At 45.4% G+C, this 115,885-nt stretch overlaps 1 protein-coding gene across 4 annotated transcripts; it reads left to right on the forward strand.

Annotated features, from left to right (window-relative positions):
• The first annotated feature begins 11,187 nt into the window (after nucleotides 1-11,187).
• Nucleotides 11,188-108,788, forward strand: KCNQ4 (potassium voltage-gated channel subfamily Q member 4). 4 transcript variants are annotated; one of them, XM_053398940.1, is made up of 15 exons: nucleotides 11,188-12,213; nucleotides 73,766-73,856; nucleotides 78,817-78,943; nucleotides 80,924-81,099; nucleotides 82,985-83,110; nucleotides 85,176-85,286; nucleotides 85,488-85,583; nucleotides 89,979-90,067; nucleotides 93,249-93,404; nucleotides 95,222-95,266; nucleotides 102,813-103,030; nucleotides 103,869-103,971; nucleotides 104,735-104,866; nucleotides 105,868-105,994; nucleotides 106,921-108,788. In XM_053398940.1, exons 1-15 carry the CDS (start codon nucleotides 11,915-11,917, stop codon nucleotides 107,137-107,139), a joined length of 2,115 nt encoding a protein of 704 aa, XP_053254915.1. In that variant the 5' UTR covers nucleotides 11,188-11,914; the 3' UTR covers nucleotides 107,140-108,788. The 4 variants fall into 4 exon arrangements, with proteins under 4 accessions (XP_053254915.1, XP_053254917.1, XP_053254916.1 ...); XM_053398941.1 differs by lacking the exon at nucleotides 95,222-95,266 and having other exon boundaries at nucleotides 11,189-12,213; XM_053398943.1 differs by lacking the exon at nucleotides 73,766-73,856 and having other exon boundaries at nucleotides 12,134-12,213.
• The last annotated feature ends 7,097 nt before the right edge of the window (nucleotides 108,789-115,885 follow it).

The following is a 115,885-nucleotide window of genomic DNA, read 5'->3' on the forward strand; positions in this document are numbered from 1 at the left end:
TGTGACCTTGGGGCCATAGTGGACAGTTTGATGAAGATGATATTTGTTTTTAACAGAGCTTTGGACCAGATTTGATCTCACTTGTGTTGAAGTATGAATTCAGCTGTCAGTGTGGCTGGCTTCTTTATCTGGAATGGATGGCAATGTCTTACCCTTCTCCTCAATATGGATGGAAGGGTCTGTCAATTTCAGCTATTTTCTCAGTTTCTAATTCAGTTCTCTAAATTTCCACATCAGTTTACAATTATTTTACTTTTTTTTAAGCCCTCGTGAAAATTCATCCACATTTTAATGAGAATTTTTCCCAATAAGCACATTTGTTGTAGGCAGCTTTGACTTACATACACATTTTTGCAAAGCAATTTCCCCTAATCTAATGCATTTCTGTATGCTATTTTCACTAATATATTCATTTTTATGCAAACTTTCCCCAATACATGCATTTTTTGTTGCTGAACTGCATCACACAATTCAGATAAATGTGGATTTCGAGGATGGCAGTGTTTTGGTTTGCATGTTGTTTTAGGAAGTGTGAGTTTGATAAATTTGCCTTTAAATGTGAACTGATTCGAATTTCTCCTCCATTCCCATTTTTTTTCAGGCCACAAAATGCTGTAGGCCTGGCATCCCCAAACTCGGCTCTCCAGATGTTTTGGGACTACAACTCCCATCATCCCTAGCTAACAGGACCAATGGTCAGAGATGATGGGAATTGTAGTCCCAAAACATCTGGAGGGCTGAGTTTGGGGGTGCCTGCTGTAGGCTGATCCTGTTTTCTGGGGAGGGGGCTGTGTTGTCTCCTAGCTAACTAAAGGTAAAGGGACCCCTGACCATTAGGTCCAGTTGTGGCCGACTCTAGGGTTAGGGCGCTCATCTCGCTTTATTGGCCAAGGGAGCCGGCGTACAGCTTCTGGGTCATGTGGCCAGCATGACTAAGCCACTTCTGGCGAACTAGAGCAGCGCATGGAAACGCCGTTTACCTTCCCGCCGGAGCGGTACCTATTTATCTACTTGCACTTCGACGTGCTTTCAAACTGCTAGGTTGGCAGGAGCAGGGACCGAGCAACAGGGGCCCACCCCGTTGTGGGGATTCAAACCGCCGACCTTCTGATCAGCAAGTCCTAGGCTCTGTGCTTTAACCCACAGTGCCACCCGCATCCCTTCCTAGCTAACTATCATAGTCTTAATTAATTAAACAAAATACATATACTCAGTGCTATTTTTCTAGAAAAAGAGGTGGCGGAACTCAACATGAATACCTCCCTTGTTTTCTTATCATGGCAATGGTGCCCACCTGAGAGGTGCCGGAACTGAGTTCTGGCTGAAAAAAAGCACCCTGCATTTACTGCTTGAAAGTAGTAGGAGCTCTTAAATTTCTAGAGTTTACAAGAAATATCAATGAAAAGTGTGAAAAACAATTAAAAGCATTTAAAGTTAATTACAATTAACAGTCAAAGCAATTATAATATGTCTACATCTACCATGTCTTGCCTAAACGATAGTGTCTTAAGCAGGTGCTTGTCATCTTCATTATATGCAAAAATAAAAAAATAAAAAAATCCCTTATGAACCTGCACCTGCTGATCACTATTTTGAGTGGTGGCTACCTGGATTCGAGGCTGGGTTTTCTGGTTTGCTTTTTGCCTCCTGCTTGCATAGAGTGTGCTTTCTGGGCTTTGCCTTTGCTCTTTGTTAAGGTCCTCTCAACCACAATATATGCTATGAATTAAGATAAGATTGCAGAGAGCTGCTCTTGCAGGATCAGTGCAAAGCACTTTGCAAAATATATCTTCTGCCAGCTAATGAGATTAAGCCTTGTCTAAAGCTAAACTGCTGGAGCAATGGGAACCTTGAAAATCTATTGCATTTTTAAAAAAAACTTCCCTATAGAGGAGTGCCTTCAGATGTCTTGTGGGTCAGATAACTCCATACCCTCCAACATTTCTCCAGTGAAAATAGGGACATCCTAAGGAAAAGTGGGACATTCTAGGATCAAATCAGAAACTGGGATGGCTTCTCTAAATCACGGACATCCCTGGAAAATAGGGACACTTGGAGGGTCTGCTATTGTCCTACTGTAAATGAGATTAAATGTGACTGATCCTGAGCTGCTAGTGAACCAAGATCAAAAGGTCTTGCAAGCACAACCTGCAAAATCTTAGCATCCTGGACAATTCTATGTGTTAGTAGTAGCCTGTTTACTATCACCCAAGGTCAGAGATGCTGGAGTAGACAAACAGAGGAAGTAGAAAAGCAAAGACTCTTGAAACAGCTTAATCATTCAGAAGTTGATCATTAAGACTTAATGTTTTTGCTTTCAGCATGCATTTAGGAATTTGATGAATGCACATATTAAAACATTGACACTGGTTTCCTTGGCATTGCTTCCACTGTGGCTGAAGACTCCAGTGGGTGGGACTCCAAACTCCTCAGATGGAGCTTTAGCCACTCAGGAGGTCAGAGGCCTGCCTGAGGCTGCTTTGATCCCACCTCTAGCAGAGGGTGAGCCATGTAAGTGCAGCCCTTGGCGCTTGATGCTCAAGCTTTGTGGATGGCCTGTTCTATTCATTATGTTGGGTGGGGAATCCCTTTTCAGCCTGAGGTCTGCATTAAACTTCTGGGGGCCAATATGCCCCTGGTGGGCAGGGCCAGAAGCAAAAAGCAGGCAGAGCAACAAATGTGATTGTAACCCTTGTACAGTTTATCCACACACCCCTTTCCATCCACTATGTAGGCAAGCAAGATGTGTTATCAGAGGTATATCCCAGCCAGGCAAAAACACACCAGTTCCGAGGGCCAGATAGAGAGGCCTCAAGGGCCTGAGGCTCCCTACTCCTGGATTACACTCTTCCTTTAGGACTCTCGGAATGGCTTGCAGTGTCTTTCAGGCCTCACCTCGCCTCTGGATTGGTGATGGACAGAACCAAGCCACTGGATTGGGCAGTCCTGGTTTAAATAATTGGAGCCTGGCCCTCAGCCAGGAAGGCTGCTGTTTTCTCTCCCCCCCCCCCCAGCTTTCAACTACAGACCTTGATCTGCAAAGCAGACCCTCCTGGACTGGACTCAGGAGTTGCCTCCCACAGTCCTGGCCTGCTCAGAAACCACCTAGATGTGATCCAGTCCACCACACACAGTGGAGACTGTAGAATGAGGCGCTGGCCACTTTGGCAATTTACCGTATTTTTTGCTCTGTAAGACTCACTTTTTTCCTCCTAAAAAGTAAGGGGAAATGTGTGTGCGTCTTATGGAGCGAATGCAGGCTTTGCAGCTATCCCAGAAGCCAGAACAGCAAGAGCGATCGCTGCTTTTGCTGCACAGCGATCCCTCTTGCTGTTCTGGCTTCTGAGATTCAGAATATTTTTTTTCTTGTTTTCCTCCTCCAAAAACTAGGTGCGTCTTGTGGTCTAGTGCATCTTATAGAGCGAAAAATACGGTAAATCCCGCTTCCCTCAAAGGTGGTCTCCCTCACCCCCTGCCATCCCAGTTGTGTGTGTGTGTGTGTGTGTGTAGCTACTCTTACAGGAAACCCTGAGGATGCCATTTCTGTCCTTAGTGCCATGCCAGGAACTGAATCCTCGTTCCCAGGAGTGGAGTGGGCTCCAGGCGCTCAGGACTCCCTGTTCTTATTAGCTCAGGCCTTGGAAAGCCTTTTTAAAGTTTCATTGAGGGGAGGAGGAGAGTGCTGAAGCCCAGTCCAACCAGGCAACATTGTGGCAGCAAAAGAGATCAGGCTGGCTTCCCGAAACCCATGACAGATCTGATGGATAAGTTGGTGCCATATTGATTTAGACTCTCTGGCTTTGGACCAAGACAAAAACTAACAAAATATATTCTCGGCTATGAAATCGATCGGAGGAGGTTTCTAGGTTCAGAAGAGGCACCAAAAAAGCAGAGGCAAAGATATCCCAGCTGTCATTGTTCATCACGGGTGTGGTTTGTGTGTCCGTGGGCTGATGCCAAGGGAAAGTCCTCCGTCCTCCAACCATCATGAGGAACTGGTTGTCCACAGTCATTTGGACACATGGCTGGAGATGTCTTGATGGCCAGCAAAATACCCAGAGACTCAGGCTCTTCCTATGACCTCAGTGTCCTGCATAATAGAGGAGATGCTCTCATCTCACCAACGGAATACAATGGAAGGCTTGAGGCATTTTCTTGAGCTGAAAGAAGCTCTGCTGGGGATGGTTTAATGCAGGGGTTGGCAACTGGTGACCCATATACTGGTTCCTGGATGCACACAAACAAATTCCCTTTGGCCCAACACCACCACACATTTAGGCTATTATGGAGGACAAAATGAGCCTTTCCACTCCAGTTTCAGGAGAGAAAGGAAACAACCCAAAAGAGACCATCAACACACTTTGTGCAAGCCTTTTCAGGAAAGGCACAGAGATGTGGAAAACCCCTGGTTGCAGAAACGGATCTGTGGCATACTGCTCCATTCTTACCACTCACAGGAGTAGATTTCTGATCAGTGGCTGGCTATGCTGGAGGCCTGCTTTGAGAATGGAGGTCTTGGTTCTGCTTGTTTATGTAGCCTGCTGGCAAGTGCCATGCCACAGAGGTTGCTGCCCCCCCCCCCAATGCTACATTTATATATACAACTTCTCTTCCAAGGAGCTCAAGGCCATGCACATGGTTCCCCCAAACCACACTCCATTTTATTTTCACAACAATCCTGTGAGTTAGGCTAGGCTGAGACCAGAACGTGAAATCTCAAGCTCATGGGCCAATTGTACTCCTTTCTGGCTTTGGAACTCTCCCCAGGCCACACCCCTTTCTCCAGGCCACACCCCTCACCAGTCCTGTATTGCACCATCCTTGATTGTATTTGCCTGACTGGAATTTGTCCTTGAACAGTAATACTGTGATGTTTCTTGCTTCCCTGGATGGAGGATAGAGTGGGGTGTGTGCAGAAGCTACTAGGCAAAGATAAAAGTCATACAGGTTGCTCTGCCCCCTTTTGCCTCTGGCCTCACCCACCACTGGAAGGATGCCCAGATGGAAATGCAGGCTTTGAACCAAAGGCGCTTCATGTCCCCTGGGCTAAGAGAGAGCGACTGGCCCAAGGTCACCCAGTGAGTTTCTCAGGTGAGTGGGGATGTGAGCCTGGGTCTTCCTGGGGCTAGTCCAATGCTCTGACCACTGCACTGCTGACTCTGAGTTCTCTGGCTTGGCAACTGGGAGAATGGCTGCAATATCCCTCTCAGGACCAGCTTTGGCCCAGTTGCTAATCCCATAAAGCAGACTAAGCATGTGAACTGTTGATTGTGCAGATCAGCAGGCAAAGGAACAGCTCAGCTGTGTCTCTCCAGAGACGCCCACCAGAAAAGATCATCCTGCCCTTGTACATATGATTGTTTATCCTGAAAAAGCAAGGTGAGTCAAGGGCTGAAAGCTACTCTGCGTGTTCTTTGATAAAGAAAAATCCTGCTTCAAGCAAAGGTGATTTCTGTGGCATGTAGGAATTAGGCAAACGAAGAGAACTTGGTTGTTTTGCATAGTTGACTCTGGTCATGCTAGTTAGGAGGAAGGGCACAGAACTAGGCAGTCACATTCTTTAATTAGTGAGATGTCATCAGGCAGCCTTTCCTAAATATATCCTCACACTAATAAGGCCTCAAAACCTAGTTCTCTTTTCAAATGAAAGCTGGAAACCATATGTTGTGTTTCTCCATTCTATTATAGAACTGCAACATGCAGAGTTAACAGCCCTGGTCAAGAGTTCCCTGCTGCTACAATCAAGGAACCACTGATTCTTCTTCACAGAATCACAGAATTTGGAGTTGGAAGGGATCTTGGAGGACATGTAATCCACCCCCAGTGCAACATGCATCTCTGATCCTCCTCCTTAAGTAAGTAAACAAAATTAATATAATCTTGTACTTAATTTATCTCCTGCCTTTCTTCTATCATGGAGCCCAGGACAGCATAAATGTGGTTCTCAGGTGGTCTCCCCTCCAGGTGCTGGCAATATCCTGACCTGCTCAGTTCCAGCAAGGCTGAGGCCTCCTGGGCCTTCAGACTATATGCCAAGCCTATGAGTTCAGTTCAGAGTTTGTCAACCCAGGGTTACTGAATGTGTAAAGGAGTGGGCCGCCTTTGACAGGTGGGTTCTCATGTTCCCTTCCAACTCTACAATTACCATACATGCCTCTATCCATAAGTTTGTATTCCTTCTGTGAAATGCAAGAAACACAAACCATCTATATTACAGTGGTACTTTGGGTTAAGTACTTAATTCGTTCTGGAGGTCCGTTCTTAACCTGAAACTGTTCTTAACCTGAAGCACCGCTTTAGCTAATGGGGCCTCCCGCTGCCGCCACGCCGCCAGAGCACGATTTTTGTTCTCATCCTGAAGCAAAGTTCTTAACCCGAGGTACTGTTTCAGGGTTAGCGGAGTCTGTAACCTGAAGCGTATGTAACCTGAAGCCTATGTAACCCGAGGTACCACTGTATTTATATCTTCTGCCCATCAAAATGTGATTTGCCATTTCTCCCCCATTGTGTTTTATTGTTTTCTAAAGTGTGTGCAAAATTAATAAAGCGTATTTAAAATAAAATAGAAAGAAAGCTAACTGGGGCTTTCCTTTAGCATAAGGTGGGCAGAGCAACAGTGAATCTCTGTTGTTGTGTGGAGAGAGTGCTGGCGCCTTCAGGTCCTGCCTGCAGGCTTCCCATGGACACCTGGCTGGCCACCATGGGAACAGGTTTTTAGGCTAGGTGTGGTCCTCCTTTGGCCTGACCCAACAGCAAGGCTCCTCTTATATTGAGGGCCCAGGAGTAAATAGGGACATTTGAAGCATGTGCCTTGACCAGCCACTGGTCACCTTTTCCTGGACGTCGGGAGATTGCTTCTGCTCCAGTTTTTCCTAGCAAGCCCCTTTGCTGGGAGGAGAATGTAGGTGGCAGAGGTATTACTTATTGATGCTTTTATGGCCCACATCTCTAAGTGCCTTCCGAAAGCAGCGACGCTCATTAGGACTGGGCATCGGTGCCAAGCCCCTCAACCACACATTAAATAATTCACTAATGCATGAGCCTTTAATTTTCATTCTTGTTCCTTGTGGCTTGGAGCAGTTGGGATCCCGGGGGTGCATTTGGAGGAACCAAAGCCCGTTTTGAAAGCATAACAGACCCAACCTCCTGTGGGATTAATCTGTAGGTGGGGAAGTGGTTCTGTTGGCAAAGATTTAAGGGGACGTAATCTGACAGTGCCACAAAAATGAAACTGGTTTGCCATGACCCTGGGATTGGAGTCTTCTCCTTCATTATGATGTTAAAGAATGAGTTAGAAGGGAATTTGCACACAGGACTAGCTCCAGATGCAAGTCTGCAAGGTGAGTCAGTGCTCATCCCACCTCTGGCCTGAGGATGTTGCATCTGCTGGTCTCTGATGGCAGACAACTGCATCACAGAAACCCAGTGCAATCAGTCTCCCCTGCTCTGTAAGGATAAGTGTGACTATACCTTTAAGGGCATCTGTCACATCTAGTTTAGGAGGCCTGGCTAGAAGCAGAGTGGGAAAGCAGTTGAAGGGAGAGAAGACCTGTTGTGCATGGCTCTTTATTAGAACTATTTCATTTTCAACTTAGAACCCTAGAACTTCAGAGTTGGAAGGGACCACGAGGATCATTGAGTCCAACCCCCTGTAATGCAAGAATCTTTCACCTAATGTGGGGCTTGAACCCACAACCCTGAGATTAAGTGTCTCACACTCGACCGACTGAGCTATCATGATCTCTGACTTGTTCATCATTAAAGATAGAACACTGCATGCTCTGTCAAAGACTGTTGGAGTGGGCTGGGCCTCTTTAACTGAAGAGGCACCTTTCAGTAAAGGTGGAACTTATATTTGAGACAGGACTGCTGCTCCACCATAAGGCTGAGAGGCTGGCTGTTGCTGAAGCAACACCAGAGCATTGCTCTCTTCTAGTATATCCTGAGTCTTGCCTTGAATGAGGTCAGCGCTTGCAACTTAAGTCATTTTGACGACTGGGCGCACCCCCTGTTGGACAGTTAAAGGCTAACAGCTTGCAGTGAAGAGGTCAAATTTGTGATGGCACCAAATTGTTCAGGATGGTGGTGGGGTGACCACAAGTGGACTGCAAGGAGATCCAAATGGATCTGTCCAAAATAAGTGAATGAGCAACAAAGCAATGAAATGCTGTTTGATGTAAATAAGTGCCAAGTGATGCCCATAACAAACTGAACTTCACACAAATACAGAGCAGGATTTGAACCGGCAATGGCTAACTAGCAAAGAGATCTGGCATCAATGAAAATGTCAAACCAGTGTATGACAGCTGTGAAAAAGGCAATTTCCAGGGTAGAGATTTTTTGGAAAGGGGCAGAAAACAAAACTGCCAGTACTGTATTGAATTGTCATTATACAAATCAATGGTATATCCACAGTTGGAATATTGTGGGCACTTCTGGTTGTCCCAACTCAAAAAAAGAGAAGAGAAGAGAAGAGAAGAGAAGAGAAGAGAAGAGAAGAGAAGAGAAGAGAAGCATATTGCAGAAATGGAGAAGTTGCAGTAAAGAAACAGGAAAAATATCAGGGAGCTGGAACACTTTACCTATGAGGAAAGACTAAAAGGTTTGGGGCTTCCCCCTATTTTTTAACAAGGCAAACTGAGTGGTTATATAATAGAGTAGGCCTGGGGTCTGAATGTGGCCCTCCAGGCTTCCAGATCTGGCCCTTGGAACTCTCCCCAGGCCACACCTCTCACTGACCTTGCTTGGCACCCTGAATATTTTTGTCTGGCTGGAATTCTCTGAGTGTGGATCTTTATGTTGACCAGACAGTGTCATCCAGGCAATATCAGCAGCCTTGGGGGAACCCCAAGGTTTTTGTAAGTGTAAAGGTATTTAGGACAAAAAATAACCTCAATGAGACAAGGACCCCCGCCTGCTCCTCCCCCACAAAAAGAATTCAGCACAGTGAGGTTGGAGCAAACAACACAACATATAATTTGTCCCCCTTGCTGAGTTACCACAGAAACCTAACGTTTGTGGGAAGGGGCAGAAAATTGGGTGGGAAACATGTCCGGGTCTTCCTATCAGAAATTGAGACAATTAAAGTTCACACTGGATCCTCATTTAGTGGTTTTGTGGTTGCTAATTTCCTACTGATCTCCTTAGTTTCCCCCTGTTTAATTTGATCTGCTTAGTACAACAAAATCCCAAAAAGAAATAGATGCATCACATAACTAAAAGCTCCCAGGAGTCCAAAGAAGTGCTGCTCACAGTAGAGGCTGCCTGTTGCATCTCTGAATGATTGATTTCTCTAGGCTTGTTGGCTCCATCCAATCATCTTCCTCTGGGGAGGGGTGTGTGGAATCAGGTGATTCTGCTATTTCTCTACATCAGCTATGACTGGATGATTCCTGGTGCTTCAAATATCCTTGCCCTCCATGCCTGGATCTATGGTCTGCGATCTATCTCTGCAGGAGTCTATGTATGGAGAATAGCCTGTTGCCTCCATTCAGTCATGGGGCACACCAATCTGGCTTGAGAGCCATGTGCTTTGGGACATTAACACTTTTCACTCATATATCACACATACGAGAATCAGGACAAGGAGGCAGCTACTCTGGGCGGCTCCCAACGAAATATTATTATTATTATTATTATTATTATTATTATTATTAAACATCAAACATTAAAAAATTCCCTAAACAGGGCTGCCTTCAGGTGTCTTCTAAAAGTCAGATAGTTGTTTATTTCCTTGACATCTGATGACACTGCCGAGAAGGCCCTCTGCCTGGTTCCCTCTAACCTCAATTCTCACAGTGAGGGAACCGCCAGAAGGCCCTCAGAGCTGGACCTCAGTGTCCAGGCAGAATGATGGGGGTGGAGACGCTCCTTCAGTTATACTGGGCCACGGTCGTTTAGGGCTTTAAAGGTCAGCACCAACACTTTGAATTGTGCTCGGAAATGTTCTGGGAGCCAATGTAGGTCTTTCAGGACCAATATAATATGGTCTCGGCGGCCACTTCCAGTCACTAGTCTAGCTGCCGCATTCTGGAAAAGTAACAATTTTTCAGGTGAATTGAGCCTCCCTGCCCAACTGATTAAAATTCTTCTTTTTTGTTTGTTTTTGCTGATTAAAGCAGTCAGCTGTCGATTAATCTACCAATTTACTCAGCCCATTCCATTAAAATGAGCACTCTGCTTTGGATGTTTTCCCAAGGGCTTTTGTAAAACCACAAGGAGGCAGGGTTGCCAACTTCACAGCATTCCACCGTAGCTCTGCCTCTCACAAGAAGCTCAGTCTTTGGAGAGACATAACCCAGCCTGATGGGTGGGGTATAAATAATAAATAATAATAATAATAATAATAATAATAATAATAATAATTATTAAGGCCCCACCTTTGAACCAATGTTTTATTCAGGGTGTGCTCTGCAACAGGTTCTTGATGTAATTATAGTGCCAGTAGTGGTGGCTTTATTCTGCTTTAATTTGTTCTGTGGTGCTTCTCCAGTGTCACCACATTGTTGCTGTCCAGAGGGGCTACAGCGGAACAACACCCTTCCACACACATTCATGGTATAAAATGTTTTGCGATTTCAGCAGGAAGTTACAGGATATGCAGTGATTGGAAATGAAGCTGTGTGACAGCCCAAAAACTTTTGCAGACACAAACAGTATTGAAAGTGAGATTCTGTGTCACCACCCTGAGAGCATCCTGAGCACAAATCAACATGAGCCTCCCCCCGTGGGGACGGGGGGAGCCTCACTTTCTGGTTTCTGCACCACAGGCATTAAGAGCAAGCTTCTTTCCAGTCAGTTGGCAACATTGTGCTCGCCCTTTTCGGGAAACAAGGTATCTCTCTGTCTGTATTTTGGAAAGCGAGGCGCGTAGGTCGAGACCTCCGTGGTGGGTTTCTGGGCTTCCCACACGATCGGGAAGACAGACGGTCGCACAGATCCCCGAGAGAAAAGTCATATGCCTGCTGGATCAGGCCAGTGGCCCATCTGGTTCAGCATCCGGTTCTCACGGTGACCAACCTTACGTATTCGTGAGAGTTTTGGAAGCGACTTCCAGCGCCTTTTTCAGTCTCCGGCTTGGGACGGGTGGCTTAGCGTGAAAGGAAGACGGCGGACCCCCAGTCCCGAACAGGAAGCCGCGCTCCTTTGCGTCCGTCTCCCTTTGAACCTCCCACCTGGTGGAGGAAACGCGCCCCCGGCTCTGGGCTGGCGAGGCAGGGCGGGGCTGAGTCGCGGGCGTCGTGCTTCTTGAGCGCAGCCGCGCCGTCGGAAAGGCGAGCCGCCGAGGGGCGGAGAGAGGCCGAAGGAGGCGGGTGAAGAGGGTGCCATGTGAGTCGGAGAGGCAAAAAGCAGGTGGGAAAGCCAGCAGGATGGAGAGGGGCCGAGGCAAGAGGAGGAGAAAGAGCCCGCCGCGGCGGCTGCTCCTGTTTCCAGCCGGCTGCGCTTTTGACGCTGTCCAGCTCTCCAAAGCGAAGCGCCACGTAAAGCGGCAACTCTTCTAAACTTGGGCGTAGGCGGAGAAGTAATTGGGTGAGCTAGGCAAAGGGGAGAATCCCAGTTCCTCCGGACTTCTCTCTCTCTATCTCTGCGCCCCCTTCTTTTCTGGATAGGCTGAAGAAGCTCCGGGGACAGCGCGGCCGACGCTAACAGCGCACCTCACTTTCCGAAGAGGGTCCGGCACGTGCGCCCTGGGCGCCTCCAGCCCTTGAGACCCGGGCGCGGCGCTGGCAGAAGTGTGACCGGGCGAGGAGCGAGCAGAGCGAGGGCGCGGAGGTCCCTAACCTGGCGCGGGCGTCGAAGTGTCGCGGTGGAGCCCCTCTCGGCCCCCTTCCTCGGGCCATGATGCCGGGCTGACCGGCTTCGGGGCTGGTGCCTCTCCATGCGGTGACGGTGTCCTCTCCATCTTGCCAGCGCTATGGCCGGGGCGTCTGGCGGGGACCGTGCCATGTTGTCTCCGGCCACGATCCCCGGCGGCGGCGTGGAAGCCCAGCGGGTGGAGTTCGTGGCCCTTACAGCCGTGCAGACGGAGAAAAACGACGTCCCTGCTGCCGGCAGCCCCAGGCGCCTGGGGCTCCTCGGGACGCCGCTGCCGGTTCCCCCGGGGGGCTCCGGAGCCCGATCCGCCTCCAACAAGCGCTACCGGCGCCTCCAGAACTGTCTCTACAATGTGCTGGAAAGACCCCGAGGTTGGGCGTTTATCTATCACGCCTTCATGTGAGTACTGGACCCCCCAGACCCTTCCCTGCCAACCTGAAACTTTCCCCTAAGGGTCTTTGAAAGGTGCCTCTTTGCATGGGGTTCCGTCATCCAGGGGTGCCAACTTGAATAAAATATTGTGGGGGCCCTGGTAAGCCCCACACCACATAATCGATCACATGACTCAGTGCACACACATCATTTGAATGGGAATGCCCATCAACTCTGTGGGGGCCCAGCCCTCTCAAATATGTTATTGTGGGGGCTGAAGCCCCCATGGTCCCTAGGAGTTGGCTCCTTTGCCATGCATCCAACTCTTTAACACCTGGTTCTCCCTGTCCCATCTTTTAACAGGCCCAGAACTAAAGACCATGTTCCTTTCTGTTTGTGTCTTTCCTACTCCCCTTGCAGTATTAAGATGTATTCCAGCTATTCTTACCACTTCCCACAGTTTTATGCTTAGGGAGGAAACATGGGGTGAGGGGCGAGAGGATTCACCAAATAAGAGATGTTCTGGTGGAGCTTGCTTTCTAGTAAACACAGGTGAGAGCTTGGCCTGAATGGATCACAAAGTTCAAGAGGGCCAACATTGTTTCAAGCTGACCAAGGTTTGCTGCCCTGAGCTGCTTAGTAAACAGCTTGTTTACAGCACTGGGCAGGTGTGCAGGCTCATGCAAAAGATATTGAGGGCACTGTTGCAAGGGATGCTCAGCAGGCCAGTGTTGCTCCACTTGTGAACGTGGCCCTGAAAGTCAACAGAGGGCTGAGCCTGCCGCTATTCCCAGTCTGCATAAGTCTTGCGTTCTTTAAATTGCACGTCTGTAAAATGCAAAGCCAGATTTAAATGGTGCTTGGCAAAGCAATTTTTGACATGACATTTGGGAAGTGCAAGTTTCACCTGACCAGTCCTTGATTACGCAGCCTACCCTCTGCATCCTATTTTCTTAAGGGCCCAGCCCCTCCTTCCTACAAAGGACTGCTGGAATCGGAGGGCAAAGCTGCTTCTCTGTCACCAAATCCAGATCATGACCATATTCCCCTTCAGAAATCCATTTCCTCCTTGACTTCTTGCCTGCTTGGCTAGAAGCAAGCTTTCTTAGGCATCTATGCAGTCCCAGCCTATCTGGGAACCGCTTTGTACCTGCAGGTTCCTATTTGGTTTTCTCTACTCTTCAGTGCAGACTCCAGGATTTGCTGTGGGGGCAGGGGCTCTGCTAGAAAAGGCAGACATGCAAACTATTGTTTCCCTTAGGAATTATCTGCTGCTTCTTGGATATTTTGTGCAAAGTGGGAAGGGCAGCACTGTTAGTCCAGCGACCCCCTGTTGGTCTTGGGCAAATGCCCAACTTTACCACCCTCTTACTCTTGCTGAGTGGCTGCTGAACTGAAAAAAGTTGCACAATGTCGCAGTTAGAATGTTAGACTTGGAGTTGAGAGACCTGGGTTTCAATTCCTGTTTAGCCAAAGAAACTCGCAAAGTGGTGCAGGCAGAGCCAGTCCCCAGTGTTCAAGCTAGGCTAACTCTTTGGGCATCTCTCTCTCTCTCTCTCTATGTATGTCTGTGTGTGTGTGTGTGCAAAGGAGCCAGCCTTCCCTCCAATGAATCCTAATCTGCAGTTTCCCAGCTTTCATACTTTAAAAAGAGGAAATAGCATAGAATCATATAATTAATAGTGAAGTTGTAAGGGACCACATCTGGAGCATTTTTAGAACCTGAGATATGAAGCAAAATGTTCAGGCACTCTTCCTCTCATATTGAGTTTTTGAGAAACTAGCCTGCTCTCCCCATGCCACCCTTATCAGTTTTTTTTAATTTTCTGTAAAGTGCATGCTCACCTTACTGCTATGCTCATGCATGCCACATCTATATCTTTGAAGGGATGGGATGGGTGTGTGAGAGAGTTCCTATATGGCCAATGGCCCATTCCCATATGCAAATCCTTGCTTCTGCTGCTTTTTTCTCTCTTTTCTTTTGCAATTTGGTGTGATAAAAGAGCCCTGTGTAACTCTGAAGCCTGCACGTTCTTTTGCTGATCGAAGTTTGAGCCATGATAAGGTACTGTGTTGCTTGTTTTGCTGCTCGGTTTCTTTGGCCAACACAGAGATCAATAACTTGAGCTGATGCAGATAGACAGGCGGCTCCTCGGGTCCCCCCTTGCCACCCGCAAGACTTAGGGTGCAGTTTAAAAATCAGTTTGAAAAATATATTTAATGATGAAGCCATTATTTTGCTCTTAACTTCTGGTGGCAGCTTAAGCAAATGGCAGGTCTTCGCTTACTTGATATCACTGAAGCTATAGCCTCCAATTTGGCTAGGCATTGTTCCCTGTATTCAGTAATTAGTGGTAACTGTTTGCAATTAAGCATAAGTTTACCCAAGCTGTATTCCTAGTCTGGTTAATAAGTGGTAAAAGGGTTAGTGCTGCTCCTTCTGTGCATGCTGCAGATTGAACAAAGAGGCTTTTTTGTTTGTGTTTTTTGCCTTGGTGATTGTGGATATGAAGCCAAGCAGATACCTCACCTGGAAGGGGAGTGATTGGCTGTGATTTGATGACCACTTACTTTTGGATAAAACCCTGGCTAAAGCCATAGCATAGGATTACAGTGGTACCTCGGGTTACAGACGCTTCAGGTTACTGACTCCGCTAACCCAGAAATAGTACCTCTGGTTAAGAACTTTGCTTTAGGATGAGAACAGAAATTGCGCTGCAGTGGCGCGGCAGCAGCAGGAGGCCCCATTAGCTAAAGTGGTACCTTGGGTTAAGACCAAGGTACCACTGTACTCTTCCCACTCCCTCTTTCATGTAAGTAATCAGTTTCCAGGTGAGAGGTTGGGACTGGCTGGATCTAAAATTGAGGTGCAACTCTGACTGTGCCCCTGTTGTTCAGACATTGAGGGCACCATATATCCAGTACTTTTCAGAGCAGCACAGCAAAACAGATCAGGAGCTTACAGTTCAAATTTTGCAGCAGTGGAAGCAGCTGAGGAAGAGACAAGGGTAGAAGGAATGGATTTTGAGCAAAAGCAGTTTCCTTTTTGGAAGGAGTGCTGGATTTAAAAGTGTTCTTTAATTCTGCTTCTTTTATATGGAACGACAAGTTAGAGGCATTATCTTGAAGACTTGGCACCAGGGGTTTCCGTTGCCTGAGCCGACTGAGGGAAGGGAGGGCCAGATCTCTTAAGTGATGGCACCAAACTTTGGAGGCAACAAGGCACTTAGATTTTCCCTTTCTTGTGCATCTCAGGCTGTGCAGCCACAACATTGTGCCAGCAGCCAGAACCAGTTCCCAGGCTGCCGGGGGTGCATTGGTGTGATATTTTTGAGTGGTATGGAAAGTCAGTGGAAAGCCCACTCCTCCCAAAGGAAAGTTAACCTTATTGATGCTGAGAGAACCCTGTGGTGACAGAACAGCATTTCAGGCTCTTCATTTCAGAGCAATTCCTGCAGGTCTCCCTGTTTTTCACTGCTACCTGCTTAATCTTACCCAGGGCATGTTCCTCCCAGCTTCTGAGCTCAGAAATGCAATCTTCCTCTGCCTCAGGACCCATTTTTCCACAAGAGGGGCAGCCTTGGAACACGGGAAGTTGTAAGATGGCAGTAGATAACTCTGCACATGAGTAACAACAGATGTCTATGATGATGCTTCCATGCCCTGGAGCCTTTGATCTCTGAAAAGTTTATATTGGCCATACTAGCTAAGGGGATCCTCCTTGGCTAGGGTACCATTTAGTTGTGGGGCTAACAGGTAAAGGGGCCCGTTTTGTGTTCTGCCAGCTTGTGAACCCTGAAAGGTACCTGGCCAGTGGCTGTTGGCAACTTCTGTCTGTAGAAGAAGGATGAGGAACCTTTATCCCTCCAGTTGTTGCTGGTCTACAACTCCCTTCACCTCTGACCATTGGTCATGCTGGTTGATTCTGATGGGAGTTCTTACCTTATTTATTTCAACCATTTGTATATTAGTTAATCATAGTTGTCTCTAAATAATGAGTCCAGTGACACCTGAAGGACCACTGCTAGAGATGCTTCTCCAGATCTCCCTACCCTAGGCTGGCTCCTGGAAGGTCCTTCAGGAAGATGTAAGGCAGAGTTGCAACAGGAAAGCTGAATATGAGGTCCAAAGGATATTCCTTCCATCATGGGGAAAAGGATCTTGGCTTCAATAGGCATACAATAGGCAACTGGGCTTCAGTCTCCTGTCCCAGCTCCCCTTCTGCTGATTCACCCCAGAATACCTCCCTTTTTTGCAGAATCTGATCCCCACTACGGACGTGATAAGCTCCTTTATCCTGACTCAGACCATTTGTCCATCTAGCTCAGTATTGCCTGCACTGATTGGCAGTGGCTCTCCAGGCTATTCAGACAGCCTTTATTTCTCTTGGTCCTACCTGGAGATGCTGGGGAATGAACATGCAAGGCAGGTGTTGCACTTTCTCTGGGCCTCTGTCTTGCCCTACCTGGCTGCTCCTTGTGGCATTATTTATCTCTCCATCTATTAGACCTCCATCTCTTCTCAGTTGTGTCTACCTCCTTCCCAGACACTGCAAGGAGCAAAGCTAGCATAGCTGTAAAGTGGAACAGAATCTCTTCTTGATTGGTGTGTGAGACCATCAGACTGTCTTGGCAATTCTGCCCTCCAACACCCTGGGCATTTGCCTCCCTGTTCACCTTTTTAAAGGAGCAATCCTTTATTCCCCCCTTAATTTTGACAATACAATTATTTGCTTCTCCACTGATCATATTACCGTCTGAGTTCATTTTGGGCTGTTCCTCTTCTCTGCCTTTGTCTCCAAACAGGAACTAGATAGGTAACTATTCCATATTTCTTTGCTCTGAGTCAGGCAGGGTGGAAGATGTTATTTTTGTGTGCCCTGGAGGACACAAGCAGCTGTTCTCTGCACTGGAAACTTTGGCTGAGGCTTTTAGTTTCTTTGGGAAGGTGTGTTTTGTATAGACAATCATGATACAATAGCTGTGGCCTGATGCCTAGGCATTTTAAATTGGTTTTAGCTTCAGGCTATTAAAAGAAGAAGAAGAACTGTGACATGCTTTGATACTGTTAGCTATACTTTCATTGTTAAAGAATTTTATTTTTAAAATTTCTTGTTTTGAGCTGCCTGAGAACTTTCATAGAATCATAAAATCATAGAGTTGCAAGGGATCCTGAGGGTAATCTAGACCTGCAATGCAGGAATGTCAACAAACGCATCCATGACAGACGTCTGCTTGAAAACTTCCAACGAAGGAGCATCCACATCGTCCTGAGGGAGACTGTTTCACTGTTGAACAGCCCTTACCATCAGAAATTTCTTCTTGATGTTTCATCAGAATCTCCTTTCTTTTAAAAAAAGTGGGATTTGGTCAAAAAAGGTGGAATTTAAATATTTCAAACAATATAAACATAAAAAGCCCCGTGAGACCGGTCAGTCCTGTTGATGTGTGCTTTAATCTGTTTTCAGTTTATCGTTTCTTTCAGTGTTTTAAGTAGTTGTTTTTGCTGATAATTCTGTTGTTTTATTCATTTTGTAAACCACTTGGAGGTTTTTGCAATCAAGCAGTGTATAAATTCTATGAAATGAATCACTATTGTCACTTTTAAAGGTTAATTCTCACCCCTACCTTGTTCTGCTGCTTAGCAGCACAAACTTTTCTGCTGATACTCTTTTTAATTTTTGAGATAGTTTTTAATGTTGTCTTTTAAATTGTTGTAAATCACTCTGAAACATTAGGGTGAAGGATGGGTAATATAACAACAACAACACATTATTTTTCATCTAAGAAAGAAAAACTTTTTTCTTTTTCTTTTTGTGAATTTCATACATACTGGCTTTTCCAGTCTCTTCCCTTCCACTCCCAAGTTCAAGGGAGAGAGGGTGTGCTTTCCTGCTTTGAATTTGAAAAGTTGTTTGAATGTTTAAATAAGCTGGTTTAACAGGCTCATAGGCTTTCCAGGATTGGAAAGGACCCAGAGCCAAAACCATTCATTTGTGGGTCTCTTTTTCCTGTGCGTAAAAGTCTCTTGGCATTACAAACTGTTTAAAAAACCCCGGCCGTGAGCATCCAACTAAAGAGGCAATTGGTGAAAAATCTACTTAGTACTTGAGGAAATGTTATTTATGTTAAAGCCGGCAATGGACTTTTGGAGAGAGGCTGCTTAGTTTAATTACACTGGAGGAAACAAAGATTAAAATCTTAATCTCTTTCTTGCTGCCCGACAAGGCTGTCTTGAGTGAAGACTTCATTTGACTGTGTATGTTGTTCAGTTTGACTTTATGCAGGTTTGCTCAGAGCTATCTTCCGTGAGACTTACCGGGGGATAAGCACACTTAGGACTGCGGCCTTAAAAGTTCCTTTGGCCAGGATCTAGAGGGCAATGGGGACTCAGTTGAATTACATAGCAACTTGAGAAGCAAGTGGAAATATATTTCTGTAACAGATTGCCCCTCTGCTTTCAGACTTACGATACTCAGGCTAATAAATGCCAGGGAGAAGCTACTGTTTGCTCTCCTGCTGTGGTACCCAGAATAGTAGAAGAATATTTTGCAAAATAATAATTGCATATTAAAGATGATCCTGTTATTTGCAGTTATTTATTATAAAAAAGTATATAATAATTTTTATTGGTTTTTACGCATATTTTCCAGCATATCATTCTTTTAAACATCATTTCAAAATCTTTGGCTGTCACCACCTAAGACTTCCTTCAACCTCAACTGATGGTTTTCTAAAATCTTTTCTAATTATGCATTTTGTTACTATAGTTATTGCTATAAATTCAAATCTGAATGCCTGTTCTTTTCACAATAATTTATATAATACTCCTTACAAAACTTCTTGCTTCCTACAAGCAATGTCAATTGAATACAGTTGCTTTCCAAATATATCAAAAACTTATTCCATTCCTTTAGGAAAGCCTGGTCCTGCTGGTTCAAATTTTCCTGGTTAATCTCACCATCTCACAGATATTTATTAAATTGGGACATGGGTGGCTCTGTGGTCTAAACCACTGAGCCTCTTGGACTTTCCAATCGAAAGGTTGTCGGTTCGAATCCGCGCAATGGGGAAAGCTCCCATTGCTCTGTCCCAGCTCCTGCCAACCTAGCAATTTGAAAGCACACCAGTGCAAGTAGATAAATAGGTACTGCTGTAGTGGGAAGATAAATTGTGTTTCAGTGCGCTCTGATTTCTGTCACAGTGTCCTGTTGTGCCAGAAGTGGTTTAGTCATGCTGGCCACATGACTCGGAAAGCTGCCTGTGGACAAACACCAGCTCCCTTGGCCTGAAAGCGAGATGAGCGCCGCAACCCCATAGTCCCCATTTATTTAATTAATTTAGCTTCTGCTTTTTTCTCAGTCAGGATGCAAGGCAGCTCAGAGCATAAATGAAAACAAATACAGCTAAATCCACACAATCAATATAAATATTAAAAATTAAATACTGTAATTAAAAGCAGTACAAAACACTTAAAAGCATTTAAAAGAAAAAACTAAGAAAAGAAAAAAATCCTTCTTGACTCCATATATAGATGGTCGTTTTGCAATTGTACCCAAAGAATTGGATGTTGCAAGAGTGGGATTCTCTGGTAGTCTCTATAATGGTAGTCATGAGAATGCAGATGACTTGGTTCTAAAACTTCCCTGGATCATGTCCTTTACTGCCTGTTTCATCCCAGAGCCTTGGAGGCAGGTAATAGTAGAATAAAATTCAGATGAAGGTCTCACTCACGTTGCTGCACATCATTGACCCATTTCTGTGGTCAAAGCACATACATTACCTGTGTTTTATTCAACTGTGATGTGCTGGTTCCCAGTATGGAATTTGGCAATGGCAGGGTATGATTTTAAAAGCAAGTTCCTAGTCCACATGGTGAGAGAGAGAGATGGTCATATTTCTTGTATCTGCTTGCCTTTGGAACTTAAAGGACTATATGTACATCAGAATGTCGTGCATTTCACTAAACTTTGGGTTTCCTTGGTGTTAGAAATTTGGGGCTACAGCTTGTGAATGCCTGTGGAAGAGTTGGTGGAAGAGCATAACGGGGAAGAGTCTGAGGTGCACACTGAAAAATTCCTAGTTCTAGGACTTATAATATGCAGTTAAAAAGTTACTCAAAGAACCCATGGAGGGGAGGAAGGAATTCTTGAGATTTGAAAGAATCTTGTGCATTTTTTTAAACTATGGATGAATATGAATGTGAACGAATTTGTAAAACCAAATAAAAATTATTTATAAAAAAAGAATGAAAAAGGCCTAGTTCAAATTTCACCACTGCTGTAAACTCAGAAGGGGCACTTAAGCAAGCTACTTTCTCAGTTTCAGTTGTCCCATCTGCAGTATGGAGATAATCTGTCTGATTTGCAGCAGGATGTAAAGCATTTTGAACATTTAGATTGCAATCCCATTAAACTCAGTGGGGTGGACTTCCGAGGAGACATGTATAAAAGGGTTGTGCTTTATAAATGCTTATTATTGCATTGTCCCAGCTGTATAGCAGCTTCAATTTGATTCCAGGCATAATGCAAGATGAAGACATATCTATAAATCCATCTTTCATTTGGCAACGGGTTGCCGTAAATTGCTTTGGGCCATAGCTCAGCGGTACAGCATCTGCCTTGCATGCAAGAGGCCCCAGGGACCAGAGTCAGTCCCTGGCACCTCCAGGTAGGGCTGAGAGATGTTCCTGCCTGACACCCTGGAGAGCTGCTGCCAGTCAGTGCAGACAACACTGAGGTAGATGGACCAATGTACTTACGATATGGCAGCTCCCTATGTTTTCTCTTCCTTCAGAACAAGGCTTTGTATTTGCTCTTGTTTCTTTGGAATTCTCTTGCTCGTTCTGAATTGCCTGGGTGCTGCTTTCCGTATTTGGCTCCTATCTCTCCCTACATCTGAAAGCTCAAGGTAGCTAGCAATATTTTTCTTTTCTTTTTTAATTGAGATGGAAATATATCAGCTAGCCCCACCCACAACGTGGAGAATAAGAACCCCATCCCTAAGCAGAAAAAATGGAATATTTATATCTTTTTAAGGTTGGCTTTGAAACCTGCAGGTTTATTTATTTTGATTTGTAAAAATATTTCTATGCCAGTATTCATAAAAAAATATATCAGAGTGTTTTACAAACAGTGTGTGTGTGCGCGCACATGCGTGCTGTGGTTAACCCCTGGAAGTTGCTTCTGCAAGATGTGGCAATGGCCAAACAGTTTCAAAAGCAGGGCAGACAATTCACAGAGGGAGGATTTTAGGAACAACAATGATCTAAGAGGAACCTCCAGGTTCAGGGGCAGTCTACCTCTGAATGTAGGTTTCTGGGGAACAGGCACTATTGCAGGGTGGGGTGCTATTATTTTCACATCCTGCTTGTGAATTCCTGGAGATGTATTGTTGTCTAGCGTATGGAACAGAATGCTGGACTTAACTAGAGTTGTGCTCAAATGTCCTCTCAAAATTCTCTATTTGTAAGTCACAATTCTCCCAGCAGCCTCCATTCAGTGTGGGACCCTATTAGCAGTTGTAGCCACATAGCCATGTTTCCCCCTCTTAGGAATATTATTTGCTGCTGCTTTTGTGTTGACAACCTGGTCACTATTTTGAATTCTCCATAATGCCTAATGGGGTGGGGGCATGAGTGGTAACCACCATAAAAAAATGGTGCAGAACTGCAAGGTGGGAATTGCCATGTGGTCTTCTTTGAGGCAGGGGAGTGTATGAGAAAAATATGAGACATTTTCTCGGAAAAGTATTTTGAGAAATTTCAGCTTCGCTCTTGACTAGATGGACCTTTGGTTTGATTCAGCAAGTTAGTCGTATAGTCTTTAACGTATAAAAACATGATTTATTTTTTTGAAATCAGCATTATCAGGAAACTTGAGTTGTCATAAGTGACCCTCTTTATAAATAAATGGGAGCTAATTGCATGAGGTGGAAGTTCCTGGTACAAATAAGACAGCTTTGGGCTGGCTGTTGTTTATAGCCTTGTCTCCGCCATCTGGGTGTGTTAATACTGGCCTACTTTGCAGAACTGTTGTAGAGATAATTAAGATGATGCATGGCTAATGCTTTTGAACTGCGTTTTGAAATGTGCTGAATAAAAGCTAAGCATTTGTTAAAAGCAGGTTTGCCCTCCCTCCCTTTACCAACGCGTGCCACGTAAAACACACATCTGAATTTGTTAATTTCATTAACAAACTCACTCTCAGCAAGAGCAGAAAAGACAGTACAATTCATCAAAGGTGGGCTTCGGAAGGGAGAGCCTCACGAGTCCGTGCACCGGGGAGTCTCGGAATGAAGAGTGATTGGGTTAGCAGCAAGCGGCGGAGGACCGCCTTGCCTCTAATTGTTTTGTAAAGCCCACAAAAGCATTAATGATCTATGAGTTAATAGCACTGGGTGGCGATGTTTCTTGGGTTCAGCACAAAGGGTAATTATGCAAAACAAAAGGAGGAGTGGCAGGCCTTGAAACTTTGCATCGACTCCCGTGCTGGGCGCAAAGAGATAGTGTTAATTCTGGAGGGTTCAGAGGTGTGGCTGCCTTATGATATCGAAGATGACTTCCCCTCTTTTCCACCTAATTAGATAGCTCATCTTCTTTGAGCATCAGGGTTGCAGCAGGGTTTCGAGAAAGCAGGAAAGCTATAAATCAAAGAGCAGGTGTTACGATTCCCCTGTGCTGGGGATCTTGCTCCCTCCCCTCCCCCCAGTCTCTCTTAACTGGGTTATTTTAACAGGATGGATAGATAGAGAAAAATATCAATGTGCAAAAGGGGAGAAGTGGTGTGCCTGATGATTATTACTGATCTTTTCCTATTAGCCATGCACCAAACCCCGGTTTTGAAGCCTGGTGTAGTGTTCAGAATCATAAGAGGCATGGTTTTCATTTTAACCCTTTTCATCAGGTCTCTAGCCTTCGTGGTGTGTGTTGTAGATTTGGTTCTTCTCTGCCCCCTGAACCAGTTTCTGCACCAGTTTCTACAGCTGCTGTGGACCCCAGTGCATGCTGTGTAGTGGAGCTTGGTGCCAATGCAGAATTCGGGCTTTTGACAATCTTGGCTTTTCATTGTAATCTTCCAGGTTTCTAGCCCTCATCATATCTTTTGGTGTGCATTATTGCCTGCCTACTCACCTGCTGGTCTCTACAACTGACAGAGCTTTCTGAAACTGAGTTCCTGTGCCAACTGCCAAGCCAGAAATATGGGTGAGCTGTTAAGTAAAGAATCAGTCTTAGTTGGTAGCAGCAACTGTTCTGGACTCAGCTTCTACTGAGTCAGTCCATTGATCCCTTTAGATCAGTACTGTCTACAACACTGGTCTTCACCTGGTGGGTTGGGACTCACAGGTGTGGGTCATGGCCTGATCCAAGGCGGGTCGCAGCAAGAGCTCTACCACCATGCAAACATATAGTGAAAGGTTAAGAAACAGATCCCCAAAATGCCACTTAGTGGAGTCGTGTTTGTTTCGCTGTGATATCCTTGCTGTCGCATTGGAAAATGCTTTCTGTCTCAGTCCCCAAAAAAGAGATAGAAGTGAGAGATTGCATTGTTTGTAAGTTCCAAGGGTTCAGAAGTTGTTTAGTTGCTTGTTTGCAAATATTGTGCTAGAAAATGAGAAATCCCAGCAGGGTGGGAGGGATGGCAGTGAACTTCCAAAGCACAGCAAAAAATTCAGCCCAGTGCAGAATGTTTCCTTAACTCCTTGAATGTCATGAAGAGAAGCTCTCAACAGAGAGTTGTCTTCTTATCCAGATCTGTTGTTTGGAGAAGGAGTCTCCATTGCTACTGAACTGGTACCCGGGCAGTTTGTGGAAGTTAGAAGCTCAGGCCTTTGGGCTCCATCCCTGGTGGCTGGGAAGTGGCTGGGGTCATGCGGGAGGGGGGTGCTGAGTTCCACAGGTACATCGCATTGGGCTGAGCAGGCATGACTTGTTGCAAACTGGGAGTGGTACAATGATTGACAGAATTCCAAACAAATATATATTGAAATCTGATAAATTGTACCGTGCTGTCCAAAATCATGTAAAAGGGCCCTATACTGAGTGAAAGCTTTCTTATTCTGTGTTCTCTTAATTTAATGTATGATGTCAGTCTTTCCATTTCAGCCACATGCCATACCTTGTTTAACCATTCAGTTATGGGGGATGTGTTTGTTATTTCTCGCTTTAGAAGGCACTAAAATCTTAGCTGCTAGCAAAAGATTGGCAACGTGAGTTTGTGGGCTCATTAACGACAAATAAATCTATGGAAACTGTTCCCATGTTCAATAAGAGGTCATATCTGTGGGATGTATTATTTGCTGGAGCAGTCAAGTCCAACATTTTCCTGTTGCCTAGAACGGACACACAGGGGAATGTGGGAGGACTTCCTGTCATACCTGCTCTGGAGCCTCCTCCCCTTGTGTGTAGCCAGGTGGATGGGTGTGACCCTAGCTGACCATGTAAAAGGGCTAGCCATGCATCCATCTTCACTTCTTCTCCTTTGGACTTCCTCTTTTGGATCTTCACTTCTGAATCCCTACTGCTCCTGGCTTTTAGCCAGCACATGGCACATCCTTACAGAGGATGAAAGCAACAAGTAGGTAAAAAAAAAGGTAAAAGGGTAAAGGACCCCTGTATGGTTAAGTCCAGTCAAAGGCAACTATGGGGTTGCGGCACTTATCTCACTTTCAGGCCGAGGGAGCCAGCGTTTGTCCACAGACAGCTTTCCGGGTCATGTGGCCAGCATGAATAAACTGCTTCTGGTGCAACAGAACAACGTGACGGAAACCAGAGCACATGGAAACTCCATTTACCTTCCTGCCACAGCAGTACCTATTTATCTACTTGCACTTTGACGTGCTTGCGAACTGCTAGGTTGGCAGGAGCTGGGACAGAGCAATGGGAGCTCACCCCATCATGGGGATTCGAACTGCCAACCTTTCGATCGGCAAACCCAAGAGGCTCAGTGGTTTAGACCACAGTGCAACAAGTAGAAAGTCTGAGACCTAGCTCTGACTTCTTTTCTCTACAAATGTAACTTGTAACCACAAGATAAAGCCTGCCTTCAGATTACTGCTGTGAACTGAATGTGAGCAAAACTTTATTGTTATTTTTCAAGAAGACTGTGTTGTGTTATTCTTAAGAGGGAAATAAAAGGGGAAATTTACCTGGAACAATCCAGATGGGACAAGCCAGACTGGATTGCTTGATTAAAAGACTCTAGCTCAGGGGTAGGCAATCTAAGGCCGTGGGCTGGATGCGGCCCAATCACCTTCTCAATCCGGCCTGCGGATGGTCCAGGAATCAGCATGTTTTTACATGAGTAGAATGTGTCCTTTTATTTAAAATGCATCTCTAGGTTATTTGTGGGGCCTGCCTGGTGTTTTTACATGAGTAGAATGTGCGCCTTTATTTAAAATGCATCTCTGGGTTATTTGTGGGGCCTAGGAATTGGTCCTTTCCCCCCTTCAAAATATAGTCTGACCCACCACATGGTCCGAGGGACAGTGGACCGGCCCACGACTGAAAAAGGTTGCTGACCCCTGCTCTAGTGAGTCATCAACTGCTTCACTATGAGATGCAAGGGAATGTGCTCTGCTGTTGCTCACTAGCATGAGTGAAGAGGGATAATATCAAAACAATATATCCTCTCCTACCTTCCTAAACATTCCCACAATATCCTGTAAAATCCATCCCCACCCCACAACTGCTTCACCATATATGTTCAAAATCAGCATTTTTAACTTGTCTTTAAATTGCTTCAGGGTTATTTTTTAAGAATAAAATAAACAAATGATGAAGCAGATAAGGTAAAACCTATGTTGCAGGCTGGGGCAAATCAGTGCTGTTTTTAGGCCAAATCAATTGTATTTTGCTTTGAGCAAAATAAGTGTCATAATCAGAAATGAGCTGCACTTAGTACAGCTAAGATTGTACTGTATATATTTTAGTATTTAATATTAAAAACACACTTTAAAATAGTGCTTTCTTAAGTTCAGATTGCTTAATAGAAGTTATCTCCACAATCAAGTTAGCACTAATGACGTGAGAACACAGGTTCTCTTATGGATTAGTAACTGATTAAATATGTAATAGAAAGTGAAAAGTAGGCAGCTCTGATCCAGGTGCTGTAACAACAACTCCCTTATGAGGAATGACTTCAGCATCTGGGGCTCTTTTATTTTGGTGGGGAAGGTGAGTAAGTGGGGGTCAGGACTGAGTTTTATAGAAGCATACACCGTGTAGGAAAGTAGACAGAGCTTTGCCATCTCTCTCATAATTTTAGGTCATTGCGGCAGACTCAGTATAGACACAAAAGGCAGCATTTCTTCACACAATGCATCATCTGTGGGGTTCACTACCAGAAGACTTAAACGGCTTTAAATGAGGATTAGACAAATCCATGATGAATAAGACTATCATGGCTATGTACATTACCTCCAGCAGGGAAAGACAGCTATTACCCTCTTGTCTCCTGAATAACATAAGATGGTTCTGGCTGCCGGATCAGACCATAGGACATGTAGTCTTGCATCCTGTCCTCATAGTGGCCATCCTATGGGGAACCCACAAGCAGGACCTGAGGGCAACAGTACTGCCCCTACTTGAGGCTCCTAGCAACTGTGGGATGAGGAGATTTCACCCCTCCCATATCCAAGAATCTCCTGATGAGTCTGCTGATTCTCCAGAGAGGAGGAGCAGTGTTCTGCTCTCTACTTATTCTGCTCCAGCACCACATCAAAGAGTCAATCAGTCAGTCAGTCAGTCAGTCAGTGTGTCAGTGTGTTGGAGAGAGAGAGACTGAGTGTTAGAGATCGTGTGTATAGATAAGGTTGCTGCTAAGAGCAGCTGCAGACACTCAGTGCAGTGCAGCATTCTTTATGCTTAGACCTCATTTAGCTCTGTATATAGTTTGTATGATAGTTGTAGATAGAATAAAGAAGTTATTCTACAGAGCTGCTCTCCAAGTCGTTTATACTCTGCTGTGCGACGACTGTCTTCTTGTGGGAGTGAATCCGGTGCTCACAACTCTAAGTTGTGAGTCCACAGCACTTTGACCTGTTCCTGTGCAGAAGGTGGTCTCTGGAAGTGCTACCCAGCTCGCCTAGCCCAGTCGGGGCTGAAGTGGATGAGTCCAGTTGGTGACACTGGCTCAAGGGCGATGCTGACATGGGATTGCAATTTACTTCCTAAAAGGAACCCCAAACAATTCCTTATAGTGTAAATATCACATTGCATTGGTTTTTCCTGCCTTGACAAATGAAGGTGGGGACACATAGCTATCATGGCAATAGGCTTACCTTCCTTGAATTTGTCCCGTCCTCTTTTTTAAAAGCTGACTTTGTGTTTGTGGGCTTCCTAGAAGCATGTGGCCTGCTTCTGTGTGGCATCGGTCTGCTGGACTAGTAGATGGACCTTTGGTCTGATCAGCAGAGCCATCCTTAGGGGCCCGACCATTAAAACAATGATCCAAGGTAGTCAGAATGGGCTGTTCTCCCAAAGGGTCTTGGACCTTTGCAGTCATAACTGGAGATGTCGGGGGTTGAACCTGGCACCTTCTGCATGCAGAGCAGATGCTCTACCACTGAGCTACACACCCACCCCTACCAGGCTTGTTTTTTTTCTGGCTTAGCTTGGACTCTCAGCCTCATATAACCATTGCAATGAATGCAGCAGAATTTGGACCACTTGCTTTGAAAATCCCCTTCCAGCAAAAATGCTTTCAGTGGGGAAAGTGTTGTTGCCAGCCAGTCCTCACTCACAGCCTTCCCTTAATTGCGGCACTTTTTCTTGAGGTGCTGACGACTTCCTCACTGGTGAGATCGTGTTCCTCTCTAACCAGCTCCTTGGGTGATCAGCAGTTAAACACCGGGGACCTGTAGTATCCGCTTTTTTTGAGTGCGTCACTAACAAGCAGGAAGGTGGCATTCATGCCCTGCTACAGAAGCTCTGTTCTCCTTTCCAGGGTGGCAACCTTTCTAAAAATACCATTGCCATTTGGGAATCAATAACACCAGCCGACGCCTCCCGTTACTGCTGTTCTCCTTGATCTTGGAGGAGACGCAATGGGGTACCCTCCCTGTAGACCTCTGTGCATGGGAGTTAATGTGGATTAAAGAGTGTGATATTTCTTACTAGTGATACTTAAGGAGAAGGGTTGAAAAAGCCTCCCCTGAGTTATTAGGGAAGCTTTTGGGCACCTGCAGATGTGAACCGGGAGGAAGCGAGTGTGTTTCAGCATACCTACCCCAAAGGCATAGGGCTCCTTTTGTTGAGCGTTAACGATGATTTGTGCTCATGATGGAATCAGGGCAGTCTCATTCTCCATACTGTTTGTGCCTGCAAAGGTGAGCAGGTACAGCTTGGATTCCAGTTCCTTTTAACTTCCTGCTGAAATCTGGTAACTTTTTGTAATGCAAATGTTTGGAGTTCTCCGCCACCACTACCACCATTCTGCTTTTGTCATTGCTATAGTTTTCCTCCAGATGCACATGATGTGGGGGAGCATCACAGAACAACTGATAAAGTGGAATGAATGTGGGAATGATCCAGTTTATATCCACCACTAATGAACTATTATTGCATCGAGGACACATTACACAGCACATACACACATGCACACACAGAGCACCAGTCTGGAGGGGTCTCATAAACTTGAGTGCTTTTGTGGCAAATGGTGCTAGGATGCTCTACAGCAGGGATTGCCCAGGTGGGGCTCTCCAACTGCTATGTAGTGCAGCTCCCATTAGCCCCAGCCAGCATGGCCTCGGAATGTTCAGGCTGATGGAACGTGGCCAGGAAGGCTGGGCCAATGGGGATTATAGTCCAAGACATCTAGAGAGCACCAGGTTAGCGATAGTCATTTAAACAAAATGGGTTATTTCCCCATCCCACACTCTTTTGGGCCACAAATGACAAACAGACAGGGTACTTAATCTTTTGTGGAATTTTATTTTATAATAAAATAAAATATTGTGGCTCAAATTGGATTTGGCAACCATGCTTTAAAGCAGGGGTGGGTAATTTGTGGTTCTATAGACCAGGCATAGGCAAACTCCGGCCCTCCAGATGTTTGGGGACTACAATTCCCATCATCCCTGACCACTGGTCCTGTTAGCTAGGGGTGATGGGAGTTGTAGTCCTAAACGTCTGGAGGACTGGAATTTGCCTATGCCTCCTATAGACCACTGGTTCCAAACCTTTTTTTTTTTTTAACATTTAGACCACTTGAAAATTACTGATTGTTTTTGCTTGTCATAGTAAATGTCATTCCAGCAGAATTTAAATTCAAATATGATAAAATACAGTAAAAGAAACAAGAGAAGCAATAAAAATACCATTAGAAGTAAATAGAAATATTTGATGTAATGGATGTGCCACCTCCCAACTTCAGACACACACTCACAGGTACGCTGCAGGTGACCTGAATGAAGCTCATGGACCATTGGTAGTCTGCAGGCCACAGTTTAAATCATCATCATCATTAGGGAACTACTGCTGTAGACAGCATAGTAGAGTTGCATTTTATTGAAGAATCATAGAATTCCAGAGTTGGAATGGACCCTAAGGATCATCAAGTGCAACCCCCCGCAATGTAGGAATATGCAGCAGTCTCATATGGGGACTAAACTTGCAATCTTGGGATTATCAGCACAATGCTGAAGTTACTTGCAAAAATGTGTGTATTAGAGAAAATAAGCTATAAACATGCATTATATTGGAGGAATTCTTGCAGAAATGTGTATATTAGGCAAAACCACATACAAATTAGAAGCTTGCACTAAAATGCTGGTGAATTTTCACGAGGACTTAAAAACAAAATCACAAACTGATGCAGAAATGTAGAACAAACCTTAAGGCTAGAAAAATGCAAAAATGAGCGAAACAAAATTGGAGAGATTTGCCTTTTCCTGTGCCAGTCATGACTACCTCATTTATGCAACCCACTCTTGCTGTTTGCCCTCCCTTTCTCATGACACCCCCCTTTTGGGTGGGGTTTCTTCACCTGTAGATTTCCCAATTTATTCCTTTGAAAAGTATGTAGCAGGCTTTGCTCTTAATGCCTCTAAATCAGCTGGGGGGTGGGATGGGAAGGGAACAGTTGGCTCAGCAGAATTTTCCCGTTTTCCTGGAGGACCATTTCATTAAAAAGAGCAATTTGACCAGAAGCAAATTACAGGCAAGAGAGAGAGACATTTTTCCCTATCCTGACCCCCCCCCCCGCCTAGACAACACGGCCACTGTTTCCTTAGAAATTGGAATTTGTTCCCTCCTCCCTCCCCAGCTACAGTTTGGAGGCCTGTTTGCGTCTCTCCCTTGTTAACAGTTATTTGATGCATACTTGTTTAGAGGACCCCTTGTTAAAAACCTCACCTTTTGGACTCCGAGTTCAGGGTATGATGAGACGGGAGCAAGCAAATTGGTGGCCACGGGGGAATTGTGTTGGCTTTATTGGCACATCTGTTATGCTGCTTAATGAAAGCTGCACACCCTGGCAAGCTTTGCCTGCACACCCGGGGGCTCGAGAGATTAATTCGGCCCCGAATGGCAAAAACAACCAATTCAGCATTTTCCCCTCTCCCTTTTTTTTTTTTTTTGGATTTGTGTGTTGGGGAAACGGTGCTGCCCATGGACTGACGTGACTGCCCGGGTAGCAACTTCTAGGTACAGTTGGTGGTGGGAGATGGGACGGTTCTGTTTAATGGACACAATCCAGCAGGAAGTTTTCCAGCCCTGAGCAGTAGAACTTCCTGTTTGGTTTGTACACCATGTGAATCTGTGGGAGATGGAGGGCGCCCTGTCAGATTGTCTGCTTCTGCTGGCAAAATGTCTTTCCGAAAACTTGTAGGATCAGGGCCAGTCAGTATAGACCAGGGGTGGGGAACCACATTTCAGCCTGATGCATTCCCTTCTAAGCAAAGCTTATTTGTGTTTGTGCATGTGCGCCAGAGTTGCGTGGAGCGAGAGACAGAAAAGTGGGCAGGACCAGAGGCAAAAGTAAGGGCCTATCCACACTGCCTCTTGTGCAGTGTTAGAAACTGGGATAGAAAAGCTAGGAGCCAAAATGGAATGTCTTGTCGCCATGGGGTGGGGGTCAGCAACACTTTTTATTTATTCTTTTGGTAAGCATAAACTAATATGTAATTCGCATAAGAGACACATTGTTAATTTCACATTTTTATCAGAAATTGTTGTTTCATGTTTAACTTGGTGTTTATGATAAGAATACAGTCGTACCTTGGTTCTCAAACAGAATGCATTCTGGGAGTCTGTTTGACTCCTGGAACCATTCGAAAACCAAGGCACAGCTCCTGCAGCCAATCAGAATCTGTGAAAGCCACGCCAGATGTTCGGCTTCCAAAAATCGTTCGAAAACCGGAACGCTCACTTCCAGTTTTCGACCGTTCAGGAGCCGGAACATACGAGTACCAAGGCGTTCGGCAGCCAAGGTACGACTGTATCGGTACCATACTTCAGTTTTCAAAACACTCTACCCTTTATTGTTAAACTCCTTAACATTGTTTATCCTTAATGTATACTTCAAGGATTCAAAGCACATGCATTTCAGTAATCATTGAGTGTCAGCCAAGCACAAAAAATGGCACCCAGACTTTTTGAAGTGCTCGCAAATGGAGGATCGTTAGGCACAAAATGCGCCTGGCGCCCTGCTAATTTCAAACCCTGCTTCTTGTCCTGCTGCTTTTTCCCAGGAAAGCCAATCTTTAGCGCTGAGTTAGAGCAAAAGGCAATTCAGATTGCCATTTGTTGTGATCTTTCGCTAAAGAGCCGGAACTCGTGCTTTCTTGGCACAGCACACGAGCGGAAATGTGGACGAACCCTGAGTGCAGAAACAGATGTTGTACAGTAGGCTACATTCCAGGCCTACAAAAGTCAAGAATTCTTCACACGCTTTTATTGTCCTCCTCTGCCAATCCCTCTGTCCCCTCTTCCACACATGCAAGAGGCATTATCTCAGTTCAAAGACAGATTCCTGTTAGGCATGGAGGGGGCAGTGCCAGTGAGAGGTGTGGCTGCGGGGAAGGGGGATGGCCCAGGCAGAATCCCAAGGGCCAGAGAGAGAGGTCTTAGGGGCCTCATTCATCCTTTGTGCATGAGTTTCCCCACCTCTGGCACAGACAATATTGGGCTAGATGCACAAGTAATCTGACTCGGTGCAAGGCAAACTATGTTTGTTAGAACATCATAACCAGAATCAAGTGGCAAAAATGACTGTGGATTGATGGACATAGAAAACAAGTGGTTGACACTCTTTTTGTGTGAAGGCTGTGGTGGTGCAAGGCACGATGTTGCGAGCTGCCCAGTGATCTTGCAGCTGGAATCTGATGTCCACACTGGTTCTTAGTGAAAAGAACAGCCCTGTACAATGCCTGCCCCCATCTTTTGAGACTTGATATTTGCATCTTGCTTTGATACTGGTGGAAAGCAGTTGCATAGGGAAAGGGTGGTGGTGATGAGACATTTTGGGGGTGTGGAAAGGGAGGAAGACGCCACAGAATAGCTTCAGCAGGCTACAGGTTTGAACACCGCGCAGGGAATGCGCAGCAGTGGGAGGAAGGGGGCCCGTGAGCATCTGCGCGCACTTGTTCCCCAGGAAGCTAAAATAAAAGCCAGCTTTGTCAGCAGATTTGCCTCCGAAATGGAGCAGCTCCCCACCTTTCCCGCCACATCTACAGGGAGGTGCCGGTAAGCGCCTTGAGGAGAAGGGCGTAAAGGTGCTGAGCGGAGTTGCAGTGGGCCGGTGTGTGTTACAATAATAGCACAATGCTTAATTATAAAGAGCCACCTGGCAGCAGGGCTGCCAAAAAGATGACAAATGGCACTTGAAATCCCTTCTGAAATAGCTATAAAAACCCTTGTTCTCCTACACGTTAGGGAGATGTCTCGCAATGCAGTTGTCCCATTGTTGTAACTTAATACAAGGCGGAGAGGACAGGGAAGGAGGATGGTGAAGGCAATGTGTGGGTGTGCAGAGCTCAGCGGTAGAGCACATGCTTGGCTTGCAAAAGGTCCCCAATTCTGCCCTTGGTAGTCTACACTTAGAATCGCCTGGGGCAGCAGAACTAAGAAAGTCCTCCAGCTGGAGACCTTGGATTGCTGCTAAGCTGTGTTCCCCTGTGGCCTTGACTTGGTAGAAGGCAGCCTTATGTCTTCATAACATCCAGGTTGATCTTGCAGAAGAAACATTGCCTCCTCTTGTCCTGCTTGGGAAATTGGTAGGGTCTACTTTGAGCAGAGCTAAGATGTGGAAGGGTGGAGGGTTGTGCCCATAGAACATGCAGTTGGGCCAGAGGGTGGGATTGCGGCTAAAAAAAATTGGGCTGATATTTTGCAACCTGTATAAATGAATTTCCTTCTTCTACACAATTCATTCTGCTCTTCCTGGTCATGGGGAGGGGCAGTGCAGTGAAGCCCCATAAATTCTTATCTTGCTTTGGAGGTGCCGGCATGTGTTCCCTTTCATAGCCATGAGGGCTAGAAATTTGGTGTGTGTTTTTAAAAACAACAACAAAAGTGAACAAAGATATGGAAGTTGAAAATCTCAGGAAGTTGAATTGGGTGGTCAATTTTGGATTTGGTGGCTCTTTTGGAACATAGCCTATAAGTCACTGTGGCGTCCTGTTGTCAGGATTGCAGAGGTCAGTGTCCTACACAGAGCTGTAAACAGCCAAGGTGCAAGGCTTGGAAGCTCCTACCACCACAAAGGTGCTCTCAGTGGGTTCTCCTCCCCTTTCCTCATTGACAACACTTTTTCTTCCAAACCGCTTCCCACTACCTCTGAGAGTTTCTTTTCTTTAGTCTTGCCTCACTTTTCCTCCAAGGGGCTCACATGGTTTTTTGGCTGAGTGGGGATTTGACCCTGGAGACACTCTTTACTACACAGTGGCTCTGTGGCTGGCAAGTGAGAAAACACCTCCCCTCTTGTGCTGTTGGGAGCTTGCTGCTCATCACCATCATCACCTGCCTGAGTAGGTGGAGTGGCAGCAGGTGAGGTGTCAATATTTAGCCCTTCCAGGTTTCTGGGGCCTTAGCAATTGCCCAAGAATCTCAGCCTCTTTAAAAGCTGCCCTGATCTGCTTTCATCTCCTTGGCCAGAATTCCCCAACCTGGTACCACCCCTGCCAAATACCATCAGCTCTACTCAGCATGGCTGAATGATGTTGGAACTGATGGGAGTTCAAATTGGAGGACACTGGGTTGGGGAAGGCTGCTGTCCATGCAGATATGGATGTAGTTGTAACCAAAGAGAGCAGCCAGAAAAGCAAGCATGTGTGGGAACCAACTGGCTGGAGTCAAAGGAAGCAAAAGGAGATAGATCCATGCAAAGAATGGGCTGGTCCTACAAGGAGTTAAAAAATATTGAGAGGAGAATTGGTTTTTCTTTAATTTAAACCTTTCTTTAAAAAATAGATGCAATTTTAAAAATAAAGGTTTCAACAATACTGTTCCTTAAAAAAAATATTACCTGGTTTTATAATCCAATATTCAATGCAGGCATGTTTGTTTTAGTCTGGATCCATTGCCCTCTGTTGAAGACATGAGTTACGTCTGCTTTTTATGTAAAAGAATGAATAGCACGGGGAAAATATGCGACGCTCAAGGTCAAGCTTTGCAAACATGACACAGTAGGTCGCCTTTGCCAACCTGGTAACTGCACAGCACAGGGCTGATGGGAGTTTTAGTCTAAAACTTCTGGAGAGCACCAGGTTGGCAGATGTTGGAATAGATCATATAGTTTGGTCACTTCTTTCTGGACCCAGGGGCTGCTTGCTACGATTCTGGATGTGTCATCCTGTATCTCTCCAGGATTCTCTAATGCGCCCGTCTCAGTGATCTTGTACTTCTGCATTATACTCTCTCTCTGTTCCGTTCCCAAATCCATGACTCTCTATCCCCTTGCAACAGAATGAATGTTTACTTTCAGGACAAAGATGGGGGAGGCCTTTATCCCCTGCTGTGATCCCAATCCCATTTGCTGTTCCCCCACACATGCAATTTTGCAGTGTCAGGGATTCCCATCAGTAGCATGAGTTTCCATTGGTACAAAAGGGGACCTGGACTGAGGCCACAGCAGGTAGCAAAGGTTTAAAGCGGCCAGTCCAGAATATCTCCCCCTGTCTTCCTGGCACCTGCAATTTTAGAAAACCCATTCAGGCAATTGCTAATTGTATGGATGGGGCTTCTTCTAGTTCCCTTCTTTGATTTTTAGGTTAATGTTCTACAATAGGTCTTATCCATCTTGATCTCCCCCCCCCCCCGACACTTTAAATCAATCCACCTGCTTAAATTCTTTTTGGAGCTTGGGGTGGGAATAGTGACTCCTTTCTCCCTCCATTCAACTACTGCCAACGGTGACCTTGGAATGGAAGCTTCCCCTTTCAGACCCTGTGACCTGCTTGCTTTCTGGGAGGTTTTTTTGCAAACAAAAAGGCCAACTTTGAGGTAGAGGGTGATGACCTTCTGCTCCTTCTCAGTGCTGTATTTCTGTTCTTCCCTCGGCATCAATGCTTCAAAGACGCTGTTTCAGCTAAGCATAACAAAATTATGTGTGTGCTCTTAGCTTTGATAAAATTTCCCTTACTTTATGGGGCTGGCTGTTTGATGGATAAGGTAGAGGTGAGCCGAAGCGTCGCACAGAACACTCAACATGAAATATTTACATCCAGTTGCTCTAGCGCCAGGGACTGAGTTTTGCCATCCTTTTCCAACTGGGCTTCTGTCGTGGGGTGTTGCTGGATGATGGATGGATCGATGGGCAGGATGCTCATGTGTACTGCTCGACTGCTGAAAGAAAGGTCAATTTATTAATGTATTTATGCTCCGCCAAGGGGCTGGGGCTGATTCTAAGGCAGGGCTGTGTTTCTACCTGTAGAAATAGCCCCATGGCATTCTCTGGACCTGGTTTCCCTCAACCGCCCCCTCAGCATGCATGCTGCTGTGTTGGGGATCCTTTCACTATTGGATGGGATGTAAAAAGCTTTTGCCCATCCCATAGTTCTGGTTTGAAGGTTCAACCTTGAGGTTTATGTTTGGGAATCTTGGAGCTGCCCGGGATTCCCAAACATGCTCTTGAAGACCTCCTGAGAGGCTGATGCTGGAGCCTCCTGACTGGCCTCTCTCCTGACACTGAGGACAAAGAATTGGCCAAGTGTTCCTAAATCTGAGTTGGCTTTTACCTCTGGATCTCGCAAGCTGCCTCCTCCACTGCACCACATCCTAATGCAGGCATAGGCAAACTCAGCCCTCCATATGTTTTGGGACTGCAACTCCCATCATCCCTAGCTAACAGGACCAATGGTCAGGGTTGATGGGAGTTGTAGTCCCAAAAACATATGGAGGGCTGAGTTTGCCTATGCCTGATTACTGATTCTTAAATTGTGGTCTCCAGGCCACTGTTGGTCCATAGTGAGCTGGTTTTTGTCAGGTCTACATAGCCAAGGGGGGAAATGTTGAAGCACAGAGTCACAAGTGGGGCTCCTTCTGTTTTCTGGTGCAGCCATATGGAATAAGTGAATTGGTGATGAGCTGGAGGAAACTATTCTTAAAGTTTGTTTGTATCACTTTTTAAAATTAATTTATATTCTTTGGCAAGGCACTTAAGAGAGATACTTTTGATCAAGCAATATATAATTTTTGCAAAATAAACAAAGCAGTGGTGCTCTTCGGCCACAGCTGCCCAAAGGGGGACTAATCCTTTAAAAAAGTTAGCTGCTGTCTTGAGAAGAAATAGAATCTGGCTGTTTGGGAACTATCATTTTAAATGAACAGAGCTGTTTGGTTGAAGGAGGAGCCCACGTGCTGTTGTCCAAAATGCCCCCCTGCCAAGCCCCCTTGCCCATCACTCACTGCAGCTCTCCCCTGGAAGCCTCTTCTCATCCATCACAGTGGCAGATGGCCCATCAATCCGTCCCCTGTCAAGTAGTTGCTGTTCCATCCAGTTTGTACCATCTCTGAATGCCAGGAGTCCGGAAAGAACTGCTTGGAGCATCACTGACATCCTGAACTGGCCGTGAGGAAGGGCACCCATCACAGCTGAGATCTGTATCCTAGAGAAGAAGTTTCATTTTAAAACCAGCGGATTATAAGGCTAAATGTTGACCATAGAGATAATTTAAGTTGGAACAGCAGGCACACAGTCTGTGGAGGCCAGCCCTGTCAGCAATGTCCTTTCTGGATTTTCGGCTGAGTTTTTCCAAAAAGCATCTGCTGCCCTTTTACTTACAGACGTGTAACTGAGGATACGCTAGTGGTATTTTGTTCAATGGCAAAGGTGGGGGTAAGCAATCTTCCACCTTCCATTGTTCTGGCCAAGTATGATGGGCAAAGGCTTTGTGCTACCTTAACTTTATAAAGATTTAATGACTTTGATGGATGACAGGTGTAGTGGGTTTTCGGGACAGGTGGCACTGTGGTCTAAACCACTGAGCCTCTCGGGCTAGCGGATCAGAAGGCCAGCAGTTCAAATCCCTGTGACGGGGTGAGCTCCCATTGCTCTGTCCCAGCTCCTGCCAACCAAGCACTTCGAAAGCATGCCTGTGCAAGTAGATAAATAGGTACTACTGCAGCGGGAAGGTAAACGGTGTTTCTGTGCGCTCTGGTTTCCGTCACGGTGTTTTATTGTGCCAGAAGCAGTTTGGTCATGGTGGCCACATGACCCGGAAAGCTGCCTGTGGACAAATGCCAGCTCCCTCGGCCTGCAAAGTGAGATGAGCGCTGCAACCCCAGTCGCCTTTGACTGTACTTTACTGTCCAGGAGTCCTTTACTTTTACCTTACCTAGTGGGTTTTCTTTCCCCGTTTGCTAATTTGCTGTCTCTTTCACACCCTGAACCCTCAACAGCTTTACACTAATAGCTATGATTGCTCCTATTCAATAGACGCAAGGAGAAATACAATTACTGCAAAATGAGGTGCTTTTAGCACTTCTGCCCTGTTGGGACAAGGTCTGAATGTAATTGGCTTAAAGTTAGAGGAATAAGATTTAAGATCGACCCTTTCTGACCCTTTACAGAGCAGGGATGCAGGGCAGGAAGAAGGTTTGATGGTCTACTCTGGGCCCCGGCCAGTGGGAGCGGGTTTTCTCACTGCTGTCTAGGAGTCCTGGGTGCCCTAGCAGGCAGGGCGGAGAGGCCTGGAGTGTAACATGCAGCAAGATAAACAACAGCAGCGGCCCTCACCATGGTGACGGCTAGAAACAAACGCTGCTCCACAGAAGGGTATTTATATCCTTCGGAGCAGATCGGATGCCTTCTCTCCCTTCTCTCACTCTCCATAAAGGTCGGCAGAACGAGGGATGGGTGGATTTATGCGACATGCTGTTTATATAAGAGGCAGGCAGCCCTTCAAGTCCTCCTGGGAGCTGAGTGCTGGCTTGGAGACAGCCAGCAGGAACCCCCCCCCCTTTCTGGCTTGAGAAGTTAACATGATGGCTGTGGGTTGGGTTTTGGCCTGGCTGCCGGACCCAACACATTTTGCAGCCTGAGGTGAATAAGATGTCTCTTTTTCCCCACACACTTTCTACCCCATGTAAACCGGCTGCCTGCTGAATCTTACTTCAGCACCGGTGATGGGCAGCAGGCTAGTTTTTGTAGTGGGGAAGGGGGCAGGACAGACTGTGAAGAAGAGGGAAATGGCTGGGGAGGGGAGGCTTGGGAGAAACAGTCAAGGACTGCATTCCTCCAGCATCAGCCTCCTAAGTTGGCCATCTCAATTTGCCCACCAACCATCTCCATCCCTCCCAACCTTCCTGGATGTCAAGATCTGTTTGGGCCGACAAGGACAACACTTCCTTGGTAGTTCTGCCACCCTCAGGAAGTTGGGAGATGGTGGCCCAGGAGGGGAGAGGGCTTTTTCTGTTGCAGCCCCTCAAATGCAGAACTTCCTCCCCACAGTAGTGCAACTAGTATCTTGCTTGTACAGATTTTTTCCCCAGTGTGCTGAAGACACATCGCTTTATGTACTTATTTATTGAGATAATGTGTGTTACTTAATTACAATTGTCTTTAAGCAGTGTGCAAGTAACTCACAACAATCGAGATAAACATTAAGTTAGCCTTTGACTGCTAAGGTGCAGTAATGTGTTTCCCTCCTTTACTGGGTTTATATCTCTCTGTTTCATCCATGGGGACTCTGCTTCTGGCTCTCGTCTTGTTTCTGGATGGAGTGTTTTCTTCTTTTTCACTCGCTCATCCAGTTTCGGTGGGAAGCAAATGATAGCATGGAATATAGCTTGGCGAACAGCCTGCATTAATATTTTTCTCTTGGGTTGGGATGTTTGAAACCCTCTGAGATCTGTCTTGAGTTCTACCGAAATCACTTCATGACCCTTTGCAGTTCTTACACTCTTTTGCTTGAGCTGTTGTTGGGTGAAATCCATGGTGATAGCTGCTGATGTGGGAGATTTTCCTCCCTGAAGTGCAGCCCAAACACTGCTCCTTCCCCCTGCCCCACACCAGGACCACCAGCCCTTTAAGTAGTGAGGAACCTCGGGCTTAGGTGCTGGAAGAACTATGTTTAATTAGGCCAGGAGTTGGGAACCTTAGGCCTAGGGGCCACGTGTGGCCCCAAGCCTCACTATCTGACCTTCAGGAGCCTCCTCAAGCCACACCCCTTCTTCCCAGACCATGACCTTCTCCAGTCCTGCTTTGCACCCTTCTTGAGTGCTTTTACCTGGCTGAACTGAAATATGTCCTTGAAGTCTTGATAATGCCTCTTGCTTTCCTGGATGGAGATTAGAGAGAGTGGTGTGTGAATGCAGAAACCAGCCTACTGTATAAACTGGATGATTTAATATGAATATCAGGGTTAATTTGGATTGCATACTTTAAATATGCACTATGTAACTCCAGATACAGTGGTACCTCGGGTTACATATGCTTCAGGTTACATACGCTTCAGGTTACACACTCCGCTAACCCTCAAATAGTGCTTCAGGTTAAGAACTTTGCTTCAGGATAAGAACAGAAATCGGGCTCCAGTGGCACTGCAGCAGGAGGAGGCCCCATTAGCTAAAGTGGTGCTTCTGGTTAAGAACAGTTTCAAGTTAAGAACAGACCTCTGGAACGAATTAAGTACTTAACCCGAGGTACCACTGTATTATGTTTCAATATATGCTGTAAGATGCCCAGAGTGGCTGGGAAAAACCAGCCAGATGGGTGGAGTATTATTATCATTATTCTTATTAAATTTCACTTATTGTTTCACCCACTTTTGCTGCTCGCCTCACCCACCACTAGCAAAGGTTGCCTAGAAGGAAACGTAGGCCTTGGACTGAAAAAGGTCCCCAACCTTGCTTTAGAAAGCATCGCTGCATCATCCGCACCCATCAGTGTCTTGCCTTTCATGGATCCCGCTTGTGGTGCTGCCCAAAATAGGTTGCATTGTCCTACTGCACAACAGTGCTACCCTCGTCATCCTGCAGCAGGCCACTCATCCTATTGTCTCTGGTCTGTTTTCTGGTTGTCATTTTTTAGTGGTGTGGCATTAAGGGTGCATCCTTTTTATATTTATAGTTGTAGCAGCACTTTTAGGCATATTGTTCTATGGTATTTTTTTGCCCTGTGAATTTGGCTTTTAAACTGTTGCCAAGCTCATTTGTATTTTATGGATCTGTAAATTGCTTTGACACATTTCCTTGCAGAACGTGAGGAATAAAGGCAGCAGTAGCAATATAATTGCCTGCCGGTGGGCTGCAGGTCCTTAGGAGGCTTATGAGATGGCCTCTTAATCTTTGGCCTCCCTTTGTGGTCTTCCCCCTTCTTTGCTGTCACAGTATGCTGAGCTGATGAGCTATTTGTAAGAGAGGAATGCCTGTGCAGGGACCATTTGTGCTAAGATTGATCACTTGGTCCATCCTGTCCCAGTCTCCCAGCTCTCTTCCCTTCTTGCCACCAACACTTTCTGGCTTCAGATGCTAAGCTGTGAACAAGGAGGACCTGAGACCAGACTCGTGAGATTAAAGCCTTGAAAATACTTTAATCTGGGTGGGAAAGGGAAGGGAGCAAGGGCTCTGTCAGCTGAGAACACAGCAGGAACATCTCTGAAAAGTGCAGTGCTTTTCTGTCTCCCCAACAACTTATTTTATTTTGTGTGGAGTGGATAAGTGACACAGCTGGACTTTTCAATGGCTGGAGGTAGTATTAGCTATCTTTCCTCCCACTCACCCGCAAATAAAAATAGCAGACTCTACTTGTATTTGAGTTCTCTGCCCCCACCATGTACACACATTAGTTCATAAGTATCCTGCTCCTCCTGTTTAAGTGGTATATGTAGAGAGGCATGCAATGCCAATGCATTAAAGCAGAACATGGCCTGGGTTCAAGTTCTTGCTGAACTGAACTGAGCAGGGAAAGGCTTTTTTTTGGGGGGGGGTGATAATTACTGAAACTTTTTGCAGGTTCCATAGGATGTTCTGGTGGGCTCACTGGCACCTATGTGATACCTGGTCCAGGACAAATTGCTTTCTTGGCCACAACTTTCCTCACCTGTGTAATGGCTTTAGCCATGATCTACCACCCTAGGGTGACTGTACCCCCCAAAGGTACAGATGTCCTCTGCAGATGGACAGCCCAATCTTATGCCACATTTGTTTGCAAGCAAAGCCTTCCTCTGTTCGTTGAGACTCACTCCCAAGCCAGTGTGCTTGAAGCAGCCGTGCAAACATGCTAGATGCATGAACAGGTGATGGCATTGCTTTGTTTGACATTACCACTTTGCAAAACTGATAAGCTTTATCAGAATATTTACCGTACATATTACTAGCAGCATTGTCCTTGGCATTGCTTGGGAATTCAAAGGGGGGTGGGAATCAGCACAGTTTTGAAATCAGTGGTTATAATTGGTGCAGTGGTGAAAGGTTCAATCTGGCATCTTGATTCAAAGTGGCATGCAAGTGTGTCCAAACATAGACAAATACCTACTCCTTGAGGATTTGGTGGTTGTTATTGTTGATAAGATTTTGTTAAAGCTTTTTCGTGATACAGTAGGATAAAAGAAACTAATCTAGATAAAGGCAGAAACAGAGCAAGAAAGAGAAAAGAAAACATGGAGTCCTCTCTCAAATGTAGCTCTTAACCCTTGTCTCACACAGAAAGTGGTGGATCCTTCTAAATCTTACCAGGGAGCTTTCCTTTCTTCTCCTGGTCTCTCACCCTGGGAGGCCTTCCCTCCCGTGCCTCTCACTCAGAGGATTTGGTTGTGGTATCTTAAGATGTGTCCAGTTGCATAGTGAACAAACGGCTTTCCAAAATATACAGTACATGAATAAAATGGCTCAATGGTTAGGTGCTGTAGGAATCATGTTAAAAGGAACGAATGTCCATGCATTGCCTGTTGTCCAAAAAACTAAATTATGGTTTCTATTAACAGAAGGGGCAGAAGAGAACATAGTTCAAGTTTTGTTATGAAGTTATATAAATAAAACACACAATCAAGTATATTTATGTCTTTTCTCAAACTATTCCAAAAGTTATGAAAGGCATGCCAAATTTCCATCAATGCTTGCCTTGCTGGCCTGTTTTGGTGTATACGTATGTTAGACTTTGGCATCCTGGTGCTCTGAAGCTCTTTTGCACTGCAGCTCACATCGCAGGAGCTGATGGTGCATATTCCAAAACAGTTGGAGGGTGCCAGGGTGGCAAATGCTAACATAGACTGATATGTAACATGGGAGTTTATTCATATACATAGGTGGTGGGGAACTTTTATCAGCTGAAGGGCTGCATTCCCTTTTGGGTGACCCTTCTGAGGGCTGCGTGCTAGTTCTAGGGGTAGCCACAGGCAAAACATGGGTGGCACAGTGGGTGAGACTCTTTTTGTACACTCAGCTATGCAAAGGTTGGAGGTTTCTACACACCCCACAGACCTTATTTAAAACTTTTTGAAAGTTCCAGTATACTATGCCAACCTCTATTAAGGATTATCTCTATTTGTGTGTTTGTGGGCACTCTCAATGACCTCTATGAGGTTCATGACTTATCCTTACAGGAGTCATGCTAGCTCTGCTTCGGCATGGCTTGTTCTTCTATATGCCCAATTATGTTATCCTTAAGAAAATTTTTCTGCAGTTTCCCAGGGCAGACGTTAAGCTAACTGCCTGTAATTTCCAGGATCTCCCCTGGATCCCTTTTTGAAAATTGGTGTTACATTGGCTACTTTCCAGTCTTCAAGGACTCAAAAAGAGTGTGGAGTAAGACCAGTGAGAGGTGTAGCTGGGAAGAGAGGGTATAGCCTGGACAGAGTCTTAAGGGCCAAATTGAGAGGGCCATATTTGACCCCCAGGCCTTAGGTTTTTTCCATATCTGAGATACACGATATCCCAAATGGTGATCATTTCAATTTCTCTCCCAGCCACCAACCTCCACACAATGTTATTCTAGCAACTGTAAGGAGATACTCTGCCAAAATAAAAAAAAATTCCTACAATTGAGTCAGTTCTTCCGATTATTTCTTCCTACACACTACCCAGGACTTGCTCCATGGGTTGGCATAACTGGGCATTTTGTGAGGGCCCACTAACCCTAGCAAGGGGCCCAGTGCCAAGGGCCTTCTTGGACCGCCTGCTCCTCTTTGCCATGGCAACCTCCTTGCTCACCTGCCTCTCTCACTTGAGACCAGACAAGTGTGCTGGTGGCAAAGAGGAGCTCTCCTCACCACCAGATTTGCTGCTATGGACTCCTACTTTATTGCAGGGGTAGAAACCTGTAGCCCTCCAGATGGTGTTGGACTCTAAATCCCTTCATCCCTTGCCATTGCCATGCTTACAGAGTCTGCTGGGAGTTGGGGTCCAATGCTGTTTGGAGGACTGCTGGCTCTCCATCCTTGCATGATAAGCATTGGTGTAATAGTTTTAAGAACCCCACTCTTAAATTAATATACTGAGAAATGGGGCATTTTAATTTTTTTTTAGGAGAGAGAGCACTGTTGCTCTTCTGCACAACTGTTGCATTACCATGCCTTGCTATATCCAAATTCATCGGATACTATTTTAGTAATTCGGGTTGGCAGGCATGCAGGACAATTGATCAATCAGATATTGTCAGTTGATCGTCTGTTGCTTGACCACGGCCAATTATTCCAAGAATGCCACTGTGCAGTTGGCAGCTTACCTTCATGACAGGGATCATTTGCTAGCAAGGGCAGGAGGGAGGGAGATAATCTCGCCCTACAATAGTCACGGATAAACCCAACAGCATCACAAAAATGCATCTCCAAGGAATACCTGTGGGCATCTGTGAACCAGAGCACAAGCATCTTGTCACAGAGACCTGGGTTCAATTCCTCACTCAGCCATGAAGCTCAGAGTAAGCTTGGGCAAGCACTATCTCTCGACCTAACCTACCTTATAGGGTTGTTGCGAAATCCATAATGATGATGATGATGATGATGATGATGATGATGATGAACTAGTAGCAAATAAAATTGGGGTGGCTGTACATTACCCTGAGCTTGATATAGGGGGAGGGCAGAAAAAGGATGCAACAATCCAGTCTTCCCCAAGCCTGGTGCCCTCCACATGTTCTGGACTATGGCAGCCATGAGCCCAAGCTACTTCCTGTCTCCTTATGGTGGACTTGCACCCTGTATAAATAAAGTGTACCCCACAAGTTTGGACCCCAGCAACGAAAACAGATGGTTACTAGAAAAAGATCTGTGGCAAACACACCAGCCCACTTTGTAGGGTTGTCAGAAGACATATTGAGTTATGCATGCAGGCCTTTCAACATTTTTAAGCAGGGGCTGCCAGTGTGGCATCCATAATTGGATATAACCCCACAGAGGCTTTCCATGGTGCCTGCAGCATCCCCACCCCCTGCTCAAAGTAGACTTGAAGGAAGCATTCTGTTGTAGCCAGAAGACTAGGTTGCAGCGTGTGATTGGTTGCAGTTTGTATGGGGTACCCACGACAGTTTCCCCACTTTGCAGATGTACACACGGGCCCCCAAAGGCTGGCAGTCCCCTGTTAATGCACCCTATTAGTGCTGTGGCATGAAGGGGCAGTTTCGGGATGTTTTTTCCAATATAGATCTGAGTCTTTATTGCACATCTTGTAGCTGTCACTATTTGCAGTTTAACTGCAAATACGCTTCAGGTTACAGACACTTCAGATTACAGCCTCCGCTAACCCAGAAATAGTACCTCGGGTTAAGAACTTTGCTTCAGGATGAGAACAGAAATCGTGCTCTGGCGGCAGCAGGAGGTCCCATTAGCTAAAATGGTGCTTCTGGTTAAGAACAGTTTCAAGTTAAGAACAGACCTCCGGAACGAATTAAGTACTTAACCCGAGGTACCACTGTATATAGAACCATGGCTTTTCTCTTCTGCTACTGCTCCCCCCCCTTTCTTTCTTTCTTTCTTTCTTTCTTTCTTTCTTTCTTTCTCTTATTTCATGGATCTGACAGTCCTGGTCTCAAACCTGCTGCCTGCTCAGGACTCTTATCAGCAGCATTGACTGTTTCCTTTGCACCCTGGGGAGGAGAAGAATCCTGCCTGCTCTCCTGGCATCCATATTTGCAACATCTGCAGCTTCTCTTTGCACAGTTCACCTCCTCAGCCTTCCAGCTCTGCTGCCTTTTTTCCATTTTAAGGCAAATCTCCCATTAGTCGCCCTTAGCCACATGTGACTCGCTCTCTACTAAGCAGCTTAAGAAAGCCCCTTTCTAGTGTGTGTCTGCATAGAAGTACACATTTTTTAAAAAAAAGGGGGGGGGAGAAACTTTCAGCAAAGGTTTTAGACATTAATGCCTAGCAGGTGATCCAGTTTACGAAGTATTCTTCTCATACTCTGTACTTTGCATGACCCTTTTCATGGGATGCTAATCCCATTTAGGGATTATTAGGCAGAAGTGGAAAGAAGGGCGGACATCCAGAATTGGGGAGTGTGGGGTTTCGCTAATACATATTCCTCTCATGAGAAAGGGTGCAGTACAATTGAACCAGCTGCAAGTAGCCCCAACTTTTTGCAGTGCTTTGCAGTGTTTCACTGCATGCTGATAAGTACTTGCTAATGAGTCCCTCCAGACTGGTTGTGTGGTTGTGTTGTGTGTGCAATATGTTGTTGATGCAGTATTTGTTTGTTTGTTTGGTATACCACCCTTTATCCATAGATCTCAAGGAAGTTCACAACATAAAATTACAATATAAAAACACAAAACACATAATAAAAATAAGAACCAAACCAAACCAAAAATCACCCCCTCCCACAACACATTTAAAAGGTCATTGGATGTTAATAAGCCAAAGGCCTGGTTGAAAAGAAACATTTTCACCTGGCACCTAAATAGTGTATTAGTGGTGGATATATTAGATGTGGTTGTTGGGTGTCTAACTGAGACTCTAGGTCTTTTACAGCCACAGCAGGCGCTGCAACCTTGCGACAGTTCGCCTTCATCCCCAAAGGCGCACACTCCCATACCTGTCAATTGCCCTGGAAAAACAGAGACATCCAACACAATGCCCATCAGCTCTAGCCAGCGTTGGAAGTTGGGATCCAGACCATTTTGAGGGCGCCAGCGTGGTGAAGGCCGCTGTAAAGGGCATTTGTCACTTGTGGGCAGTTCACGTACATCCGAGTCATACGGCTGGCAGTAAATACAAGTCAGACAGCCAGGAATGTGAGGAATTTAGACAAAGGGACCCAAAGCAGCTAAAGCCATCATCCCTCTACTTTCACCCCCCCAACCCAGGCAAGGGAGTATGGTGGGGTGTGGTAGGGGGGAGGCGTATGCCAAACATTTGTATGGGGCCCAGATAAATGCTGCTATTCTGCATGGAGTGAAGTCGTGGTCTGGCTTGGTATTAACATTCAAACAAGCCCTGGCTGCAGCCTCTGGTCTGCCTGGGTTCAGATGTCAAGCTAAGCCAAACTATGGCTTTGCTCTTGGTAGAGTGGCAATAGCAGGACTGGCAGAGGAGTGAAGCAGCCATTATCTTGTTCACACTTGGTTTGGCTCAGTGTTATGTGTGAACCAGCCTGGTGGCAGCAGGAGCGAGGGATCTGTGGTAACCACAAATAAGAACCGAAATGTGTATTATTTTTTTTACTCCCCCTTCCTTTCCATGAAGTGCTGTATAAATCTTGAAGTGAATTCTGTAAATCGCATGCATATTATTCAGCCTGGCTTGAATCTACTCCCTGTCAGCTTAATTGCCACATGTCAATTGCCCAGGATGCTACACACCACCAGTGGGATTTTCACAGTTGATCTGCAGCAGTTGCTTTCTGTGGCAAATGGAACTGCATTCATTTTTACTTGTTGCATAGAAAATATTTAGGGTAGCAATTCTAAAGTCTTTCTGATGGATTCTGCTCTGCAAGCGACAGTGCTACTGATTACCCCCACCCCACTCCCAAGCTGGTCCCAAAACTCAGGAGAATATTGCACATGGCCCCCAGTACAGCTTATTGTTGTCAAAGGGAGATGGACATTGCAGTTCCTGCACCAGGTGCTTCCCTCCAGGTTTTGGGCTGTAAATCCCATCAACCCTCACCACTGGTTTTGCAGGTTGGCATTGATGGGAGATTTAAGGAAAAGATCCAGAGGGGGTATCAAGTTGGGGTGGTCTGTGCTGTGTACTACTGGAAAGAGAGACAGAGAGTCTTTTGAAAAGGCACTCACCCATAATATTAGGCCTTTCTCTTTCTTCCCTCTGCTCCTCCCAGCTCCCAAGTATCAAGGAGTCATCACTACTATAAACAATTCATGCTTCCCTTAGTGCAGATATTAAAACAATTAAGCTCCTTCAAGCAGCCTTCAGGTGCTCCTTGTCCAATGTAAAAAGTCCCTTTTTGTTCTGCACCCTGGGCTCAAGGCCAGATGTTTGGTTTTTTTTAGCATGGAGTTGGGCTGGTGATGCCTCCATTATGGACTCTGTTCTTTCAGGGACTTGATCCTGCTTTGGATTCACACTTGGACTTTTGGACCAGCATACTCTCATAGCTTCTCACCCCTGTGGCGCTGTGGTCGAAACCACTGAGCCTAGGGCCTGCCGATCAGAAGGTTGGCAGTTCGAATCCGTGCAACAGGGTGAGCTCCCGTTGCTCGGTCCCTGCTCCTGCCAACCTAGCAGTTTGAAAGCACATCAAAGTGCAAGTAGATAAAAAGTGCAAGAGCGGCGGGAAGGTAAACGGCGTTTCCGTGCGTTGCTCTGGTTTCACCAGAAGCGGCTTAGTCATGCTGGCCACATGACCTGGGGAAAACTGTCTGTGGAAGTGGACAAACGTCGGCTCCCTCGGCCAGTAAAGCGAGCTGAGCGCCACAACCCCAGAGTCGTTTGCGACTGGGTTTAACTGTCAGGGGCCCTTTACCTTTACCTTTTTACTCTCATAGCTTCTCACCCCTGTTTGTTTGCTTGTTTGTTTACCTGTCCTTGGCAAAGTCATTTTGAAATTATAAACACAAGTAATGTGACATAAGAACATAAGAAAAGCCAGTACAGCATCCTGTTTTCATAGTGGGACACCTAGAGGAAGCCCAGAAGCGGGACCTGGGTGCCACAGCACTCTCCCCTCCTGTGGCTTCCAGAAACTGGTATTCAGATGTATTGCTGCCTCTGGCAGTGGAGGCAGAGCATAGCCATCAAAGGTAGTAGCCATTAATCAATTCATTTGTCTGATTCTCTTTTAGAGCTGCCCAAGTGGCTATCATTGCCTCCTGTAGGAGCAAGTTCCATAATTTAACTATGTGCCGTACCTTTTGCCTGTCCTGAATCTTCCACCATTCAGCTTTGGATGTCACCTGTGCAGACGCACTGGAGGCAGAATGCTATGGTATCTAGCAGCGTCCGATAAAGTTTCTTTAAGGCCCTTGTGTGAGGTACCCTCCACGCCACGCCGCCTGCCTCTCAGCCTACTTCTTCACTGCAGCAGGTCCAGGGGGGCTCTTGACTGAGAGACCCTCGGCAGGTGCCTGCAGATCATCCCTTGATGTTGGTCTTGAGCATGGAGAGAGATTTATTATTATTTCCAGCAGCTTCTGAGCAACCTAATACCATATTCCATAAGCGGTTTTACAAAACAAAATAAAGGGCTCTTCCACACTTCCACTTGTCCCGTGCCTAGCAAGCACAGATCCAAGCAGTTTTCTAGGCATGGGTCTGAGTGATTTCCCCCTTACCCCTCTCCTTTCCCAAGGAAAACCTGCTCTTTAGTGCTAAATTGGAGCAAACGTCAATCTGGAAAAGCCTAAATTGCTGTTTGCTTCGATTATGCACTAAAGAGCAGTTTCCTCATGGGGTAAATCAGTAGGACAAGGGGAAGTGTAGATAAGCCCAAAGATGAAATAGTTAAAACTTAAGCATAAAATCAGAAGGTTTAACTTGAAATCTCTGCTGAAATAATAATAATAATACTAAAACCTCCTGAAAATGGGAGGGAGGGGGACTGTTTGAAATGACAGTGACTCCCACAAAGACTACAGTGATGGGGCTTGATATAAACAATCCAGGTGATCCTTAAACTATCCTAGACTCAAGTTATGGGCCTTGTAAATTAATGCAGGAACCATGAACCCAGTAGCACCCAGACAGCCAGTGGAAGCTGTTAAGCACCCGAGGCATGTGCTGGCAGTAGTCTGTCCCCAGCAACACTTTCACAGCAAGCATGGCCAGCATGAAAATGAAACAGGATTCTGCCTTATTTTCTGCCTTATATCATGCCAAACCATAGTTCCATTGAGCTCACTATTGTCAACACTGACTGGCAGCAGCTTTCCAGTGACACAGACTCGGGTCCTTCCCAACCTGGAGATGCCACAGATTGAAAATGGGTTCTTTTGCATGCAGAGTGTTTTGTTTCAAACCACCCCCACAACCCAGACCTCAAGGGAACTTTGCGTGTTGCAGTTTCATGCTTACCCAATTGACTTTGGATCACCATACAGTGCCCAAATTCTTGGTAGCTGAATGACGGCTGAATTACTTTCTGCTTTGTTGCACCCCCATCCCCTCTGAAATCGCTTGCCGGTGATGGGAGGCGTTGAGCTCATCTGATTAAAGATCTGGGCTGCTGTTAGATGAAATTATTTTTGCCTCTTAAACTTAACTATAAATGGTAGGCTTACCCTGGCTTTTTCCTGGTGCGGATTTAATTTTTAAAAAACTGTCGGAATTGTGCAGAGTGATGTCTAGAGCTCTCTAGAATAGCTAAGTTCTGAAAACAAGCAAAAGAAACAGGATGGTGGTGCTAAAATCTTTCTGGAAGCCCCATACCTTGTTCTTGAAACCCTTTTCCTAATGGCAAATGGTCTGGGCATTATGTTCTCTCTTGGTAGCAATGAGGATAGGAAGAGCCAGGATGCATCAGACAAATGGACTGTTTCCGTCAGAAGGGAGCCAGCTTCTATGGAAGCTCACAAGCATAACGGCAATGGCCTTCTCTCTTCTTCATTCTCCCCTGACCCTGGGGTATAGTGCCTTTGCATATGGAAGCCCTACTCAGCTCCTATGACTATATAAAAAAGCTGCCTGTCCAGATGTTTTGAATTCCCTTCTGCCCCAGCTGTGGCTGGAGATGATGGGAGTTGTGTTCCAAAACATCTGGAGCACATGCAGAAGGTTCCTTGTTTCCAGGCAGGGCTCAGAAAGGCTGAAATTCTGGACAGCCACTGTAGACAGTACTGACCAATGGTCTGAGTTGGCATAGGGCAGATTCCAGCTTTGCAGCTGGAAGAGGGCAGGACTGGGTCCTGGGGGGACGGGTTGAAGACTCTTCCTTGAGGTCTTCAACCACAGGCTGGGCAGCGTTCTGCAGAGGATGCTCTCAATCTCCAATTTCCTGTACTGAGCAAGGGGTTAGCCCAGGTGGCCTCTAAGACCCCTCCGCTGTCAGGTGCTGGAGTCAGGGGTAAGGTACAGGTAAACAGACCCCTGACCATTAGGTCCAGTTGTGACCAACTCTGGGGTTGCGGCGCTCATCTCGCTTTATTGGCCGAGGGAGCCAGCGTACAGTTTCGGGTCATGTGGCCAGCATGACTAAGCCGCTTCTGGCGAACCAGAGCAGCGCACGGCAATGCTGTTTACCATCCTGCCAGAGCGGTACCTATTTATCTACTCGCACTTTGATGTGCTTTTGAACTGCTAGGTTGGCAGGAGCTGGGACAGAGCAACGGGAGCTCATCCCGTCACAGGGATTCGAACCGCCGACCTTCTGATCGGCATGTCCTAGGCTCTGTGGTTTAACCCACAGTCCCACCCGCATCCCTGGAGTCAGGGGTAGGTTAGCAATAAAACAAGAAAGAACCCGCTGTTGGTGAAATTAACTCTTTGTTGAAAGAAACAAAACGGCTCTCTCCTAGTAGTCCCAGCAACCCTTCCCACTAGGTCTTGCCCCCCCATGAGGCAGTTGCGAGGGCTGAAGGTCCCTGCCTCCCCACTGCTCTCTAAGGCTCCTCCCCCAGTTCATCCCCCAGTATAAAACTAGTGGCCACTATCCTGCCCTGCATGCTGGATTTCTTGATCTCTTTGCCAAACCTCAACAAATCTGCTTTCACTTGACAAAAAGAACAAAATCAGCCCATGGTAGATTCTCATTTTTCCAATCTTAAGTTGAGGGTGCCACATTCCACATCAGTTTTTAAGTCATCATGAAAATCCACCAGCATTTTCAGTGACCACTTCCCCTGCTATGGACATTTTTTTTAAAGCAAATGTCACTAATATAATGCATTTTTATATGTTGTCTCCATTAATATATGTATTTTAAAAATACACACTTTCTTATCATATAATGTCTTTTTGTGCATATTGTTTGGTTGGAAAACTGCATGGCAAAGTTCAGAGAAGTGTGAATTATAAAGGAGTTTTTTGTGACGTGTTTCGGGAATTGCAAATGAGGTAGGTTTGCATCAAACCCTCAACTGTTCATCACTCTCCACCCTGCTACCTGTATCTCCTTGAAACTGGCCATGCTCTATTTGGGCTCACCATCATTCCTTTTATCCTTCATCCCCCCCAGACTCCCTCTGGGCTCCTGTTTGGAAAGAGTTAACATCAGAAATGCTGAATGGGAAGAAGGAAGGGGGCTTGTTAATAATTCAGAAGGGGAGAGAGTTGTCTCTTGCTGCTGCTGGAGAAGGCAAGATGGTAATTGTACATCATCATCATCATCATTGCAAGATCTTGGCCTAAGCTGCAGGATAGTTTAATCCTTTCCCTTGAAATGCCGAAGGATCAGCGAGTCTCTGGTCACATACCCACCCAGCCACACAGAAACACTCCAAAGCTGTTTTACCCAGCGGGGAAGAAGGGATGGGTGTGCACCCCATACAAGGGCACTCTGGACCAGGTTTTTGTGCATGGGTTCATTCTGCAACATCAATAATGCAATAATTGTGCATTATTGGGTTTAAACTGGACCATCCACATGTCATTCCTTTTTATCAATTGTTCTGCAGTGCTTCCTGAATGTGATTGCATTAATGCAATCCGGAGGGGCCTTCTTGTGTTATTCTGCTGCAAAACAACTCTCACGATCTGAACATTTGTGGTATGACACGATACATGAATTCAGCAGGAAACTGCAGGGCATGGTACTGCTTGGAAACAAAACAGTGTGTCTGCCCTGAAACCTTTGCAGGAGCAAACAATATTGAAAGCGGGATCATATGATATAACTGCCCCATATAACATCATGAGCACAGATAATCATGAATGCACAGTAAAAGGACACCTGGAGGGGCCCATAGACAGGGCCTTTTGGGTGGCTGCTCCCAGACTTTGGAACTCCCTCCCTAGTGAAGCTAGACTGGCTTCCAACTGGCTGTTGTCTCTCTGCTGGCATCTGATTACTGTGCTGTTCTAACAGGCATTTGGGAACTTGCTGGTTTTAATGAAAGGGCTTGTGCTATGCTGTTTTTATTGTAACTGTTCATATGGGGTGTGTGTTTGTATGTATGTGTATATATATATATATATATATATATATATATATATATATATTGTAGGTTCCGTTTCCCACCATGCATCCATTTCCCTTTACCAGCTCTCCTTCCTCTGTTCACACATGCCACCCTGTTACCTGAATCTGTCTCTCTCATGTTCTGCTGACAGGCTAGGAAAAAAACGAGCGTAGCAATTCTGTCGCCTCCCTCCATCCTATTGCAAGTTTGAGGCAGTCTGGCTACAGAGGCAAGGAAGTTGGAGGAGGGGGGGCAAGGGGGAAAATGCAACCCCCCCTTCTTTACCCTTTGTCAAGGGCTGGAATCCCTTGTCATGAAATTGAATACTCCGGGAAGAAAAAGGAAAGGGAAAGAAAGTCCCAACCCCTAAGGGTGGAGCCATGAGTTGATGAGACAGTGTCTGCCTGTATCAAAGCAGTCTTGTTGCTGATGCTTGTAAAACAGTGGGGGTGGGAGAGGGGGCACACACATTCATGTACAAAATTGCCATGCTGTTGACCAATTAAATAAAGCAAGGATGGGAAACCTTTTTCAGCTTGGGGGCATATTTATTTATAGAAGTATTTGCATCTTGCCTCTCACAAAACTTTAGGGAGTCAGACAACTGCATAAAAACATTGAAAAGCAACACGAACTCATCAAGGGATATTTTAGACAATTGCATAAGCCCATCGGCATATTTTCTCCTGAGGGCCGTATTCCAGTGGTGAGAGGGACCAGAGGCAAAACAGGATGGAGGAATAAGAAATGTACATTTTGTCTTTGTACTAGCAAGCAAAAAGGCCTTATCAGAGTTCAAAGGGCACATTCCAGCCAGGCAAAAACACTCAGGGTAGAAAGCAGGGCTGGTGAGGGGTGTGGCCTGAGGGCCAAATAGAATGGCCTGGAGGGCCGCATTGGCCCCTGGGCCTGAGGTCCCCCACCCCAGAATTAGAGAAATGTTTAGCCCAATTGATTAAACATATTTACCTTTTAAAAAAACCTTTATTTGCTTAGCTTCTTCATATAGGTGCTTCATTTATGAAATAGTGGGGATTGTGAGATAGAATCATGGAACTGTAAAGTTGGACGTGACCCCAAGGATCATCTAGTCCAACCCCCTGCAATGCAGGGATCTCAACTAAAGCATCCATGACAGATGGCCAGATACATGTCAGTATGATGAACAGAGGCAGTACACTGTTAGGTAGAAAGAGGCCAGAGAAGATTTCTGTTACTAACACAATGCTCATCAAATGGTGGACATGTAAGTGGAAGAACTGTTTTGTTTTGGTTTATATTTTGCCTCCAAGTTTGTTTTTGTTTTTTTTAAGCTATGGGCATCTTTAACAGATTTTTGCTGGTTGTTGGGCATGCAAATAGGTTTGAGTTGAGAATGGATATTGGTAGAGCGGTTGTCGATGGCAGAGAGACACGGATGCTTCTTAAAGATATTTCACTGTGCTGTCTCTGGGGCGAAGGACTGGCAGGGGCTCTCATCCAGGTCAAAGGTTGCAGGTTCCCCAAGTTGTTAGTTACCCTGCTCTATTTTAGCTTTCAGATGGAGTGGTTGAGGAAGAGAGATGAGGCACCGTCAACCAAAAGCGTGTGTTGCCATTATTTAATTCTTTATGCAGCCCTTTCTGTTGTACCTGGCACTTTGCAGCATAACCCCAATGGTCAGATTCCTGCCCCAAGGACCTCACAGTGGGAAAAAGAACAGACCATTGGCTTAAAGTGTCGAAATACTCCGACTGAGAGTTGCTGGGGAGTGCACTCTTGCAGGCGAGTCAGGGTTTCTGCCAATGGTTGGATAAATTGTCTGAGGTTGGAATGGGATGGTGCAGAAGTAGGCAGAGAAGAGATCAGGAAAGCTAGGAAGCCACCACTTGAGGGGTTTTTACACTCTGACTTGCTTTCTGGGGATTAGTTTCAGGTCCCAAAGACTCCTGTTACAGCTGATTCAACTGTAATCCTTCACATCAGCAACAAAAGAAGAGAAACTCAATGTCAGTCCTGGGCAGGCTCAGTCTTTCTCTTGGTGGAGGGGTGTCTGTGATCACGGCTCCCCCCCCCTTGCTATATTTAGCAAGTTGATTGATTCATCTTGGCGGGTCTCTTTTGTTGGAGAAGCTGTTTTGGAACTGCGTCTCTCTGCTGAACTAGGGAAAGGGTTTGCATGGAGAACTCAAGGGTCCTAGAGGGCTAACGTTACTGCCCCACCACTGTGCACTCACTTTTAAGCTTCTGCTCTGCTCCCCACCCTCACCTGTCTCGACTCCTTGCCTAGATTTGAAGCTGAGCAAGAGGTCATCTCCATTAAATTGCTGAAAGCTGAGATCTTGCAAGAGTTCAGTTGCAGATCAGCAAGCTAACATATTCAGCAGATCCAAAAATATTTGAAAGAACTTGACATCCTGCTCTTTTTTACTTTTAACAAGCACTGTCAATTGCATGTACAGTGGTACCTCTACTTACGAACGTGATCCGTTTCAGAGTGCGAACAGCACCCCGAAAAGTCTGTAAGTAGAGTGCGCTACTGCGCATGCGCGCAGCATGATAGAGGGCTTCTGTGCATGTGCGAAGTGTGCCGATCACGTCTGCGCACGCGCAGCGAACCTGGAAGTAAACACTTCCAGGTTTGCCGCGTTCGTAATCTGAAAAGTCGCAGCGTGAAACAAATGTAACACAAGGTATGACTGCACTCAGAAGTTTTGTTTTGAACACACACATTTACGGAAAGTATCTTAAATTAATTCTGCCTACCCTCCCTTTATGTTTGGAACTCCATCCCCTAAACACATACATGATCCCTGTCTGTCTGTCTGTCTGTCTGTCTGTCTGTCTGTCTGTCCCTCTCTCTCTCTCTCTCTCTCCAGCCTGCCTTCCTCTTTTTAAATCCCAGCTCAAAATACCCTTCTTCGACAAATCATCTGGGGTCACTTCCAGACAACCTGTTTATTGAACATTTGTTCTGATTTGCTTTCAGGGAGGCTAGACAATAGGTGCTGTTTGCTGAGTATTTATTCTGATTGGTTTGTGGGCAAATTAGACAGCATCATTTCAGGCAAAGGCATTTCCCCGTCACTTTCCTTATCGGAAAAAGTTCAGCTTTGGGGGAGGGAGGATTGAAATTTGTTGTTTAAGAGCTCCATTGCACAATCTGAATTTGCACAACCTGAATTTGCTCATTGGTGATTGAATCTTACCCAGAAGCTCCCTGGCTTAGCCCCTCTGCCCTCACCCATAATCAAAACAAACCTGAGATCCATGCAACAGCTATTTACTCCTAATATGCACCTCCTTGCTCTCACCTCTCCAATTCCTCTCCTGTCTTGGATATCTTCTCCTCTCTGTTGCCAGTCAGTGTAGACAGTATAGATCTCAATGGTCTGAGTTGGCATAAGAGAGCTATCTGTGTTCCTGTGCCTTAATTGCCAATTTAACTCTTTGGTAAACCACATGTCTTGCAGGACGGAGCTGCTTGGCATCTCTAGCTTAAAAAATAATAATAATCAGGTATCTGGTTAGTATAGCACAGTGCTGGGGAAGTTATGACCCTCCAGATTTTGCTGAAGTAGAACTTGTATCATCCTTGAGCATCTGGAAGGCCAGAATCTCTACCCCACCCCTGGGTGGGGTACTCAGAGCTCAGATGATCTTGAGTTCTAAAGTTATATGAGAGGGAGGAAAACTTCTGTCTGCACGCATTCCCTGCATTGAACACAATTTAATAAACATCTTTTCGTGTCCTGTTGAGCAGCAAAGGACAACTGGGTGCCGTCAAGAGGAGACAGTCCTCTAATGCTACTCGGCTGTGCATTAACTGATACGATTCCGAAGTGTAGCTGGTAACTGACATACTGACTTGTAGGAGCTGAGAGTCGTCCCCCCCTCCTGTTTCTTTAAACCAAGTGCTGTCAAATTGTCACATACACGCATGTACCTAGTGTTTCTGCCTGTGGGTCTTGGGGGCAGTGCGCTGCCCTGGGAGATGGATGGTCTCTGCACGCGGTTACGCAAGCTTGTGGGCCAGTCTTTCCATGTGCCATATTTAGAATTGCTGGATCGGGGAAAAATATTTTTGCACAGTTCCCATTCCTTTGTCTTCAGCAATCTTTGTTTTCCCTTTTATTCATTTCTTTGCTAATTGTGCCAATTCCACCTCCCCTTCTTTTTTTCTTTTAAGGATGCTTGGATAAAAGAAGGGAGGAAGATTTGAAATAGCTTAGTTTACACTCTTAATCAGCCCATTTTGGGAGGATATAGCTGCATTGGTGAGAGAAACAGTTCTTTCAGACAGTATAATGTTTCTCTGTGGAGATTTCTACCCCTCTAATTAGTAATGATCAAAGTCACTTTGCGATGTAACAACTGGCCATGATTCAGAGACGAAACGGTAACATTTTCTCCCGTTCAGCGCAAAAAAGGTGCAAGTGTTATTGATTGTCACAAGCCACTGTGTCAGCCCAACCCCAGGGCTTTGGGTGGCTCATGATACTCTCAGTCCACGTCTGGAGTGTCTTTGTTTTTCTTCTAATATGTAGCACTGACATTCCACCGTTCATCGAATGGCATTGACGCAGCTTGCAATGTAAAACGCTAATATACCAAAGACAAAACAGCAGCAGTAGAAACAGCGGATATAAATGGCAGATGAAACAAGAGCCAACAATTAAAAGCCCAAACAAAAGGCAGCATAAAAGGCAATTGAAAGATCCATAGTACCATTTAAAGTCGTTAATATGCATGTCAGAACAAGATGAACTTGGTGCAGCACCCAAAAATGGGAGTTGCATAATTTGGGTGCCACCACCAAAAAGTCTGTTCTTTTTCTGACAGCCACCTGTCTGACCTCCAGATAGCTATTCTTCAGCCCGGGGTTTCTGCAGTCTATAACAGAAGCATGAAGTGTAGCAAGCAGTGGCATCTGTTCAGTTCCACCAACCTCATTCCACTCTCAAGCAGCCCCCATTCTTATTTAAAACCAGTCCAAGAGGTAGCCCTGCTTCCCAGCTTCCTCTTATTCCTTAGTCTCTGTGTTGCCCTTGCAGAACACAGCAGGGTGGAGGAGGGGGACAGAACCAGAATTAGTTAGCTTTGCCTGTCAATGGCTCTAGTGCCACCTACTGTTGGGTTCCCTGCTTCCCACCCTACCAATGGGCTTTAGCCATTACTGTTCATTGACCCAGAGTGGGAGGCCAAGTTTTCCACATTCATCCCTGTCACTGGCAATCCAAGGGCTTTGTGCTGCCAGCCAGTTGCAAGGGCTAGGGCCCAGTGCTTGTGGCTGGAAGAGAGTGAGGCAGGAGCAAGGGAATTTTGTAAAGCCTGTGTGGCAGGAGACATATCCTTCCATTGATCTGAGCCAAGCATTGCAAGCCTTAAAGGTTCTGTGGGTCTTGCAGCACTCTTTAAAAGAAAGCTCGAAGGGAGCCTTTGGTTCACCCTGTGGTCTGACACATCTTCCTCCCGAGGCCAAGCCAGGCAAATTTCAGCATGAGCCATCTCTTCTCCCCACACACCCCAGGAGTGTGGATTCTGTGACCACAGAGCCCTCCTTCCTCAGAAGAGATTGGAAGACATTGATATGTTTGGCTGGCAACTGGGTCTTGTTTGCTCCTTCTCTCTTTTCATTCATTCAGTTTTTAGAAACCGCCAGAATCGGCAGTATTGAGATCCGGCGGGTTTCTCATTTCAGGCGCCTGCTCTCGGACTGCAGCGGGGCGAGAGTTTCACATCCTTTGCTGCGTGTCTTTTGTACCCAAGCTCCAGTTTTTCAGCCCAACTTGAGAAGTTTTCTAAAAGGCCAAAAGGATGGGACTCGCTGTTTTCATTATTCTTTTAGTATCTCTCATGTGTTTCCAACAACACAAACTCTGCTCCTGAGTTCATGCAGCCTGCAGAGTCCTGCAGCGAAGGTGTTTCGTGGACTGTGCCATCTCAGCCTGCAGCTGTAGAGGAGTCTGACTCCTCATCCCAAGAAGAAATCTCCCTGCATGGAGAACTCTAGCATGCAGTGGAGAAGTGTTCACCCTAGCTTTCCTTGTTGTCTGTTATCCGCCCCCCCCATATGTACTTGGGAGAGGATTCAAACACACAGCTGGCTTTTCTCTCTCTCTCTCTCTTTTTTAAAAAATAAAATATTTATTAAGATTTTACAAAAAACAAAGATTTACAGAATAAAAAAAGCATATAAAAAGGAAGAAATAAGAAAAAATACAAAAATACAAAAATATAAAGGAAAAAGAAAAAAACAAAAAATACAAAAAGCAAAAAGCAAATAGGTAAGAAAAAAATAAAAACCAATCCATTTTTGATATCTTTAAACTCATTTGCTTGTTTCCTTGACCTCCTCACACCTCCCCTTTTTGTATTCCCATTTACATAATCAATTCAGCAAATCCTTACCCTCTTTCATTTATCTTAACTCTATATCTTAACATATTATAACTGTATATTTTCATCCATTATCAATCCATTTTTGCATATTCTTATTAACTTTGTTGCTAATGCCACTTAATTTCAATCCAGGATCATTTTAACATTCATTAATTTTACAATATTTCTGCAAATAGTCTTTAAATTTCTTCCAATCTTCTTCCACCAACTCTTCTCCCTGGTCTCGGATTCTGCCAGTCATTTCCGCCAATTCCATATAGTCCATCACCTTCATCTGCCACTCTTCCAGGGTGGGTAAATCTTGTGTCTTCCAATACTTTGCAATAAGTATTCTTGCTGCTATTGTTGCATACATAAAGAAAGTTCTATCCTTCTTTGAATTATGGTGCTGGAGGAGACTCTTGAGAGTCCCATGGACTGCAAGAAGATCAAACCTCTCCATTCTGAAGGAAATCAGCCCTGAGTGCTCACTGGAAGGACAGATCATGAAGCTGAGGCTCCAATACTTTGGCCACCTCATGAGAAGAGAAGACTCCCTGGAAAAGACCTTGATGTTGGGAAAGATGGAGGGCACAAGGAGAAGGGGACGACAGAAGACGAGATGGTTGGATAGTGTTTTCAAAGCTACAAACATGAGTCTGAACAAACTGCGGGAGGCAGTGGAGGACAGAAGTGCCTGGCGTGCTCTGGTCCATGGGGTCACGAAGAGTCAGACATGACTAAACGACTAAACAACAATCCTTCTTTGGCACCAATTGGCCGACTATGCCCAGGAGAAAGGCTTCTGGTTTCTTCAGGAAGGTATATTTAAATACCTTTTTCATTTCATTATAGATCATTTCCCAGAAAGCCTTAATCTTTGGGCACGTCCACCAAAGGTGAAAGAATGTACCTTCATTTTCTTTACATTTCCAACATTTATTATCGGGCAGATGATATATTTTTGCAAGCTTGACTGGTGTCATGTACCACCTGTATATCATTTTCATAATATTCTCTCTTAAGGCATTACATGCCGTAAATTTCATACCAGTGGTCCACAACTGTTCCCAGTCAGCAAACATAATGTTATGTCCAACATCTTGTGCCCATTTAATCATAGCAGATTTAACCGTTTCATCCTGCGTATTCCATTTTAACAGCAAGTTATACATTTTTGAAAGTATCTTAGTTTTGGGATCTAACAGTTCTGTTTCCAATTTTGATTTTTCCACCTGGAAGCCAATTTTTTTGTCCAAATTATAGGCCTCTCTTATTTGATAATAATGAAGCCAATCTCGCACTTTATCTTTTACTTTCTCAAAACTCTGCAATTTCAGTTTGTCTCCTTCTTGTTCCAAAATTTCCCAATATTTCGGCCATTTGGCCTCCATATTGAGCTTTTTCTGAGCCTTTGCTTCCATCGGTGACAACCACCTTGGGGTTTTATTTTCAAGTAAGTCTTTATATCTTATCCAGACATTAAACAATGCTTTCCTGACAATATGGTTTTTAAATGCTTTATGTGCTTTAACCTTGTCGTACCACAAGTATGCATGCCACCCAAAAACATTATTAAAACCTTCTAAGTCCAAAATGTCTGTGTTCTCAAGAAGCAGCCAATCTTTCAACCAGCAGAATGCTGCTGATTCATAGTAAAGTTTAAGGTCTGGCAGGGCAAATCCGCCTCTTTCCTTTGCATCAGTTAATATCTTAAATTTTATTCTGGGCTACTTGCCCTGCCAGACAAATCTAGAAATGTCTCTCTGCCACTTCTTGAAACAGTCCATTTTGTCCAAAATTTGCAATGATTGGAACAAAAATAACATTCTTGGCAATGTTGGCAATGTCTTGGGGAAAGGACTATTTGTTAATTGATGTGATATTGTCTGATATTGTTTGATGTGATATTGTTTGATAGTAATAATCCGAATATTACTTTATTTGGTGTATAAAATTGAGACTGGGGGAAGATAAAGAAATCCGGGGAAGGAACCCCAGGGGACAGGAAAGGGTCAAAACAAGAGTCAGATTTTAGAGCGGAAATATTGAAGATGTTTGCAGAAATTAAAGAAAGTGAAAAAAATTTGGAAACTAAATTGGAACAGGTGGATAATAGAATTGGTAAAATGGATAAAAAAAATTGATGAAACAGTGAATGAACTTAAAGGGCAAATAAAAGAGGTAACTAAAAGAACACAGAAACTAGAGGAAGGATGGAAAAGAACAAAATTAGAAATGAAGGATATGAAAAAAGAGGAAGAGAAGATGAAAACAGACATGTCAGAAATGAATAAGACTCAGGAGGAAGTTCTGGACTCGATTGCAATGAATGAATTAAGACAGAGGGAAGGCAACTTGAGGTTGAGAGCAATACCGGAAACACAGGGAGAGAATATCAAGGAGAAATTAATAAAGGAATTGGCACAATGGTTGGAGATGGAGCAGGAAGAATTTGCAAAGACAGTTCAAAGTGCATTCAGATTGAGAGTAAAATCAGTTAAAACACGGAAAGTACCAGGAGATTGTCTAATTACGTTCAAAGATAGAGATATGAGGAATCAGATACTACAAAAAAATAGAGAAAAAAGGCTAAACATCGATGGGAATTACATCATCATTTTTAAAGATATTCCAATAAGATTGTTGAAACGAAGAGAGCCATACAAAGCATTTGTACAAATCCTCAAGAGAAATAAAATTGAATTTAGATGGGAATTTCCTGAAGGAATTTCATTCTTCTATAAAAGCAAGAAACATAGACTGACCAGTCCAGAAGAGACAAGTAAGTTCCAGAGAAAATATAAAGAACTAAGAACAGAAGAAGATGAAGAAAAAGGAGCTGCAGGAGGAACGGCATTAGGAGGACTGGTCACAAGAGCAGGTGAAGAAAAAGAGGAGAGAAGAAAGAGAACAGATGACAAGGTTAAAGCGCATAAAAGTTTCAAAAACCATATTGTCAGAAAAGCACTGCTGAATGTCTGGGTTAAATATAAGGACTTGCTGGAAAATAAGACTCCAAGATGGTTATCACCAATGGAAGCTAAGGCAGTTAAAAAGCTAAATATGGAGTCGAAATGGCCAAGATATTGGGAAATCTTGGAAAAGGAAGGGGACAAACTGAGATTGCAGAGTTTTGAAAAATTAAAAGGGAAGGTGAGAGATTGGTTACATTATCACCAAATAAATGAAGTGTTTAAACTAGACAGAAAAATAGGCTTCCAGGTGGAAAAATCAAAATTAGAGACTGAACTGTTAGAATCCAGTACTAAGAATTTGTCAAAAATGTATGATCTGCTGCTGAAATGGAATACACAAGATGAAATGGTAAAATCAAGTATGATTAAATGGGCTCAGGACATTGGTCATAACATCATGTTTGCTGATTGGGAAAAGTTGTGGACCACCGGGTTGAAGTTTACGGCGTGTAACGCCTTAAGAGAAAATATAATGAAAATGATTTATAGGTGGTACATAACCCCAGTCAAGCTTGCAAAGATCTATCACTTGCCTGATAATAAATGTTGGAAATGTAAAGAAAAGGAAGGTACATTCTTTCACCTCTGGTGGACGTGCCCGAAGATTAAGGCATTCTGGGAAATGATTTATAACGAACTGAAAAAGGTATTTAAATATACTTTCCCCAAGAAACCAGAGGCCTTTCTCTTGGGTATTGTCGGCCAGGAGGTGTTAAAGACAGATACAACTTTTTTTATGTATGCTACAACAGCAGCTAGAATACTTATTGCAAAGTACTGGAAGACACAGGATCTACCCACACTGGAAGAATGGCAGATGAAGGTGATGGACTATATGAACTTGGCAGAGATGACGAGCAGAATCCGAGACCAGGGAAGAGAAGCGGCGGAAGAAGAATGGAAAAAGTTCAAGGACTACTTAAAGAAATATTATAAAATTGGAGACAGTTAGAATGATGTTGGATTAAAACAAATGGTTACTATCAGTAATGGTTATGACAAAGAGAATAAGGGTGATTAGCATAAATTTATAATAAAATAAGGCAAGATTTCGCTGAATAACTGTAAGAATTTGGAATACAGAAACGGGAAGTAAGAGGAGGTCGAGGAAGTAAGGTTTAGAAATTGGGTTATGAAATGGTACTTGTTTTATGTTTTATTATTGTTGAATGTTTGTTCATGTATGTTTTGTTTCTGTTATATAAAAAATTGTTTAATAAAAATATTATAAAAAAAAAAGAAAGAGAACAGATGAGGAAGAGGAAGAGGAAGAAGGAGAAGACGAGGAAGAAGAAGAGGAAGAAGGGAAAGTAAAGGAACAATAAAATTAGAGGAAAAAAGATTATATTTAATTTAAGAAGCAAAAATGGCATTAAAAATTTGGAATTGGAATACTAATGGAATGAATGATAGGAAAAAAAAGGAATAAAATTGAACAGCATTTAAAAAAGGAAAATTTGGACATAATTTGTTTACAAGAAACGCATGTGGCAAAAAAACACAGAAAAGTCTTGATCAACAGAAGATTAGGGAATGAGTTCATTTCTTCTGATAAAAGTAAGAAGAGAGGAGTGGTAATATACGTGAGGAGTAAAATTGATGCCCAGCAAATCTTTAAAGATGAAGAAGGAAGAATTATTGCGGTACAGATCAAATGGCAAGGCGAAAAAATAATAATTGTCGGGATCTACGCACCAAATGGAAATAAGGTAGATTTTTTCAGAAATTTGGAAGAAAAGCTGTTCGAATATGTAGACCAAAAGATAATTGTACTGGGTGATATGAATGGAGTGGTGTCATTGGAAATGGACAGACTAAGAGCAGCAGGAACCAGTAAAGAAGGAAAACTTCCAAAAACATTTTTTTCACTGATAAAAAGCTGCAACTTAATAGACATTTGGAGATTGAGACACCCGCTGGAAAAACAATTTACATTTTATTCGGATCCGAACCAGTCAATGTCAAGAATTGACCAAATTTGGGTCTCAAATGAGTTAACTCCAAGAATCAAACAAATAGAAATTCAACCAAGAGTAATATCAGATCACAGTCCAATAAAACTAGAATTACAAGGATATGAAGAAAGAACATTCAGATGGAGAATGAATGATTGCCTTCTAGATGATCAAAAAATTGTGGAGAAAGCTCAAAAATCTCTGACGGACTATTTTGCTAATAACTACAACAAAGGTACGAAAATCAATACAGTATGGGACGCTAGCAAGGCGGTTATGAGAGGATTCTTTATCCAGCAGAATTCCATCAAAAATAAAAATAGAGAGAAAGGAAAGAAAGAAATCCTAAGACAAATAATGGACAATGAACAAAAATTGGTCAAAAAACCGAACAATGAGAAAATAAAACAGAACATAAAGGTGTTACAAGCACAATTTGCGATGATAATCAACAAAGAGGTGGAATGGAATATAAAAAAAATGAGACAAAGGAATTTCGAATCGGCGAATAAATCAGGAAAATGGCTAGCTTGGCAAATCAAAAAAAGAAAAGAACAAAGCACAGTTAATAAAATCATCGTGGAGGGAGAAGAAATAGACAGCCCAAAAGGCATTAGAAAAGGATTCTTGGACTTTTACAGACATTTATATAAAAGAACAGAAAAGAATAATATGAGGAAAATAGAGAGATATTTAAAAGAAAAAATGGTGCAGAAGATCCCGACAGAAAAAAGAGAAAGGCTGAATACCCCAATTGAATTAGATGAAATAAAAGAGGCTATAAAAGAACTTAAGAAAGGGAAAGCTCCAGGACCGGATGGATTTACAGCAAGATATTATAAAGAGATGAAACACATCCTGTCGTTGCCTTTAAAAGAAGTTATGGATAATATTCTTAAAGAAAAAGAAATCCCGGAAACATGGAAGGAAGCATTTATCACATTTATCCCCAAACAAGATTCTGACCTAACACAAGTAAAAAATTATAGGCCTATTTCGCTACTCAACACAGACTACAAAATATTTGCGAGTATTTTGGCGAAAAGGATGAAAAGAGAAATAAAGGATATTATACATAAGGACCAAGCGGGTTTCTTACCTGGCAGACAGATGAGAGATAATGTTAGGAATATAATTAACATTTTGGAATATTTGACTGCCAGAAATGAGAAACAAGCGATGTTAATATTTGTTGATGCGGAAAAGGCCTTTGACAACATATCTTGGGATTTCATGCTGAAAAGTTTAGAATATATGGAAGTAGGGGTGGAATTTCTCAATGGAATCAAAGCAATATATACGGAGCAGAAAGCTAAATTAATTGTAAATAATGTGGTTACTGAGGAAATTGGGATATCTAAAGGTACACGACAAGGGTGTCCACTTTCACCATTGCTATTCATCATGGTACTGGAGGTCTTTCTAAAATCAATAAGGGAAAATGAGGCAATAAAAGGGGTTGAAGTAGGCCGGAATGAGTATAAAGTGAAAGCCTTTGCCGATGATCTGGTTATAACGGTAGAAGACCCTTTAGAAAGTATGAAAAATATACTTATAGAGATAGAGAGATTTGGTCAAGTGGCAGGATTTATATTGAATAAGAAAAAAACTAAAATAATTGTTAAGAACATGGACTCAGATAAAATTGAAGAGATACAGCAGCAAGCAGGTATAGAAGTGGTGAAAAAAGTGAAATATTTAGGCATATGGATAACCCCCAAGAATATAGATTTATATCAGAATAATTACATACCAGTGTGGAATGGGATAAAAAAAGACTTGGACACGTGGGGACGAATGAAATTATCATTCTGGGGAAGGATATCAACGATAAAAATGAGCGTGCTACCAAAACTACTGTTTCTATATCAAACAATTCCGATAATCAAGGGGACTGGGGTTTTTAAAGATTGGCAAAGAATAATCTCAAGATATATCTGGCAAGGAAAGAAGCCAAGAATTCAATATAAGTTATTAACTGATGCAAAAGAAAGAGGAGGCTTTGCCTTGCCAGACTTGAAACTGTATTATGAAGCCTCAGGTCTCTGTTGGTTAAAGGAATGGATAAAATTAGAAAATACAGAACTGTTGGACTTAGAAGGATTTGACAATAGATTTGGATGGCACGCGTACCTATGGGTTGGAAAGAAGAAAATCCATAGAGGTTTTGGAAATCACATCTTCAGAGGATCATTAATAGAAATATGGGAGCGGTATAAAAACCTACTGGAAACAAAAACTCCACACTGGCTGTCGCCATTAGAGGTTATGGCTGTTAAAAAAACTAATATGAGAAAGAATTGGATCACATATGGAAATTTGATTATTAAAGAAGGGGGGAAATGGAAAATGAAACCTTATGAAGAAGTGAAAGAATTTATGTATGATTGGTTACATTATTTTCAAACAAATGAAATGTTTAAGAAAGACCTCCAAGAATACGGATATATAGAAAAAGATTCTAGATTTCAAATAGAAATAATAAACAATGAACATAAAAACTTATCCAAAATGTACAAAATATTGTTGGAATGGCATACAAAAGATGAAGAAGTTAAATCAGTTATGATAAAATGGGCCAGGGATATTGGACATAATATACAATTTGATGATTGGACAAAACTTTGGAAGGACGGTATTAAATTTACTGCATGCACTGCATTAAAGGAAAATGTTATGAAAATGATATATAGATGGTACATTACACCAGTAAAATTAGCAAAAATGTACAAAACATGTAAGAAATGTTGGAAATGTAAAGAAAAGGACGGTACATTTTTTCATATGTGGTGGGAATGTAAGAAAGTGAAAAGCTTCTGGGAGATGATATATAACGAGCTGAAAAAAATGTTGAAATATACATTTGTTAAAAAACCAGAGGCTTTTCTTTTAGGAATAATAGGAAATGAAATAAATAGAAAGGACTACAAAATTTTCCTGTATGCAGTGACAGCAGCAAGAATATTATTGGCCCAGAATTGGAAACAAGAACAAATACCAACGTTGGAGGAATGGAGAACAAAGCTGATGGACTATGCAGAACTTGATAAACTGACAGGGAAGATTAGATATCAGCGAGATCAAAGTTTCATCGAGGATTGGAAAAAATTAACAGATTATTGGGAATGTATAAGTGATAACGAAATAACGTTAGTGGCATTTAAAGAAGCTCTGTAATAGATTAAGAAATATTGCAAAAAAGCAGAATATAAGATGGGGGTAAGCATAAAGGTAATATAGAAATTGGGAAATGTGTATCAAAAAATTAGAATTCGAATGATTCTCAGAGAAGCTGAAGGAAGTCAAAAAATTGGAAATGTATTACAATTTGTTAATGTGAAATAATTGTATGGAAAAACTAATAAAATATATTTTAAAAAAAAAAAACATTCTTGGCAATACATTCATCTTTATAGCTGCAATTCAACCCAACAAGGAAAGCTTCAAATAAGTGCAATTTATTCAGAACAAAAGGCTAAACTAATAGTTAACAATGTGGTGACAGAGGAATTTAAGATAGAGAAAGGGACACGACAAGGCTGCCCAATTTCCCCATTGCTTTTTATTTCGGTCCTGGAGGTTATGCTAAATATGATCAGAAGGGACCGTCTGATTAAAGGTATACAGGTCGGAGCCAAACAATACAAACTGAAAGCTTTTGCAGATGACTTAGTTTTGACATTACAGGAGCCAGAATCTAGTACGAAAAGAGTATTAGAACTGATTCAAGAATTTGGTCAGGTGGCAGGATTTAAGTTGAACAAGTTAAAAACTAAAGTTCTTGAGAAAAATTTAACACCGATTGAGAAAGAGAGGTTTCAGAAGGAGACAGGTTTAACATTAGTTAAGAAAGTAAAATACCTGGGGGTTAATATGACTGCTAAGAACTTAAACTTATTTAAAGATAACTATGAGAAGTGTTGGACAGAAGTGAAAAAAGACTTAGAAATATGGTCAAATTTGAAGCACACAGCTGGCTTTTCTGCCCCCAGCCTGCAAAAGTTTTACTTCCAAACTTTGCTGATTGTACTTAACCTGTCCTCTGTAGCAGAGTTGTCGGAAATTGTGTGTGAATGATATTGGGTTGTTGTTGTTTTTTAATAGAAATAAACTTGATCCATCTGAAGCTACCTGTGAAGTGCTTGGGAGACTCTTGTGCAGGGGTCAGCAACCTTTTTCAGCCATGGGCTGGTCTATCGTCCCTCAGACCATGTGGGGGGCCGGACTATATTTTTTTGGGGGGGGGAATGAACAAATTCCTATGCCCACAAATAACCCAGAGATGCATTTTAAATAAAAGCACACATTCTACTCATGTAAAAACAGGCTGATTCCCGGACCATCCGCGGGCTGGATTGAGAAGGCGATTGGGCTGCATCCAGCCCACGAGTCTTAGGTTGCCTACCCTTGCTCTTGCGCTTATAGATCATTTGTTTGGAACCAAAAGGATGCCTCTGGTGCTCTGTGTAGTTTAATGCTGTTGGCTTGTTTTGCAACCTATATCCTGCTTTGTCTTCAAAAAGTACCCAAAGCAGCGGAAAAAAACAAGAAGGAAATAACCACCCACCCATGAGAGAGAGAGACTGCAAGAACAGCAGCCAGCTAAAAGAACTAAGAGCTGCCCAGCAATAAAACTGCACATCGGGGACAGAAGAGCAGACCTTCCAAGCATGGGCGTAGCCAGGATTTTTGTTATGGGGCAGGCCTTTTGTTGAGGGCAGAACCTCAGTTTGCTATGTATTTTTCTTTATTTTTCTTGATGGGGGGCAGCTGCCCCTCCCTGCCCTACTTTGGCTACGCCCATGTCTCGAAGTGTCCCTATTTTCCAGGGACGGTCTCAGATTTGCAGAAGCCATCCTGGTTTCTGATTTGATCCTGTAATGTCCCACTTTTCCTTAGGACTTCCCTATTTTCACTGGAGAAATTTCTGGAGGTTATGGAGTTATCTGACCCCCGAGCCATCTAAAGGCAGCCCTGTATAGGGAAGTTTTTTTAATGTTTGATGTTTTATTATTTTTTATATATATGGTGGAAGCCGCTGAGAGTGGCTGAGGCAACCCAGTCAGATGGGTGGGGTAGAAATATAATAATAATAATAATAATAATAATAATAATAATAATAATAATAATAATAGAAGATGTCCCTTTCATTGGAGAAATATTGGAGGGTATGGAAGAGACATCAGTCTGGCGGGCAAAAGCATAGCCAAAGAGAAATACTTACCATCCACGTGAAGAATTCCAAACCCTGGGTTCAGCTAGTGAGAGAATCCACTCTTGCAAGGCCAAGGGGGAGTGTGTGTACATACTGTCAGACCCAGGGGCTTTGCCTTGTATTCCTAGATAGCTAAGGTTTACTTGTGAGTTTAGTAAATGCCAAGCGCTGTTCTTGAGTGGAGTCCTTTTCCACGTAAGTTTACCTTGCATGCTGCACGGACAAAACTTGCCATGAAACTGGGACCCAGGGTTTAAATTGCGCCTCAGCACAGCAGCCCCTGGCCAGGGGGCCTTAAGCTTCCTTTGTAGAGTGTTCTACGTGTGACCCACCAATCAGGTTTGTATTGTGGCCTCCTGGCTGGACACGGCTGTATTTCCCCACCCACCCTAGTCTCAGGCAGGCAGCCGAAAATAAAAGACTTGTCATGCTTCTGCTGGACTGTTTGTGCATGGCTGGTGAGCAGCTTGGTCTGTGAGTCTACTGCCGACTTGCCATAAGGACTAGAAGCTTGAGGTTGAAGCACGGCAGAGAACTGATGGAGAAACTGACCAAGAAGGCTTTGAGCTTAATGGGGAAATTCTGAATAGATGAAAGAGTGCAGGTCTCTCCAAGAGCAAATATGGCATGATTCAGAAAGACATGCATGGCGAATAGCTGCCACACTCCATGGAGTGCTGGCTTTATTCACAGCTGTGACCTCAGGGGCCATGACTGATCCCTCCTCCCCAAAAAAACTTTGCTGGTCATGCCAGTTATTAGTGCAATAATGGGATTCTGAGCCCCTTGTCACCACAAAAGTGCTTCCTTTCACCAGTCCCCAGAGAATGGCTACAAAGTCCCCCCCCTTTTTTCTTTTTATAAGTGATTAAATATTTAAAATTCTGGCTCAACTCTGATAGTGCTCAGAATATTACAGGCTGTGTGCGTCTCTTGTTCTGCTTGTTTGAGATCAGCATTTTCCCTGGTTGCTGTTTGGGAAAGAAAGACAATGTGTAAAAATGGTTTTGTTGCTTCCCCTTGGATAGCTGGGAAATGGATCAACCAGAAGGGTTTGGCTCCCTGTGGCTGAATTGAGTGGGGAGGGGCCCCTCAGGCTCAGGAACCAAAAGTGGCCCCCAAGACCTCTCTGCCTGGCCCTCGGGACCCTCCTCTTTATTGTCACGTATGCTGGTAGCTTATTCCACACCCTGTAACGATGAATTCCACCTGGATTGTGTGTTGTGTGAATAAGCATTCCCTTTTGTCTGTCCTGAGCTTGCTGGCAGTGGGTTTTCCCTGAGCAACCCTAGAGCTTTAGCCTTCTGAACAAGGAAGTTACAATGCCGCTAAAATGTCTGCATAATGTAGTAAGTTAAGGATACAGCTTTTTCTTCTGATTTTCTTCTAGTTAAATAGGTGAAGCTCTCGTTCATTTATTTGTCATTTTTCAAAGGGGCAAAGTCTTGCAAGCAAGGAAGAGGCAAGCAAACTTTACAGCATACCGGTATTTCACCTTAAGAAACGAGAGCTCAATTATGGGCATTTGAAGATATTTCATTCTCTTGCTCTTTTTCCTCTTACTCATGGGAAAAAGCAATGAGCTCTGGTGCCAGCCTCCACAACTGCTGGAATTCCTACTGAGACACTCACCAGTTTTGGAGATTTTACCCTGCATTGCTCCCAGACTAACTTATCTTTGTAGGCTAGAAACTTAGGAATGTAGGAAGCTGCCTGAGTCAGACTATTGGTCCAGCCAGCTCAATATTATCTACACTGACTGGCAGCAACTCTCCAGTGTTTCAGATGGGGCTCTTTCCCAACCCCACTGAGAGGTGCCAAAAATCAAACCTGGAACCTTCTTGTATGCAAAGCTCTACCACTAAGCTACCACTCCTCACCTCCAAAAAAAGCCTTTAAAAATCTGTGAGGTTGTTTGCTGGATGCAACAGAGATTTCTGCTGGTCATTAGGTATTTGTCTCTCTTCTCTGATGTAGCCATGTCTTGGACTTGGTTTGCACATAAAGGGAGGGGAAGTGATAAAGTTCTAAGGTGGTAGAGTGCTGGGCAAGGATCGCATATTAGAACACTTCCCTGGTTAAACATCCCTGCACTTAGAAAGCTTAGCCCAGAAGGTGGTGTGGGCTAAAACGTCTCCCCCCTGATGTGCTAGCCTTCTACTTGCAGGGAGATTTTACTATTGCAGGAAGATCGCTCCAAAGTGGCACCTCCTGCTGACAGAAGAAAACTTTTCAAGCTTGCAAATTCAAGTCTCCGTCTTCATTTCTCTTAAAAGAAGCTGAGAGGCTTCAATAAACTAAGATAGGATTGGCGTTTGGGGTGCGTGTGTGGCTAGGAGGTTCAATGGCTCAGCCCCCAGATTTTGCAGCAAAAAAGTGTTGTGCCTCTAGCTCTGGTTTCCGAGACATCCCAGGCTCCATCAGCTGCTCCATGCTGCCACCTACGGGCCATGCCTCCCACCTGCAGCTTGGTCAGATGCACTGGTGGCGAGTTCTTGAGGGTTCTCTAAATTGTTGGTGTCTGAGGTGGAAACTCCAGCTGTCTTCCATGGGCGAGAAGTCCTTCTGAGGAGAGGGTTGCTGAGAATGCTTCCACTTCCAAGTTTCCACCTGGTCTGTGTTTGATCAGACTCCAAGCCTGGCTGGACCAAGAGATGGCCAAGCGCCAAATGTCCTCTCCCGCTCTCAAACATGGCAGCTCCAGTGTGAGTTATGTCCATCCCTGTTTGAGCATGGCCTGCTTTGGGGCTCCACTGCTCCCTGGTGAGCCCATGCCCTCCTTTTCCAAAGAAAGGATTGGCTAAATTGAATAGGCTAAAAGGGGCCTCCCTGCTTCCTTTTGCCCAGTGGCGAAGCTGCATGCTCTGCTACCAGGGGCAGAGAGCAGGCGGGGGCATGGCTGGTGCCCCCCAGGGGCATGACATGCATCCCAGGGGCGTGGCATGCCACCCATGGGGGTGTGACACACATCCTGGGGGTGTGACGTGCTGCCTGCAGGGGCATGACACGCAGTCCATGGGGGCGTGGCACCCAGCGTGTGCAGGGGTACACGGCGTGTGTCCAGGGGGGCTGCCGCAATGCACCCTACCAGAATAGTGGTGCCAGGGGCAGTCCACTCCCTCCCCATTCCCGTTCCTCCGCCAGTGCCTCCGCCACCTGACCCTTTTAATTGTAGGCGTTGGGTAAGGAACCTGAGCTACGATCCCTCTCCATAGGCCAGTCCAAAGAAGACCTCACCCTTGCTCTGTGGTGTAGTGGTTAGACTACAACCTGCGGAGGGGGAAAGCGAGGGTTCAAACAACCCTCTCCATCATGAAGCTCCCTCTGCCCGCCCTACCTCACAGGGTTGCTAAGAGGATAAAGTGGGGAGGCGGAGAGCCAGGCACACCACTCTCATATCCTTGGAGGAAAGCCAGGGCATAAATGTAACCTAAATGCACACTTTTAAAAAAGGAAGCCTTGCCAGTCTCCATTCATTTCTCCTTAACATTTATATATTATGGTTGTATTTTTTTTTATTTATTTAAAAAACTTTTAGAAATCCCAAAGTGGTTTACAGTGGTGGATTAAAAATATATCAGCACAGTAAAACATTATTGATGAAACAGAGCAAAACAGTAAAATATAATAAAAACAGTACATTTAGAGGGTTTTTTGAGAAGTTAAAAAAAAAACCAGCCCAGGAGATTATTTTATTTTTTTATTTCATAAGATTTATACACTTGATTGTAAAAAAACCCCAAACCCTCAAAGCTATTTACAAAATCTTTGCCAAATAAACACTGCCGCATTTCTTTCCCTGTCCATAGAGTTATTTGATCTTGTATCTTATTTTCTTACAGTACGTACAGGATGTGTTGTGGGGTCTGCTGACTAGTTCAGTGAGTTGATTTAGACTGAACTTTCTGACGGTAGCAGCTGTTTGACGGTGGAACTGCCTACCTTGGAAGGTGGTGGGTTCTCCTTCCTTGGAGGTTCTTAAACAGAGGTTGGGTGGCCATCTGTCAGGGATGCTTTAGCTGCAATTCCTGCATTGCAGGGGGTGGACTAGAGCACCCTTGGGGGGGGGTCCATTCCAACTCTCCAGTTCTATGATTCTATGAAAGAGGAAGAGAACAGTGTCAGAGGTATGTGCCATTGCCAGCCCGGGCTAATCTGTGTCCCCCTCCTCTTGTTGTTCCAGATTTCTCCTGGTCTTCAGCTGTCTGGTCCTGTCTGTGTTTTCAACCATCCCAGAGCATCACAAATTCGCCAACCAGTGTCTCTTCATCCTGGTAAGGGGGGCTCCTCTGGCCCCCTCCTCATCTGTCTTGCTCTCCTGTCCGCCCATCTTAAGTCTGTTCTTCATTCTTGCAAATCCCTTCTCTCTGCCTTTGGTCTTGCAATCCTTTCTCTTCAGGTGGCTTTGCTATAGGGCCAGCTCCAAGTTTGTAAGTAAGGGACTTAGGGATCCCCATTCCATTTCCTCCAAGAGGGTGGTAGCAGCTCCCTCTCACCATTCTCGGTTTGCTTGCCCCAGGAAAGGAAGAAGAATAAGCAGAAAAGTTTGGATTTGATATCCCGCTTTATCACTACCCGAAGGAGTCTCAAAGCGGCTAACATTCTCCTTTCCCTTCCTCCCCCACAACAAACACTCTGTGAGGTGAGTGGGGCTGAGAGACTTCAGAGAAGTGTGACTAGCCCAAGGTCACCCAGCAGCGGCATGTGGAGGAGCGGGGACGTGAACCCGGTTCACCAGATTACGAGTCCACCGCTCTTAACCACTACACCACACTGGCTCTGGAATCAGAGGTTGGCATCACTGGTCACCTTCCAAAGGTCGTGTCTCAGTGGGGTCCTGAGAAGGCTCTTTTCCTTCTGCTGCTGCTGCTTCTCCTTCTCCTCCTCTCTCAGCAAACCAGCAGTGGAAGGAATGAACAGGGTGGGGAGGAGCAGGTGCCAAGGAGATCCAGGGTGGTGTAGTGGTTAGAGTGCCTGATTATGACCTGGGAGACCAAGGTTCGAATCCCCGCTTATCCAAGAAGCTCACTGGTTGACCTTGGGCCAATCACTGCCTCATAGGCTAACCTGCCTCTCAGGGTTGTTGTGAAGATTAATTGAGGCAGGGGAGAACCATGTGCATCACCTTCCGCTCCTTGCATGGAATGCAAATGCAATAAGCAAATATATAAATGAGGCCGCCCCTCTCCATTCCACCTACAGCAGCTGGCTGGCCTAATAACTGAACCTTAATTCCCTAAATGGCCTTAAACGGCCTCGGCCCAGTATACCTGAAGGAGCGTCTCCACCCTCATCATTCTGCCCAGAGGTCCAGTGCTGAGGGCCTTATAGCAGTTCTCTCGCTATGAGAAGCCAAGTTACAGGGAACCAGGCAGAGGGCCTTCTCGGTAGTGGCACCCGCCCTGTGGAACGCCCTCCCACCAGATGTCAAAGAGAAAAACAACTACCAGACTTTTAGAAGACATCTGAAGGCAGCCCTGTTTAGGGAAGCTTTTAATGTTTAATAGATTATTGTATTTTAATTTTCTGTTGGAAGCCACTCAGAGTGGCTGGGGAAACCCAGCCAGATGGGCAGGGTATAAATAATAATTTATTATTATTATTATTATTATTATTATTATTATTATTATTATTATTCCACACTGATGACTGGAAAAGCATCCTCTGCTTCCCCTGAGGCCACAGAGTAGTTTAGGAGGGGGCTGGGACAGGCTGTGTAGCAATGGAGACTGGTCCTTTAGGGCAACTGGGGGAGCACTGCCCCACCAACCTCAGCTTACATCTACTTTCCTGCCTCCTGCCTTGCAACCTTTGCAGGTGGTGGCAGCAGTGGCTGTCAGCTTCCTTCTCCTGGGTCTCAGTGTTGCCCTTGCAGAACTCAGCAGCGGGGAGGAGGAGGAGGATGGAGACAGTTGCCTCTGGCGCCACCTGCTGTTGGCCTCCCTGCCTTCCACCCCAGTGAGCACCAGCCACCATTGCTGTTTGCAAGTCTACCCTCCAACAGAGGGATACGACCACAGGACTTGGAAGGACAGCCAGGGAGTGGCCTCTACCGCCCCAAACCTCCGCTAATAGAGGCAGCTGTCTCGCTTGGCCTAATGGTAGGGCCAGTACCTGTCAGATGCTTTGCTTGTGGGCTTCCTGGAGGACTCTGGGTGCATAATGCTAGCTTAGCTGGATCTTTTGGTCCGATTTGGTAGCAAGATTCCTCTTCTCATAGCCGGCAGTCCTGGTGGTGAACTTTATCCGGATGGAAAAGGCGGGTGACAACTTGGGGAAGAGGGAAGGGTGACCAAACCCAGGGGGCGAGAAGAATCTTTAAAAAAAGCAACTTTCCCCCAAACTGTCAGAAACGGCTGACGCTGGAATTCTCCCAGCTGAGATGGAGACTAAATTAAGAAGGTCCGTGTGACTTTCCCTCTAGTAAGCAAAATAGGGGTTTGTTTGTGAAAAAGGAAAGAAAGGAAAGGGAGGCGATGAGGCAGGACAAAGCTGACACGGCGGGAAAACTTGCCCTTATTGACTAGCGCTCCAAGGGTGCAAGAAAGGGATGCAAGTGAGCTGCTCATACGGGCTTCCTGGGCAAGGGTGCTGAAGCGCCACTCCGGCTTTCCATTCAGACCAGGAAAGATGGAGAGGCTTGTGAAGCTGCCATCTCTGAGGGAAGGGTTATAATTCATTGGCAGAGCATCTGTTTTCCATGCAGAAGGTCCCAGGTTCAATCCCTGGCATCTCTGGGCTGGCAATATCCCCCCCCCCAGCTGAAACCCCAGAGAACTGCTGCCAGTCAGTGTGGACAGTACTGAGCTAGATGGAGCAATAGTCTGACTCAGTAGAAGGGATCTTCCTTTGTTCCTATTTAAACCATCCCTTTATTTGGAACCACAAGGGCTGGAATCTTACTTTAGCAAAAGGGAAGGGCCATAGCTCAGTGCCAGGCCCCCCGCTTTGTGCACAGAAGGCCCCAGATTCAGTCTCTGGTGTCTGCAGGAAAGACTGGTAATGTTCCCCATCAGAAACCCTGGAGAGAGCTGCTGGCAGTCAATGCGGACAATACTGAGCTGGGTGGACCAAGGGTCTGGCTTGCTATAAGGCAGATTAGCTAAGTGGAAGGCAGATTCCTAGGTCCCTACTGCAGTGATTAACTTTATGGATAAAAGGTTGGGTTTCTTCAGTTACATGAGAAACCATGGCTCCATACCTCAGCTGTACAGTGGTACCTTGGGTTACATACGCTTCAGGTTACAGACTCCGCTAACCCAGAAATAGTGGTTCAGGTTAAAAACTTTGCTTCAGGATGAGAACAAAAATTGTGCTCCGGTGGTGCGGCAGCAGCAGGAGGCCCCATTAGTTAAAGTGGTGCTTCAGATTAAGAACAGTTTCAGGTTAAGAACAGACCTCCAGAATGAATTAAGTACAAATTAAGAACGAATTAAGTACTTAACCTGAGGTACCACTGTACATGGAAACAGCTGCTGTAGTTCCTTGGCTTGAAACAAGGGTGTCCTGTAGCAGACTCCCCTGTAGCTCAGTGAAAGCCTCTGCTTTGCAGGCATCACCAGATGGGAATGGGAGAGATTTTTTTTCCTGGAACCCTGGAGAGCAGCTGCCAGTCAGTGTTGACAGTACTGAGCTAGATGGTCCAATAGTCCAACTCTGTGTAAGGCAGCTTCCTGTGTTCCTACGAATAGGCCAACCAGGCTGGTGCTCACAAGTGGCTTTGCAGTGGGGGCTCTCATAATACGTCCCCCAAATATCTATTCGAAAGTGAATTTGCGGCATCAGTGTAAACCAACTTCCTCCACCTTCTCCAGAAGAGATCCTTTGCTATCTGAGGTCTGGCCTTTGCTTGGGAGAGGGATCAATGATTTGCAATGAGGACATTTATATTTAGAAAGCAGGTCCCTGTGCCACCCTGCCCTTTCCGGATTCTAATTTCTGCTTGTGGGGTCCACGGGGGCCTGCCGAGGTGGCCTGGTCACTGGGCTGTGGCGGAAACTGCAGGGGGGGTGGGAGAGAGGTCTCATTCTGCGTGGCTTGAACTGACATTTGGTAGTCGCATAAGGAGGAATCTCATAGCTGGACTTCTGGTCTGATCCAAGCCCCACCTGGTCCAATGTCCCATTTCAGCCAGCCTGTTAAGATGCCTCTGGGAAGCCATTAAGTGGGAGCCTCTTCCTGCTGCTCATTCCCTGGGCCTCACATTCAGAGATTGTGCTGAATGTCTCTTGAACATGGAGGCTCCATTTTAGTTGTCATGAGTAATCAAAGAGGTATTTATTTATTAGATTCCTTGCCCATCCTTTACTGTGAGGTCCCAGGTTAAAACAATAGAATATTCGATTACAAGGATAATACCAGGTTACGACCACGGTGACAAATTAAGGCTACAACAATGCAATATTGAATTATAAAATGCAGCAGCCGCAGCCATAAAACACATTATCATGAGTTTGTTTAAAGTCTTCCAAATGAACAGCTCTCTCTTAATTTTTACGGCAGCAAACTTTGTAAGTTAACTGTGCGTTATGAAAGACGGTTGCTTCGCTCTGGTTTTATTTTTCCTTTTTTATAGGGGTTCAATAGCTGTCTTTAATATGCTTTTGTGGGAGGAGGTGTAGCCTGTCTTATGGTACAGTTGTCCTGAAAGGCGAGGTGTAAATATTTTAGTGAAGGTAAAGGTACCCCTGCCCGTACGGGCCAGTCGTGACCGACTCTAGGGTTGCGTGCTCATCTCGCTCTGGAGGCCATGAGCCGGCGCCGTCCGAAGACACTTCCAGGTCACGTGGCCAGCGTGACGAAGCTGCAGCTGGCGAGCCAGCACCAGCACAGCACACGGAAACGGCGTTTACCTTCCCGCTATAAAGCGGTCCCTATTTATCTACTTGCACTTAAGAGTGCTTTCGAACTGCTAGGTGGGCAGGAGCTGGGACCGAACGACGGGAGCTCACCCCGCCGCGGGGATTCGAACCGCCGACCATACGATCGGCAAGTCCTAGGCACTGAGGTTTGATTTTAAACTTAGCCACATGTTTGCTTATTTGGGTGACTTTCAACACACACACACACACACACACACACACAGAGGGGGGCAGGTTCTTACTATTACTGTTAATGGAGAGTGATTTCAAAAGTGTTTGGTAGCTTTCTCCTGCCTGGTTTTCCCCTCTCCGCCCCTCCCTCTCCAAAACCCCACAACTGATTTTTTTTCTGTTCCTCTCTCCTCCTTTGCAGGAATTTGTCATGATTGTGGTTTTTGGCATGGAGTACATCATCAGGGTCTGGTCAGCCGGCTGCTGCTGCCGCTACAGAGGCTGGCAGGGACGCTTTCGATTTGCCCGGAAACCTTTCTGTGTCATAGGTACGCCTTTCGTTTTGCCCTATAGCAGCCAGAAGAGAAGGAGGAGTCACGGGAAGAGACATAGCAATGGGACAAGGCATGCACAGCTGGTCCACATCTTTGCACTGAATGTGTAAAACACACCCACCCACATCAGGAGCAGCAATCTGTTATCCTTGATCTAAGCACTCAGATATGCACTGCACTAAGATCAGGAGATAATTCTGTGCCTGCTGCCTTTCAAGGAGCAAACAGAGTTTCATTTCTGATCTTAGTGATGTGCTGAGATCAGATATAAGCCTGTACCTGCTGCTGTGGCCTGAACTTTGAGCCAGGGGATGCCATGTGACATCAGGTAATTGACAGATAGGTGGCCCCAACCTGCCCATCAAAAATGGTCCACAGAGGGTGAACCAATTCTGGATGGGGCCCTCTTCCTGTATCTAATTCCCCACCGCTGATACAAGACTAGCCAGCAACATTGTTCTTGGGGTAGTGTGCATAGAACGGTAACATACAATTTAAAAAGACAATTTCATATTTTATTTTATTTTTTGAATAACCCAACTTGCAACATAAAATTCATTTTATGGAAGAAAGGAGAATCAAAATAGACAATTCAAAAGTACATCATGCAGTTCGTAAATAGTGGCTAAAAATGCTAAAATTGTATATTTGTAAAAAAATAAATAAATGCAGGTTGTTAAAAAAGAATAAAAATGTTCCAGAAAGACAGCAAGGCAGGCATCAGATGGTCCTTTCTTAGGAGGGTGTCTCATGGCTCAGCTACTAGTGCTGAAAAGCCCCTAAGCCTGTCGCTTACCTTCATGGGGGCACCTGGAATAAGGGCTCTGAAGATCTAAGACTTACAGCAGGTATATATAAGACAATATGATTTTTCAGGGATCTTGGTCTCAAGCTAGTAAGGCCTCCAAAGGTTAATAGGACCCAGAAACAGTGAGATCCTAGATACAGGTGATCTTAAGCCATATAGACCTTATGTTCCCCTTTCACGGAAGGTTTTCAATACCTTCTTCATGATTTGAATAAAGACATCCAAGTTGTTTTACTGCAGTTCTTAAAGAGCTCTGGGTGGCCTTTATCTCAAGCCCTGCTTTGTCCTTTAGAGACCCACATTTTTCTTAATTTTTGCTGAGCTATCAAGTTCTCTTCACCAAGGGCGGCCTTGAATGCCACCTACTGGAAGTCCTGAGCACTGCATGCATTGCATAGTCTTACTCGCTTCGCCGCAGGAGAGCTGGTGTAGCCCTTTGAAAAGAGAACTTTAAAAATAGTTCCGTTGCCCCAGTCTCACAGCAGTGTCACTGCATAGCACGCCTTGCCCCAAGAGGTTATGTCATCTTCCTTCTTTCTATTCTGCCTACAACTGAAGATGCTGTTTTTAAAACAAGCTTTTGATTCCATGGTTCAGTTTAAGTAATTGCTTTTGACTTTTGGCTGTTTGGATTCTTGTTTATTGATGCAGCTTTTAGTTAGACAGTTATACTGGATTATTGTTATTTTTATGCCTGTTTTTATATTTTGCAAGGTGCTTTGAATTGCTCTTGCAGTTCAGTGGCAGAGCATCTTATTTGCATACAGAAAATCCCAGGTTCAATCATCCACATCTCCAGGCAGAGCTGAGAGAGGCCTCTGGAGAGCCACTGCCAGTCAGTGTCAACAGTATGGAGCTAGATGGACCCGTGATCTGACTCAAAATAAGGCAGCTTCCTATGCCCCAGGGACACATTTTTATACAAATAATTTAAAGACTTTTCATAGTTCAGGGATGTGTGCTTCCCTATCGCCCCATTAGAATGTAAATATCCTATGAATCTCTCTCTGTGTGTGTAATTTTGGCCCACTTGCAAATCCTTGGTGGTGCTTCAGGTGACCAGCTTCTGTGCTTAGGCAGAGGGTTTTTGCTGAACACACAGGGGTCCGACCCACCCCTTGGGCCCTGGATCATGCTTGCTTTCCCCTTCTCTTCTTCTGTTCCAGATTTCATCGTTTGCATTGCTTCTCTGGCCGTCATCGCTGCTGGCACCCAGGGGAACATCTTTGCTACCTCGGCACTGCGCAGCATGCGCTTCCTACAGATCTTGCGCATGGTGCGCATGGACCGCCGCGGCGGCACCTGGAAGCTCCTGGGCTCAGTGGTTTATGCGCACAGCAAGGTGAGTTGGCAGCCTGAGGCAAAAATAGAAGGTACAAAGCACACTGTGGGGGTGTGGGTGGCCATGTTTGAGGTGTGGGAAGAAAGAGGCTCAGTTCCAGCACTGCAAAGACCTAAAGACCTTCAGCCTCTCATTTGTCTTCAATAAGAGTCTTGCTGCCAGATTAGGCCAAAGACCTATCCAGTCCATCACCCTATTCCCATAGTAGCCACCCACATGTAGACAGGAAACCCACAAGGAGCACCTGAATACAGCAGCACTCTTCCACACATGGTTGCCAGCAGCTGGTATTCAGAGGCATACTGCTTCCAATGCGGAAAGTGGTTTTAAATCTTTTTGAGGATGGCTATGAGACTGAAAAAAATTTGAATCATCAACTTCTGGAAAATCAGGGGTTCTCAACCAGAGGCAGATGGATAAACCTGTTTCCATTCTATGGCATTTTGCTGTTGCCCAATCAAAGGTCTGTCCCATCTCAGGTTTTGCAGATTTTAAAAAACAGAAAGCACAAAAAATTCTACATTTAAATTGTACATAGTCTGCATTGCACATGTATTCTTCTTCCCCTAAAATGCACATTTTTGCATGCTTTCCAATGCATAAAATATATGCTGTCTTTCCTCCTTTTAATAAAATGTATAGTACATCTTTTGTGTGCACATTTTTGGGGCATTGCAAAATCTGGAGAAGTGCATAATCTGAGTGATAGTTGTATGCTGTTCCAAAAGAAATTTTGGTGACAGAAAACTGGGTCTGTCAGTTGCAGAGATTAAATTTCTTCTCCCTCCCTCCTCTCAGCACTTCTGCTTCCTCTCTGAATAAGCAATGATGTAAAGCAGCAAAGCTTATACAAAGTTCCAGGAGACCACGTGGTCTCTTAATAAGATCACTATTTGTTTGTTTGTTAGTTTGTTTGTAATATTTCTCACTTGCCCTTCACTGTAAGGTCCCAGGGCAAATCACCAAAAATATAGTACACAATTATAAAAAGAGATAAAAATGTTACAATTAGAAAACGAAGCAAGATACAGTGGTACCTCGGGCTACAGATGCTTCAGGTTACAGACACTTCAGGTTACAGACTCTGCTAACCCAGAAATAGTACCTCGGGTTAAGAACTTTGCTTCAGGATGAGAACAGAAATAGCGCGGCGGCAGCGGGAGGCCCATTAGCTAAAGTGGTACCTCAGCTTAAGAACAGTTTCAGGTTAAGAACGGACCTCTGGAAAGAATTAAGTTCTTAACCTGAGGTACCACTGTAATTCCAAATGGAACAGAACTAAATAGAGAGAATTGGCATGGACTATATATCAGAGTGGCCTTCTCATCTTCTAGTGGGAATGATTATGTGTGGCGTCCAAGCCAGCCAGCCAACCCCTCCACCAGGAGACTAGAAGCAATTTGAAACCAAGCAGGGCATTCCACTCACCATCTGCCCAGTTTTCCGTTTTCCTTTTTAAGTGACATTCAACATTCTGTGGACACTTAGCATGCTCAGTCATCATTAGGCTGGTTTGGGGAGTGGGTGTGTCTCTATGGGAGGCTGTTTTTCTTAAAACCGTACTTCTGTAAAGCTCAAGGTTCCCCTGAGCATGCTGCTATCTCCTTGTGTGGATTTCAGAGCCCCACAGAGAAACATTGAATGACTCCAGAGAATCACCAGTCATGTTGCAGCTTTTGTTGTTTAGGAAGGTCTTTCTTTCTTGGTGCTTTTGGGTAGAAGAGCCCCTGAATCTTGCACTCTGTTCCATGACTTAGGTTTCTGTGTCCTATTCCTTTGGTTTTCCAGCCGGCTTTTTATGTCTTCAGCTAGGACTGCTTTGCTCCAAGTTCCTTTTCAGGTTATTTGCTGAAGTTCACTTTTGTGTGTGTGTTTGTGTGGGCAGGAGCTGATCACAGCTTGGTACATCGGTTTCCTGGTCCTCATCTTCGCCTCCTTCCTTGTCTACCTGGCAGAGAAAGATACCAACAAAGATTTTCTCACCTATGCAGACTCACTCTGGTGGGGTACGGTAAGTTAGACATCTTTTTGATCTGGCCTGCTCTTTCGTCTTGGGATGGGCAGGGAGGGAGAAGAAGTTAAGTTTGTTGAGGGGATGTTTCAACTGACCTGTTGAGAGCACACTGGGTGCTTAGGAGATGTGGAGGACAAGGCTATGCGCTCCCTCCATTGTCAGATACAGTATGCTAGGAACTGCTGGAATCACAAGTGGGGAGAGTGGTGTTGTGCTCAGGTCATGTTTGTGGGTTTCCCATAGGCATCTGGTTGGCCACTGTTGAGAACAGGATGCTGGACTAGATGCTGGTCCATAAAGGTCTATCTTGTATTCTTAAGATGCAGGGGGTGGGTATGAATGAGTGCGGAGAATATCCTTCATAGTCTAGGGAAGGGGAAGAAATTGACTTCAATTTGCCATTTAATATGAAGCTGCCTAATTTGTGCTTCCCATAACAAAGCAAATGGCAGCCATCCTTTGAAATTCACACTTCTTTGAATTTTGTAATGCCAACCAAAGAGATGGGTGCAAAAATGCATATATTAAGGGAAAGTGTGCATAAAAATATACATGAATGAAGCAAAATGCTGAGCTTGCCCTTTTACATGTACTGTTCAATGCTCACCCTTACACTTACAAGGAACCCATCATATAGTGTGACAGTACTTAATTTCTGAGACTCCTTTTCTGTTAATATTAGGCAGGTACCCTTGTTGTATTTTTTTTAGGCCTGCTAGAAGCACTTTCATTTAGGCAATCCTACCCAGATGTGTACTTTTTTATTATGAATATTTTATGCTATTTATGTAAGCAGCTTAGAGCTTTTTTATTTTAAGCAGTATATATACATCTTGTTGAATTAAAAAAAACAACTATGTTAAGGGAAATGGCTGGTAAAATTTGTACATTAAGCAAAGCTGCAAACGAAAATGTGTGTATTAGGAATACACACACACACACACACACACACACACACACACACACAGTGAGGACTTTGCTAAAAAGCCAAGCAAACTGATGAGGAAATAAGAACATAAAAGACCCCTACAGGGGTTTCCTGCTGCCAATCAGAAGCCACACTTTGGTTTTCAAACGTTTTGGAAGTCAAACAGACTTCCGGAATGGATTCCATTCGACTTCCAAGGTACAACTGTACTTGATAAAAACCAGAGGGGTCCAGCATCTTTTTCTAAGAATGGCCAACCAGATGCCCCAATGGGAAACCTGCAAAGAGGGCCTGAAAGCAACCTCTTGTAGGAGCATATTCCATTGTTTCACTATGTAATGTGTGAAGAAGTGGTTTCTTTTTGCTAGTCCTGAATCTTGAATATTCCTGAGTTCTAGTATTAAGAGAGAGAGAGAGAGAGAGAGAGAGAGAGAGAGAAACCTTCTCTTTTGCCACACTATGCTCCCCACCCCCACTTACACACCTTTTATTTAAATTGAAAAATTCAAAATGTTTGTAACTTTTCCTCATAGGGGAATTGCTCCATCCCCATGATCATTTTGGTTGCCTTTTTCTGAACCTTGCCCAGATCCAACTGGGGGTGAGGCAACCAGAACAGGACACCGTATTTCAAGTGACACCGTAGATGTTTGTAATGGTATTATGGTGCCGGCGGTTTTATTTTCAGTTTTGTGGTGAACTGAAGTTAAGAAATGAAAAGTGTTGTGTACCTCTCAGCTGCACCCTCTGAACGTGTAAAGGAACCAGAAGTTGACGTGAATCGAGAGGATGCCAGCCTAGTCCTAGCCAGTCATCCTGACTGAGATAGCTCAGTCAGTAGAGAGTGAGACTCTTAATCTCAGGGTTGTGGGTTTGAGTCCCGTGTTGGACAAAAGATTTCTGCATTGCAGGGGGTTGGACTAGATGACCCTCATGGTCCCTTCCAACTCTTTAATTCTATTCTATTCTATTCTATTCTATTCTCAGATGTTGTTGGGCTACATCTCCCATCAGCCAGCATGCCCAATGGTCAGGGCTTGCGAGGGCTGCTGTCCGACAACCTTTGGAAGCTGCCAGGTTGAAGGCAGGGTGATGGCAAAGGATTTGTATTGATATCTCCTCTTCTGCTTTCAGATCACACTCACCACCATTGGCTACGGGGACAAGACCCCACAGACGTGGCTGGGCCGGGTGTTGGCAGCCTGCTTTGCCCTTCTGGGCATTTCCTTCTTTGCTCTACCTGCTGTAAGTAGGTGCCAATGAGACCTGGGGGAGAGGCTAACAGGGATGGCAGACTGGTGGGTAGGGGGAAGTGAGGAGACACCAATGCCCTTGTCTGGCACAAGCAGGTGGGCTGGTGGGCTTTTCCAAGCAGTTGATGGGGCTCCTCTTCCGAAATTAGGCCTTGACCTCTATTTTCTGGCTCCATTTCTCTTTTCCACACAGGGGATCCTGGGCTCGGGGTTTGCTCTCAAAGTCCAAGAGCAACATCGGCAGAAGCATTTTGAGAAGAGACGGACACCGGCGGCCAACTTGATCCAGGTGGATAGAAAGGAGAGAAGAGTTTGCCGCAAGGCCCTTCTCCAGCTCTGTGGGTGGGCTGTGATCCTGGGATCCCCCCCCCCACTTCTTTATTTGCGATAGCCAAATCCTTGCCCTTGTAATTGTGGAGGTACGCTTGGAAGGGTGTGGACAACACCTCATGGAATGGCTGGAATAATCCCCCCAAAGAAGCCAGGTGTTACTTATTTAGAATCACAGAATGGTAGAGTTGCAGGCATCCCCAAGATTCATCTAGTCCAACCCCCTGCAATGCAGGGTTCTCAAATAAAGAATCCCCTTGAAACATTTTTACCCTGCTCTTTAGGCTTATGGAAATCAGCTAAAAGGCACGGCACACGAGGAAGGAGGGATGGGTGGGGAGGAGGGGAAAAAAAGCAAGGCCGAGCAGCAGTTTCTTAAAGTAATATAGCTCCTCCCCAGGACAAACAATATGACAATGCATCATGCAAAATAAGAAAAATAAGCAAATTTGCATGGATCACAGTGTGGAGCTTTTCTTGGCACAAAAGGGGGGCACAGCTTAGTGGCAAAGCATCCCTGGCAAGGGATCTTGAGTTGGGGAAAACGTCACTCTGCCTGCCTTGGAAAATTGAAGACAGTGGGAACAAGGACTCATGCAGATTTCCACTTGTCCCATTGCTTTCCACTAGGAAAACCCATGGTTTAGCACTGAATCGGAACAAACGGCAATTGGGTTTTCTGCAGATTGCCAGATTCAGTGGTAAACAGCAGGTTTTCCTGGGGAAAGCAACCACTCGACCCCATGCCTAGAAACCATGGAGCAAGCCGTAAGAATCATTGCTAGTAGAGTAATGGTCAAGTGGGAGGGATCCCAGTTCACAGTTACAATATTGTGCCTAAGGTCCCAGGTTTAGTTGCCACTCTCTGTGGATAAAAATATCTCATCAGGGCTCAGAAAGAAAGACTCCCTCTCTCTTCCCAAGATCTCAGAGATCCACTGCCAGTTGGAAGAACAATGGAAGTCCTATTTAAGGAAAATGCAACCCCGGCCCCCTTCTCTTGCTTAAATACAATAGCTGAGCATGTCATAGGAAAAGGGGGTGGGTGGGAATCCCTTCAGCTTTTCCCAGGACTCTGGTTTTCCTATGAGCTCAGCATGTTAACCCTATCAAAGCTGGATCCAAAGGGGAAACTGCTAAAGCTAGCCAGGAAACCTCCTCCAAGTCCTAGAGGTTTGGGTGTAGATGGCCAATCTCCCATTGTTACATTTATTATTATTTTTCACATAAGAAGCAGCTTTTTACTTGAAACATAGAAACACTGGAGGCTTTAGCCTATTGGCCCATCTAGCTTAATATTGTCTACACTGACTGGCAGCAACTGCCCCACTCCCAACAGCCCTTGCAGCCAGCACAGCCTGTGGTCAGGGGGATGATGGGAGTTGGAGTCCAACAAGCTCTGGCATGCCCCTGGCTGGTTCACCTGCACAATAATATCATTTATTAAATTTATATCCTGCCCTGCCTCCCCAAGAAGGCCAGTGTTGCAGTCTGGTCCCTGTTCATCCTTGTTCTATCTGTGACCTCCTTCTTGGCCCCCTTCCCCCTCCCCATGTTGCATGCTCACACCCAGTTCCGATTCAGTTTTTCTTTGACTGTCCCTTCATCTGCTCTGCATTTTATAATATAGAACCTGCCATCGGGGCAAAGAACAAAAATCCTGGTGTATTAGCCATGTGCCTAGATTGTTTCCCTCCCATTGTTGCTGGAAAGCTGATGCTTCTGACTCCTGCGTTATCTCTCTGGCTCAGAGGACTCTTGTGACAAAGGGGACCCCTCCTGCCCCTCCCATCTCCTCCTGTCAGCTTTCCTGCTGCCCCACTGCTGAATGCAACTCCAAGTTGCCTTTCATTCGCTGAAAGGCCTACGAGGAACAGCTGGAAATGGACAGTGAGCGAGACAAAAGGGTAACGCACTCATTGTTTCAGCACACAAAGCAATCGCAAGGACACAGCTCTCTGCCCCCTTTGCTCCTGAGAAGGGCTCCTCTGTCCTTCCCCACCTGATAACGCCGGCCAATTCAGAAGGCCTTGCTTTCTGGAGCAGATGGAAAATGGTGATATGGCCGTCCACTTTCTTCCACCCCACCCACAATAATTCCCTATAGAGCATTTCCCCACCCCCAGAAATAAATGGGAAACGATTTGGGAGAAACATCTCAGAATATTGAGCTGCTGTAATTTGAGGACTCCTGGGAGAAGATTATGGGCTCATCATCCTCTGGTTTAGGCTCCAGCCCTATTCTCTGCCCTGTCCCCCTGCCTCTGCCCCAAATGCTGTCTATGGGTTTGAGCGTCTCATACTTGAGGCATCTGATCAACTGAAACAGATTAATACTGGAATGTGTGATGAGACAAAGCATACCTTACAGAGGGCCTCTGTGTTAGACTGGGAAGTACAGTGTCAAAAGCCAGTTCACAACAATGTGATGGTACAGGCAGATGTGACTTTCCAGCTGGGTCAGCCCTCCCAATGTTGTGGGGCACAGAGCTGAATACACTGTGTGACTTGCCCCACACCCCCTAAGGTATGCAAAAAGTCCCAGGTTCAATCCTCGGCTTCTCCAGGTAGGGCTGGGATAAGTTCCTTGCCTAAAACCCTGGAGAGCTTGCTGTCAATTCTGAGATGGTTCTGAGCTAGATGGGCCAATGATCTGACACATCGCAAGGCAGCTTCCAATGTTTCTACATGACCATCTACCTGAAGGTGTGGAGAAATACGGTCCATATCTGTATGTGGAATGGGACACAAAGGGGAGCTCCTTTTTCCATTGCCCCATACAGCAGAACCCCTTTTGCTATGGTTTGCAAATCAGAAGCCGGCTTTGTGAATGCAGGCCAGCACCACCACTCCCTTCATTTCCCAGTGTTAAACACGGCTTCGTGTTAAATGCACAGCGATGCCCTCTGTGATTTACAGAAATCAGATTCCCTCTTAACCATAGCTTCAAACCACAGGTACTGTTTCAGTTTTGTAATAGAACCACAACTGCCACTGGTGCCCATGTAAAGTGAGACCATATTTCTGTGAAGGGAGGGGGCAAGTTGCTCTGAAAGTAAAGGAGGAAAATGGCGCTTGCATTGTGTGTGGACCACTTAGAGATTCTGTTACATTACAGTATCCAAGTATAAATGAATGAATGAATGAATGAATAAATAAATGGAGAGGGAATCTTTTGTCTTGATTTGCAAAGATTGCTGCCTGGGACATCTATGGGGTAAAAGGCAGCAGATTTTGGCCCCATTTCTGCCAAAGCAATAGGGCAATTCCTTCCCTGTGAAGCTTTTTCTAGATTTACCTTTAAAATCCAGTATCCTTTTTCCAACAACGTCTGGCCAAATGCAGGTTGGGTTGGTAGGCGAGAATATACCTGGTCTTCTGTATTAGAAAAAAAAGTGTACAGACTGTACATTCAAAGCACATCCACACACACCCCTCCAGAATCCTGGGAATTGTAGTTTACCCTTCAGGGATCTACAATTCCCAGTACCCTTAACAAACTACGGTTCCCAGGATTTGGGTGTGCTTTGAATGTATGGTGTGTATGCAGCCAAGGATGGTCCCGGTTGCAGTTTTTAATTGCTGTGTTTTTGTTGCAGTTTGGTGGTTTTACTCTTATCTTGTTTATCTCCTGTAACAATGCTGAGGTGGAGTCTATCTTGCATGTCTTTTTTAACTGTAGTTTCTCCCAAGGGACCAGGAAAGCCCTAATATATCCCATTATACAGTCCCTTCCTGGCTGCTTTTCTGAGTCTCTCATGATCACTTAGCTTCAGGGCTCCAGTAAATCACCCACAGCACATTTTTGAAAATGACCATCCTTATTAGACCACTTCTGATTGCCTTATAGATATAGGGACACTATTTAGTGTTTTTAAAAAGCAAGCAAACAAACAAGCATAATTCTGTTTTTTAGTTGTATTCATTGTATTTGCTATTCATTTTTTTCTATCCCCCCCCCAAATTGTTACAAATCAGACCAGATTACTTAAATTTAATACAATTTCTTAAAATCAGGTTTCCAGCTCCTGTTGCAAACATATGTTGATCATTTCCTCCCGAAGCCGTATCTTCTCTTGTTTAAAGTCCAGTCATCATCCTTAACATCCGTTAAGTTGCATTTGTTATTAATGCTGTTAATTGCTGATTTCAAAGAAAGAAAAGGGAAGGAGGGAGATATATATCGTGTTTATCTTGTTATACTGTGATATCTTCGTGAGCCACCTTGATTTAAAAAACGACAGTGTGTCAATCAGTAACAATAACGAGATGGCCACTGGGGAAAACAAGCAGTGCATAAAGACCATGCCCTTCTCTTTCCCCACCCCCACCCCCCTCGTCTCGGTTGGTGCAGGCTGCGTGGCGCCTCTACTCAACGGATGTCAGCCGGGCCTACCTGACAGCCACCTGGTGCTATTACGACAGCATCCTTCCATCATTTAGGTAGGTGTGAAGTTGCCTTGATGGAGGAGCCTACTTGGTGGTGGGCCCCTAAAATTCACAGACTCTCTGCAAGCCAAGAGGTGGAGAGCCAGGGTTGGCCGGAATGGCTAAGCCAGTGGGGCTGATAATTAACATCAGGTTCAGGATGGCAGCGGTTGGACTAAAGTTACATTTTTTCCTGTTTTCTTTGTGGATTGTTGCCATTTCATGTAAAAGTTTTCAATATAATGTACAAATCCGTTCCCCAGCAAATAAGAACGGTGGGGACATTTTGTGTCACCGACTTTCTGTCATTCATCCAGTGTTGAGTAGCTAGTGTTGGATAGATCCAAATCAGGGGGTTCTTATGTTAACTTAAGGTGAGTTTATATGGCGAATTAGGTAATTTGGGGGAAATGTTGCCACGCAGCAATAATCCACTGTTCTTTTTCTGTTCAGTCTATGCGCTAGTCAGATGTCTGTCATTAGGAGGGGAAGGGAGAGCACAGAGGGCCTGAACATTGCAGGCACTCAGGTTGAAGGGACAATCTCTCCCCCTCTCTCTCTGTGCAACTCTTTTGCTTCCATAGTAGTGAATGACAGCCATTCTATTGCACGGGGGAGAGAAAAAAACAGGTGCCCTCAGGAGTGTGGTGGTATGACTTTTAAAGGTGAAGCAGTGGCTTATGCCTCCTGTGCTGCTGTTTTCCCTGGAGCCAGTGGAGGAGTGAAACAGAACGTCTGCTGGCTGGGGATTGTGTGCAGATCTCACACCCTCATCACAACGCATCACACTTCCATCACAGTTCCATCCCCCTCTCCCTTGACACATGACCTTCCCATCTCAATCAGTGTCGGGACTTTGTTTGCAAAGACTTCTGTGGAGACTGGGAGGTGCGGTGTGGTTGTTGGAGGAGACCCTTAGTCTTTACATGCTGATATATACTGTACTCACTCACATACATATATACATGAAAATGCACTGGTGGGTGTGGACATACGACGCTGGCCTTTATTGAACCAGACTTGTTAATCCATCTCGTTAAGTTATGCCTCATTTGACAGGCTCTTCAGGGTCTCAAGTAGGGAGCTATAGCAACCCATAGTAGAAGTCATATGACAACCCAGCCCAGCAAGTTTGCACCACAGAATCACGGAATGGAAGAGTTGGAAGTGAGACAAAGGGTCGCCTACTCCAACCCCCTACAGTGCAGTTGTCAGATGATTGATTCTGCAAAGTACAGGGAATGACTTCCATACTTACCTTTATATGGCCTGATTCCACGGCTGGTTTCAGAAAACATCTTCAGTGGTGCACACCCTGTCACAGAGGCAGCCAAACCTTTGGGGCCAGTAAGCACATCTGGAATTTTGAGAAAGTGCCGTGGGTGCTGCTGCCAGGGTGTGGCAGAACACAACATTGCTGCCGCAGCTACAATAGCAGGGAAAAAGCAGGGCTACAAAGCAGCTCCCCCTCCCAGAATCCCCCTCAAGTCAGTGAGAGAAATGGCATGTGCCTCCACGTTCATTCACAGAAAGAAGCTCTTTGCACTTCTCAGAACAGATGGGAAGATGGATGTCCAGCCCTGGCGTCCCGTGGATTGCAGGCGTGTTTCAAGGGGGCAGGTCCAACGTAAGAGGGCCTGAATCAGTGAAAGCAGGAACCAACCGGGAAAAGCTATCAGCCATTCATGCATTGTCGATTTTTGAGGGGATATTTTCTGAGAGCTTTTGTGGCAACCATAAGAAGCAATTACATTAATGCCAATGAGTACAACTTGGGCAATCTCTGCTGTAGCAAGATGAAAATATAGCACTCTAAAGAGCAAGGTGCTGCAAGTTCCTGTTTTGTTTGCCTGCTATTTTGTTCATTCTTATTTATTTATTTATCAATCAGAAGATTTCTACACTGCTTTTCATTTACCAAAAGGAATACCACAGTGGTTTGCACAATAATAAGGCATAGTAAAGGTAAAGGTAAAAGGACCCCTGACCATTAGGTCCAGTTGTGACCGACTCTGGGGTTGCGGCGCTCATCTTGCTTTATTGGCCGAGGGAGCCGGTGTACAGCTTCCAGGTCATGTGGCCAGCATGACTAAGCCGCTTCTGGCGAACCAGAGCAGCGCACGGAAACGCCGTTTACCTTCCCGCTGGAGTGGTACCTATTTATGTACTTGCACTTTGACGTGCTTTCGAACTGCTAGGTTGGCAGGAGCAGGGACCGAGCAACGGGAGCTCACCCCATTGCGGGGATTCGAACCGCCGACATTCTGATCGGCAAGTCCTGGGCTCTGTGGTTTAACCCACAGCACCACCTGCGTCCCTTATAAGGTATAACAGTATCCAATAAAAATTAGTAAGCAGTAAAATTGTCACAATCACCAAAGTCTACTAATAGTATGAAAGGCTGGGGTAGCCAGCATGGGGCTAGTCAGTTGTTTTGCTGTACAACTCTCAGCATCTCGTCCCATTGGCCAGGCTGACTGAGAGTGATGGGAACTCTAGACCATTGTTTCCCAACCTTGGGTACCTAGCTGTTTTTGGAGTACAGTTCTTATCATCCTAGACCACTGGTCTTGTTAGCTAGGGATGATGGGAGTTAAAGTCCAAAAACATCTGGAGACCCAAGGTTGGGAAACACAGCTCTAGACCATAACATCCTCAGGTCACCATGTTGCTACCCTTGGCCTGGATGAACAGGCATGTCTTCCATCAGCAGTGAAAGCACTCCGCAACTGAGGCATAACTTGCTTTGACAATACAGTAGCTTTGTATGCAGTTCACTCTGCTGCCATCGGAAGGTTGGAGATGGCATATTTTGTTGTGTCCAGTAATTTCAATGTGTTTTCAAGCTGTGTGCAGAACCAAGCAGTTTATAAGGTTCAGGTCCAACTATGAAGCCTCACCACTGCAAGGTTTTGACCAGTCATTCAAAGGCAAAATACCAAAGCCGAACATCTGTAACCCCCCAGTTCAACAACCCACCTTGGCCAATTCACACCTCGGAAAGACCAACTCAGACAACTGAAAGAATTATGGGATACCCCCCATCTTTATTCCTCCCCTTCAATTTCTACATGTTATATTGATATTATTATTATTATTATTATTATTATTATTATTATTATTATTATTAATTTTCTTTCTCCCCCTTTTCAAAGCATTTTAATTTCTCCATGTTTTTATTTGGACCCACCCCTAGAGAACTGGTCCTTATGTTTGACCACTTGCACCGAGCTCGCAACGGGGGGCTCAGGAACTCTGAGGTGAGGAAATTCCCCGATGGAGCTCCACCACCGTATCACTCCTTCACCTCTGGCCTGAAAACCATCCATCCTCCATTTTGCTCGGGGGAAAGGTAGGGTCAAAGCCTCTTCCATGCCTGTGGTGTGTCCCCTCTGTCTGTCTGGTGTGTTGGCTCTTTCTCACTCTGCTGCTGCTGCCTTCTGGTATAACATCTGACAGATGTTGAACTGGCTTCCTTCCAGTCTGCAATGGCCCTTTGACTTGAATGCACCACCAGTCCTTGTTCTTGGCCTCCCCCTTCTGACTGGAGTCTGCCGCTACATCTTGCCTATTCTAATTAATCATTTTTAGCAAGTGCATTTTCTATAGAGAACTTCGGTGTTTGTAAATGATAGCTGTCACCATCCTGGCCTTTTGGTGTGGATTGTAAGACTTTGCTAACAGTGGGAATCTAGCTTTCTTTCACAGATTTTAGTGCCCACCTCAGAACCCTGAGAACCAAAGTTATTAGGATATGTTTCTTGCTGCTGTGATTGTAGGGCAGAATGAATAGACGATGGAGAATTTGTTTCTGAAGACTTGGAGGTTAGGATTGGGCTTCTTTATTCTGGTTTAGAGAATAAGCAACACAAGCTACTTCCTCTCTCTCTCATCCATGTGATCAGGAAATCTGCTCTGAATCAAAGGGGTGGCTGCAGTGGCATAGCGTGGGTTACCTGTGTCCGGGTTAAGGAAAGTATCCTCAGCACTGCCTGCCAATAGGCTGAAATGAAGGGGCAATAGCTTGGCAACCTGTCCAATTTGCAGCTGCAGTACCCCATGAGTGTCAAGCACAGCTGAGAGTGGGACGGGGATTGGTCGGGAGTGGGTGACTTTCTAAAGCCTGGGCAGAGGGCACCCTAGCAACCAGCTGCTGCCCAAATCCACTCCCCAGTCCACCCATGTGAACATTGGGAGATTTTCTGTGTGAGGGGGAGGATGCAATATTTTTCATTTTTCATTACTACTTTCTTTTTCTTTTGAAATTTTGCACCCCTAAGAACTTTGTGCCCAGGGCAACCACCCCATGGCCCTGCCCATGCTATGCCACTGGGTGGCAGAGAGTGACAAGAGGGGAAAGATCTGCAAGGCAGAAGGTATGGTGATCTATGCACATGGTGACCGGATCAGCTATAGAGACTTAAAAAAAGACATATATTTTATTGGTTTTTAACAACTATAATAAAACCTGTAGGTTTTTACATGCCTATATCACACACATATAAGAAGGAGGATTAAGCAGAGGCACTGCAAAATAACTGAATTATCTGAGACATAGCCTCTCCCAAAGCAAGCATGAGAGGCTGGAGGTCTGACATTGACATCACTTCTATTTACATGGCTGTTGAACGGGAACCAGAACTTGTTATACGGATCATGTTTAGTTTGGCCTCTGACAGCTCTTCTGTGTTGTGTTAGATATGGCAGTTGGGTTCTTATTTGTAAGAGGAGGGACAAGGGACTTCTGATTTAGGAGCAGAAAGCAGTTTATAGAACCTATAAACACTGATGAGGGTTTGGCAACTTGTGGGGATGGAAGGTGGGAAGCAGAGACTACAAAGTTTGTGCTTCATGGTGCTGAAAATCCATTGTGTGTTTGTTCCTTCATAACAGACAGGCAGCAAATATTTCTTGAGGCTAAAAAATTAAAATCTGCTAGCCCTCAGCAGGGCAGATTTGTCGCTGGATGCAACCAACTGGATTGCCTTGACTATGTGAAGGCCTGTGTTGCTGGGCCGGATAGTTTCCCCCCTCAAGTCTCCTTTGCAGTCCCTACCTCATTTCATCATCTTTTTCTCTCTCTCCTCCTCTTTACCTCCCTCCACTCCTCCTCCTCTCCGTCCTTCCTCCACCTTCCCATCTTCACCATTCCCCATTCATTCCTGGAAGCTGGAAAGAAGAGGAAGCTCCGCCCCACAAGTGTTTACGCCTAAGGTAACCTTTCCCTCAAAGCTGCTGTGTGCTTTTATTCCCCCTCAAAAGAGAGACCACAGGACGGTAGGTTTTCTTCCAGAAGTACGGACGATCTGCAGCTGCTGCTTGGGGAGAGGTCATCAAAGCCAAATAAACCTTGAGTGTGTATTTGTGAATGTGTGTGTGTGTGTAGGTATTGGGAAAGAAGCCAGTACATTGTTACGGCAGAGACATTGCCCGCATGCTTTTTAGGCTCTAAAGCAGGTGGTGTCCTCCTGCTGGTCTCCTAGCAACTTCATCACTGACCATTGGCCATGCTGATTAGGGCTGATGGGAACTGAGAATCCATCAACATCTGGAGGGCACCACAAATGATCAATGACCCCTGGATCATATCCAGGCCTAAGAGGGGAGCCATTTGCCAGTCCCAGAAACAGAGAAATGGTTAAGCAACACATCAAAAAATGCGATTTGATAGCAGGCCACATTAGGGTCATGGGGGCTCAGCCCATTGCCCTCACTTATTTCTCCCTAGCAGTCTTCCAAAAAGTTGGTTGCTGACACAACTGCATTGTTTTGATGCTACTGCACAGCTGCCTGTTCCAGTGTTCCAGTGAATGCATGTCTCAGAATCACGATTGCAGAGAGGCATCTTCCGGTTTTCCCAGGAATGCCCCTGTCAGTTGCTTCTCTCATGCAAAGTTTCAAGTACGCACCTTGCCATATGGAGGCAGAGAGCGAAAAGTGAGAGAGAATGCGTGAACCAAAACTTCCTCCACAAAAACTGGTTATTTGCTGTCCCCCCAGTTCTTTCTCTGAAATGTGCTTATCCTTTTTAAACCAGAAGTTTTTCCAACAGGTGTTTTTTTTAAAATATAATAATGGATTGCTTCCTGAAGGGGTCCAATAAATTGCCCCATGCCTGCTCATTTGAATTAGGACCAAAAACTTATGGATAAGAGTTAAATATTCAGTCACATTTGTCATTGAACGATTCGTTCTGCAGGGGGTGCTGTATGCACACAAGCATCCATTATTGCCAGCCTCAGCAAGGCTTTTTCCCTCTGGGATCATCCTTCTAACGTCCCTTCTGCTGCCCCCCTTACTAACTTTTTGCCTCCTCCTCCTCCCACCTTTCCCCTTCTGTTGTTTTCTTTCTTCCTTTCCATTTCTCTAGCCAGATCTTTAGTAGTAAAAGGAATTTCTTTCGGATTCACACCGGCTGGAAACAGAGGTACCGAGGCTTTGGATCTGCTACCCAAGAGATGTTTTGGGGTTGAATTGGATTTTAATTGTCATTGCATTGTTTCGTCCTGTGTTGGTTTTTTCCTTTCCTTTAGAAAAAAAGGATGGCATGCTGCTCCAATGTGCAATGGAGATGTGCATGGGGGGTAACCCTCTGAATCTTGCTATGAAGTCCTTTCTTGGTGGGAGATATGTTTGCTCTCCTGCAACCAGATAATCAGTCTCCAGTGCAGCTTAAAAGGAGAGTCCATTAATGCGTTTCAGCTGGAACCATAGAAAAAGGAGAGAGAACTATTCAATGTCCCCCAAACTCCTTTTAAAATGGTTCCTTTCCCTAGTCTTCTAAACTTTTCTACTTCCTTTCCTGTTGGGTTGGGATTTGACCTGTCTGAACAGAAGGCAGTTGATGGACCAAAAATTGATCAAATGTTTATGTGACGTGGATTTTATCAGGACAGTGTTACAGAGGGAATCATCCATGGTTCAAAAAGGTACTACTCCCAAGTCCCCCAGAGGCTCAAGGGGTGGAGACTCAGCAGCCAAGGGGGTGGAGTGTGTTTGGGGCAGAAGATGGTAGTGATGGCTCAGGCTGGGGCTTCTTGAACAGGGCCTAGAGCTAATAGCAGAATCTCTCATCAAGCTAAACTCAACATATCCTCTTTTTTTCTGGCCAAACAGCTTGATACTCCTCTTCTCAGCAAGGACAGTGAGGAGGGGGTTCAACCTCAGACCAGCGCAAATCATGAGGGCCACCAACCCTGTGCTAGAATTCAGCTTTATAGAGTGCTGATCTCACTGAGGTCCCTCCCACCTGTAGAGAATGCAGTGGGCTCACATGAGAGACATCACTGTTGGACAAGCTGTATTGCCAGGACAATGACTTTCTCCTCCTCGAATTCTCCGTTCCAAGGAAGGGGAGCCTGCAGCCCTCAAGATACTTCTGGGCTGTAGCTCCAATCAGCCTCAGTCAGAACCACTATTGGCTGAAGATGATGGATGCTGTATTTTAGAGATGCCTTTAGTGACTGAATGTGGCCACTAGACAGAGTTGGTCCATATGGCTTCAAGTCAGGAAGTTCCTGTTCTCAAAGGCGATTGTGTTGGGAGTCCTGCTTCCAATGCTATCAGATGGCCCCCATGAAGCAGTAAGGAAGATAGACTTCTGCTTCCATCAGTGCTCAGCTGGGGCAGAAGAATCTCTGCCCCTTCCCTTTTGCAACAGCTCACTTATTGTCTCTTTTTAGAAGGCAAGGGAAGAAGAAGAAGAAGAAGAAGAAGAAGAAGAAGAAGAAGAAGAAGAAGAAGAAGAAGAAGAAGAAGAATAATAATAAATTTTATTTATATCCCGCCCTCCCCAGCCGAAGCCGGGCTCAGGGCGGCTAACAACAATCAAATAATCAAACAATCAAATAAACCAACATTCTAAAAATATTTCATTATAAAAATTAATTAAAATCAAGTTAATGGCAACCATTAAACAAAGCTCTGTGCAGGTTGCCAGAGGAGGGAGTCAGGCTGCGCCCTGACCAAAGGCCTGGTGGAACAACTCTGTCTTGCAGGCCCTGCGGAAAGATGTCAAGTCCCGCAGGGCCCTAGTCTCTTCTGACAGAGCGTTCCACCAGATTGGAGCCGCAGCCGAGAAGGCCCTGGCTCTAGTTGAGGCCAGCCTAACCTCTCTGAGGCCTGGGACTTTCAGGATGTTTTTATTTGCAGACCGTAGAAGAATAAGCTCAGTTATATGAAGCCCAGTTTGGTGGTGGAGCTTGTAGGTTTCATTAAGTCCCCTGCCCTACGTCCCTCACTTCCTAATCTGAGCAGTGCCAAAAATTAATAGGAGGAAAGTGGGATTTTCCCATTTTTTTTCTTATAGCAACTCTAAGAAAGCTGTGCTGGAGATCTGCTTGCCTGTAGGTGCTTGATGACAAAGTGGGTTTGGAATAACTCTTGGGGCCAGTAGTGACTTTGTGGATTCTCTCTCTCTCTCACCCACACACCACATCATTCCAGGGGAAGTGGTTCCATTAGCACGGTGATGTCACCACTTTTCATGGGCGTCTGGATTCCAATACGAGCACTTGCTTCTGTGTCTGGGTGCCACACCCACATCTGCAGGGATGCAGTGAGTCTTCAGAGTCCACAGCTAACCCTGTAGGACTTCTGCTGCATTAAACCTCAAAAGGATCGCATTCAAAGCTCACCTACTGACCCCACACCCCGAGGCTTTCCTAGGTGTGCATCCATGGAATTAAAAGTTGGTGGTTGTCATGGATGGGCTCAATCAGTTTTCAGCCACAGGAAGAATTTAGTCTGGCAGAATATGCTACACAAGAGCTGGCCCTGAAGTTATTCCTATTGTGTTTTTAGTTAAGATGCATGGGGGAAAGGTGGAGCAGGTGAGGGGGCCAAGGAGGTTGACAACTGCCCCATCAGTGCAACCCAAGGAACAAGGCTGACAAATAATTTCTGCCCTGGTGGCAGTTATTGTGTGCCAAGGAACCCTGGCTTGAAAGTCAATTGGCATTCCCTCGGCAAGAACCCCGACAAGTGTTTCCAGAACAACAGCTTGATCACAATTACTGATCATAGGAAGCTGCCTTATATTCCACTGGTCCATCTAGCTCAGCATTGTCTACAGTGAGTGACAGCAGTTCTCTAGGGTTTCAGGCCAGGTCCTTCCTAGCCCTACCTGGAGATGCTGCTGGGGTTTGCACCTGGGACCTGCATGCACAGCATGTGCTCTGCCACTGAGCTATGGCCATGGATGTGTGCAGAAATAATTTTTGTCGGGGAAAGTCTGTGACACTTGCATGAGTCTGTGTACAGTAAAACAAATAAATGCATTTAGGATTCAGGGGGGCAAATGCCCTCCCCCAAAATGGACACCTGTGGCTATGGCCCTACCCTCAACCCAGCAGCGTAGAGCTGCAAGGAATGCTGGGGGCACAGAAAGGGTGAATTCTCAGTTCTTGGAGGGCAGACTCAGGTGCGCTACAAAAGATTTAGGCAGCAACTCCCATTGGTCTCAGCCAGCATGGGTTGTGCTGGCTGGAGCTGATGGGAAGTGCAGCCCCAAAGCATCTGGAGGGTACCTGGTTGTGGAAAGCTGCTCTCAGGTGATGTTGAGGACTAGGAGGAGGCCTGTGATCTGTGTTTTGCATGAACTGAGGGTGCACTTCAGTAGACTCCCCTGCAGTGCATCAGTGGCTTCTACTGAAATCCAGCCAATGTGGAAAGGGGTGTCTCCAGTTAAAAGACCGAAAACACCTGGCTGGAAGGATTGATGGAAGAAGTTATCCAGAGCAGATGCAACGTTCTCCCCCCATCCCACCCCAATTCAGAAGGCCCCCTGGGGCTTGAAGGTGGCCAAGAGATGGTTAGTCTCAGGGCTCATCCACCCTTTTGTTTGTGCTGCAATTTCCAGAAAAATTCAGGGAGGAGAAGACTATGGGTGGCTGCTAACCATGATGGCGATTCTCCGTCTCCATGGCCAGAGGCAGCAATGCTTCTGAATAATTTTTTTTGGAAACTGCAGGAAGGGAGAGTTGCTCTTGCACTCAAGTGCTGCTTGCGGGTTTCCCACCGGCGTCTGGTTGGCCACTGTGAGTACAGGACGCAGGGCTAGACGATCCAGCAGGCTCTTGTTATGTTCTTACTTATTGTATTCTGACAGACACATTTTGCCCATTCGCTCTTATTTTAATGTTGAAGGCTAACAATGCTTTGTTGTACCTGGGTGGCAGAATGCCTTCCAGAGTAGCTTACAAGTGAGATCAAGAAACTTAACATTTCTCTTGACTTTTGTTCGTTTGTTTGTTTTAAGGAAAGTTGATAAGACCCAAATGTAAAATCCTCTGCTGTTAAATTTGCCTTTGTGTGGATCTTATGCCAAATGGTGACTTCTGGTCCTTGCACCTTGGGTGTGGGGCTCCCCTTGCGTAGCCTCCAGACATCTTAGAAAGGGTTATCCAATGTGGTCTGTACTACATATTGTTTGTTCCATCTCTGGATTACTCAGTGGTAGCAATTCTTTCAATGCTGGATCTTCATAAAAATCCTGTGGGTCAGTGCTAGTGATGTCTCCAAAATTTGTATTTCTGGGACTTGGAAATACTTCAGGAGTTCATAATGCTCAACTCAAATATGGGGTGAGCATTACAACCCCTGAGGTTGTTGCTGTTTTATAGGTCAGAGCCAGCACTTTGAATTTGGCTCTGGGACAGATTTGCTGCCCTCTTGCTCGCACTGTCAGCTTTGCTTGGGTTGGAGGCCTCAGCTTCCTAACAAGGGAGATGTTCTTGGCCATTTAGCCAGAACATCAGCCGAAAGACTTATTTATTTTAGCTAGCTCCCATGTACTCCCCCAAAACCTCTGGAGTATCCAAACATCTCCTTTCCAGCCTCCTTTTTCTGGCGGTGTCTTTCAATCTCTCTTTATCGGTTGGTCATTTTAATGCTTTATATTTTTGTTTCTTTCTTTTTCAGCCCTTACCGTAAGTACCTCAGTAGCATCTGGACCATGAATAGAGTTTTGTGGCATGACTTGATTTTGTCCTTTTCCTTCTCTCCCCTCACCTATTTCTTTGTTAACAACAACAAAACAACTGTCAGTGGTCAGGATTGGGTGCACTATATAGTGCACAAATATATATATATATATTTGTGTGTGTGTGTGTCTGCACTAAGGTAACTCAAATTCTACAACAAGCTGGATTCTGCAATCTTATGTCTGTTAAATATATATGCATGAACTCTCTTACTTTGCATCATTTATTCTGGTTCTACCAGTTGGAAGGAGGGGTCAGGAGCTGTTCAGGGTACTGAAACTCCACCCCTAATCCTTGCAAATCTTAACCAGAATTCAACAAAACTTGCCCACACACTTTCATGTTGTTGTTAGCAATGATAAAGACTAGAATCCTTTTTTTAAAAAAAGTTGACGTTCTCAGAGAGTCTTAATCCTTAAGTCACTTTTGCATTTTTAGAGGAGGTTGTGTGGAATTGCAGCTCTGATTTATGATATGCCTGTCCCCACATCCTAGAGAGTGCCCTTACTAAGCACAGAGGGGAAACTGGTCCCTCTCCCTTTTCATGTAGATTCCCCCCCCCCCTTCTCCTGCATAGCTAGGATGTCCTTCCATGCCCTGATGCCCTCCAGAGATTTTGCCCTACAAAATCAGCCCCAGAGACTGGTGGGGCAATGGAGGAGAGTTGTACCCAAAAACATTTGAAGGACACCAGGGGAAGGTTGAGCTAAGGAGTGGATTTAGCTTTGATACTACTGGTTGAAGCAGTTGAAAGAGTTGTCACTGCCTTACTTAAGAACCAGTCATTTAACCTTTTCTTTTCACTTCCACAAGCAGCAGAAAATAAAGCCATCCTTGTGGAAGGGAAGCAGTCAAAATCATTTGTAAATGTGTTAAAAAATAAAAGACACCCATTAATTGCAAAACAAAATGACAAAAAAAAATATCACCACAGTTTCTACTGCTATTTGTACGCTAGCTAGGACCACCTTCTTATTCTGGATTAACTAATCCAGGCTAAAATGCATCAATTGGGGCACAACATGCATGCCTTTGAACTACTTTGTCACACTTACATTCCTGATTGGGTAGGGAATCTGTGGCCCTCCAGATGTTGGACTCCAGTCCCAGCCAACATGGCCCAAAGTTAGGGATGATGGGAGTTGTAGTCCGGCAACACCTGGAGGGCCACAGGTTCTCCAGCCCTGTTTTGGATTAGTCATATTGCAATCCTATCATATCTACTCAGAAGTGAGTGACACTGAGTTCAGTGGGGCTTATTCCCAGAAAAATATTACAAGATTGTGTTGTATGAGGGGCTGGTGGACACACAGCATATTTTGACCAGTCATTGGTCTTCGCTGATGCCTTACTTCTAGAATTTGGTTTGTGAGCAAACAGAAATTCACTTGAGTTGGGGGGAGATACCACAGGCTAAATAAGAATCTCTTTGAGTCTCAGTGTGGGTAGAGTAGCCATTTATTCAGGTTCTGAGTTCAAGACCTTGGGAAATGCCCTATCTTTAGCCTGCTGTGATCAGGCTATTCTTTGTATCAACATTTCCTCTCTGATTCTTACATACATCTAGAGTTGGTGTAGGATGTCAGAACCATTGAGTCTGCTCCAGTCAGCTCCCTCTTGGAAGCAGACAGCAGGTCCACCAGGGACCAGAGTGCAATGCGCCACATCTATCTCTTTCTCTCTAGTGCCCCCTTTAGGTTGCTGCTTGCATCCTCCCCAGCTCAAGAGCCCCTTACCTCCCTCTTAATTTCTCCGTTCCTCCCCTGAATCCTTTGCAGCAATAAAATGGGCATCAAGGACCGCATCCGCCTGAACAATTCCCAGAGGCAGGGCAGCCGGGGGAAGCAGCATCTGGTCCCACCTCTCCGCCGCTCTCCCAGCACTGAGAATGTCAACGAGGCCATCAGCCCCACCAAGGTGCAGAAGAGCTGGAGCTTCAACGACAGGACAAGATTCCGGGCCTCGTTGAGGCTGAAGCCCCGGACACCTGTGGAGGGTAGGACTTGGGAGCACCTGCAGTTTGGGGTTGTGAGGTGTTCTGGGGTGGGGAGAGAAGGTTTCAGAGTGTGCTTCTCTTTAGGACGTGCTCCTCAAGATGCCTGCAGAAGGAAGAGTTCTAGGCAGCTTGAGGAAGTGAGCCAAGCCACATGCTACTACGAAAGGAAGGAAGGAAGAAATAAAAACGTCGTGGGGTCATTAATCAATCTGAACCTGCTAGGGGAATTTCATTCCTGTTCTAAATATGATATTGATAGTATGCAACAACAGCCATCAACTGCCCTGTTCCTGCCCTTCAATCTTCACAACTTTTATTTGGATGCAAGCTTATACTACAGTGGTACCTCGGGTTACATACACTTCAGGTTACATACGCTTCAGGTTACAGACTCCACTAACCCAGAAATAATACCTCGGGTTAAGAACTTTGCTTCAGGATGAGAACAGAAATCGCGCAGCAGCGGCGCGGCAGCAGCAGCAGGAGGCCCCATTAGCTAAAGTGGTGCTTCAGGTTAAGAACAGTTTCAGGTTAAGAACGGACCTCCAGAACGAATTAAGTACTTAACCCGAGGTACCACTGTATTGAGCAATTGTTGGATAAACAAAATCAGAGCAAAAAGGGGGGGAAACACACGGGGTGTGTGTTTGATGGTAGGGAGAAGCAATTATTGTGCAAATGAACCGATGGAGGGTGGAGAGAAATCAAGAGGAAAGTGGAGGGAAATTTGTGAATGGTGGGCTGTGCACAGAGGTTTCTGCCTTCCTTAAACTGACTAAGAAGGCATGAATGCCAGGCAAGTCACTTTCCTCCCATGAAGCCCTGTTTCTGCTCACAGTTGATGGAGCTGCAGAGGAAAGCAGTGAGGAGAAGGCCTACCAGTGTGACTTGACTTTTGAGGACATCATGCCTGCTGTGAAGATGCTCATCAGGGCAGTGAGGTGAGCCTTGTGGGGCAAGTGCTCTTGGTTCAGGCACCTGGGGGCCTTTGTCTTGTGTTATTTGGCAAGTGTGGCTCTGGATACCCCTTTCCTCCTTTCATCCTCCTCTCTGATGGATTGATGCCTTGCTTTTGATGAGACAACTTGAACTTCGTGATGGGGGTGGCTGGGTAGTTGACTTTAGGTAGTTGACTCCCCATTGCTGCACCTGTCTGAATGAGGGCATAGGTGGCAAATACCCAAGTTTTACAGATTGTTCCCTTTTCTGGGCTCAGAGCCCAGTACTGCAAGCTCGCGGATAAGGATAACATCAAAGCAAGCCAATTAGCTTATATCAAAGCAAACAAATATAAACATATATGACAACAACTACCAATTAATTGTGGGGTTATCTTGACTACCAAGGTGGTGTTAGCAAAACTTCCGGGACACTTTGGTTCAGCACACCTGGTTGGCCATGGTGAGAACAGGATGCTCTGGCTAGCTAATCCTTTGGCTTGATCCCGTGCACCTTTTCTAAAATTCTTACTGGGCTACATGGACCAGTGGTAATGGAAATGGGTTGGAGCATCTACTTTGCATGGATGAGGTCCCACTACCTGGTATGGATAGACAAGTCTTCTGTCTGCAGCCCTAGAAAGGTGCTACTTGACAGAGCAGACTATGCTAGATGGGCCAGTGGTCCGTCTCTCTGTAGAGCAGCTTTCATCAAATTATAAGACTGCCTTTCCCTCAAGCCTTCTGGATTCTTACATTTTTGCAGAATCCTCAAGTTTCTGGTGGCCAAGAGGAAGTTCAAGGAGACGTTGCGTCCGTATGACGTCAAGGATGTCATTGAGCAGTACTCAGCTGGTCACCTGGACATGCTTGGCAGGATCAAAAGTCTCCAGACCCGGTAAGTGGAGCTGCCAATGCCTGCTTGGACTATAGTTTCTCTTGTAGGAAACCCACTTTCACCCAGAACCTGCCTCCCTCCTTTCCTCCTCCCCCCTCCCTCCCTCCCAGTGTTGTTGAACTACAACTGCCATCATTGCTCATGGGGCTTCTTCCCTTGTGCTTGATCCCTACAGCCAGTGCAGAATGTTGCGGCGTGATTGCTGACAGGAGTGAGATCCTCCAACATATAGCACCTGTGCTCAGGTGTCTGCGCTGGCTGCCAGTTTACTACCAGGCCAAATTCAAGGTGTTACTATTAATTGAGAAAGCCTTTAATAGCCTGGGTCCGGTTTACATGCGGAATCACTTTGCCCAATATATGCCCACTTGGCTGCTTCAATATGTAGCACTGGTATGGTTGCAGGTGCCATGCAATACTTGTTCAGCATTTATAAGAAATCTGTAGCCATTCTTTGGCACTTGCTGCCTCTTGGCATCAGGCAAGGTATCTTCGTTTAAAGCACATTACTTCCCCCAAAGAATCCTGGGAACTCTTTTTTTAAGGCTGCATGGAATTATAGCTCTGTGAAGGCAAGAGGTGATATGGTTGGAGTTTATGACATTATAAGTGGCAAGGAGAAAGTGGATAGAGGGAGGGAAAAAACTCATTCCTCCTCCTCCTCCTCCTCCTCCTTCTGTGATCGCTCATAGCCGAGTAAGATTGTCTTCCATGAACATTGACTCATGGGCATCTAATGAAGCTGAACGTTGAAAGATTTGGGAAATATGAAGGAAAGTATTTCAACTTGGATGGCTTTAAAAGAAGATTAGACAAATTCATGGAGGAGGAGAAGGCTATCAATGGCTATTAGACATGATGGCCATGCTCTGCCCCCATGGAGGGAGGCAGAAGTGCTTCTGAATGCCAGTTGCTCGCCCTTGCATCCTTAGCCCTCCACGCATTGTTGGATCTGTGATTTCATTTTCCTGCCTGTCTCTTCTCTCTTCCCTGCCTGGCAGTGTGGATCAGATTGTGGGCCGGGGGTCTATCGCTATCGATAAGAAAAAAGGGGAGAAGACACCACTGGAGGTGGAGCTGGCGGACGACTTCAGTATGTTGGGCCGAGTGGTCAAGGTGGAGAAGCAGGTATGGCTGGAAGTGGCAGACGGAGGAAGGGAAGGAAGGAAGGAAGGAAGGAAGGAAGGAAGGAGGGAAGGGTCTGTAATGCACACACTTGAGAGGCCTCTTGCAACCCCCAGCTAGGAATAGCTTTATAGGTGGTCAATTTAAAAAAATGTTTTAAGATGTTTTTAGTGTTTTATCACATCTGTCACACTGAGCTCCTTTGGCAGGAAAGGTGGGATATGAAATAATGTATTTATTTATTTATTTATTTAGCTAAACTAAGGCCTTGTTGCCAGCTGGAACACATAGTGGCGATAAGATCAAAGAACTGCACTGAACACTCATTAGAGAGAACTTGGCTGCAATGGTGGCAGACTTTCTGAGGCTACTTTTTCAGCTAATGACTCAATCAAATCTAGAAGCTAGAGATGTGAAAGTTGAGTTTCTCCCCTTTGGTTTTCCCTTTCCACTCTGATCCGGGGCACCAGAGGGCCTTTTTCTCCCTCCCTACCCCTCTCTCCTTATCTTGCTCTGCAGTGTGGCAAGGCTCAGCCAAGGTGTAGGATACAGTGAGGTTTAAGCTACACACAAGACAAAGCAGGGCTCAGACTGTGCTCTGGAGTTACAGCAGTTGAAACAGAGCCCTGATAGAGTAGTAGCAACAGATGCAGCCTAATTGTTAAAAATTCCTCTGCTTAAAGGGCTCGGCCTTCTCTAATAATCTCCTCCAGCAGTGGAACAGGGGAGGTTCAGGTCTCCCTGGGTCTTTTTACAGTGGAGTTGTGAGAGGAAGACAATGCCACATTCTTGGCCTGGTGGTTGGTGGGGAGGCACTGACTCCTTCGGGAGCAGTGCCTTCCCCTTCAGGTTCAGAGTCCTCACCTCCATCACCTGATGGAAAGCAGCCCAACTCCTGGCTTTTGACAGACCTCTCTTGCTTTGTGCAGGTGCAGTCCATTGAGCACAAGTTGGATTTGCTCTTGGGTGTCTATTCTCAATGCTTGCGGAAAGGGTCCGTGAACTCCATCAGCCTGACAGCAATGCCGATCCCCACCGGGGAGCCTGACATCACCTCCGACTATCACAGCCCTGTGGACCACGAGGACATCTCTGTCTCTGCTCAGACCTTGAACATCTCCCGGTCGGCTAGCACCAACATGGACTAAGATGGCGTCCAGCCTAGCCATGTGGTCGTTACACACCAGCCATATTAGGGAGGGCATCATCTCTCTGCTTCCAGGGCAGAAGGAGGGATAGACAAACGTTGCCGGCTGCTCTGACAGACAACGCTCCGAGAGCGAGAGCCCTTCGTCACCCTCGCCATCCTGGTGGGGCGCCAACTGACTCCTCTCAATGCACCTCAACTTTACTTGAAGTCTTCCAGCTGCAGAACAAAGCCGCTATTACTGGGCGTTCCAAGAAGGATGCAGTTTTCATGCCCTCCATAGAGCCATTGTGGCACTTCTGTGGCTTTTTAAACAAAAAGTGCTAAATAGCAGCGCCTGGCAGTCTGAACTGCATGGGGCAGGTGGTCTTCTCCATGGAGAGAAAGCCACGCTAGCCTGAAACATGATGCAGAGGGCTCCATCCTTTGCCCTTCAGCCTTTGATGAGCATCTTTGAAGGTTCTCTGCTATCAAAAGCATCTCCAGGTGCATCCAACCTCATAGGGGCTGGACCCTCCTTTGTCACAGAGGTACCAGGGCTGAAGAGCCACCAACAGCCCCTTCCCCCAGCCCAGCAAATAACACCAGTGGTTCCAGACACTTTACTTTATCGGCTTGTATCTGACCGCCTCTGGCTCCAGACTTTTACCAGGTTGGAGATGCTTACTAACAGCTATGCAAATGCTAGGTAACCCTTTCTTCCCCGGTCAAAAGCAAGGGGCATTGCGACTCAAGTGAATGTGGTTTCTTACCTTTGCATCTAGAAGAGAATAATAACTGGCAATGTCTATTCCTGCTCTTGGCAGCGTTTAAGCACCTTGGCTCTTCCCCCACTCACCAGGTAGTGGACATTGCTCTGTGGCCCCGATATCATAAGCACAGCGGGACCTTCCTCGCAGGGGAAGCGCTTCCCAGGTGCAGAGCAAACACGATATGCAACAATCTTAAATATGCAACCTGAAATCAATCTTTACAGTCGATCAGTGGACTTTGAGCCTCCCCTGACTAGGACACGGAGGCAATCCTGATGCCTTTATATGCTCACCTAAGAAGGCCAAATCCAGCTGGCCAGCAGCAGAGAAGTTTCTGGTGACCTGCAGGGTGTGTTGCATCTGATTCCTGTCTTTAGGGCAGCAGCCAGCCTGTCCCAAGGGATTGTGCCTCCCTTGCATCCAATAGCATTAGGCTTTCATAATTAGAGGCTCTGGTTTTGTGGTGGTTACCTTGACGGGGGGCGCTCTGGCATAGCTTTAGATCCTCCCTCCCCTCAGACCACCTAACGAATCCAGCCCCTTTGCTAGCAGACAGGCCCTGGTTGACCCCCCGATTTCCACCCCTCAGTCTCCTGCCGGCAGCCCACTAAACTGCCTTCTTACGATCCTCACCAAAAGCTTGTTTCCGACATCATTTCAAGCCCCAACCTCTGCATCTTTGGGAGCTGTTCCCATTATGAGGCTGTGCCTCCAGATATGATACGGTATTTTTATTTATTTTTTATGTTATTACTATATTTCTATCCCACTTTCTCCACCAAGAAGCTCAAGGGTGGTGCACATAGCTCTCCCCATCCCTGTTTTACCCTCACAACAACCCTGTGAGGTAGGTCAGGCTGAGAGGCTACGACTGGCCCAAAGTCACCCAGTGGGCTTCATGGCTTTGAACCTTGGTCCCCGATGTCCAGAACTCTAACCATGACATCTCACTGGCTCTCAGACTTGCCTTCCTAATAACCTTTCCCAGTTAGTTTGTTTTGCTGCTTTCTTAATCTTAATTGCAATAAGCATCACTGTAGACTTCAGTCTTGAGTGTGCTTTCTTGGGGAAGATCAATGGCTGAGACCTTCTCAACACATTACCATTCCAGGTGTGTGCTATTACAAAAAACAACAGCGACAACAACACTTAGGTAGGGGTGGATAATCTTTCTTCAGCTTGAGGGCCGCATTTCCTGATGGGCAAGCTTCCAGTGGCCACATGTCCTGGTGGGCGGGTCCAGAGGGTAAAGTGGGTGGAGCAACAGGGGTGACTTTTGTCTAGTAGGCAACATTCCAACTAAGAAAGAGCCAGAGGTTTCTACCTACACCCACACACAGCACATCCCTCTCCATACAGGCAAACTTGTGTCCTGTGTTCCAAGGACACAGGCAAAACACTTGTGAAAGGCATGGCCTGGGGGAAAGGGGCATGGACTAGGAAGAGTCGTGGCCTGTGAAAAGCCCCAAGAGCCAGAGAGAGAGGCCAATGGGCCTGAGATTTCCCAACTCTGCTTTAGAAATTCATCTGCAAAAAATAATGTACAAACCAGATGTGTCTAAAAGCACATGCATCATACCAGCATGCATGTCAGAGGTCCACAATTGACTGCAGCTCTGCCGAGTTGACACTCTGCCGCAAACCTGAGCTTGCTGCTGTGTAAACAGTGGCCCTTAGATCTAGTAGTTTGAGGGGACCATATACTTCCTCGCTCTCCATTTCCATTGCACATTCTTGTTGGTACAGAGCCATCCCACAATAATTTACAAGCTTGAATGGCTTGTTCCTTTCTGCCTTTCCTCCCCCTTCTCTGGCCTCTACCTGGCCACCTGGATTTCACAGTGTACTCCCACCCTGATTGGATAATTATTTTTAAGCAGGAGATCAGATCAAAGTCCTTCCTCTTCCTCATTGTTTCTGTCTTCCTCTTTGTCTCTGTCTTCCTCTTCCTCATTGTTTCTGTCTTCCTCTTCCTCATAGTTTCTGTTTTCCTCTTCTTCATGGTTTTTGTCTTCCCTTCCCCACTGATTTTGTCTTCTCTTTCTTAGCGCCACCACCACCATTGCCATACATGAAAATGGAGGAGGGTTTAAAACTGGAAGGTTATCCCTTTCTTTTCACCTCACAGGCAACATCACCAGGGTGATCCAGTTGCCCCAGGAGGTATCAGATTATGGCGAGGGCCCTGCTTCCATTTCACACCTCCTTAGGGTGCATGCCACAAAAGCCCCTCTGGCCTCCCGTGCACCTTTCTCCTTTGCATGCTCATGCATGTGTCTTGAAGAAATGGCTAGAGCTTTTCCTGACTTCTCAGCCCACCAAAGCCCACCTCTCCCCACCTCTCAATGCACTGAACATGGCGTCTTTGGAGAACACACCCCAAGTCTTCCATCCAAGACGGACATCTCCAAAAGTGGGAGGGAGAAGGGGCTTGTGCGGTTGGGGGAGGAAGAGAGGAGGGGATGGCTTTGACCAACCAAGGTAAATGAAGTGGACCCTCCGATGGATTTCCAAATAAACCTTGTTTCTGAGACAATGAATAGTTACCTCACTTTATTAACTTATTAACTTATTTGTTTCATTAAAGTTTTCAGTAGACGGTTGCCTGTGTGTCTCGTTAATTATCTGTTTGTGAGAGAAACCTGCGGGCTGTGTGGATGGGGGCCAGAGTTAACTTGGGCTCCATCTTGGAAATGACTGTCCGTCAATCTGCATGGGGCGGGGTGAAAGATGGAGTGAGATATGGGGATCACTAGGATCCCCCTTGCCTTTCAAGGCTATTGAAGCCTACTGTTGAGGGAAAGTTGTACATTTATTCATTCAAAGCATTTACATGGTAGAGATGAGCTACTCATGGTTAAAAAAGCAGGCAATGGCATATTGGGGATGGGGGCACAGTTGTACTGACAGTGTATTGGAGGAGGAGCCTGGTCCAGCAGGGGAGAGGGCAGATGAGGGGAGACGGTAGTTACTGTTTCCTGCTGTTTCTGTTCTTCCAAGAAGTTGAGAAGAAGCTATAAAAGAGCCAGGAGATGGCTTGGGCTACAACAGGGCTGGGGAATCCTCAGCTTAAGGGCCCCATTTCCTTCTAGGCAGGTTTCCCGGGGCCACATTCCAGTGGTGGGCAAGATCCCAAGTAAAAGTGGATGAAGCAACAAATGTCAATTTTATCATTGTTATGCACACACAGTCCTCTTAGCCTCCACCTAAGCAAGGAACAGGCATTATCAAGCATTCAAGGATACATTCCAGCCAGGTAAAACATTCAGGGTGCAAAGCACCAGGGGAGAGATTTTTCCCTGTGCCAGAGGTTCTCTCCCCCCCCCCATGGGCTAGAAAGAAGCACAAGAACTGGAAGAGACTTGGACCCCTGCCAGAGCTCAGGGATGATGGGAGTTGTAGTCCAACAACATCTGGGGACCCACAGGTTGAGAACTGCTGACCTAGAGAGAGAAGGCTGCTTGCCATGTCAACCTGTTCAGCCCTGGGCCATGATTTATAGGGTTGCTAAAACATGACATCCCAATGGCCATAAGAGCAGCTCACAATTTGCCACTGCCATAAATGAGCTAAGCATATTTTGGCTTCTCTCCCCCCCCCACCCCCAGATATGAAGCTAAAGTCCCACGTTAGGCTCATCTAGATGCAGAAATGAACAGTCTCCTGATGGTTTATGTGTGGGGTTGTTAAATTGAAATTTAAACAAGTTGAACACAAACATGGGGTGGAGGAAGCAAATTTGGATTGGGGCAGTGGCAGTAGGGTGGGAATGCTGAACTCTTTCCCCCAGGGGGCCTTTTTCTGATTAAGACCATCTTCCCCCAGACACCCACCCATGGGTGAAAAGATAAGGGGGTCCCTGTGCCTTTTCCCTTGGGAGGCAATGTGATTGTGGTTGGTGGTTCCCAAACTCTTCCTCTCTCAGACCACCTGCATATTGCTGAAGGTCTTGGTGGACCACTTAATCACAGTTCAGCCTATACTAGTAATCATGATGTACCATCTTAGATGCTGTAGGTCCTTAATTGTATTTTTATTCCTTCTTTTATTTCACTTACAGTGGTACCTCGGGTTACATACGCTTCAGGTTACAGACGCTTCAGGTTACAGACTCCGCTAACCCAGAAATATTACCTCGGGTTAAGAACTTTGCTTCAGGGTGAGACCAGAAAGCGTGCAGCGGCGGCACAGCAGCAGCAGAAAGCCCCATTAGCTAAAGTGGTGCCTCAGGTTAAGAACAGTTTCAGGTTAAGAACGGACCTCTGGAACGAAGTAAGTACCTAACCCGAGGTACCACTGTATTACCATTTGAAAGCCACACAATTCAGAATGCGAGCAGGAGAAACAGAAGAATCAAGAAAAATACAATTAGAAATCACTATGGATATTTCATGCAGATGTGCCGCAGACCACCTGACTTTGTGCTTTAATCATAACCCACCCTGCTTGGGGCCTGAGTGCAAGATCACCCTCCCTTCCTGCGGTTCTTAGCAATTTGGCTCCCAGCAAATTGCAGAGCTCTTAACATTCCCATCTCAAAGAGCTGCCTCTGTCTGGTTTGGGCAGGACAAGGCCGGGACAAAGGTATGCTGCTTACCTGCCTGATTTCGTTCCAACCCAAGGACGTAAGAAGACTCTGAGGAAGGGGTGGCCTTCTGGCCTGGTGCCAGAGAAGGTAGTATGGAAGGAATGTTGGGAGGTTGCGACATGGTCCAAGATCTGGAGTCACTCAGATTCCTGCCACCACCATCCATTCTGCCTTTTGAGTGTTTGGAAGTATCATAGAATCATAGAATCATAGAATCATAGAGTTGGAAGAGACCACAAGGGCCATCGAGTCCAACCCCCTGCCAAGCAGGAAACACCATCAGAGCACTCCTGACATATGGTTGTCAAGCCTCTGCTTAAAGACCTCCAAAGAAGGAGACTCCACCACACTCCTTGGCAGCAAATTCCACTGTCGAACAGCTCTTACTGTCAGGAAGTTCTTCCTAATGTTTAGGTGGAATCTTCTTTCTTGTAGTTTGGATCCATTGCTCCGTGTCCGCTTCTCTGGAGCAGCAGAAAACAACCTTTCTCCCTCCTCTATGTGACATCCTTTTATATATTTGAACATGGCTATCATATCACCCCTTAACCTCCTCTTCTCCAGGCTAAACATGCCCAGCTCCCTTAGCCGTTCCTCATAAGGCATCGTTTCCAGGCCTTTGACCATTTTGGTTGCCCTCCTCTGGACACGTTCCAGTTTGTCAATGTCCTTCTTGAACTGTGGTGCCCAGAACTGGACACAGTACTCCAGGTGAGGTCTGACCAGAGCAGAATACAGTGGCACTATTACTTCCCTTGATCTAGATGCTATACTCCTATTGATGCAGCCCAGAATTGCATTGGCTTTTTTAGCTGCCGCGTCACACTGTTGGCTCATGTCAAGTTTGTGGTCAACCAAGACTCCTAGATCCTTTTCACATGTAGTGCTCTCAAGCCAGGTGTCACCCATCTTGTATTTGTGCCTCTCATTTTTTTTGCCCAAGTGCAATACTTTACATTTCTCCCTGTTAAAATTCATCTTGTTTGTTTTGGCCCAGTTCTCTAATCTGTCAAGGTCGTTTTGAAGTGTGTTCCTGTCCTCTGGGGTGTTAGCCACCCCTCCCAGTTTGGTGTCATCTGCAAATTTGATCAGGATGCCCTTGAGTCCATCATCCAAGTCGTTGATAAAGATGTTGAATAAGACCGGGCCCAAGACAGAACCCTGTGGCACCCCACTAGTCACTCTTCTCCAGGATGAAGAGGAACCATTGATGAGCACCCTTTGGGTTCGGTCAGTCAGCCAGTTACAAATCCACTGAGTGGTAGCATAGTCAAGACCGCATTTTACCAGCTTCTTTACAAGAATATCATGGGGCACCTTGTCAAATGCCTTGCTGAAATCAAGGTAGGCTACATCCACTGCGTTCCCTTCATCTACCAGGCTTGTAATTCTGTCAAAAAACGAGATCAGGTTAGTCTGACATGACTTATTTTTCAGAAATCCATGCTGACTATTGGTGATCACAGCATTCCTTTCCAGGTGCTCACAGACTGTTTGCTTAATGATCTGCTCCAGGATCTTCCCTGGTATTGATGTCAGACTGACTGGGCGGTAATTATTTGGGTCCTCTCTTTTCCCCTTTTTGAAAATAGGGACAACATTTGCCCTCCTCCAGTCTGCCGGGACTTCGCCTGTTCTCCAGGAATTCTCAAAGATGACTGCCAGTGGTTCTGAAATCACATCTGCCAGTTCTTTTAATACTCTTGGATGCAGTTCATCTGGCCCTGGAGACTTGAATACATCTAGACTAGCCAAGTATTCTTGTACTATCTCCTTAGTTATTCTGGGCTGTGTTTCCTCTGCTGAATCATTTGCTCCAAATTCTTCAGGTCGGGCATTGTTTTCTTTATCGGAGAAGACTGAGGCAAAGAAGGCATTGAGGAGTTCAGCCCTTTCTGTGTCCCCTGTTTGCATTTCACCATCTTCTCCTCTGAGTGACCCCACTGTTTCTTTGTTCTTCCTTTTGCTACGAACATACCCATAAAAGCCTTTTTTGTTGCTTTTAACCTCTCTAGCAAGCCTGAGTTCATTCTGTGCTTTAGCTTTTCTGACTTTGTGTCTACACGTGCTGGCTATTTGTTTGAATTCCTCTTTGGTGGTTTCCCCCCTTTTCCATTTTTTGTACACATCCTTTTTTAATCTTAACTCAGTTAAAAGTTCTTTAGATAGCCACCCTGGCTTCTTTAGGCACCTTCCATGTTTCCGTCTCATTGGTATTGCCTGAAGTTGTGCTTTTACTATCTCCCTCTTAACAAACTCCCAGCCATCATGAACTCCCTTTCCTTTTAGTATTACTGTCCATGGGATCTCACCCAGCACTTCCCTAAGTTTTATGAAGTCGGCTTTCTTAAAGTCGAGAAATTGAGTCCTAGTATGCTTGGCTGCTCCTTTCCGCTGTATAGTAAACTTCAGAAGAGCATGATCACTCGCGCCTAATGATCCTTCCACTTCTACCCCACTAACCAGGTCATCAACATTGGTTAGGACCAGATCTAAAATGGCTGTTCCTCTTGTAGCTTCTCCCACTTTCTGGACAATGAAGTTGTCTGCAAGGCCAGTGAGGAATCTGTTTGACCTTATGCTCTTGGCTGAGTTTGACATCCAACAAATATCCGGGTAATTGAAGTCCCCCATTACTACTATCTCCCTTCCTTTTGCATGCTTGGCCATCTGTTCCAGGAAGGCATCATCTATGTCCTCCGTTTGGCTTGGGGATCTATAGTAAACTCCCACAATGAGGTCACTGTTATTCTTCTCTCCCTTAATTTTGACCCAAATGCTCTCACTTTGGCTTTGAGGTTCTAAATCTTGGATCTCTTCACAGGTATACACATCCCTGACATATAACGCCACTCCTCCTCCTTTCTTGTCTGGTCTGTTTCTCTGAAATAGATTGTATCCCTCCATTATTACATTCCAATCGTGGGACTTATCCCACCAGGTTTCAGTGATGCCTATTATGTCATATTTAGTTTGCTGTACCAAGAGCTCAAGCTCATCTTGTTTATTTCCCATACTTTGCGCATTAGTGTACAGACATTGAAGTCCATTAATCATTCCCCCGTGTCTCTTATTTAAGGATTTTTTCCTCCCACCACTAGGTCTGCGTGCTGTTTGCTCCATTCGGTCTATGACATTTGGATGATCATCTTCATCAATTGATAGACTCCTACCTTCAGGAGCACTGTCTCCCTCCCCCACATTAGTCAGTTTAAAGCCCTCCTGATGAGGTTTCTGAGATTTTTTGCAAAAACATTCCTACCAACCGTTGTGAGGTGCAGCCCATCGCTTGCCAGAAGTCCATCTTCAAGAAACTGCATTCCGTGATCTAAGAATCCAAACCGTTCCTGTTTACACCATTTGCGAAGCCAGTTGTTCACTTCCACTATTTTTCCCTCTCTCCCTGG

This window comes from Podarcis raffonei, chromosome 8 (assembly GCF_027172205.1).
Source record: "Podarcis raffonei isolate rPodRaf1 chromosome 8, rPodRaf1.pri, whole genome shotgun sequence".
NCBI lineage: Eukaryota > Metazoa > Chordata > Lepidosauria > Squamata > Lacertidae > Podarcis > Podarcis raffonei.

Excerpts from the sequence above, each read along its gene's own strand:
- KCNQ4 (XM_053398940.1), top strand. The coding sequence starts at position 11,915 with ATGGCCGGGGCGTCTGGCGGGGACCGTGCCATGTTGTCTCCGGCCACG. Across the intron at positions 73,857-78,816 it reads ACCAGTGTCTCTTCATCCTG|GAATTTGTCATGATTGTGGT; the intron begins GTAAGGGGGGCT and ends CCTCCTTTGCAG. Across the intron at positions 81,100-82,984 it reads TGGTTTATGCGCACAGCAAG|GAGCTGATCACAGCTTGGTA; the intron begins GTGAGTTGGCAG and ends TTGTGTGGGCAG.